General features: G+C 42.0%; 2 protein-coding genes across 5 annotated transcripts; both read left to right on the top strand.

Moving 5' to 3' along the window:
• The first annotated feature begins 64,239 nt into the window (after positions 1–64,239).
• DAB2 (DAB adaptor protein 2) lies at positions 64,240–104,827 on the top strand. 4 transcript variants are annotated; one of them, XM_024198969.3, is made up of 15 exons: positions 64,240–64,377; positions 83,414–83,612; positions 86,874–87,013; positions 88,107–88,205; positions 88,727–88,858; positions 91,677–91,760; positions 92,303–92,329; positions 92,638–92,682; positions 92,920–92,982; positions 94,357–94,992; positions 96,237–96,393; positions 99,461–100,090; positions 100,630–100,739; positions 101,581–101,651; positions 103,162–104,827. In XM_024198969.3, exons 2-14 carry the CDS (start codon positions 83,519–83,521, stop codon positions 101,644–101,646), a joined length of 2,283 nt encoding a protein of 760 aa, XP_024054737.2. In that variant the 5' UTR covers positions 64,240–64,377; positions 83,414–83,518; the 3' UTR covers positions 101,647–101,651; positions 103,162–104,827. The 4 variants fall into 4 exon arrangements, with proteins under 4 accessions (XP_024054737.2, XP_024054738.2, XP_024054740.1 ...); XM_024198970.3 differs by lacking the exon at positions 92,303–92,329; XM_024198972.3 differs by lacking the exon at positions 94,357–94,992.
• A 3,794-nt stretch (positions 104,828–108,621) lies between these two features.
• On the top strand, positions 108,622–140,785 carry C9 (complement C9). The gene is made up of 12 exons (XM_024198973.3): positions 108,622–108,756; positions 117,512–117,629; positions 120,570–120,717; positions 122,161–122,308; positions 125,649–125,787; positions 129,258–129,476; positions 133,149–133,389; positions 134,944–135,072; positions 135,664–135,842; positions 136,526–136,754; positions 138,395–138,580; positions 140,610–140,785. The coding sequence occupies exons 1-11, from the start codon at positions 108,683–108,685 to the stop codon at positions 138,559–138,561; spliced, it is 1,791 nt and encodes a 596-aa protein (XP_024054741.2). The 5' UTR covers positions 108,622–108,682; the 3' UTR covers positions 138,562–138,580; positions 140,610–140,785.
• The last annotated feature ends 3,394 nt before the right edge of the window (positions 140,786–144,179 follow it).

The following is a 144,179-nucleotide window of genomic DNA, read 5'->3' as shown; positions in this document are numbered from 1 at the left end:
ACAGTGACTTTGCTGGTTTTTGATTGGCTTTAACCTGAACACACTTTGGTCTTTGGGGGCATCTGAAGCAACCCCCCGTAAAAGTAAAGTTTCAGGTTCCTTTTTCTCACCCTGAATTCTTCAGGACAGAACTGATTTGTATTATATCTGGATATGTCTACACTGCAGTCGTGTATAGGCATCATGTGTAGGCTTGATCGAGCTAGCTCACTAAAAAGCCAGCATGGCATGGGCAGTGGACATCTGAGTACAATCGCACTCAGGACCCTGGGTCTGTACTTAGGCAGCTAGTCCATGGCACAGTCTTGGCCACTGCGGCTACACTGCTATTTTCGGGAACTAACTTGATCATAATTAGCTTGGGTTTGCCTACACATCATGCAATCATACCTCCCAGTTGAAGTGTAGCCGTATCCGTAGATCTAAGATCTATTGGGACCTCTTGCACTGGACTGTGACCATGAAATCAACTGACTAGCTAACTCAAATTAAAGAACGTAATCAGATATGCACCAAGTAGAAAGGATGGAGGCTTGGGGTCATTGACTGGAATTTATTGGAATGAAGACCTTTAAAAGGATTTTTATTTCTTATTCATAATGTCATGCCTAGGTTGCACAGATCTATTAAGCTAGACCACAAACATTTTTCACTTGGGAGGCAAAAAAATCTGATTTATGTTTGGTTCAACATTAATTTTTAGGCATTTGACCAAACCTGAATCCAAACTTTAGAGCATTCCCCTAAGTCTAAAAATATGTTCATTATCGGGTATTGTTGACTCTTCATAATGAAGTTATTCTGGAGACTGAGTGATTTAAGGGGTTGGTCACCATTTTAAAATATGAGAATTAGCACTTGTAAATAAAATTTTACTGCAGTATTCCTACAGTTAGAATGTTCAATACCACAAATACGGCAGTAAATATTATGTTTTTCATGTTAGCTTCAGCAAATGGACATAGAAGCTTTCACTTCTAGGCCACTGCTCTGTATTTTGTTCAGGTCAGTAATGGCTATCATTATTGTCTGATGTCAATTCAATGGCTTATTAACTGGCCTCAGTCTGACCTCAGTTCAGGAATGCACATAAGCACTCAACTTTAGCCGCATGCTTAAGTTGCATGGAAGTCAAAAGGACTTACATGTGCTAAAGTTAACCATGTGCTTAAGTGCTTTCTTAAATGGTGGCCTTGTTTCCTAGTGAAGTGGTGTCCACACTATGCAAACCAGAACTAAAAGTGACATTTAGTTGGCAGTCTCCATAAAGATGCCAAGCATTGAACAGGCATTGCCAGGGTCTAGAGATTACAGGCACAGGAAAGGATGTAAATGAAGCACCTACCACACCTTTGTTGTTTCCCCACTGTTACTCTCTCCGTTTTCCCTATTAGTATTTGAAAAGAACCTTACTGTGCTGGAAAGTTATCCTAGTAGTAGCAGCGGTGCAGAATTCCAAATGAGTGCCAGAAGAGCTTGTTTTTTTCTTTGGTATCAACATCTTGTTTTTGAACCACTTTAAATTGCAGGAGATTGCTCCTGGCGTTTCAGAATTTTCTAGGGAGGATCCCTGGGCTCCTCAGGAATACAAAGTAGTGAGTACTGGAGAAAAATAGATGGGTTACATAAGTTACTAAAGGTCACCATTACTGAGCTTCTCTTTCTCCACTTACCCAAATCATCTTGATGGCATCACTTGAGTTGATATGTAAAACATTTTGTCCATACAGGGAAATTACAGCCACAACATTTTTAATTAATAAAACTATGCATCCATAATGCCAGATGAAAGTTAGAGTGTAAATCCCACTCACAGTGGCACAAAACCATGGAGGTCTTACAGTAGCTAAATAATCAACACTCATGAGAGAGAGTGACTCAAGAAAACAAATGTTAGAATCTACAACATCTCTATCCATAGTCCCTATTAGAATCATCATGTATAAAGGTTCAAGTGCTTTGAGACATCTCAAAGATGTGTGGAGTGGTTTATAACAGAGCTGCTTCAGCACTATGGCAAAAACCCCAATAAAACTGCTGGTCTTTGGGGGTATATTTTATCATTTTTGCATTATCCTTTAAAAAATTAAGGCTATTAAGAACACAGACACACAAATGACATGGCTATTTCTGGTTTTAAATTTACAAAATCAAATCAGTTCTGAATGGATGCACTAGAAGTCCTTAATTCACTAAGTAATTTAATTATTTCCTGTGAGGAAGCAGGCAAAAATGCCAAAACAAAGGCATGACCATGGTCTGCACATAAGATAAAAGTCCAAAACCTACTGGCCAGATGTAGGCCAATGTAAATCATCATTGAAGCCAATGGAGCTAAGCTGATTTCCCCCAATTGGGAACATTTATAGTGAGGCTAGCACTAAAAGCAAGTAACTCAGCACATACCTAGGCAATGTGAAAGTGATTCACTGCCATTATGTGAAGCCTAGTAACATAAATGTTCTTTTTGTTTAAACCCTAATATGGGTGTGATCTAAAGTGATTAGGTGAAATGCAGCTCTAGTTTAACTCATGTTAATGGAGTTATATGAGGGTTAGACATTCCATGTTATTTCAGACATGTTGTTCTTTCCTTGCCATAAAAATATACAAATTCTTTACCCTGTGAATTTATGACACAGGTGTACTTCTGTAACATGTATTGAGTTCCCTAAGTAGGCACTTGCAGCGACACCCTGTCAGGAATACAGTGGCTTTGTCTTAGATCAGTTCTTTCTGTAAGGCACAGATTATCTCACTTGTTTTCATGTCAGCAAACGTTTGTTAGGCATAAAGGTTCAGATTCCGCTCTCACTTACTGCATGTGTAAAGTCCAAGTGAAATGAATGGTGTTTCCTTGGTTTTAAACCAGTGTGAAAGCAGACTCAGATCAATATGGAGAGGTAACCTCCTTTAAAAGGAAAATGACATTTAAAAATAAAGTTTCTATTTATTGTCCATTTTATTTCTTTAGGTTTGGCATTGCTAATATTCTTCAGGAAACTCAGTGATGTCATTTCCTTTCAACGGCCTCGTTACATAAATGCTGGAAAACAGCCATTTCAAACAGCCTTCAAACAGATGGCTATGTGTATAAATGCCAGAAAGTGAGAGCAGCCACTTGCAGTAAAAAAATGTTACTCCACACATGGTACAGGGTTTATTTTATAACATCTCTCATGGACTTACGTGGCTCATTCTTCCAGGCACGAATCCCTTTAGAATACCAAAATACAACAATTACAATTATGTAAATAAGAGAACTTGAGCATAACAAAGTTTAGTGACTCAATGGCTATAAATCACAACAGAGAATTGAACAGTGTTTCATTTGTTTTGTTACTCCAGGACTGAATTTTAAATACTGAATCAGTGACACTTAAGAAGACCTGATTCAAATTGCTTCATGAAATTAATAAAGGAACTTTAGTGAGACTTTAAATAGCGGTGTGTTAGTTGAATCTCTCAAACACAAACCTTGTAGCAAAGGGGCGTGGCCTCCCTCAGAGATTGACAGAGAGGGAGGGCCAGAAGCCCCCTGGTAGGCAGAATCCGGAAGGTCTAGGCTGCCACACCAGAGCGGAAGGGTGGGACAGGAACAGGAAGTATAAGAGGTGGGCCCTGAAACTTAGCTGAGGAAGGCAGATGCTTCCAGCCCACTGCTGGAGCCGGAACCTGCAAAAGACTTCGGCTGTCCTGAGGAGACTGCCAAGGTACAAGGACTGCCTGACACGCCAGACACTGAGGAGTTGCTGGAACTGCTGCTTGCAGTGTACCCTGGGGAGATGGAGAATGACCCTTGGATGCAGGTACACCCGAGGGGGAGTAGAGGAAGCAGCCCAGGGGAACTAGAGCCCTGTCTCGCTGTGGTGCTGCCAGAGGCATGGTCAGCATGTTCTGGGTGAATTCCCTGCTGACACAGTGACAGACCACTCTGCTGCTGTTAGGGCCCTGGGCTGGGACATGGTGCAGTTGGGTAGCCCTGCGTCCATCCCCTCTGCCACTCCACCCCTGGGGTGGCAGTACTCTCCCTCCTTAGGCCAGGAGGCCTGCGCTCCTTGGACACCCCCTGCTGGTGCCATCCCTAGACTGCTGGGAGTCACAGGGCAGACACCTTGAGCTCAATGTTCCACTGTGCATGGAGAGGAGGAGAAAAAGAGAAGCACAAGGAGGAACATGGTCCTTAAGCCACAGAAAAGGGGAGCAGAGACAACACTACATGATTCACCCTTCCCTGGGTTCATTCATGTCACCACTGCAGAGTTTGGGGCTATATAGGTTTGGAGGTGCATGTTAGATCACAGAGGGATGGTGCCCCTAGCTCTGTTTGCCAGAAGCTGGGAATGGGCAATAGGGGATGGATCACTTGATGATGATCTGTTCTGTTCATTCCTTCTGGGCACCTGGCATTGGCCACTGTTGGAAGACAGGATACTGGGCTAGATCAGTGGTTCCCAAACTGGGGTTTGCGAACCCCTGGGGGTTTGCAGAATGTTACAGGGGGTTTGCCAGAAAAATTTCACTAATGGCGGCCAGAGGACCCCGGGCATTGGACGCAGCAGGTGGGACCTGGTTGCAGGGCAGACAGCCCGAGCCCCAGGGAGAGCAGGGCCGGGTAGTTTGGGCTGGCAGCCCGAGCCCTGCCCCCATCAGCGGGGGAGCCAGCAGCCCGAACCCCATCGCTCCATGTGGGGCTGGCAGCCCAAGCCCCAGGGAGAGCGGGGCCGGGCAGTTTGGGCTGGCAGCCTGTGCCCTGCCCCCGTCAGCAAGGGAGCCGGCAGCCCGAACCCCAGCGCTCCAATCAACTTTTGGCTGAGTTTAAGAAACGAGTACCCCCTTCTGACAGAAAAAGCTGCTGCAGTTTTGTTACCATTTTCAACAACATACTTATGCGAGAAAGCGTTTTCCTCGTATGCACATCTGAAAACCAAATACAGAAACAGACTTGATGCCGAACCAGAACTGAGACTTTATCTTTCTCCAGTGGTTCCGGACTTCCAAGAGCTATGCAGAGCAAAGCAAGCGCATCCATCACACTGAGGAAATTTAAACTTAAATCCCTGGAAATACTCATTTTTAGGAGGGGGTTCACGAGATTTCACAATTTAGTGAAAGGGGTTCGCAGGCTGTTAAAGTTTGGGAACCACTGGGCTAGATGGACCTTTGGTCTGAGCGAGTATGGCCGTTCTTATGTTCTTATATGACATGCTGCCCTCCAAACCCAGTGAAAATACAGCCAGCAAAGCTGTTGGGTCTTAATGCTGCTTATCTTCCACATGTTACCCCACACACTCTCAAGGTAGAAGAAGCAGGCACATGTAGGGAGCCAATGGCATCACAACCCTTTAGTGTGCTGTGCTACCAGGGAACCATCGAAGAGAAAAGGGGCACAAGGAGCAGCATGAAGAGAAAGGTCCAACTTGCGGAATCAATGGGGTCAAACCTAGAGTTCATGGATCACAGCACTTACCAGTGCCAAAGCCCTTCAGCTTAATAAACACAAATATGGGATTGAGCTGCATGTGGGACTTTCAAAAGGGTTCAATTGGCCTAACTCTGTTATTGAAGTCAATGATAAAAGCCTCATTGACTTCAAAGGGAACAGTAATAGGCCAAAGCTGAGCACTTTTGTAAGTCCCACATTCGGAATTTTGTGACTAATTTTTCAGTTAATTGAGTTATACGAAAATACTATTGCCCCTCATTGAACACCAGACTCCTTGGGCCATGCAGATCAGCTTCATGGTGAGAAATCAATGATATGGAGTCTGGGTATATCTTAAGTATTACTTAGTTTATTTACACATCTATACTAATCCTGAAACTGAGGCAGTCACAAACAACACAGGAATTTCCTCTTCCAGAAACCCTGGTACACACACAAATGCCCAGTTCCTAGGAAGTTATTCTGTCTGAGAATTGTCTCCAAATACAAAGAACAGGGCTCAAACTTTCTGCAATCTGTTACAGCTTCTGTCAAAGGACCACCACCTAACAAAACTAGCACCAATGCAGCATTTCTTCAAAGACTAAAAACTTGCTCACACATTAGCAAAAAGAAGTTGTAGGATTACAAGTAACAGTACCACTTGTTATCCTGCCATAACAATATTTACTCCATGAACTCACCGGAACAATCAGCAATGTATGTTAATTATGCATAAAAAATTAAATTTTTAAGTCTTTTCATCATCAGGACCTTAAGTCTGCAATCACACTGCAATGGAGTTACTCCTGACTTACACCCATGGACATGAGAACAGAATAAAGCCTGTAATCTTAGTTGTAGATATTTTTAAGTAACTGATATTTGACCAGTTTTATCTGTAAAATTTTTTTTAAAAAGTTAATACTCTTTCCAGAAATAATATGCTCTTCTGTCTTGTTGATGTAAACATTAATCTCCCCCTCCCCCCCTTTTATTAAAAACATCTGGTGAATGTGCCCAAACAAGGGGCAAAAAGCAGCCATTTTACCCTCTTGTGCTGGCTAGCCATATCGCAGGTAGCAACATGAAATGGAGAACAGTCTCCATGGGCTCACTACTGTGTAGTCAGTGGGAAGGCAGGAGTTGAGAGTAGGTCGAGCCAGGTACAGGGCTGGCAGCGGTTACTTCCCTGCAACCCTTACTCCAAAGCATGACTCAAAGTCACATTCTGGCTCCTTGTCTTCTCCTGGGGCACCATAACTTTGCTGTCCTTCCTCAGGACTTCTGACAAAGCCACAGTTTAGCCGAAACTAAATAATTTTTGCAGTTTCCCATTCAAATTTCACACTTCACTTGTTATTTAGGTGTGCAAAAGAAGGATACATTTGTTGTGCTATATGAAGTAGGACTCAATTGGAAGAAGGTACAAGCAGGTGCTGGATAACTGCAGCTCAGTTGTTTCTCTTTTCTGTGGCAACTGTCTTTTTCATCTCCAAGGAGACTAATTGATCCTCACTGTCAATGCACCAGAAATACAGAAACACACTGCACTGAAACTGTGAGTTGTAGCTCCTAGATACAACTTGAACGTATGCCACTAAAGAGTGCAGGATCAATATACTTAACCAGGGGAATGCTGCAGCGAAGGGCCAAATGTTCCAGCCATTGTTAGGGTTGAAATGCTACTTTTTTAATCCTACTGTGTGTTCCATATGTCAGTTTTTCTGACTGCGTTTTCAAAGACAAGCATCCACTCATGTGATGTTTCTCGCAAGTATTTTGTATGTGTTTGATCGCAAAAGGACAGTTTTAGAGACTCTGTTACCTTAAGGCAGGATTGTGTCCTTGAATGTTTTTATGCTTATTTTGGGCTCTGCTGCCTGAACTCCACCAAATAGACTAATAAGTTCCATATGCCCAATTTTTTTTTTTTTTTTTTTTTTTTTTTTTAAAGAACACATTTTCAAAGCAGCAAATGTTTTGACGGATTGGCTCACAGAGAGCCTGAATACTGTTATACACATCGTTTAGCATTTCACAAGGCCCCCACTGTTAAATTCTGGGAATGTGGCCAGACTGACCTACCTAATACTGCACTAACTAGCTTTAAAAAAAAAAAAGGAGAAAATTCTTAACCATTGTGCTGCACTAAAGCATATTTGGAATTTGAACATTGGTGTCTGAGGTTTGTGGGAATTGGACTGGCACCTAACTGGACTGAAGGAAAGAAAGCTTTGTGTAAAAACCAGAAACATCTTTTTAAAGCAGCTCAAACACTTCATCTACAGCTTTAATTTAGGCCCCCGTCTGACAGGATGCTAAACACCACCTGAGAATTAAGCCCCTTACCCAACTGAGTTCAAAAGGAGTTAAGTGTGCCCAGCACTAGCCAAAGAGGGAATCAGCAACTTAGGCAGTTAATTCTGAGCACAATGCAATATTTAAGAAGTATACAATAAAAACAATGTACCTGTAATGTAGCTATATATGTTCTGTGCATCAGAGATTGAAAAGAAAATGCCCTGTGTATTTTTGGTTAAAAAAATTGTCAGATATTTTTAAAAGACATTATCACCCGCCTTGCTTTTCTATCCAATTTCTTTTGTACGGATTTGTTCAGTTACACGCATGTTGTAGTCCCAGGTCAGGTATTCTGGAGAGCAGGTATAATTCTATTATTTCCTTTACAAGTCAAAGACAAGCAGAGATTGAACCAGCCAAGAGACCTGAATGAACTGAGAAAGGTGTGTCAGTGAAACAATGTGGAGGTAAATTCTGCCCTCATACTGTTCATCTCTATTTAAGTCAAATGTTGCCCACAGCATTTTTAACTAGGAAAAGAAAGAAGAGTATTATACTGTACTGGTGTATTAGCAATGGGAACCATTGCTAATAAAAAGCTAACCTATTCATACCATATGCTACTTAAAAGTGCATCCCAGATACACATGGACCACACTAAGGAATTGCTTTTCAAAACAAAGGGAAGTACATTCATGCCAAGAGTGGCAGGTAAAGTAAATGTACGGCTTTCACCCATGCAGTTATTCTAATACAATGGCAATATTAATTTTACTGCTACAGTAACTGAAGGACAGGAGTATCCTCCTTACCTGCCTATTCTTTTAACCCCACTTTGTACTCAGACGTGCAACGATAAGAGCCGTTCAGAACATCCTTTGACATACAGACAACTGCTTTGGGCAGAAGACCAAACTAATGTAACCCGCATCTAAAGTATGGAGAAGACTCAGGGAACTTTCCTTTCTCTGGGTTTATGAACATAGACAGGGCACGCACAACCCTCACTTTTCAACCCACCACCCACGGTTTTAGCTGAGCTTTCATTTTAAAGCTGGTTGGGTGGTTAAAACCCTGTACACCACTTTTCAAAAATGATAGGCGGGATGTTTTACTGTGATCTGGCCAGTGCGAAGGAGCCAGAAAGGAGCAGAGCTCCCTAGCTGGAAATTCCCTCACCAAGGGAATATTCGTAGGAAGCAGAGAATTGGCATAGCCATCTTCTACACTACCCCATTCAAATCCCATCGAGGGGGCTAGACCACACCATGGCTAAAAGTCACCCGGTTTCTGTAATTCCTGGCTGGTGGATGGCCTCTCCAGGTCCATAGCCAGCCCAGTCAGCAGAGATTAGAGCAGCTTTCCAAGCTGTTCTGATCTAAGATGACTCTGGATTTGAAACAGCTCCAGAATCAGAAAGCTGCAAGTGGGTCTCCTCAGTGTCCTCCACGGAGCGATATTCAGCAGAAGCTGAGAATCTGGGCCTGTCTTGAAATGCTTGAAGAGGAGGAAAGGAGGATGGTTTGATTTTATTTTTTAACTGAGTACATACAAGATTGAAAAAATACATAATGAAGGAAACATTTTAAATCTAGCACAGGATATTTATGGAGCAATGATGGGGGGTGGAGGGAGAGATGGGGAAAGTGTTTGCTTTACTATAGTAGCAAAATTTCAGTAAGATGCAATTCTGTCACTATGTTGTCTGCTATTCCTCGACCAAATGCCTTTGCCATTCTGGGAATTAAGTTTCACCAGATGCTTTGCCAGTAGTTTCTGTTATCACTGGTAGCAAGTGTATGAGCCATTCATAAAAGCACCTAGTTCTGGGCGGAGATAAGCACCCTCATCTCACGGTACTAACAGACAGACAATGCCTTGCAGAATAAGGCCTTTCAATACAAAAAGTTATTTGTACTTGTTTGGTTTGTACAGTTGGTTTTTCTGCAGAAAAACCAGCTTTAATAATACATTTGTCAATGTCCTTTACAACAATGCATGGAGCATGTCAGAGAAACCAAACAGGATCTGTGTCCTCCGTGGCCTGTTTTATCAGGGCGTTCACTTGGTCAAAATTTAATGTAAATAATGGTGGCTTCCTCTTGCTGGCAGCTCTGAGTGTGTTTCTGCTTAATTGGCAGTAATAGGGGAAAGAGAGAGACCAAGTGATCAGGTCACCGAGAGAAATTATACATACATTACTGACCAGGAACCTCAGTCCATCAAAGTAGATAATAGAAGTGTTTGTTTCTTGAGCATTTTGGGCCTAGAGATTATCTCAGTAATAGAAGATGCACATGCAGTTACCTATCGCACATGCACACGTGAGTATATTGATTTACAGTGTGGGGATGTTAGAAGCAGGACTTCATTTTCACCAGTGTGGAAGGCCAGTACAAGGCATATTGGACCTCTTAAACCTTGCAAGCTGGGCTCAGCAGGGGGAGCCATGACTGGAGCAGTCATGCAGGGAATAGAAATAGGCTGGTCCAGAAGAGGATTTTGGTGGCAGGATGGAAGTAACTGATCTAGCGACCCAAGACCTTTATATTTGGAGCACGCAAAAGTAGTGGTGGTTCTTCCAGCCAATTTGGCTGGAATTACAGCTGTGGAGGGGCCATGTCAGAGCATTGATTAGAAGGGTGACTAGGCCCCTGCTAAGATTCCCACACACAGAGCAATCCCTTGAGCTTTGATCTGACATGGATAAACTTCACCCTGATTGCCTACGTGCTCTGTGATATGAGCTTTCAATTTGCCTGTGGGATTCAACTCTGTTGTCCCTAGTCTTAGCATGGGTGTGCGGGAGGGCTGGGTGCAAGGAGCCTTACCTCCTCACCCTGCACAAGGGACAGTCAGTCACAGATTCCGGGGGATGCAGGGGTTGCTTTCCTCTGATGTTTGACAGAGATAGCTAGTCATGCTGCAGGGAATAGGCCATACATCCCTGAAGCACAATCCTTCCTGGAGCGCTCCAGTGAAATATGAATCCATATCTCCCCTACTCAGGGATGCAGCTAAGTACCACAAAGTAGCCCTCCATTTGTATTCTAAGCATTTAGCATCACTGCTGTCTGCATCACTCTAAAGTCTTTTGAAATGATACAGTATGCTAAGGTAATACAATTAGAAGAGAATCGAGACGAGAAAAATGGTTTCCCAGCAGTAAAGCAGAGCTGGGTGATGGCATGGGAAAAGTTCTGATCCTATCCTGAAAAGCTTTGCTCATATCCACCCAACTTAACCTGAATATATCAGGCTTGGGTTGACAAATACATATCTATCAAGACATAAACTCACATTGCAAGAAGTGTGTCAAGACACTACCATCAAGATATGACCACATTGTGACACAAGCCAAGAAAAGCCCAGCCACCAAGAAAGCATTCCAAGAGCACGGGTGGCCTGAAAGAGGTCTAACCAAACAAAGATGCAGCCTGCCAAGAAAAGCTGTGTGCCCAGAATTCCAGAGCACAGGAAAAAGGGGCAAGCTGCTGCTTGCCTATGCACGGGCCCATTGGGATGGCATTATGACATCATTGCAGTACTGTGTTGTCACGCAGCTGGGGTTCCATTTCACCTCAACTCAAATATGGACCCAAACTTTGTAGGGTGTGCTCCTCCCTTTGTTGGTGCTTTTCTCTCTCTCTCTCTCTCTTTAATTAATACCCTCAACCTATTCTAATTCCAGCAACTAACATGTAATATGTTTTCGCAGACGATCCATCAGTGACAAAAATGCAGTTGTTGGTATATCTTACAGGTGTCAAAATTTCTATTTGCCCTGTAGCAATCCAGGAGTCATATTTCTTGGGTGATAATAAGTAAACCCCCTAGTTTACTACTATCCCTCAGCAAAAGCAATAGAGTTTTATTATTATATGGAATAAATACTCAGCTGATTCTCCTGCCTCTCCTTTCCTCCCCTCTCCTTCCCACTCACTCTCCCACTCCTCCCTGCCTTGCCTCTTCCTTTGTTTGTTTTGGAGACTCTCATTAACATGTGCTAACATGCCACAGAAATTGGCATTGACATGCTGCAGGATTCTAAGAGCCCTGGAAATAACTCATAAATGTTGCAAAGGAGGGGAATGCTATCCAATTCCAACCCACTGGCACTAATTACAACACAATAAAAATTCATCTCCATAATAGATCTGATGCGTGAGCCAGAGTCATTACTCTCATTCTCTACCACTACCACCATCCATCCCATCCCGATTCTGAACTCTAATATCCTTCAGCCTTCTCCACTAATGGCTGACAAATAGTATAGAGTAGGAGACAGAGAGAGAGAGTAATTATCAGTGGTTCACAGTCAAGCTGGAAGGCCATATTGAGTAGGGCTAGGTCTACACTGGGGGAAGGGGGTCGATTTAAGATACGCAAATTCAGCTACGTGAATAGCATAGCTGAATTCGACGTATCCTATTTGACTTACCCCGCTGTGAGGACGGCGGCAAATCGACCACTGCGGCTCCCCCGTCGATGGCGCTTACTCCTCCTGACGAGGTGGGAGTACGCGCGTCAATTCGGGGATTTATCCATCTATGAATTCAGCCATCAGCAAGGCAGCAGCCCAGATGCAAGGTCCTGAGTTCTGCTGACAATACAACAGCCCAGGGTCTTGGGACTGTAACAATTCGCTAAGTGAAGGATGAAGAGAAAGTAACAGGCTTCCAAGTTCCAACATTGGTGCTATTCAATGTATGACTGGGTCCTTAAGATGGCAGCAGGTACTGACTCTGTCCCATTTTGAGGAGGACTTCTCATGATGATACTCTGGCGGCATGGGATATGAATCAGCAGCAGCACAAGTCGTGGGAGCATGCTTGTCTGAACATAGGTTCAGGTAATGAACCAGAAGAACAAGAAACTATAGGCCCAAATCTCCTGCCTCTGAAATCAATGGGAATTCTTCCATTGGCTGTAGTCAGGCCGCACAAGAGTAGGATCCTTATGAGGGTCTGTGGTCAGCTTTCCTCTTTTTTCATTATATAGGTGTGAAATTTCAGAGGGTGAGGGTCATTACACACTATTAGCTTGTGGCAGCATGTTGGCAAGATGCAGGACTGGACACACAATATGATATTTGAAATTACAACCTTCTTGAGGACAGAAAATAGATTGAGGGTCAGGTTCTCCATAGCCCTTGTTAGGAGGGCACACGAGTCTTCTACCCAAGGGCCAGGAACAATTGCAGTCATTGCAATCAGTGAGCTCAGGGACTCTGCATCTTTTGCATGCTACTAAGATTCAACAGAAAAATCCCAAATGATTTAATTCACAGAGACTATTTTGTTTGATATAATCTTGTTGACCCTTCTCTCAGGTGCTCTCTCATTTTTCAGCACTGTTCATTATAATGGAGCTTTGGATCATTTTAAGCAGGTCCTCAAGGAATCAATTTTGAAGCACATAGAGGAGAGGAAAGTGATCAGAAACAGTCAGCATGGATTCACCAAGGGCAAGTCATGCCTGACTAAACTAATGGCCTTCTATAATGAGATAACTGGCTCTGTGGATGAGGGGAAAACAGTGGACATGTTATTCCTTGACTTTAGCAAAGCTTTTGATATGGTCTCCCATAGCATTCTTGACAGCAAGTTAAAGAAGCATGGGCTGGAGGATTGGACTATAAGGTGGATAGAAAGCTGGCTAGATCATCGGGCTGAATGGGTAGTGATCAATGGCTCCATGTCCAGCTGGCGGCTGGTATCAAGCGGAGTGGCCCAAGGGTCAGTCCTGGGGCCGGTTTTGTTCAATATCTTCATTAATGATCTGGAGGATGGCGTGGATTGCACCCTCAGCAAGTTTGCAGATGACACTAAACTGGAAGGAGTGGTAGATACGCTGGAGGGTAGGAATAGGATACAGAGGGACCTAGACAAATTGGAGGATTGGGCCAAAAGAAATCTGATGAGGTTCAACAAGGACAAGTGCAGAGTCCTGCACTTAGGACAGAAGAATCCCATGCACTGCTACAGACTAGAGACCAAATGGCTAGGCAGCAGTTCTGCAGAAAAAGACCTAGGGGTTACAGTGGACGAGAAGCTGGATATGAGTCAACAGTGTGCTCTTGTTGCCGAGAAGACTAACAGCATTTTGGGCTGTATAAGTAGGAGCATTGCCAGCAGATCGAGGGACGTGATCATTCCCCTCTATTCGACATTGGTAAGGCTTCATCTGGAGTACTGTGTCCAGTTTTGGAGAGTCCCCACACTCCAATTTTTCCACATCTTTCTTGTAAAGAGTCCAGCGGAGGACAACAAAAATTATAGGGGGCTGGAGCACATGACTTATGAGGAGAAGCTGAGGGAACTGGGATTATTTAGTCTGCAGAAGAGAAGAATGAGGGGGGATTCGATAGCTGCTTTCAACTACCTGAAAGGGGGTTCCAAAGAGGATGGATCTAGACTGTTCTCAGTGGTAGCAGATGACAGAACAAGGAGTAATGGTCTTAAGTTGCAGTGGGGGAGGTTTAGGTTGGATATTAGGAAAAACTTTTTCACCAGGAGGGTGGTGAAGCACTGGAATGGGTTATCTAGGGAGGTGGTGGAATCTCCTTCCTTCAAGGTTTTTAAGGTCAGGCTTGACAAAACCCTGGCTGGAATGATTTATTTGGGGATTGGTCCTGCTTTGAGCAGGGGGTTGGACTAGATGACCTCCTGAGATCTCTTCCAACCCTGATATTCTATGATTCTATGAACATAACAAAAATTGTAACTGGATGTGTTTTGGTGCTATGTCATATCAAAGGATCCACAAAATCTGGTGCATTTAACAAACAATAACCCCTGGTAATGTAATGCTTAATCATAATGGCAGTGTGGCGTTCAAATTAGGGAGAGAATTTATCCACAGTCCACAGGAGACAGAGGAGAGGGAGTTTTCTGCTTTTTGTAATGTTCAAAAAAAGACTCCAAGGTAGCCTGTGGAATATGGACAGCAGAAAAGACAATGAGTAACTTTCATTTCCTGTCCACAGTGTGAAGAGTGAAAGCAGCTCAATAATTGGACAAGCTTCCTATAATAACAGATAGCAGTTGTGCTAGTCAGCCCCGATCAGATAGATACACAGTGCTTTCTCATAGGGAAGAATAAGTGTTCTATTGTTCTTTACTCCTGATAAAGATGTGATGAAAACATTCCCCAAGAACGATTGCTCTCACCCTATATAAGGCCCCAATTCAGCAAAGTGTTAAGCACTGAAGTCAATGGGACTGGTTAAGGGTTTAAGTTTAAGTACTTGCTCAATCAGTGCTTAAATTAGGATTAATTGCATATAAATCAATGGAGGTAGAGTCCGCATAAAACTGGTATGTTGGTGAAAGAGGAATCTGGACTCAAAAGTGTAAAAAAAAATCATAGGTTTTGATTTTGCTCACATACACTGGAGTAACTCCACTGAAATTAGTGGAGTCATACTGGAATAAAACCAGTGCTAGATCAAAATCAGGCCCATGGATTTTCAAGAAAGAAAGCTATCATAGCATCTAAAATTAAAACGCCTTTGCATGCACGCTTCTTTAGTCATTCCTTGAAAATAGGAGTTTAGGCATTGTCGTTTTCATAACATTTTTCAACTTGATACCAGAAATTAGCTCTCTTTCCAGCTTCTCAAATTGAGCACTTAAAAAATAATAAGCTGGCACAATTAGAGTCAATTAATAGTAATAATCACCTGCTTCCAGATTGTTTTGAAATGCTAAAAACAATTTTAAAGTGCTTTTCATGTCTTGGGAAGTATTCTCTGACTCAGCCAAGAGCCCTCCAGGTTAGCAATATTTATCTAATTTCATTTAACATTATTCAAGCACATCATCATGCAGACTGCTGAAAAATCATAAGGAATGTCCTAGCAGGGCTGGCAGGATGGGCTCTCCCGTCTACTAGAAAGAATCCCTCTTTGAATACTTAGAAAAACAAATCTTGTATTATTTTTAACAGCTGCACCTATATTGGCCTGCTGCAAGAAAACCCTGGCTGCTTTTCAGATTCTTCAAAGGCAGCAAATCTGCTTTTCATTTTAAAATATTTTTCACCAACTTGATGGTAAAACAGACAGTCTAGGAGCCATTGTGACACAAATCCCCCCAGATCTGGACATTAACAATTATAAATTATTAGACAATCTAGTCAAAGAGCTTAGAAACTAGTCTGAACCCTCAATTAACAATGACTACAGTGAGGAGGCATGGATAGGTACTGGTAGCCTGGGGGTCTGTTTCTGGTAGTTGAAAGACTCTGCCATCGACTTGCTGTGAAACTTTGGGCAAGCCACTTCACTGCTCTGCACTTCAGTTTCCCAATCTGTAAAATGAGGATTATAAGGTTCACCCTCTTTTATAAAGCACATTGAGGTCTATAGATTAAAAGTGCTATTGTGATGAAATGCACCCCTGTATTCACACCCTACACACTATTGTAATAGTCTTTGTGCAAAATATGCCTTATGAGGTATCATTTGAAAACTAGTCACTGGTCAATAATACCATGGTGAAATGTGCATAGCAACATTATATGTAACGTTATGACCATAAGCTGAAATTATAACTGAAATGTTTTTACCAGACAAGTCGGGGGAGGAAAGGGAGGGAACCAGTTTCTCAAAGACAAAGGACAAGCTGATGCCTCTAGCCAAGTGTCATCGAAGTTAATTGACAATCACCTGTCAAATGGCCATTCTTTGACAATGAAGGGGCAGGAACAGATTGTGCATTTTAGCAAACAACAACATGGAACCTCTTTCACCACAAGGCTCCATGTCTCCATCCTCACAGCAGGAAGGAACTTTATCTAGGGGTAACCCTCAGGAAGATGCATTTCAAAGGGTGCCTGGACTATAAAAGTGAGGGTCAAAACCACCCCAGGTTCTGGTTCCCTCTCTTTCACATAAGAAGACAAAGGAGCTAGCCCTTTGACTTTGGGGGTGCATCCTGACTTGAGAATTTGGTCAGCAATGTTGCTGGGAGCATGTGGTAAGGATTTTACCTTGAACCAAGTCTAGTTTGTTACATTTTAGCCACAGGCGAGTCGCATCATACACGCATTTAACTTACGCGAATTCAACTATACGCGCTTGGCAAAAAACAAGAAAAACAAGATACCTGTAAATAGTGCGGGCGATTCCACCCAATGAGCGTATGCCCCAGAGTGAGCGTGAGATGGGACACATGAATCTGTTGTTCCCTCAGTCGGTCTCAGTTCCCGCGTGCCTCTCATAGTGTGAACATCTCGCCGCGCTGAGTGTGATTCTAGTGTTTAAAGATACATATTTTTCATACAAGATGGCCCCTAAACGCAAGCCAACTACTTCATATGGTGCTCAACCGAAGAAACAGCGATCTGTTCCAACACTGGAGGAAAAACTGGCTGTGTTGGACTTATTGAGAGACGGTATATCGGTCTCCAACGTAGAGTGTAAATATGGCTGCAACAAATCTAGCATCCCTGCCATCAAGATTCGAGAGAGAGAAATTCGTCAAGCCGTGGCATCAAGTGTTCCAATAACTGCTAAGGTGACAAGCCAGGTGCGTGATAAGACTTTAGTGAAGACTGAAAAGGCATTAAACTTATGGCTGGAAGACATGAATCGTAAACGTGTGCCTATCGATGGCAACATGTTGCGAGAAAAGGCTCTTAGCCTCTACGCGCTGTTCAAACCTCCTGCCAAAAAGGGACAGCCTTCTGATGAGAAGGAATTCAAAGCCAGCCAAGGTTGGCTTAACAGTTTTAGGAACCGCTTCAACCTCAAAAACGTGCAGACTACTGGTGAAGCTGCATCTGCCAATGAAGAGGCAGCAAAAGCCTACCCCGAACAATTAAAAAAATCATAGAAGAAAAGGGCTATCTTCCGGAATAAGTTTTTAATGCTGACGAGACTGGGCTCTTCTGGAAAAAAATGCCCAACCGCACTTACATTTCAAAATCAAAAAGACAAGCCTCTGGCTTCAAAGCAGCTAAAGACCGTGTGACTGTGTTGTTTTGTGGCAAGTGGCTGGGCATTTAATAAAGCCGGGCTTGCTCTACAGGGCTGCAAATCCCCGTGCCCTAAAAGGCAAGAACAAAAATCTCCTGCCTGTGTTCTGGCAATCAAATAAAAAGGCTTGGTTGATGGCAGCATTATTTCTGGATTGCTTCCACAAGTGTTTCATTCCGGAGGTCAGCGTTACCTCAAAGAGAAAGGACTTGACTTTAAAGTGTTGCTGATTGTAGACAATGCTCCTGGCCACTCTGCGGCACTCCGGTTTGCACATAATGACATTGAGGTCGTCTTTCTCCCCCCCAGTACCACCTCCATCCTCCAACCTCTTGACCAAGGTATGATTCGCTGTTTCAAGGCCACGTACACGAGGCTTACATTCTCACGGATACGTAGCACTATGGATGCTGATCCCAATCTTAATGTGATGGAGTGTTGGAAGTCCTTCAACATTGCTGATTGCATCACTTATATTAAACAGGCAATGGATGCAATCAAGCCTAAACAGGCAATGCATGTTGGTGAAACCTATGGAAAGAATGTGTGAATGATTTTAAGGGTTTCCCAACCGTTGACAAAGAAGTGAAGCACATTGTTCAGGTAGCCAGACAAGTGGCTGGTGATGGCTTCGTCGACATCCTTGAGGAAGAAATTGAAGAATTAATTGAGAGCTATAGAGAAACATAACTAACGAAGAGTTAGAGGAACTGATAAAATCGTCTACAGAAGACGAAGATGATGACGATGAACAGGAAGAGCCAGCAAGTTGGAATCTTCATAAATTTGCTGAAGTGTTCCAAGCAGCGAAACACTTGAATGATTTAATTTCTGAATACAATCCCTCTATGGAACGAAGCCTCAAAATCACATGTAGTATTATGGACGATTTGAGACCGTATCAAGAAATGTTTGAGCAGCTCAAGAGACAACAGCGACAGTTGCCGATCACCATGCTTTTCAAGGAAAAACAGCCAGCAGCAGATGAGTCTACGCAATCAACTTCTCGAGCTGAACCAGAGCCAACCACTTTGTCCATGACTCGCTCTCCGTCACCCAAGCTCTCCGTCACCTCCGTTTCCTGGATCTACATCAAGCCCTGACAACCCCCTGTAATTACCCCCTGTAATTAAAAATACAGTACTGTAAAATTATATTTTGCATATATACTCTTTATTATATACTGTACATTACTGTATACATTATACATTTATACATATTACTGTACAGGGTTGTATACACAAAACCATGTACAGTATATTGTACTTTATGGGCCATTTAAGGGATTTTCAAGGGTAATTTTGACTATATGCGATTTTCGCCTTATGCGCTGACTTTAGAACCTAACCCCCGCGTAAGATGCGACTCCACTGTACTAGAAAGTGTTTTAACTTCATTTCTCTCGTAACCATTTCTGACTTTTAATACCTTATACTTGTACTCACTTAAAATCTCTCTCTTTGTATTTAAATAAACTTATTTTATAAATCTAAACTACCCCAGTGTTGTGGTTCAACTGAACTGTTTGGGTAACTCCAGTTAAAGTAGCAAACTGTTGGATATTGACTCCTTACGGGGGCAATGTTCCTATTATATATGGACTGTCCAGGAGAGGGCTGGACAGTGCAGAACACGTTTTAGAGGAAAATTCAGAACTGGGAGTGTGTTGGGGTCACCCTGCAAGTAGTAACTAAAGCTGCTGGAAGCCAGAGTGTGGCTGGTGTGTTGCTGGTAAGCTGCTGGGGTCAGAGTTGCTGGACCAGGACTGCAGCTGTACAGACACTCAGCATGTGACCTGCATGCTGTTTGCCTATTTGTGAGTAGTTTGGAAGCTACAGCAGAAAAGCACTGTGAGGCACCCCAAGTTGCAGAGCAGGTGGTGACACAACTTCTCACTGGTTTGATTTGCACCCCAGGATGGTGATAGCTATGCATGTCCTAAGTATTATTGTAATTCGCCTTTAAAGTACTTGGAAGCAGTGACAGAGTTCCAATGACAATTACTGAATTACCCTATTAGAATTAAACCCTGTTTTCTTCACTTACTCAGCTAGTCCCACTAAGCCCAATGGGGCTCCTCATGTGAGGAGGGAAAACAGGATTTGGCCATGAAAAGAGAGTGGCACTTCATAAACCTCTAATAATGCTTTTAGCTCCATTACTCAAAAGTTTGTTTCCATTTAAATAAATAAAATGCCATTTTTCAGTAGAAATCTTTGAGTTTCAAGATAGAGGAATAATAATTGGAAGTGGTAGGAGGGCCTCACTCTCCTATATAGGAAAAATCCATATATGGACATGGAAGCTCCTGGAGGTTTAGCTTGGGGAGTTTTATTTGAATCCTTCCGACAGAGACCAACTAGCCCCTCAACTAGGATTTGCTCTTCCATCTTTTCTCAATCTTAGCACCACACTGTGGGTTTCCCTAGTACTTGAATTCAAGAATTTACCCTGTCATTCCACCACTATATATAAAAAACATACAATGGTATCTACAGCCCACATTTCTACGTTCTCTTTAAAATTTGATAGCCCAAAACACATCAGAATCACTGCTGTAGTCTGTAGTGTTCTGTAACACTCATGCTTTTTACCATAGTGATTCTCCACATCAGATGGCGAATTGCAGGGTGCAGGTATAAGTGAAGATTCAGAGTAACACTGGTGCTCAGTGGTGACAACACTAAAATAGCTCTGGGGATCCTGACTCAAATAGTGCCTCTGCAATGCAAAACTGGGAAGCCCAGAGATTAAGAGCTCCTTTCCTACTTTCATATATTTGGTCATTTTGCTTTCAATTGTTCTTTATTGTCTTTATACAAACATTAAAAAGGGGTGCTGTAGGGGGAGAACCAGTGCCATGTAATTGGCAAACCTATGACTGATACAAGGATATATTTATAAAATTACAGAGGTGATAATCTAATCCACAGATTGCTCATCCCAGTAACCCAGAGAAAATAATTATAATAAACAAAACTACCAATTCCCCAATTAAAACAATTATTAAAAGGTTAAAAAAAAAAAGCCCTGAAGTTGTTAGCTTATTTGCACTTTCACTGGATTCTGCATAATTGTTAAAAATAGCTCATGTTTTATTGTAATGCATTTATTTTCAGATGTCTACATTTTTCTGCATTTGTTGGGGGTGCATTGCCAAGCCCATGATCTGGGGGATGTAATACGGAACCTGTGTCAATTTGTTTCCAGATCAACAACTTTGGCATAGCTTTGTGGAGCACATTGCATATGTAGTGTAGAACATTCAAATGGTTTGTACATAATAGAGAGACAAGGTAGGTAAGGTCATATCTTTTATTGGACTAACTTGTGTTGGTGGAAGGTACACAACTTCTTCAGGTCTGGTGAAAGATATGTATGTACATAATAGATATTTTCAAAGTAGCTTTCCAAATCTTCCCATCATATATATATTAGATCTCTCTGTCAATATTAAGAAATCAATTTCCCCCTTTGTTAACATACTCCTTATTCTGTCAGTTTATGGCACTTACTGTAGTGGTATTTTTTAGTATTTGATGTCAAGATTTTAAATACTAGATGCAGTTAGGTTCCTTTGGTAAAATCTAGCCCCACTGAAGTTAATGAGAGTTTTGCCTCTGACTTCAATGGGGATGGGATTTCACCCCTCCTGCCTAAATAAGATGCCTGATTTTCAAAAGTGCTGCCCATCCAGCAACCTGATTAAAATCCGTGGGCCAGATTCTAAACTGATGAATGGAGCTAAGCTGATTTGGCCTCGTGAATTTTCCTTCGTACTGTCAAAAATAAAGTAAATCCATTTCCAGTCCTGTAAGTGCTTAAACAAATAGTCATGGTGTATACAGTATGTTGTCCTACTGAAAGTGTTAAAATAAATGGACTGCTTTTTCTTTTCTATCTGTGCAACACTGATCAGAAGCCCTTTTTTATAAAATGCAAAATTGACAGAATCTAGCTGTTTTCTTTTCCCCATTGTTTATATAATGGTAAATATGTCCCAAGGGAGAGAGTAAGTTAAAGCAGAATGAACTTTAAGGGTTAGTTTATATTTACATTTCCATGCAACTCCAAGCCCAATTTTATGTTACATTTACATTATATCCACATCCCCAATTTGTCTGTTTCATCCACCTGTTGTATCTTATCATAAACCTAGACTGTGAGTGCTCTGGGACAGAGACTTTTTACCTGTTTGTATTGCATATAGCACAAGGGGGCCTTGAAACATGGTTGAATGGGACTGATCACATAAGTGCAGTTATACATGTGTCTAAGTGCTTGCAGGCCTGGGGTCTTACATGCTAAGTAATTGGAGACATGAACTGTACCACTGTATGGTGCCTAGCACATTGTGGGTTTTGCCAGAAATTAAGAATACAATACACTATAGCATTCTGGCATCCGCTACAATTGCTAAATAGTACCATCCTCCAACCCAAACAAAAAATCCTATCGTGTCTATCAGTACATCATTTTCCACCAACTCCCGTAAAAGAGAGAAGAAGAGAAAAGCCTAACTCTAAAGCAACAGTGACATTGGCGCGTGTATTTGGACTGCAAGAGTGAATAAGCTCTTCAAATATTTGTTAACATCATTGAAAGCCCTCATACCACAGTGTTACCATAAGGAGGAGATTTTAAATTTCCTCTTAGCAATAATGACATATCATATGACATATTAAGCAGATATTGACTTCAACTGAGGTGATTAAACAGCAAAGTGTATTGACTTGAGAGGTAAATATTGACAGACGATGAAGCCAAGGTCAATATTTTCCTCAAGGGACAATGAATTTTGATGGTCAACAAAACCTGAAGTCAATCAGGGGACCTTGATTATCATTTCACTTACATTGTGTACATTTTTAACTCCATTGAAATCAGTAGAGCTACCTACGTTTTAAACAGGTAGATGTGAGAGTGGAATTAGGCACAATATATGTAATTTTACACATTTTGTCTTTGTTCTCAGAAGAAATATATTGAAGTCTCTCTATTATGGCCATGAATTTAAGGGTAGCTTTAAAAAAAATGTACAATTTAGAGGTCCTTAGATGCTACTGGTGAGCACTAATAAAGAAGCAGAGCTATGAGTATGTGTTGTGACTGCCCTGAAAAAATAATTCTGGGGAAATTATTGTTGATTTGTTGCACCCTTCCTGTTATCTCACAAGTTCATATATGATTGGAACGATCAACATAACAGTGCTTCCAGCCCTCAAGATCAATGGCCTCTATGGAGATATAGAGTAGAAACTCGGGGCCAAATTTGAAACCCTTACTGTCACTGGTGAGCAGCACTCCCATGGGTCGTCCCATTGAAGTCAATAAGAATACTTGTGAAAATAACTGCTCACCCAATGGGAGTAAGGGGTTCACAATCTGTCCTTTACTATCTCATCAATCAATGGACAGATTTTTTTCTTGCATATAATACAGGAAAACTCTGATTTTTCTGAATGGCCAGTCTGATTCATTACTGCATTATTCTAATTTTACACTGGTGACTTCAGTGGTTACACTGGCATAAACCTGGAGTAATACAGTGGTCAATAAGGCCCTCCATTTCTATGAATCTCACTTTTATGCCACTTTTATGTTTTCACAGCCTAATAATAAATTATTTATTCAACAAACCCCCAGTTCCTAGAAGCATTGGATGTCCCCAAGAGACTTTCTCAGAATTAAGGCTTTCCTGTAATCAATAATACATCAGGATTAAGTGCAAAGGGCAGCCGCGGAGGATTATTTCAACATGAAAAAAAAAATCCATCCTTGACTTTTTTAAGAGTATTTCAAAATATGTTCTATACACAGCAAACAGCTCACATGTGGAAGAAGCAATTTATTGTCAGATATCAGCAAACACCATGTCTAAATTATTTCTAACTCTGATCACACCACCACTTGGAGTGTCATGGGGTTATCCCTAACTACTGAAAAGACAAAAAAAAGGAAGGGGGAGAGGTTATCATGTCCCCTTCCTTATATGTAAGGCAGATAGCTAAATAGATAAAGATTTTGCAATTGCTTTTCCAAGCACTAATGAGGAAGAACAACTATTCAGATTCCCAACATCAACGTGTATGTAGGACTTTGATACGAAACTGACTTGCCTGATGTAACCTCGAAATCCACAGTGTAAAAATAAGCAAGTATATGATGTTAGTGTTGGCAATGAGTACTGCTGAATTGCAGAGAAATACAGGATGCTTCTGCTGTTTCCTTTTTGCCAAATACATTCCTAGGCCTCTTGGAACAGTTCTTGTTAGGCATTTTCTGCAAATATAAGCTATCCAATGTGAATGAGTTGTTTACTGATCTGACCATTTGTTAGATAGCATTTCTTTTTGCTGAATCAGGAGCAATTGCTTCTGACAAGCACACATTGAGAATAGTGATACTGCAATAAAGTGGTTTTAAGTCTTGAAAGTTGGAACAGCATGTATTACTAATAAAGGGTCATGCAGTTTGGCACATCCCTTCATGTAACCTTAAATTAATACTTAGTCTTCCTAAGAGAACAATGGAACTGAAATATGCCAAGCTGACTTTTTATTTTCGGTGGGAATTTGCCTCCATGAAGGACCACAGAATTTGTCCCAAAGTAAATGAACAGTGTTCTTTGTAAAGACAATCCTACCTAAAAGAATGAACTACATCACAGCACATTCTAATTCTGGCCCTTCGAGTAGTAAAAGAAATCTAGTAACCAATCCCTAATATCTCTGTACTAGGTCTGTCTGTGGGATAATTAGAAGGGGAAATGGCATGGAATTTAGCACTGAACTCACAACTGTTTTACCAATGAAAAATTGTCAGTTCATGAAGTAGTACAATTCCCATACCAGTTGAACAGGGTTTTTTTGATTACCTGAAGAGAAAGATAGCTGGCATCCCCTTAAATAATCCTCAAAATACAAACAGAAACATTTGTACCGATAGACCACCTTTCATCCATAATGAGCTTTATCTATCTTAATTAATCCTTGCAACCTGTGCAGTCATTAATAAAAGACTGGTAAACTGCAGTGCAGAGCTCAAGGGCCTGATTTTACAGAGATGCTGAGTACTAAAAAATCAAAGGGAGCTGAAGCAGGCACCCACCCCCTGTGAAAGTCATGCCCTAAGGGTATGTCTACACTGCAGCTGAGAGTGAGCCTCCCAGCCTGGATAGACAGATTCACACTAGCAGGGCTCAAGCCAGCATGCTAAAAATAACAGTGTGGACATTGCAGGTCAGGCTGGAGCCTGGGCTCTCAGATTGAGACCCCAGGTCCAGCCCAAGCCACAGTGTCCACACTGTTAGTTTTAGCACACTAGCTTGAGCCCCGCTGGCATGAGTCTGTCTACCTGGACTGGGAGGCCCACTCCTAGCTGGAATGTAGACGTGCTCTAAGTGACTTACTCTAGGTCACTATAACCCAGAGGTCCTAACTCCCAGTTTTGTACTTTAGCCACTGGACCACCCCAATGAAATATTACATCCATTTAGTTTGGTTTTGTACTCCTAGGGCCTAATTCTCAGCTACAGTGAGTGTTTGTGTATACACAGAAATTGCACCTATTGAACTAAATCCATATCTAAATCAACTTTTGTTAAGTTGATGCCATCTCCTTAAATGGACACATATGGATAAATTGCTTTTAGAGTGGCTAATATCAGTTTATCTTAGTGAGTCTGAAACCTTTTTAAGAATTCACATGGGGGATTCCTATGTGTAGACTGGGGGCAAGACCCCTGTATATCGCTATGGCTGTGTTAGTGAGTGTAAATGTAATCAAGTAGCATAAGGGGGTCCTGGTGGAAATGAAAATCTATTTTTTCTTGCTGTATATTCAAAGAAAAGTGAATACATATTTTGAAAAGTGTTTATAATGCAAATTAGTTCTTATACTGGAGGAAATAAAAAGGGCTTTTGGATTTCTTTTCTTCTTTGCTTTTAAGTTTTTGTCACAAATAGTTACAAATAACAACACATTCTGTGAATATTGTAAAGATAAATTAAGAGAATACCCATGGGATATAATATTATTTATTACAGGATAACAGACTTCTGCTGCTATGCATATGCTGATCAGGCAAAGCTGAGGTGTTTATGGAAAATATATGTTGAAGCAAAGATGACAAGTTTATTTTTAAAGCAAGAGACAGTGTTCCTGCAACAACATTTTGCTATAAGCATTTTGTTTCTGTTATACCATAAGGGATGCTGATTTTAAATATTTGATCATATGGAATGTTGCCGCTACAGAATGAGAACTACTTACTATTGGCCACATTGTGCAAGTACTTTGAGCCAGTTGGTTCATGTCAGTAGTCCAATTAACAGCAATAGGTTATGAGTCAAGTTTACTCACAGGAGTAAGGGTTTACCAAATCAGGCTCTAGGGGCAGGTTGTGCCTTGAAGAGTTCTGGAAGGAATTGTGAACCAAGAGCCCACATATGTATCCAGAAAGATAGATCATATGCAGTATATTCTGACTTAACATGCTTCAACTAATCAGAGATGATGATCTCCATAAAAGAACAATTTTCTTAAATGCGTTTTTTACGTTTACAGTTAAGTAGTTTTTTCTGCTGCGAGCAGCTTCTTGCATTCTGATTGGATGTTGGAACAAAGAGCAGTGGGCCTGAGATTGGTGATGTAATACAACAGCGGACACCACACCTGAAGAAAATAAAAGGGCAAGTGAAAAGGTTGAGTCTGATGTTCAAAATTAAAAATGCTTTTGTTTCTAAGAATTCATTCCAAAACTATGGGAATACTAAGCGAAGGAACATTTCCAAATAAATTAAAAGTTATGCAGTATCTTATTAAATACTTCTAATCAGTTTTGGGGTTTGCATTTTGTAGTTCAAGAACTGACCACGGTTCTCTGAAGCTTACTATGTGATTGGGAGGGCCCCTTTTATTTTTTCTTAATAAAGGGATGCTTTTAGAAAGAGTGTATCTGAATTCCTGTTAGCAAAGAAAAGGCAATGACATGTACAAGTGTTTTCTTCAACACAGAATCCATCACTTCGAAAATTATGGTGTAGGTTACTTCTTCCCAAATCCCAGTCAACTCTGTTTCAAAATGTAATCTGCACAGATCAAAGTTTCAGTTTCCAATCAGCACTCCTCTTTTTTCAGACCCTTGATACACTGAGGAAACTTAATTAGATGTAGGTGATTGCTAAGGGGATCCAGAGTCTTTCACTTGTAGGTTCCTGTTTAATATCTAGCCCAAATCAGTAGTGACTGAAAATTATTAGCATCTGATGACTGCGTGATGGCCTATGTGATAATGAGTTTGGTGGTCTCATTCTCTTTCCTAGGTGTTCAGGCAACATGCTGGCTATTAATGGTTTGTGCTGCAGGGCTGGCTGAAAACCAAGACTTCCATAAGACTATTTGAGGTTTCATCATTTCTTTTTGTTTTGCGTTGGATTGAAAATTAGAGCATCTGAACTTTTTCATGGAAAACCTAGTGTGAGAGACTGCAGAATAGCTAATAGCCCAGTGGTTGGGGCACCCATGTGGAATGTTGGAGATCCAAGATTAAGCCTCTACTGTTTGATTCAAAATACGAGCTTGAACCTTAGTCTCTCACATCCTGTGCAAGTGCCCTAACTACTGGGCTATACAGCTGGTCTCAATCTCTTCTTTTGGAGCTGTTCCACTTTGCATAAATGATTAAATATGCTGTCACTAAAAGACTGACTGACTATAGCCCAGGAGGTAGAGTACTCACTTGGGATGTGGGAATCAGGCACTGCAGGGACTTGAACATGGGTTTTCTACATCCCCATAGTACCCTAACCACCAGGCCATTCTGGGGTGAGAGTGCTCATTTTCCCATTTTGATCAGAAATTCAACCCAGGACCTGAGAAACTTTCCTGATAAACAACAAAATGAAACTCAACAAAGACAAATGTACAGTGCTACACTTAGGGAAGAAAAACCAAATGAACAAATACAGAATGGGGGATAACTGGCTTGGTGGCAGCAGTGTTGAGAAGGATCTGGGAGATGTGGTGGATCACAACCTCAGTATGAGTCAACAATGCAATGCTGTTGCAAAAAAAAGCAAATGCAATTTTAGGTTGCATTAACAGAGGCCAAGCACGCAAATCATGGGAAGTGATAGTACCACTCCACTCAGCACTGTTTTGGCCTCTGCTAGAATACTGTGTCGAATTTTTGTCACCAATGTATACATAGAATGTAGAGAAACTGGAAAGGATCCAGAGGCGAGTGACAAAGATGATCAAAGGGATGGAATGCAATCCATATGAGCAAAGGCTGATGGAACTGAGTATGTTTAGTTTGGAAGGTAGAAGATTAAGGGGGGGGATATGATAGCAGTCTTCAAACATTTGAAAGGCTGCCTTAAAAAAGATGGAGAAACTACAGCATAACACATTTAGATTAAAAACAAAAATTTCCTAACTGTGAGAACAGGACGACAATGGAACAGGTTGTGAAAACTTCTTCACTGGAGGTTGTGAAAACTCCTTCACTGGAGGTTTTCAAAATGAGGCTGTATAGCCATCTGTCTTGGCTGGTTTAGACACAACAAATCTTGCATCTTGGCAGGCAGTTAGACTAGATGATCCTTGCAGTCCCTTCTAACCCAACTGTTCTATGATTCTATGAAAAACTCCTTTTTATTGTCCTTCACTTTGCTGGTTATAGAGGTCTCCTTGTGTCCTTTGGCTTCCCTTATCAGTGTTCCACAATTCCTAACTTCTGATTTATATTCATTACTATCAACTTCTCCTTTATTCCATTTGTTATATATTATTTTTTATTTTTTACAGCTGCCTTCACTTCCCCTCTAAACAAGGTTGTTTTTTTTAACCAGCACAGCCTTCTTCCTTAATTGTGGCTTTTAGAGCATCTAGTAAGGTGTTCTTAAATGATAACTAATTATCATTCACATTTTTCTGATTACATTCTTCCTCCCAGCAAATTTGGGTCATAATTGTTTTCAACTTTGTGAAATTGGCCCTATGAAAGCACCAAGTATATGTATTACTGCTCTCAACTTTACTAAAAGCTAGCAGCACAATTAAAACTAATTGGAGCCTTTCTTGGCTGTCCCAACAGAGAGACAAAGGACTGAAACCTCATGATCTACCCTCTCTCCTGTTCAGTGTTGAGATATACAGTGGGGAAAGCTTGAGCTACTACAGTCCTTACCTGATCAAGAAGACGACAGTCTCCAAGGCTGTCAAGGGGGCTCTTTACACAACCACTGCATCAACATAAATGTTTGAAAAGTCCTGAAATTTGTCTTTTCATTTACCCCTAATTCATCATCTTGGTTTCTCAGTTAGGAGCAGTGTGCAAGTGAGATCAGCTTCAACGGGACATAGCGTAGTGTGAAGTCTGCCAAATGACCAGATTCTTGGTTTCTTTCCCACCTCATGTTGTTTATGACCTATGCGGGGGAAAAAATCCTATTCATGTTGCCTGTCAGCTTCATTCTATTATCCTTTTTGCATGCCAGTCACCAGGTTTGCACCCTGCCTTCCTTCTGATAAAAAGAGGGTTTTTTTTTAGGATTCCTGAAGATGGGTATACTTTCAATTCGGCTGTTTGAGCTTGAGAGGAGGGGAAGACAAAGCAGTTGTTAAACTACTGCCATATTTTCCCTTCCTCCACTCTTTAACCCTCCTGCATTTTGCAATCCACTATCCCTGTTGATGTGGTCATTTCTGGTCTATCTGACCCTTGCATAGTGTGTTTAATCAATAGTCTTAAGTTACCATTTCACCCTAGCCACGAAAGCAAATGGTTAACAAGTGCCTAAGAAGCTCTATAATTGCTGACCTTCAATAGTCTATATAATGTGACTTTAGGCCACTGAGTAATAAATAGACTGGTGTAATATTTACAGACATGTCTGGAATGCAGTGAGTTACTGTCTTCTCTTACTCAAAGTCATTAATGGCCCTGTTAGGAGTCAGACTGCAACTGCTCAGGCTCGTCCACCAGCAGTTTTATCTCCTTTGCAGCTAGTGTATGCTGACTCCTTCTATTTTATTTTGATTTGTTGTCACCTGGTATGTTTCCCAAACTTTAGGATTCACATCTTGTTGGAAGGAGTTAAGTGGTTTCAGCTAACTCAGTCCCAATCATGGATTCCCCAGGCCAGTAATAAGGACAGCTCATAGAGACAGTTTCCCAATCAGTTACTTCCTTTGGAAGGGACCACGTTGCTGGTCTAAAAAGAAATTTTCCTAGTGAAAGTACACAACTAAACTGTGCCTCTCTTTAGCAGCCAGTTTCCACTGCTATGAAATGATGAACACTGAAGCAGAGAGACAAATTAGGAAATGTGTTCTGTAGAGTAGAAGCTAAAACATATGAGAAGATCATTTTCTTGCTTCTAAGACAAAAATCTAAATGCAAAATTGGGTTTTGAAAACTTTGCAGCATTACATGAAAGAAACAGCTATTGCCTTCAGTGTGAGTCAGGCCCTTGAGCTTTGCCAAGGACACAGGATTTACATATAAGAAGAGTCGAGGGACCATTTCACAAAGAATAAAAATCTGCTCTTTCGAAGCAACGGATCGAATTCATAACATATCAGAGTTCCATTAAAATGTATGGTAATTGTTTGCAGCTGCTATTAAACTATTTCCTTTCAATTCCATGGCATAAAAGGCAGAAAGAAAGAGTCTTTATGCCAATTTTTATGGCTCATAGTGTTGGCTGTAAACCTCTCTACTGTGGTCTCCAAACCAATTTTTTGTTTTATTTGTTTTATTCCAAATACAAAACAATGCATAAAGTTGTTTTATGTTTAAAAAGCAAACTAAATAATAAAAAAGCATAAGAATTTAGTGAAATAGTTGCAAAAGGGGAATATAAGGGCTGACATTCTGAAACAAACCAATGGTCCATTAAGTCTAGTACCCTCTGTCTGGCTATGGCTACTTCTTCATAGGAAAGAACAAGCCCCCATAAAACTCCTTATCATGCAAGACTCTACAATGGGTCAAATCTCTACCTGAGGATTGGTATCCACTGTAGTTTTTATCCTAGCTTGTATAAATGGTTTAACTGTGGTAAGGAGTACGTAATTCAGCCGAGAACTTTGCCCTTTGCGTATATTTACCTAATGTGACCCTGAATTAAGACTCGTTTGCTTTTTAATGTTAACATCATGAAGCTAAACTTGACTTTCAATAGAATGCTTCTATATTTCACATAATTACTTCATGCTATAAATGCCCACATGGCATACTGTTTCAGAAAATAACAACATTTCATTAAATAACAGGCTACGGCTACTGGAACGCAATGCAAAGATGTCTGCTCCAAACAATCTGTCTGCCATCCACACACTACGTGGAACAAAGAGTGAATGGAAGTCTCCTTTTTTTAAGGGTTTTCATTTGGGGTCAGTGCAAAACGGGCTATCGCACTTGGTTATTTTTGCACAATGGTAAATAAGGAAATGTGAGAAATCTGTCTTATGTTATCATCTTCCTCTGATATTGGGCAAGCTATTCTTGGATGAATTCAATGCATTCTTCCCTTTCCATCTCTGCATGTGTGCAAGAAATGTGTGTTAAGATAATGACTTGGCACTTTGTATCCATTTCCTATTTGGGGAATGCTGCTTTAAAAAGGAGGCAACAAGTGGCAGAATACTAGTATTGATTTTTATTTATTATATAAAATAAATGTATGTTTGGAGGTAGGGCCAGCCTTAGGGAAAATAGCTAGAGCCCTGTGCGGATAAAAAATTTGTGTCCGCATATGATCTGCAATCCGCAAACATGGTCTGCGGCTATCCACAGATTTGCAGGGCTCTAAAAATAGTACCCGGGGTGGACTTGTATTTTGATGCCCCTGGCCCTTGCTGCCTCCCTGAGCTCCCCAACCACCCCCTCAACCATGCCCCGGCCCCCACTGCCTCTCTGGGCTCCCCACAAAGGGTCAGCAGCCCAAGGGGAGGTGCAGCTATAGGAGGGCACCAGAGGGCTGTGGTGGCAGAGGGGCATGATGACCTGAGAGCCCCAGAAAGTGGGGAGGGAACCAGAAGAGTACAGCTAGAGTCTCACTGGAGTGGGCATGCAGAGGAGGAGTGCAGAGACATGGGTGCTCCAGAAGGACAGATCTCTCCCCACACCCCAGTACTGAGCATCCCCAATATTCAAGTGCCCCTCCCCAATCCCAGGGAAGGTGGGTTATTGGGGGAGGTTAAAATACAAACGCTCCAGCGCACTGGAGGTAGCTAGGGTAGGTGGTGATGGTGGAAGTTTCACTCCCGAAATATCCCCAACCCCCTGCACTGACACCTCCCTTTGGGATGAGAAAGAAAAAGGGGGAGCTGCTGAGAGCTGGGGAGTATGGGGAACTAAGGGGTCAGAGTGTGGCATGCATGAGGGGGACCTTAAAGACCTGGGGGACTCCCTGAGAATTGGGGAGAATGGGGAGAGTCCTGAAAACTGGGAGGCAGGGACCTGGGGGGGAAGAGGGAAGGGTCTCCCGGGAGCTGGATGGGCATGGGGGGAGGGGGGACTGGGACCTGGGGGCAAAGGGAAGGATCCCTGGGAACTGTGGTGTAGGGTCAGGACTCCCCCAGACTTACTCATCTCTTTCTCTGCAGTTTCAGTTCCCTTCCCCTCCCAACCCAGAAGAGGCTGGCAACTTCCAGCTCCCATTGGCCGGCCTAGATGCCACGCTCGCCTTCCATTGGGCGGCCTTGCTTTCATTCAGGCCGCCCATGAAAGGAGGAATGGTCTGAGCTGGGACAATCCCAGGGGTTGGGGAGAAGAACCCTCTGGCTCTCAGAGTGCAGAGGTGGGATTAGGAGCTGGGCTGGGAAACCAGGTAGAGCAGAGAACAGGGGGCCTCTGCTCAGGAGCGGGGAGGCGGGCACTCCTGCCATGCCGGGCCGCATCCCACAGGCAGTGAGGGGAAGCCGAGCCCCTTGCATCGTCACCACGACACACACACAACACACACACGCAGGTCGCCCACCCTTAAGGTCAGCCCTGTTTGGAGACCTATAACATCACAGATGGATGAGAATGTGAGACAAACCATTCTCAGTCAAAGAGGGTCATTGGTGGAATGATCTTCTAGAAGTCAGGCAAACTCATAGTCTGGCTAACTTCAGGGCATCTTGCAAAATCCTTGTCTATGACATGCTTCCCCATCATAGCCAGATCATATAAAGTGGAGAAGGAAAGAAAACAAACAAACAAACATGTATTTCTCAAGCAGAGCATCCTCTATCAGGGAAAGGGAAAGAGCAAAAGACATCTGAAGCCCACTTTGCCATGTAGACCTGATATGCTTGGGTGGGTACTTCACAAAACCTAAGAGAGATTAGCTGACATGCATTGTCTGCACGAAAGAGTTCACAATCTTTACAAGAATCTTCCAACAATGGAACCCAGAATATTTGTACAGTACATTTTGCTAGCAAAGGAAAGCCCTTTCTCTTCAAATGGATGTGGTCCATTTGAGGGGGCCATGGGTTTAAAAAAAAGCCTCAAAAAGCATACCCTAGGCTATGAATGATGGTCCAAACCCACAAACCCTGGTACACATGCTTAATTGAAGTCACTGGGATTAGTTGTGTGTATAAAGTTACGCATGTGCTTAGGTAGTTGCAGAATCAGAGCCTATGATAATCCTCTTTATTTTAAGCAAAATGTATTTTCTCCAAATATTTAAATGATGAGCAACTGCAGGACAGAGCCAGTTCTCGCTTACACTTGTTATTTACACTCGTTGTGCTGGGCACTGAAGAAACGTTTAACGAAGAGTCAATCGCTGCCCTGAAGTGTTTACAATCTAAGTGTAAGCCTGGAGACAGGTGGATACAACACAAGGTGTGTCTCCAGTGCAAGCAGAGATGTGGCGGCAGTACAGGTAAACATACCCAAACTAGCTTTAATTCAGCTCGCTTAAATAACAATAACAGCGAAGCTGTGGCAGCACAGGCTGTACAACTCTATTCTATGATTCTAACTCCACCCAGGAGCCTCGGTTTGTTCTCAAGCAGCTAGCCTAAGCTGCTGCCTGTGCTGCCCTGGGTTCACAAGCTAACTCAGGTAATTCTGGTCTACACTGGGGAGGGGGAATCGATCTAAGATATGCAACTTCAGCTACGAGAATAGCGTTGTTGAAGTCAACGTATCTTAGATCGACTTAGAATCACTTACTTCGCGTCCTCATGGCGCGGGATCAACGGCCACCGCTCCCCCGTCGACTCCGCTTCCGCCTCTCACCGTGGTGGAGTTCTGGAGTCAACAGCAGAGCGATCGGGGATCGATTTATCGTGTCTACACTAGACGCGATAAATCGATCCCCGATAGATTGATCACTACCCGCCGATCCAGCGGGTAGTGTAGACGTACCCGCATGTGCTGCTGTCACACCTCTGATTGCAGCATAGACAATCACAGAGACAGACAGGGGAAGCAAAAGGAAACAGCATGATGACACTGGTCAGCATAGGTACTGGAACTAGGGGTGCTGGGAGTGCTGCTGCACTTCCTGGCTTGAAGTAGTAATAATAACCCCAAAACATGGTTTCTGCCTTCAGCACCCCCACTATAAAAATTGTTCCAGCACCACTACCGGTCAGCATGATAAGCTGTGGTTACAGCACAGTGTTACAGCTGTGAATCTGGAGTATAGTAATACCATTAAAATTAGAGGCCCCCTGTCCCTCACATAACACAGTTCCTGTACTTTATTCCTGTGAATAGCCTCACTGAAATCAGGAGGAAGTCTTTTCAGGTTTGGGGCATTAGGCGTTACACTAGATTTACACACTCTAAAAACAATTTTGGCCCAATTTTTCCCAGTGAGACTGTTGGATTTGATGTACAGCTGTGTGAAATTCAGTGTATGTTTCGCAAAACCTGACATGGAAAATATTTCTGTTTCCATTTGTCCTATTTTATACAACCCCAAATTTCACTTGTTTTGTAGAATTATCACAAAAAGGGTGTTTCACGTAGAAACCATGGAAACCATACATTTTTGCAGGTCTTAGCTGTGAATCCAAATTTGCTATAAAATAGGCTCATTTTACTGGCAAAATCTGTTTCATGCAAGCAGAATGGTTTCTCAAACTGATTCCATATCTGAACTGATAAAAAGTATAAAAAGCCCTTAAATTTCAAGTTGTTTTTCATGTCTTACAAATATTTTGCAAAGCTCTAATTTTCCCCTCATTTTAAATTAAGATGGAAACATATCAGTGGCTTCCTACAGTGCATACATGATTAAATGTCCCTCCACACTGCTGTCTAGACAAGGCAAAGTGACAGAGAAGTGGTCTCTGCTTCTGCTGTGCAGCTATGTGCTTGTCACTGAAATACTACTGTTAAAAATAACAAGATGGAAAAATGAGAGAAGACTGATGGAAAATGGTGACAAATGGAGAAAAATAAAATGAAAAGACAAGTCCATATTTATCTGTTCTGTAATCTGTAGACCCAGAGTTTTTCACAGTAATGAAAAAGGCATTTTAAAATACTTACAACACTTTCTAATGCCTCTATACTTTATGGAATGTACGTGCCTCTCCCTTTTTCTTCTCCATTGTATTCTCTAAGCCTTCTGTTGGCAATTTCCCTGTTCCTTAGCATGAAAGGTAAACAATTCTCCTGGAGTCAATCTCTTTGCTGTTTGGCAGTGATTCTCAAACTTTTGTACTGGTGACCCCTTTCGCATAGCAAGCCTATGAGTGCAACCCCCCTTATGAATTAAAAACACTTTTTAAATATATTTAACACCATTATAAATGCTGGAGGCAAAGCGGGGTTTGGGTTGGAGTCTGACAGCTTGTGACCCCCCCACATAATAACCTCACAACACCCTGAGGGGTCCCAACTCCCAGTTTGAGAACCCCTGCGTTTGGTGTCTTATCTACCCATGAGATGTTCATGGAGTGAAAGTGTCTTTTCCATTGGTGCAATTTGTCAAGGCTGTACCCTTATATTACTTGTGATGACATCACAACAGCCAAGCATGCCCTTGTGACCCCAAGGGTTGATTTTTGTATTTCCCTCCTAGCAGGGCTTTTCCGTCATGAGCAGTTTGTTCAGCAAGCAGCAGCATGTTTGAGCCGCTGTGATCTCATTCTGACCACCCTGGGTTCTTTACATTGGCTGACTACTACCAAAGGATGGATTAACTTTGAATTGGTGCTGATGGTATTGAAAGCCCTTAATGGGCTAGACCCTGGCTATCTTTGAGACCTCCTCTTTGAGCCTCATCTTGATGGATATATCCATTTTACCATCACCCAGCATTTAAGGTTTTCTGCGGCTGTATCTGAGACTGACAGATGATTGTGTGGGTGTTGTGCTTCCGAGCTCTCACTTTGTCTCTCCCTACTTTTAAAATGACAATTTAAAGGTGACATACAAAGGATTTCAGAAATTTTGCTTGCACCTATTTGTGCACCACAAATAGCAATAGACTCAGGACCAAATTCATCCTCTGTGTAAGTGGATGCAGCTCCTGTTGAATGAGTGGTGCAATATTCAAATAGCCTCCTATCATACCGATTTCACCCACTTGCATCCAGCAGGATCCTTCTCAGATCGCCAGGATTTACTCTCATCTATTTTTGCCCACCCCTCTGATTGTGCCCACATGACACCTGCAGGTAATTCTTTGATATTATTTCAGACCCACTATGCAGACTGTCACATACCTGTCTGTGTTATCTGCTTCCTTATCAAAGGACAGAGATAATGTCCTCTTCAAAAGCATTAATGAGTATTTTCCTCATTAAATCTGAGCCTGCAAATTCTTACACATGGGAGTAGACTTTCCTAGTGATTGACATTACTAGGGACATTGAGGACTGCTTGTATTTGTAGCATTGCCCTTTATGTCTCCTTTAAACTAGAAATTTTCTTACCTATTACCACCCAGGGGTCGTTCTGCACTATTGCCACCACTGTTTTAAGTGCACTGTGTAAGTTCACTGCTAGATGGTGAAGCTAAATCTCTGCAGGCAAGCATGGCCCATTAGGCAGCAGTACTAGTAAGGTTCTAGTAAGGTTCTTCCTGCATATTGTCGGAGAAGACAATATGCAGGAAGCCTGCACAGAAGGGTCTTCACAGTTGAAGTCCACAGGGCTCCATCTACGGCAGCATGGATGGGTGCTGCAGTAGTGGGGAGAGGCAACTACTCAGATTTACTGACCAATCCCCCCACAACGCAGGAAGCGAGCAGCTGTTCTACATGCTATTTCAACTTCCAGAGTGCAGCCGCTGCAACCATTACAAAGCTGCATGGCTTGGGAAGAAAATTCCTCCACCTCCCACAACCTCCACAGAGGAATCTTGCACAGATCCCATTTATTCCTGTTGCACCCAGATACTAGGACTAGCCTTAGGTAAGTAGGTAAGGCAATAATATTACCATATTGCTCTCATGATGAATACATTGCTCCGCTCTTACTGTGGGGGACAGGGCTAGTGTAGCCAAGCACTAGGTAAGTCAGGCTCATCCTGTTGGTTAGTTCAAATTCTCCCCCAAGTGTAGGCCAATCCTCCTTGATCTTCAGGTGTTACGTGCTATGGGTATAGGGCCAAATTCTCCTCCCATTGACAACCCCATTCATTTTTAATTGGTCCATCATTTACTTTTTCTTGAAGTGCTTGCTTCATATGCACATGCAGCCTCTTTACAGAATGATAGAGATGTGGGGCTGGAAGGGACCTTAAGAAGTCATCTAGTCCAGCCCCCTGCGCTCAGGCAGGCGTGTGTCTAACCCGTTTTTAAGAACTTCCAATGATGGAGATTTCACAGTTCCCTTGGAAGCCTAGTCCAGAGCTTAACTCTTACAGTTAGAATGTTTTTCCTAATGTTTAACCTAAATCCCCCTTGCTAAAGATTAAGTTGATTATTTCTTGCCCTACCTTCAGTAGGCATGGAGAACAATTGATCACCATCATTTAATTTACACAACTATTGTTTATTAAACCGTGTCAGATTTAAACAGGATCTCCTTGCAGAATTTTCAATTGTTTCTTCTTCTGCATTGCTAAATAAATTCAGATTACACCTTTACTGCCATACAAATGAAAAGGTCACTCTAGTAGGCCTTATGTGGGATAAACAATACCATTCTTAGTTTACAGATTAGTATAAAATACCAAATTCAAAATCATAAGTACAACTACCAATGAGTTTAAAATGAGACAGACTAATTAAAACAGGTCTTAGTTTCCCATGAAAGTGATTCATCTACTTCATTTCACTAGGCATTTTGTTTCAATCAATAATTCCACTTATGAATAATTGTTTTCCTATTATGTTTTCCATTTTTAAATAATTATTCTTCATTTTAATGCTCTTAGTTATTTGGGGGCGGGGTAGGAATCTCTCTATTCCTGTATTAATTCTTCTTGATTATTTGTATTATCCCTCCCTGCATGCACGCACTTATCACCTCACTCTGAGCTATATACATTAAGCTCCACTACTATCCCTTCATCCTGCTAGAAATCCATCACGTGCAATACAGAGAAACTATGCATAGTCACTCGTGTACTTTGAGTAGAAGTTTATTGCACGAGTGGTAATTTTGACGTCAACTTGTGAAGTAAAGTGCTACTCAATATGAGTAAAAGTATGAAATTCTGACTCTAAAGCTTGGTCTAAACTACAGACTTATGTTGGTATAATGACATCGCTCAGGGGTTTGGAAAATCCACATCCTTGAGCGACATAGTTATGCCAACCTAACCGCCGGTTCAGACAGCGCTATGTCAATTGAGAGGGCTTCTACTGCCTCTCGGGGTACCTACGCCGACAGGAGAACTCTCCTGTTGACATAGGTAGCGTCTTCACTAAGCACTACAGCCGCTGCAGCACAGTAAGTGTAAACAAGCCCTAAGTAATCAAGGATAGATTGTCACAGCACTTGCCCTCCCCACTTTACTCACTTATTTGACTGATTAAGGGTCAGACATATGACAACTGCAACCATGGAGGAAGAGCCAGGCTGCTTCCCTCAGGCTCCTCCTACAAGCAAGTAGACAGGAAGAGAGTGGGAAATGGGAGGATCCCTGACACTGTTCCCACTCTTTCCCTACCCCGCACTGGATAGAGTAGCTGGAGAGCATGAGCTGCTTCATGAGGTGAAGTACTTTGCTTCTCCCACCCTATCACTGAGGCAAAAGGGAAGCTGGGAGTCACAATTCATTCTTTGGCCTGTCCCTGGGGCGGTGCAGCTATGCACCACCCCTGGCTCAAGGCAGATGGTAACTTTAGCCTTTGAATCTATCCCTCAGTAACTAACACACTCTCGCTGTATATGTGTATGTCTGGAGGTTGTGGTGTATAATTTTTTTTTTATGTATATATAGAAAACTCAGAAGCCTTAAAGTAACAAATTTTTCCTTGCAACACCTATCAAGAATACAATATAGACATGCAGGACCCATTGTTATAGTTACTTTCAATTTCTGTTGCCATTTCAGTTAAAATCTCCTGTTTTCAGAGGCTGAATTTTACTGCACTGAACTTGGACATTTCTTTCGGAAAGTTTGAATGGAATTGATGCAGTTCCCTGAGTTATGTGAGAAGGCAACAAATAAAACTGGAGTTTTCCAAAACATTTTAAAAAACATTTCTTTAACATTTGGATTTAGTGCTGCCAGGAGGTGCCAAGTTGATAGCAGCAGACCAAGATTTCTTTATCTACAGAGCAGATGCTTCAAGTTTCCTCACCACACTCTGCGAATGTGCTCTGCCCCCGGCTGAAGGGACTGTCTGTACAGGAGAGTTCTGTCTGTGTGGCCATTCAACCCGTGGGGGTCTCTTCTGAGATGAACAGTTAGAGGGCCCTGTTTTTGCTAATTGGCATGGTGATTTTTGTGGTGGGGATCCTAGGAACTGGACTAACCCACCCATCTTATTTCACATGAAACTGAACAGCTGTCAGATATGAATGACTTTTAGTCACTACTAGAACTCAGTGAATGGCAGAAATGTCACTCTCAAGTATAGTATACAAAAGGAGTCAAGATTTGGGGCCCAGTCGTTGCCCAGCTGACAAAATCTTCCACTGTCTCCAATGGAAGCAGGATCTGGTCCTTTATCTGAGTGTTCTGCCTGCAGCCTTTGCTATTCACTGGCATTTGTGCTAGGCATTAGCTTTGCAAATAATTAACCTCCACTGTGCATCTCCTCTGCATTATCCTTTTGAAAGCCACTTTGGGAACCTCCTTTGAGGTCCACCCAAAAAGGAAAGTACAGAGACCTGTACCCACCACAATGACAATACACATGAGTCAAACAGGTTTTGGTTGGTTGGTTTTTTGCTACTGTTTTGGTTTATTCCATGAATAAAAATAATACTTTTCAGTTCAACCAATTAATTATTACACCATCCCTATGAGTATTATTATCCCCATTTTACACAGGGGCAAAAGAATAACGCAACTTGCCTAAGACCAAAGAGGGAATCAGTATTAGAACCCAGTAGTGACTGGCTCTGCTAGTGCTTCTAGGCCATGCTATCAGGAAGAGTGTAAATCTGGAACAGAAACAAGTTTTTCACAAAGAAACCAAGGGTGAAGTCCTGGCTCCATCAAAGTCAAAATTCCCATTAATTTCAGTAGGGCCAGGATTTCAAACCCAAGTGTTTCATTGTGTGAAATTCCTGAACACTGTCGATGTTTTAGGGTAAAGCTGCATTGTCCCAGGAGCAGATCAGGGACCGCATGGTGACTCAGAGGCATACACAGCCTTACGCAACCTCCCTGTGTAGCCTCCGGCAGAGGGATGTGTTGGGATTGGAGACACATATGGGAGACTGCATGGGAGAGCTTTCTACACTCCAGCAATTCCGGACTACAGAGCAGCTCCTGAGACTGTGGTGCATAGACAGCTGGAAGTTAGAGCACCCCTGAGACTGCTCTAACTTATGCTTGGGGCACCACCAGCTCCTGGAGAAGAAAAAATTAGGGCGGGACAAAGATAGCAGAAAGCTTCCTTTGCCCCCTACAATCCCTCTTCAGTGCTGCTATTATATGGGGAATGGGCAGGCTGGCGGTGGGTTCAAAGGGACACACACATTGTTCATCCATTAATCTCCATTGAAGCTAGGGTTGCTAATTTTGGTTGGACATATTCCTGGAAGTTTCATCACATGGCATAATCTTTCATTAAAGATTAATCTTTAATCCCTGGCGACTCCAGGACAATCCTGGAGGGTTGGCAACCCTGATTGAAGCCACACTGCCAGGTAGTTTAAGGTGACATGTAACTGTTGACCAGAGGGCACAATTTAAAGGTTCAGGGTGGGCACATGACTGCCCTACAGAGGTTTTCAAACTGTGGGGTATGTCCCTCTAGTGGGGCACAGAGGAACATTCAGAGGGGCGAGCAGTGACACCAGGCAGCTCAGGCCAGCCCTGTGTGGCAAGGCTCAGTCAGGCCATCCCCGCACAGCGGTGCTTGGGGACCGAGTGCCACTTCCACCCTCTGACTTACCTCAGCAGGCCACCTAATCTCTCCAGGTTGCAGGGGTGCAACCAAAAAAATCGGGGGGGAGGGGGAACGTGGCCCTTCGTCCCCCCCCCCCCCCCCCCATGCATTGCCTCTGCAGGTAGTGGATGGCTCCAGAGCCTCCTGGCAGATATATCTGGCCTCCCACTGATCCCCAACAGCCATGAAGAATCCAGAGGATCCATGGGAAAGAAGGCAAATGGAAAAATAAGGAAGAAAACTCTACAAGGAGATCAGTGAAGAAATAGAGATTGCCCTTCCTTTAACCCCTTTTGTGGCTACTTCTGTACAACGGTGCAATCTGGTGCAATATTATTATCCCAAATTGCCTATTGTTTAAATTGGATGTTAAAAGTGTCAGAATAAGACTCTTCTATCAAGTATACCATCAAGTATTTTAGCTCAGTTTGCGATATTTGTTTTTCATGTAATTTGTTAATTAATTTCCCCCCATACATAACAACTAAAACACTTCAGGAAAAATTAAAGAGGAATACATATGTTATATATATTAATAATTTTTAAAAATAAACATATTCTGGCCAGTGCAAGAAAATTTCCATTCTTATTTTACAACACAGGCTACTGAAAGTGAAAACAATAGTTGCAAGCTCTATCTCATAAAACTCCAGGGATACAATTAGAACCTTGTTAATAAAAGATGGTTCCCATTGTAATCCATTTATTTTTAATGGCATATAACTCACTCCTGAGCCACCAGTATGCCAAGCACAGAATTGAACAGGCTGCCCTAAATGCTTCCTGCTGTAGATCATCTGTTACTATCCAAGATATTAGTGATACAAGTTCATGTTCCACAAGTAGGCCCTGATTCAGCAAGGTACTAATAATATGTGCACCAAACTTCAAACACATGAGTAGCTCCACTGAAATCAATGGGACTTAAAATGGAACTTACATCTTAAAATCAGGTATGTGCTTAAATTGCCTTAGGTCCTTTTCAGTAGTTCCCCAGAGTCCTGGAGTAATGTCCAACAACAACAGAAAGGTCAAGATTTTCAAGAGCGAAAATGGATTTGTTGTGTTTTTATTTTTGGGTGCCCAACTTGAAATACTTGAAAAGAATTTATTTCTCAGAGGGTGGATGTAGATGGGGCGCCATTGCCTCCTGAGCACCCCTAGCAGCTGGGTGTGCCTTTAGTAGGGCCTACTCAGACCTAGGTCTCCTGGGTTTAGGAGTTTCTTTTCTAAAAGTCTGTGGTTGGGTAGGTAGGGGGACCCAGGCCCACCAACTCCACTGGTTTCCAGCTCAGGGCCCTTGTTTGGGACAGCCAGAACCAGTCCTTTGCTGTTCCCTGGGCAATTTCCTCCCTTCCTGTAGCCTTCCCCAGCCTCGGGCCCTGTTTCTCCCTTTTTGAAGTGTTGGTTTTGTCTGGCACCTTCACACCAGCCTGCTGGAGGGACCCTCTTCCTGCAAATGTGCTGTCTCTCTGGCAGCACCCTTTCTTCTTCTTCTTCTTCTTCTTCTTCTTCTTGGGATTTGTGCCGTAGCAATCTATGATTGCCATGCACTGTACTTCGTATCTTGTTCATGATGTAGAATCTTGCACCTTTCCCAGTATTCTTAAAGAATTGCAGAAGGGTTTTTTTATTGGGCCCCATGTTCCTTGTATTCTTGATAGGTGTTGCAAGGAAAAAATTGTTACTTTAAGGCTTCTGAGTTTTCTATATAAACACCTTCTTTCACAGGTACAGTTTTTACAATCCTAAAGGATATTATCTGTCATTTCCTTACAGGCCACGCATAGCACATCTTTATGCTTGCTAATTAGATACAAATTACTATTTAATCCACAATGCTGTTAGAATTTTAAATAGAGCCACTTCACTCTATCTCTCAGGGCCTTGGATTATATCAACATTTTCAACTGTTGGGCATACTTCTAGGATTTTTTTCCCCTTCATTCATTTGCCACAGTTCTTGCCATTCTTTCCTTAGTTCATTTTTGATAAGGTGTTTAAATTCCAGTTTGCTTAAGGGGATCCCTAAGTCAACTTGTTCATGATTAATAGCACTTTTCCCCTGTTTGTCTGCCAGTTCATTGGCTGCTATCCCTACATGCGCTGGGACCCATGCCATTACTATTGTTATATCCAATTGCGCCACTTTGGTTGTTAGCAGTGATATTTCATTAAGAATATAATTTCTGTTGTCAGACTTACCACTGAAATTTTCCTGCAGCCCTGATAAGGAATTAAACAGGATGGCCACGGCAGCTAGCCGCACATCTAAAGCCCAATTTAGTGCTAGCATAATCCCGGTTAGCTCAGCTGTAAAGACTGATATAAAGTTAGTTGAGTTTATGGCTTTCTTGAGTCCGAGTGACGGCACGCAGAAAGCTGTTGCCACTCTTCCTGTTCCTTCCTCTTTAGAGCCATTTATATATATTTGGCAATCATGTCCCCACTTATCACCAATTTACTGATTTGCTATATCTTGTATATTTAGCATTCTTCTCCTTTTATTTATTTCATTATTTAATTCTATACCTATCCTAGAAAAATGGTTTTCCAGTGACAGAGTATTTTCTGATAGCTATAGATGTGGGTCTCATCTAATCCTTTCTTTTCATTAAGATACTTTATCCATCTTTGCTATTACCTGGTATTTGCCCCAAAAGGTTACATCTAGGAGCTTCATTCTAAGTGGTAGAAATTTCACCAGCTGCCATATGCAGTACAGGCAGAGGAGTAGTAATGAAGGCATCCCATGCGATATGCAGTACTTGTGCTTAGATACAGTCTAGTTTTCTCAGATTTGTGTTCCCTGTTGACCGAAAAGCCTGGCATCCATATTCAGTAATTGGTCTAATTAGCACTCTGTATAGCATAACCACTATTTTCTTATCCACTCCCCAGCATGCTGCAGAGATACTTTTAAGTAAGTTCATTCTACCTTTGCATCTATCTTTAATATTTTCCATATAGTCCCTCCACGTGAGCTTGTTATCACATGTCACATCTAAGAAGTTGTCATTTTTCACTATATTTATCTGTTGGTTGTATAGATAGAAGTTTACATCTTTTTCAATTTTCCTTGTTTTGCAGATCATCCGCTTATTTTTGTTGATGGAGCATGGGGAGAGGCTCAGGGGTGCAGGGTCCGAGTGGCGCTTACTTCAAGCGGCTCCGGAAGCAGCGGCATGTCCCTTCTCCATTGGAGCACCGGAGGGGGCCATTGGAGTGAGTAGGAGCTGGAGGGGGGCCATGCCGCAGCTTCCAGGAGCCGCGTGGAGCGGCCCCTGACCCTGCTCCCTGGCTGGAGCACCGGAGCGCTGGAGGGGAGCAAGTCCTAGGCCCTGCTCCCAAGTGGGAGCTCGAGGGCCGGCTTAAAACGACTGGCGGGCCAGATCTCGCCCGTTTGCCTGAGTTTGCCCACCCCTGATCTAGTCCCTCTACTCTACTCCAAAATATTCCTTTGCCCACATTTAAAATCTACACTAAAATGATTAGGCAAATTGTTTCTAACTGTGTAAAATTGTGGGTTTTTAGCTTTTTGATAGCAACCAGTACACTTTTCCTGAAGTATAGAAGATGCACAGATTCCCCAGATTGTAGTAGTTGTTGTAGTAATAAACTGTTCTTTGCTCTAGCCGCTTTTTGGTATGAAAGTCATATTGAATTATTCCCATCCCATAGCCTATCCCACACCCACCAGACACCAGCTGTCAATGGAAAAAACAAAATTAAAACAATAATAATGCCAATACTTAGCACATACACAACACACTTCAGCCACATCTCCTATGGCACTTTATGAAGAAGAGCAAATACAATTACTGTTTTACAGATGGAGATATTGAGACACTCAGAAGTTAAGACCAATATTTTAAAAGCTTAGGAAGGTGCTAGTAGCCATTTTAGTGCCTATCTAGAGACTCAAGTGAAAGTTGGGTGCCCAGGAGCCTTTTCAAATCTGGTGTTTAGCAGAATGCAAGTTGTCTGACAACTGAGCACTCTAAACGGTCAGGAGAGAGGAAGTGAAAAATATTGGGTGTGCATGCACTGACGTTTGTGGGGAGGAGGGAGAATTTTGGGGGAGTTGGGGAGACAGGAGGATGGCATCAGACGGAAGCTGCAGTACAGCACCTGACCATGCTGGGGATGTACAGAACAAGACAAGTCTGTAAGCCACAGAGCACCTCCCTTAACTTCACAGGCTCACTTCTGAGGCCCCCATGAACATATGTGAGCAGCTGATGGGGATTTGAGACATATCTTCTCCATCTCAGTCAGTCAACAGAGCCCTGAAGATCTTTGGCTTGGAGACCTTTCAAAGGACCATCGTGGACACTAATGACATCAGCCAGTCCTGTGTTCCTAGAGGACTTCTTAAATTTCTGTGATCCACACATGTACATTCCACATTAGATTCCTATGGATCCACAGACACAATACCAAATTATGGAGGAATTCTATACCATTGTAAACTTCCCCTGGATAATTATACATTGTAAATGCCAAACACCGGTCTTGAGAAGCAATGTGGCCCAGGGGATGGCGCAGGAACATGTGCGGGTGTTAAAGAGACATGGATTCTACCTCAGGTCTACCTAGTGTGACCTTTGGTACATCCCTGTTTCCCTTCTTGGTCTATAAGATTATAAACTCTTTGGAGCTGGAACTCTCTCTTACGATGTATTGTACAGTACCATATTATGGTGACACTGAGCGACATCCCAGTGAGATCAGATAGGATACCTCTAGGTGCGACCATAATATAAATAAGTTGAGCTTTCAATGGAAAAATGCCCTTTAAAAAGGTTATTTCTTTCCAAATGTTTCAGATTTTATACTTTTGGTATTTAAATGTTTTGGTTTTGCATTTTGTCTCTGGAAAAAGCTAGAAAAGGGACAAAAGGGAGAGAAATGGGTGTGGGGGAAATGACGCCTCCAGTCCTCCCCTCCAAAATTTTCAGAATTTCAATCCAACTTTTCACAGGAAATGTTGATGTATGCCACCAGCTTTGCCTTCTCCAGATTCTGGGATGCACTGAGGGCTGAAATGGTCCCCGTCACACGTTACAACAACCCCTGGACACATGCTAAAGGCCTGCCCCTTCCCACCCTCAGCAAGGCCCTACACTTATGGCAGCCCTACACTCAGGGCCGGCTCTGGCTTTTTCGCCGCCCCAGGCCGGAGCCCCAGGGGGAGGGCAGCGAGCTCTGCTCTCCCCCCGGCGGCCGGGGGCAGGGCGCCGAGGGGGAGGGCGGCCGGAGCCCTGGGAGGAGAGCGGCGAGCCCCGGCGGGGGCTCGGCTCTCCCACGCGGCGGCCAGAGCACCGGGGGCAGGGCAGTGAGCCCCGGCTGGGGCTCGGCTCCCGCCCCACCCCCGGGGACCAGAGCGCAGGGCGGCAAGCCCCGGCGGGGGCTCGCCGCTCTCCCCCCGGCTGCCGGGGGGAGGGCGGAGAGCCCTGCTGTGGCCCCGCTCTCCCCGGCGGCCGGAGCGCCGCGCCGCCGCCCCCCTCCAGGTGCCGCCCCAAGCACCAGCTTGGGTGCCTGGTGCCTGGAGCCGGCCCTGCCTACACTGCATCTGCACCAGGGTACTTCTCCCTTAGCCTGGTGCAGAACATTAATGGCCCTTATGTGCTGCCAGAGTGGCCTACTGGAGCTTCAGTGGGGAAATAGAATCTGCCCATGCGATTACTACAGTTCAGAATGGAAACAAGGTTTCCTGAGTCCCAGACTTGTGCCCTACCCACTGGATTACATTGCCTTTTAAATCCATCTTGGCTTGCAATCGATAAACTTCAAGTGCAAAAATTATCCCCACTCTTGCATATTACCAGAAAGAAAGAAAAAATTAAATAGTCCTATGGCTCTGGGACTATTTTCCTTTCACTTCAGCTTTGCTATTTAGTATATAGACTATTTAAAAAAAAAAAAAAAAAAAACTCTGACGCCTGCTGTTCTCAGTAGGAGTTGCATATTTTGTGACTGATGAAGGCTATCAATGTTATTGCAAAAGAGTTAACCCATTAAACAATCCGTCACATTTATGAAGCCTTCCTCATAAATTGCCACTGAAGGCAGAGCACTTAAATGAATACTGCATGCTTTATTTGTAGAAACAAATCATAAAAAATGTCTGGCTGAGACATTAGCCTGTGATTTTCCTTTTCTATTTTAAAACTCCCAGTTTTGGAATTAAGATGGTTTTGCCCTTCCAAAGTATCATGTGAACAGTTGGTTGGGTTGGCAGTTGGTTTGTTTGTGTGCTTCCTACGCCATAAATGATATCCATGGTCACACACAACCGAGAGTGTATTGTTACTGGATTTGCAAAAGAAAAGGGAAAAAAGGAAAAAAGAAAGAAAGAAAGTTTGGTTCCAGGGAGATGTAGAGTTATTTTGGACTTGGCAGGCACCTACTCCTTTAAAAGTGGCCTGACAGACCTTGCAGAATATAAGAAAGTGGCAGCAGAATATGCTGAAATAAGAACTTTGGTTTGTTGCAAAATTAGACTATATGATTTTCCTTTCACTTTAGTTTTGCTATGTAGTATGCTATTTTCTAAAAAAAACTCCGAATCCTGCTGTTCTCAGTATGAGTTGCATATTATAGCAGTGTTGTTGGAAGCCGTATGCAGAATGACTGAAATGTTTTTGCAGGGTGTCAGCTTCTTAGACATCATTAATGTTTACAGTCTCAATAGCAGCTTGCATTGCTATAGTAACTCTTAAAGGAACATTCTTTCACAAACCAGATTGTAAGGAAAACAAATTGTGGTATTTTTATAGAAAAATCCTCACATGGTGATTGTCCCTTTTTTTTTAAAGGTGCCCTAAAGAAAAAAAAAATCTCCAATTCTAGCAAATCAGTTTTATATAGTGTTGGATGATGGGAGGTAACAGAACTCAGGAAGAAGCAACCTTTTTAGAAACATAAACTCTGTCAACTCAGATTCAGAATATGGGAAAGGAGGGAAAGGGAGGTTTCTTGCCAGCATTTTGTGAGGAATTCACTGGCTATTAACGCCGTAATTAAGTCTACCCAAAACTTTGTAATTACCTTTAGACCAAGTTAGCAAAAAGAAAGCTATCCTTAGATTATTTACTGGAGTACACTCTAGAGTGTGTTAATTGCTGGAAAATTCTACAGGCTAGGAATCCCAGATATGAGCTTAGGTGTATAAGGCATTCCCTTTACCCCATTCATAAACAGTCATGTAAGCCTAATACAACTTTTATATTCAGATGTGTATAGCTGAATTTGCTCCATATTTGCCTAATGCTTTCAGCTTCCATTATAAGATCGGGATATATCTTATAAAGGGATAATCTTGTAACTTTGGTTTACTAGGAAAACCAAGACCCATTTCATAAACAGTCCAGCCTGTAAAAGCAACATCAATGTATTCTTATACAATGCCGTCTTATCTTTCAGACTGCTAGCTGGAGAGAATTGACAAAATCTGCCTATTCTCAGATTTGTGAAATTGTAGTCATTTTATGATGCTGCAATTTTGGGGGATAACTTTTTATATCAAACATTTTTCACTGTCTAAAGGTTTGAAAAAAGTATAAAAGCCACTTCTGCTTTAAAAAAACAAAAATCTGCAGGAGGAAGATTTTTAAAGGGGAAAAAAAGTTAGAAAACAGTAATTCTAGAGGAATAAGCACAGACTGAGAAGCAGGAATCACATCCTGCCACTGACTGTTCATAATAATACTTTACAAACTTTATTTAGTTATATCTCACTATGTGCCTCTTTTCCATTTTTCCTACTGGTGAAAGTTAAATGACATGTCCAAAGTCACAGAGCAAGTCAGTGTCAGAACCTAATAGGAACACAGAGCTCCTAAATTAAATTTGAGGTTTGTGTCTATGCCACTAAAGCACAATGCCACCATGAAATCACCATCTCTATGTCTCAGGTTAGTCAACTATAAAATGAGATTAAATGATGTGATCTACTAACATGCAGCTGTGGAGATTTTATTCCTGCATATTTTGTGGATCTCATCCATACAGCATAAACTGGGACTGTCTCTCACTATATAGATGTACAATGCCCAGCACAATAGGATCTCGATCTTGACTGGGGCCTCTGGGTGTTACTGTAATATAAATGTTAAATTAACGTAAGAATAATCATCCTCCTCATTACCCTACACTTTATAGGTGAGGAAATTTAGACATAAAGAGATCCAGTGTCTTGCTTGAGGGCCTGGTGGGCTTGTGGATATAGTTCAGGAAGTAAAAGTTCTATAGTCATGGTTCTAATTATGCCTATTGGTGTCCTCTTCTATAAAATGGGGGCAAAGACATTTGCTATGGATGAAATATGAAAATATACAGTTGTCAGTAAGGACAGGTAATTTGGTAAATACCATATTATCAACCTGATGTTACAAATTTCAGAATTTAGAGTAAGGAAAGTGAAATCACACACCTAGAGGGATATAGTGGTCCACTGCAGCAGTTCTCCAAGTGTAGTATGCTCACCATTGTTGGCCTATGAGGAGCTGTCAGGACACAGGGCGCTGATTCTTCTTCCACTTGTTCTCAGCAGCCTATACAGGTGGCCAGGATAGGCCAGAGACTGCACACTGTAGAAGCAAAAAGAAGGAGGAGCCAACTTAGCTGCCTGCAGTAGTGTGTGCTGCTAGAGAGAAGGAAGAAGGGTAGACACAGGAACTGCCCTCAGGGGTCAAATCTACCAGCAGGGTTATTGCTGCCAGCTCGATGAGGAGCCTCTAGCAGGACAAGAAATTCCAGAGAAGTAGGGTGGAAAAGAATCAGGCAAGTGGGCAGCATGTGAAGGTTTAAGGGAAAAGAGGGTAAGTCGCAGGGAAACGTGTTCCGGGGAGCAGCAGGGATGAGAGGAACAGAACAGGTGGGAGGGAGAGATTAAATAAAGAGCAACAAGAGACTGATTTTTTTTTCAAAACAAAACATTTATCATTTAAAGAGAGTTACAATACATTGAATACTTTTCTAATATTAATTTTCCATGTAAACCATTGCCTAGCTACCACAGGGGTTTTAATGGGATTGTGAGTGGGTAGGAAGGTTGCTCACAAATATATGGTCTATATGAAACAAAAGCATGAAAGCCCCTGATCTGGTGGACTGGGCATAGAATTTGTAGTCAAGAACGCTAGATCTTGTGTGGATTTGCTCTGTGACAGCGGGCACATTTCTGAACCTTAGTTTCCCCTTCTCTAAAACAGCAGTAAAAGCCACATACTTCTGAGAGGTTTTGTGGGCCAACTCAATATAAGGTCCAAGTGCTGTGTAAAGTACTATTAAGAGAGAGGGGCACTAGAACCACAAAGAGATCATCCATGTGTGTTGCACTAAACCATAATGCTTTGGGCTTGGTTAGAAATGAAGGAACAAGACCTCCAACAGTTTAATCAAAATTCCCATGAAAGTAAAAAGTGCAAATTTTCACACCAAAGTGGCTTTTTGGGCTTTATGCGTGCTTCACTCTGAACAATTTTCACACACCTGAAATTTTGGGTTTGTCCCTTAACAGGATGGGTGAATCCTTGCTGGGTAAGGATGAGTTTACATAAGCTGCATGCAGCACACAGGGTGCCATCTCAGGAAGTGTCTGTACACATGCATCAAAGTGCATGCATACAGAATGGATCTAACCAAAGCATGCTTGTTTATAGAACATAGGAAGGTGTAGCACAGACCCATGCATATTTCTTCTTCAGGATGATTGACCACAAAGGTATTGTTTTCTGCCTTTGAAGACTTTGAGCTAATTACACCTTCTTCTGGGCCACACACTAATTTAAACTCATTTCGATTCCCTTTACCAGGACAAATTCAGAGGGGGTTTTTAATGTACTGTCATTCATTATTATTTATTAATTTTTCTTACCCTCACCCCTTGTCTGAGAGGGTCTCAAACTGTACATCAGACATGACCTTTCTAAGGAACAGCAGCAACGGGTAGTGCGGGACTATATTTTGGATCAAAGACTCATTTCTTAGCAAATAGACAACTCAGATCTGCATCCCCTATTGTCTCCAGATCAGCTCATACATGCCCCTCAGAACAACCACACAAATGAAAGATCCTTCTTCGTTACAACAGGATACATTGTGGTCATGGACGCTTTAATTCACACTAAAAAACACTAACCCAGGAACCTATCCTTGCAACAAACCCTGCTGCCAACTCTGTCCACATATCTATTCAAGTGACACCATCATAGGACCTCATCACATCAGCCACATCATCAGGGGCTCGTTCACCTGCACATCTACCAATGTGATATATGCCATCATGTGCCAGCAATGCCCCTCTGCCATGTACATTGGCCAAACCGGACAGTCTCTACGCAAAAGAATAAACGGACACAAATCTGACATCAGGAATCATAACATTCAAAAACCAGTAGGAGAACACTTCAACCTCTCCAATCACTCAGTGACAGACGTTAAGGTGGCAATTTTGCAACAGAAAAGCTTCAAAAACAGACTCCAACAAGAAGCTGCTGAACTTGAATTAATATGCAAACTAGATACCATTAACTTAGGTTTGGACAGAGACTCGGAATGGCTCGGTCATTACACTAATTGAATCTATTTCCCCATGTTAAAGTATCCTCACACCTTTGTGTCAACTGTCCAAAATGGGCCATCTTGATTATCACTTCAAAAGTTTTTCTCCCCTGCTGATAATAGCTTCTCTTAATTAATTAGCCTCTTACAGTTGGTATGGGTACTTCCACCTTTTCATGTTCTCTGTATGTATAAATATCTTCTTACTGTATGTTCCATTCTATGCATCCGATGAAGTGGGCAGTAGCCCACGAAAGCTTATGCTCAAATAAATTTGTTAGTCTCTAAAGTGCCACAAGTACTCCTGTTCTTTTAATTCACCATGTTTACCATTGGGGCTTCTTGAGCTCCTCATCCTACCCCTGTGGAGCTCAAGAACAAACAGCATGCCCTTGGGTTATGGATTGCCCTCTTGATCATTCTGATGGTGGATGGAGGTGCTTCATGTCTCCAGATGATGTTGCCATGATACAGTGGCTACTTCACTTACCCAACATCTAATTCATTGTTTGTGCCATCAGAAGCCTTATGCCAGAAGAAGACCCTAGCACCTAGGAGTCCTAGTCATGAACCAGGACCCCATTTTGCTAGGTGTTGTGCAAACAAGGAACAAAAAGACGGTCCCTACCCACCCTCCTACAGACAGGGGAGTACAAGGAGATATTGCAATAGGCAGTGGTCTCAGCACACCAGCAGCCTAACTGCTGTCAAGTTCTGTGTTGGCATCACAGCAAAGGAGAGTTTTAATGAGGAATCAGAAGGTGGAAAATGAGGCACCTTTGGGGATGGTTCTGGGAAGTGCCACCCAGGCATGAGAGGCAGCATGGGAAAAATTCAGTTTCAGTAGAATCCTTTAGAACTAGCTATGTGAACTACCTTAGAACACTCTTTCAATGTGTAATAGAGTCCAATTTAGTGTAAGGATGCCCAACTTACACCATCTTACATAAAACCTCTGAATTTGCCCCACTGAGTCAAGCTGTGTGTGATTCTGAGCATATTACACCACATAAGATTCCCTCTGGATTTTTGAGTCCCTCTAGTCGCCCTTAGAATTGCTTAGAATCAAGTCCTCTCTACCAGTTTATGCACACTCCCCTTTACACATCATCTCTGAAGTCAGCTAACTGAATCTAAGGGCATGTCTACACTGCCACGCAGTTCAGACAATGGCGCTGTGAATAGAAGTGTGAACCAGAGTGCTGTATGGACGCTGTGGCAGCAAACAAGAAGGTTCCTATTTCACATTAATGCACGCCTGTTTAAAGAGGTCTGCATTAATGCGAACTAGGAACCTTTTAGCTTGTGCCCACAGCATCCACATGGGAAGTTACAGCACAGCACTTTGGTGCGCCCTGTTATTCACACTCCCATAATATGAACTTTGGGGCAGTGGAGACTTGTCCTAAGAGAGTTCTGTCAGTGTAACTCACAGTTCCAGATACTACAAGAAAAGGTGTAGGGTTAGCTTTATAAAGATACTTAGGGTATGTCTACACTACGAGGGTAATTCGATTTTACTTAAATCGAATATGTGGAATCGATATTGCAAAGTCGAACGTGTGTGTCCACACTAAGGACACACTAAGGACAGTAATTCGACTTTGTGAGTCCACACTAACGGGCGAGCGTCGATATTGGAAGCGGTGCACTGTGGGCAGCTATCCCACAGTTCCCGCAGTCCCCGCTGCCCATCGGAATTCTGGGTCGAGCCGCCAATGCCTTCTGGGTAAAAAAAATTTGTCGTCATCCGTCCGTCACTAACGCCCTCCCTCCCTCCATGAAAGCGCCGGCGGGAAATCAGTTCGCGCACTTTTCTGGTCAGTGACAGCGCGGACGCCACAGCACTGCGATCATGGATCACGCTGAGACCATCGCTGCACTTGTGGCCGTTCTCAACACCTCGCAGCTTATCATACACCTTTCCCTGAGGCAGATGAAGAGTAATCAGGCGAGGAGGCTACGACACCGCCGTGATGGCCTGAAGTCGGAGAGTAGCACAGAGCTGTCAGAAACCACGAGCCCCAGCGCCCAGGACATCACGGTGGCAATGGGTCATGTGGATATCGTGGAACGGCGATTCTGGGCCCGGGAAACAAGCACGGACTGGTGGGACCGTATAGTGCTTCAGGTCTGGGATGAATCCCAGTGGCTGCGAAACTTTCGCATGCGGAAGGGGACTTTCCTCGAACTTTGTGAATTGCTGTCCCCTGCCCTGAAGCGCCAGAATACCAGGATGAGAGCAGCCCTCACAGTTGAGAAGCGAGTGGCCATAGCCCTCTGGAAGCTTGCAACGCCGGACAGCTACCGGTCAGTCGCGAACCACTTTGGTGTGGGCAAATCTACCGTGGGGGTTGTTGTCATGCAAGTAGCCAAGGCGATCGTGAAGGTACTGCTCCCAAAGGTAGTGACCCTGGGAAACGCGCAGGTCATCATAGATGGCTTTGCCGCGATGGGATTCCCAAACTGCGGTGGGGCTATCGATGGGACTCACATCCCTATCCTGGGACCGGACCACCAGGCCAGCCAGTACATCAACCGAAAGGGCTACTTTTCAATGGTGCTGCAAGCACTGGTGGACCATCGGGGACGGTTTACAAACATCTACGTCGGATGGCCGGGCAAGGTTCATGACGCTCGCGTGTTCAGGAACTCTGGTCTGTTTAGACGGCTGCAGGAAGGTATTTACTTCCCAGACCACAAAATAACTCTTGGGGATGTGGAGATGCCTACAGTCATCCTCGGGGACCCAGCCTACCCGCTAATGCCCTGGCTCATGAAGCCCTATACTGGCGCCCTGGACACAGAAAAAGAACTGTTCAACTACCGTCTCAGCAAGTGCAGAATGGTGGTGGAGTGTGCTTTTGGCCGTCTCAAAGGGAGATGGAGAAGCTTACTCACTCGCTGTGATCTCAGTGAAACCAATATCCCCATCGTTATTGCAGCTTGCTGTGTGCTCCACAATCTGTGTGAGAGCAAGGGGGAGACCTTTATGGCGGGGTGGGAGCTAGAGGCAAATAGCCTGGCTGCTGATTACGTCCAGCCAGACAGCCGGGCCATTAGAAGATCCCAGCGGGACGCCCTGTGCATCCGGGAGGCTTTGAAAGCTAGGTTCCTGAGTGAGCAGGGCAACCAGTGACTTTTCAGTTTGTGGACAGAAAAGCTGAATCTGCCCCCGTTTCTTTACCCAGTTCATTTTGACTATCCTCTCCAGTTACATACCCCCTTCACCCCCTTCCCCTTCCCAAAAAATAAAATCATTTCGATTTTGTTAATGAACACCGTTGTCTGTATTGCTGTTTTCGCGGGAATATTTTAAACCGGGGACGCAGACTGTGGCGGGGGGCGGGTTCAGTGTTCGGATGCAAATGATGCCTCTAAACTCCCGGAATGACAGGCTCCGCACTGGTGGACTGGTTATTTCAATGGAGCCTGCCAGCACTCCTGGGGGGGACTGTGTGTATGTGTCGGCTATGTGACTTTCTGGCAGGGGGGGTAGGGTTACATATCCCCTGCTGCGTGGATCTGTGAGCCAGGATAAGGACCGCTGCATAAGATCTGTAACTGCCCTCCCCCGCCACAAAGTCACAGAGCAACCCCCCCCCCCAGAACATGAAAAACACCTCCCAGACTGACCAGGGTAACCAGTGACTGCACTGTGTATGTGTCCTGATGCTGGACCTGACACCGCCTCTGTACCCTGCTAAAGGTCACTGTCCTGTCCAATTACCAAGCCCCTTCCCCCCCTCCAGACAGACTCTCCCTCAAAAGAACCTGACTGAAACAGTAATGGAGAGAAACAAACATTTTATTGCGAACCAGACATGAAACGTGGGGTGTGAAACTTGGACGGGGGCTTGTGTGAGGTGGGTAGGAAAGGGCTTATGAAATTTTGGGGAATGTCAGCCTTCTAGTGCTAGAGCAGTCTGCAGGGGTTGACTGAAAGTTTTAACGGCCCTTGCCGCCCCTCCTTCTTTGGACTTTGGGTGAGGGGGGTGTGGGACTTGGTGGCGGGTGAGGGCGGTTACAGATAGACTGCAGCGGGGCTCTGTCCTCCTGCCTCCGGTCTTGCAGAACATCCACAAGGCGCCGGAGCGTGTCCGTTTGCTCCCTCATTAGTCCAAGCAGCTTTTCAGTAGCCTGTTGGTCCTCCTGACGCCACCTCTCCTCCCGTTCCATGACTGCTCGGTGCATTTGTGACAAGTTCTCCCTCCACTGTGTCTGCTGGGCTGCCTGGGCTCGGGAGCAGTCCATTAGTTCTGAGAACATGTCTTCACGCGTCTTCTTCTTCCTCCGCCTAATCTGCGCTAGCCTCTGGGAGTGTGCTGACAGGCTGGGTTGGGAGACAGTCGCAGATGTGTCTGTGTGAATTGTAAAAAGGGAGTGAATTCCTGAGACAGATAAATGAAATTGTATACAAAGAACCTAGTCTTTCTCTGTGAACAAGACCATGCACTGAACCTCTCACATGCGCACTCAGGACAAGGTCGAATTTTCGGCCGTCGCCTTCAGTGCCTGTGGACTTGCGGAGGTCTTGGAGTGTTCAGAGAACTGTGGCTGGAGACCTGAACTTCTGGAGCGGGCAATAATGGTAAGCCGCAGACTTGTGGCTGCTTAAAACTCCAGCAGTAGCACTGGCCTCCTTTCACATTGAAAGCAATGCCAGTCTCTGCTGCCAGCAATCAGGACAGCATGAACTCTGCCCCTGTCCCACCCCCTCGCGGCTGTCCCAGGGAAAGATCCCTGTATGCTGCCCCTCTCCCTCCACCGCGTGGCTGTCAAGCAGTCCCAATACTAACATTCCCCTCCCTAATTCAAAGCAGGGCGTCATGAGCGACATCACCCTCCTGAGGATCCCGGACACCCAGAGAGAACGCATGCTGCGGGAAAGCATGCAGAAACCGGGGCCGTATGCCGCCATGCTATGTCGTGCGATGATCCCGGAGTACTTGATTGTGGCGTGGAGGGGACATGTCTGCTACCACGGAGGGCCCACTAAGATCGCCCTACCCCGGAACCTGATCAACAGGCTTGAGCTCTACCTCCACGAGACCTACGAGGAGTTCTCCTACGAGGATTTCTCGTCGATCCCCGGCCACATTGACCGGATTTTCGCGTAGGTGCACTGGGACTTTGGAGTGGAGCGTCTTGGGCCTGGGAATCATGTAGTAACGGACATTGTGAACATTTTTTAAAACACTTGGGACTAAATTGAGAAGAGCCTAAGACAGAGAAATCATGAAAACCCATTTGTTACCTTTGTAAATATTCCTGTTTTGTACCTGATTATTTTTTTACTAGTTTACAGAACTTTTATAAATGTACATTGTTAATAGTATAAATATTACCGTTCTGTTTTAAATAAATGTTTACATGTTTACAGCACTTACTGCTTGATCCTTCCCCTGATTCTGTGTCCGGGGTAAGGGATGGGGACGGTTGGTACGGGATCTCGGTAAGGGTGATGAAGAGCTCCTGGCTGTCGGGGAAATCTGCGGTGCCAGCGCTGTCGACTGCCTCGTCCTCCTCATCTCCTTCTTCATCTTCCCCGTCCGCTGTCATGTCCGACGAGGAACCGGCCGCGGACATGATCCCATCCTCGGAGTCCACGGTCAGGGGTGCGGTAGTGGTGGCGGCCGCTCCCAGGATGGAATGCAGTGCCTCGTAGAAACGGGATGTGTGGGGCTGGGATCCGGATCGTCCGTTAGCCTCTTTGGTTTTTTGGTAGCCTTGTCTCAGCTCCTTGATTTTCACGCAGCACTGCGTTGCATCCCGGCTGTAGCCTCTCTCTGCCATGGCTTTGGAGATCTTCTCGTAGATCTTAGCATTCCTTCTTTTGGAGCGCAGCTCTGAAAGCACGGACTCATCGCCCCACACTGCGATGAGATCCAAGACTTCCCGATCAGTCCATGCTGGGGCCCTCTTTCTATTAGATTGCACGGCCATCTCTGCTGGAGAGCTCTGCATAGTTGCCACTGCTGCTGAGCTCCCCTCGATGTCCAAAGAGGAACTGAGATTCAAACTGCCCAGACAGGAAAATGAAAATGAATTCAAATTTTCCCGGGGGTGTGGCTGGTCAGAGCATCCGAGCTCTGACTGCTGTCCAGAGCGTCAACAGAGTGGTGCACTGTGGGATAGCTCCCGGAGCTATTACCGTCGATTTCCATCCACACCTAGCCTAATTCGATATGGCCATGTCGAATTTAGCGCTACTCCTCTCGTTGGGGAGGATTACAGAAATCGATTTAAAGAGAGCTTTATGTCGAACTAAATGGCTTCCTGGTGTGGACGGGTGCAGGGTTAATTCGATATAACGGCGCTAAAGTCGACATAAAAGCCTAGTGTAGACCAGGCCTTAGGTGCCTAAAGGAACAGATAGGTGCCTAGTGGGATCTTCAAGAGCACCTAAGCAGATTAGATGTCTAACTTCCATTGAAAGCCAATTGGACTTAGGTTCCTAACTCACTTAGACATCTAATGGGATTTACAGAAATGCTTATCTTCATATTTAGGCCCCTAAATATCTTTGTAAATCTGGCCCATGGTAAGCAAAGCAACTATAAAAGGATGTAAGAAAGTATTAGTTAAAGTAGTCACCCTTCCTAGAATTTACACTCCTTCCAGCTCATCAGTGTATAAGTTACACCATCATATGCTGCCATGTCTTATATTCACTTTGATTTCAGCAGTAATAATAAGTAGGTCTAAGGGACTCTAATGGAGTCTAAGCTAGTTACACCTCTATGAAGAGAGTTCTGGAAGCAAACTATATATAAAACAAGCACATTAAAATTTGGGACAAACTGCAGGTGGCAGAAGGGAAGGCTCTGATAATGGGTTTCACCACAAGCCTTTCATCTCTGAGAGCCAAATTCTACTCTTACTCATATGAGTGCACTCCGATTTGCATCAATAGGGTTTAAACCCATCCATGTTAGTGAGAGCAGAATTTGGCCCGAATTTGGGAACCACAAATCCAGCCCTGTCCACTAGTGGGTGGTTTAAGGTGGAAGTGGGTCCAGTCCAGTTTTAAATGAACTGGCATAAACTACCACCACCTTTATCACTAACTGGATAACAGGCCCAGGATTTAATGGTTCTAGATGTAATATTTACAGGTCCGGTGTGAGATTCACTGATGGGCGAGGGTTGGTATAAGTTAAGATGCTGCTCTGTCTGTTCTGAAGACAGAAGACTTCATTCCCCAGGGGTTTCTAGACAGAACTTTTCACCAGCACTGAATTGGCCTGAGAGAAAAACAAAGTGATTTTAATTTAAGAGGGATGCTGATTGTTTCAGAAAAAGGATTGATATTTTATCTTTAACTAACTGAATTTATATATTTTTTAAAAATAGCAGGCCAAAGCCACATGAGGAACAATGCTGAGCAGTCCAAAGGTTGAAGTACAAATTCTTCCTCTCTATTTCCTTTGACATACTCTGCCTTCTCTCAGTTCACATCAGTGAAGTTTCCACTGAAAGGCATCTCTTAAGCCAGATTTCTGCTGATTCTTATTCAATTGTTCACCAAAGTGAAAATGCTATGGTGATAACCACAGCATCTGATTAATAATTTAATTCCCTTCAATGGTCATGACATTAAGGGAGATATAAGGAATTTGCTGGTTCTGTAGAACTCAGCCTTTTTACTACATGGCCGTAACATCTGTAGTGGAGAAGTGAGGAATCCAGGAGCAGACAGTTTACCTTATGGCAAATTCCAAGGCACTATTTAAAGTTCAATTGAAATTCCAGCACTCAAAGTGGGAGGTTTTCTAAAAAAAAGTTCCAGATCTGTGAGTGAAAAGTTTAATTATGGACAAGATGACACACATAGTAAAGCCCACAAAGGCAGCACCGCTGTGGAAGCACATTCCAATAAAATCTTAAAAGATTACTTTTATAATAAACTATGCATTCTTGAGCAAGCCATTGCGGGATTAGCTACCACTTTGCCTCGCTGCAAGCAGATTTTTTGCAAACTGTTACTGATACCATTTTCAAGGCATTCGTGTTTCCAAAGCTAACATTGGTGTCTTGCAAAGGAATCTATTTTTCAATGTTTTTATTTAATCTTGCTTTCCTCTCTCCCATCAAGAAGAACAGGTTGTGGCTTAGACAGAGTTAACATCCAGAAAAGCAATGGAAAAACTAGCAGTGGTGAGGCTTTCCAGCTGTAACTGCAAGATAATTTTAGACCTGCTGAAAAATGACTTGCATCTGTGAGGCACCTAGACTGATATTGTTCTGTACAACAACGGGTTAATTTAAAAACCCAACATCTTGGGTAGGGCACTGAACCTATGCCAACAGTGGTAATATCAGACACAACAAATATTTTAAAAATCACCATCCTGCAAAACCCAGCACTCGCTCGCCTGTAAACACTTTAATAGTCAGGTTTAAAGTTGCAACAGGCATTGTCTAATTCATATGTTTGTACAAATCCACCTTGAAATAAGAATGTTTCTCCTTTTTATAAAATATGAAGCCTGCTATCAAAATCCTATATTGCATACAGATGAAATAATTGTATTCCAGTTGGGGTTGCTGCCAGATTCCTCCTTTACTTTAAAACAATCCCATTAGGTATGTTTAATGTAACATTTCTGAATTCTAGCTTTTAACTCAAAAGTATGAAACATTAGGGGTTTTGGTTTTGAGCTGAATGAAAAAAAATGATAGTACACTAGGTTAAGACTTGTAAAGACATTTTATTCTCTGAAGTCAGCTGCAGTTTTTCCAGTTAGCCATAAAGCATTTAGCTGTAGAACAGTTTTACCATTAGATTATTAGTGACGCTTTGAGTGCCGGTGTAAAACTAAATGCCTTGTTGCATTTCTACACTAAACGCTAGTGTGCAGTTCCTTTGGTAAAACATCATATATGTAGTGGGGTCTCTTTCAGTACTATAATAAATAGTGCATATGAAATTTACAAATAAACTGTGTTAGAGAGAGGGCTGTGTTGTGGGTGGGACTCAGTAAGGGCATGAGTTCTAATCCTGTGTATGTGGTGGGCTATTTTATGCGAGTGACTTCTTAGCATCTCCCTATTGACTAGGGACAAAACCTCACTCACAATTGCCTATATTAAGAGGACCAGTTATCTAATTCTTCCAGAGTACTTTGAGGAAGTTATTATTATTTAAAACACATATTGCAGTAGCATCCAGAAGCCCCGATCCTGATTCTGATTAGAGCCCCTTAGTGCTAGGTGCTGAACAAATAAAATATCATTAATCTCAGATGTAACAGTGTAAAACATAACCAAGGTCCCAATCCTGCAAACATTTTCACATACATGTGTAACAAGAAGCTTGTTATTTGTAGCATGTAACTTTACACACATAAGTAGCATGCACTTGCTTAAGTGTCTGCAAGGCTGGGGTATAAAATGTTTTTTCTCTTATGGGAGAATTTTGTGCTTCTGAAGTGAGGGACTGAGAGCACCACTTAGAATCAAGTATAGTGCAGGCACCGCCTTGTTAATGCACCTGTCATCACCAGACATTCAGAACCCTTGTTATTCCAGGCTTGGGCCACTTCTCAGCAGTCTGTCACTTTACACTTAAGTGTAAAAATGTAATAAGAAAAGCCAAAAAGGAGTTTAAAGAACAGCTAGCCAAAAGCTCAAAAAGTAATAACAAAATGTTTTTGAAGTACATCAGAAGCAGGAAGCTTGCTAAACAACCAGTGGAGCCCCTGGACGATCGAGATACAAAAGGAGCACTTAAAGATGATAAAGTCATTGCGGAGAAACTAAATGAATTCTTTGCTTCAGTCTTCACGGCTGAGGATGTTAGGGAGATTCCCAAACCCAAACTGTCCTGTGTAGGTGACAAATCTGAGGAATTGTCACAGATTGAAGTGTCACTAGAGGAGGTTTTGGAATTAATTGATAAACTTAACAGTAACAAGTCACTGGGACCAGATGGCATTCATCCAAGAGTTCTGAAAGAACTCAAATGTGAAATTGCGGAACTATTAACTATGGTTTGTAACCTGTGCTTTAAATCAGCTTCTGTACCCAATGACTGGAAGATAGCTAATGTAATGCCAATATTTAAAAAGGTCTCTAGAGGTGATCCCAGCAATTACAGACCGGTAAGTCTAACGTCAGTACCGGGCAAATTAGGTGAAACAATAGTAAAGAATAAAATTGTCAGACACATAGAAGAACATAAATTGTTGGGCAAAAGTCAACATGGTTTCTGTAAAGGGAAATCATGTCTTACTAATCTATTAGAGTTCTTTGAAGGGGTCAACAAACATGTGGACAAGGGGGATCCAGTGGACATAGTGTACTTAGATTTCCAGAAAGCCTTTGACAAGGTGCCTCCCAAAGGCTCTTACATAAATTAAGTTGTCATGGGATAAGAGGGAAGATCCTTTCATGGATTGAGAACTGGTTAAAAGAGAACAAAGGGTAGGAATAAATGGAAAATTTTCAGAATGGAGAGGGATAACTAGTGGTGTTCCCCAAGGGTCAGTCCTAGGACCAATCCTATTCAACTTATTCATAAATGATCTGGAGGTAAACAGTGAGGTGGCAAAGTTTGCGGATGATACTAAACTGCTCAAGATAGTTAAGATAGATCTTCAAAAAGATCTCACAAAACTAAGTGATTGGGCAACAAAATGGCAAATGAAATTTAATGTGGATAAATTTAAAGTAATGCACATTGGAAAAAATAACCCCAACAATTCATACAATATGATGGGGACTAATTTAGCTACAACTAATCAGGAAAGAGATCTTGGAGTCATCGTGGATAGTTCTCTGAAAACGTCCACACAGTGTGCAGCGGCAGTCAAAAAAGCAAACAAGATGTTAGAAATCATTCAAAAAGGGATAGAGAATAAGATGGAGAATATCTTATTGCCCTTATATAAATCCATGGTACGCCCACATCTTGAATACTTCGTACAGATGTGATCTTCTCATCTCAAAAAAGATACACTGGCATTAGAAAAGGTTCAGAGAAGGGCAACTAAAATGATTAGGGGTTTGGAACGGGTTCCATATGAGGAGAGATTAAAGAGGCTAGGACTTTTCAGCTTGGAAAAGAGAAGACTAAGTGGGGATATGATAGAGGTATATAAAATCATGAGTGGTGTGGAGAAAGTGAAAAAGGAAAAGTTATTTACTTGTTCCCATAATATAAGAACCAGGGGCCACCAAATGAAATTAATGGGCAGCAGGTTTAAAACAAATAAAAGGAAATTCTTCACACAGCACACAGTCAACCTGTGGAACTCCTTGCCTGAGGAGGTTGTGAAGGCTAGGTCTATAACAGGGTTTAAAAGAGAACTAGATAAATTCATGGAGGTTAAGTCCATTAATGGCTATTAGCCACGATGGGTAAGGAATGGTGTCCCTAGCCTCTGTTTGTCAGAGGGTGAAGATGGATGGCAGGAGAGAGACCACTTGATCATTATCTGTTAGGTTCACTCCCTCTGGGGCACCTGGCATTGGCCACTGTCGGTAGACAGGATACTGGGCTGGATGGACCTTTGGTCTGACCCAGTATGGCCATTCTTATTTTCTTATGTTATGCTGGTGGTTTTGTATGCAGGGTTAGATGGAGACCATAAAATATACAGCACATGATTTTAATCAGTTTTAACCCCACCCCTACCCCCCAAGTGTCCAGCGATGAAATAAAGGACATGGCATGACTTCCTCATAAAACACACCTTCCCCCACCCTAAATTTCCTAATATATATTGTAACTGGGTGGGGGAAATGGAGAGATGACAGGATCCAATACTGGGGAACAAAAACAATATAGGTGCCAAAGTCAGATCTGGATATTTAATCATAGAATATCAGGGTTGGAAGGGACCTCAAGAGGTCATCTAGTTCAACCCCCTGCTCAAAGCAGGACCGATCCCCAGACAGATTTTTGCCCCAGATCCCTAAATGACCCCCTCAAGGATTGAACTCATGACTTGATCCAGGATTTTGGTTCAGCCAGTTATAAAGTACCCAATTCATATCTGCATCTGGGTACAGATTTTTAAACACCATCTCCACAAATAAATATAAACATATACACATTGAGACCAGGCTTTAGATCACCTCTACACAGAGAGAGTTTGGAAGTGCTTTCTAAAAATGCATTTCGGGTTTCTCTTTATGAATTATAATACCTGCAGAATTTACAAGCTACAGACCTTCCACCCATTACTTGTGAATTCCCTCTGATTCTTTATAACACACACCCCTAATTTAAAAACCTCTGAATTTCCTGCTGTGGGTTTAAATCAACCCCCTTAATGTCATTTTGTACCTCTCTGCTGTAGTACTCATTTCATAAGAGCCCAGCAACTCTGGTTCCCTCCAGTCCTGGTTTGCAAAGGGTTAAGTTTGGAAGCACCGACACGTTGAGGGGGAGTAGCCAAGCCCAAGCAGCAAAATCATCACAGCACATTCCTGGGTAGTCCTCAGCTGCCAGCATCTGATTAAAACCATATCTCTCGCTGTGAGTGGCTAACTACACTGAAGGCTGGAATACAACTGAATATTTAACCGGGCCCACGGTGTCAGCTAGTCTGCCGGCTGTAGCCCGAGGAGTATGCGCGGAATAGCACGGAGCTAGTCTGTAAGTAGCTCTTCGGCAGGGTGGGTTTTCTTCCTCCTGTTGCCTTTTTTGGAGGGGGGCTCGTTGTAAAGGTTCCTGGGGTCTCTAAGACACACTGCCCCTAGTACAGGGGGCGGAGGGGGCGTTAAGACTCATTTCTTAAGGAAGCAACCACCAGCCTGGTCTCGATTGTGAAATTTACTCGTTCGCTGGCGTTGCTGATTCCTGCCTCTGAGCCGGACGCTGCAGGCTTGGCTGGAGCAAGCCGCCCTCGGAGGGGTCTGAGCCTCCCCATGCTGGGCTCTTGCTGTCTGCCGGGGGACTCCGACACCAACCCGCAGCGAGCCCGGGGCTAGCCTTTAAAACGGGCTCAAGGGAGCCGGGAGAAGGCGACCTCTCTGAACGTGAGCCGATGAATCGCCTACCAGCGGGTATTGGTTTCTGCCTCACCCAGGCTCTGATTTCGATTGCTAAAAAACTCCTTCCCGGGGGCTAATTGATCACGAACTCGGGGTGTTGCCAGACTAAACCCCAAGTAAAAGCTCTGCCGAAGACGGCGCCCCCACTGGCGCTAGCTCCTTTAAAACGCTGAAACGGGCAATATTAGCAGTGCTGGGGGAGGGGACGCGAGACACTGAATGGGTTAAATCTCGGGAGCCAGCTGTGACTGTAATGGCTTTCATTGCCTAGGACTAGTGTGTTTTTTATTTATAGATAGATGGGGAGGGTGTATTAATGCTAGTCAGTAGCATGGCCTTACTCCCAAAATAAGGCTCTAGCTAAAATTGGGTGGAAACGTCTGCATCCTGCTTCCAGGAGTCTAAAAGGGCCCGTTGGCTAAAAAAGCCCAAGAATGCCAAGCAAAATAAACAAGCACTTTCTGCAGCGAGGGGGAGGTGGGGGATTAAGACAAGAAATATATCTATATTGTGATAGTAAAATCCTGTGGTTGGTCTAGGACTAGTTTGGATGAAAGAATCTGGTCACTCTCTGTTGGGGGGGAGAAAAGGGTGAGACCATAACTAAGCATTTTGCCGTGAGCATCTTGTTTGGCTTTCTAATGTTTGCACTTGGGGCAAGTAGGTGACATCTCAGTAGTGATGGGTAAACTCTACAGGTGACTGACAGATCTTGTAGCAAAAAACTCCGCCTAGTGAAAGGGAGCTCCCCTTTTTAAGGATGAAATAAACAGAAATGGGTTACAGGACAAATGTATGTCCTCACTGATCAGATTATCAAGATGACCCTCAGTGGGGGGGGGCTCGCAGACTGTCGGAGGCAATGTCCTTGTTCTGAGCAATAGTAGGTTGGTTACACCGAGCCTCTAAATAAATTCTACTGTAGGCAAACAATACATTTAGGACACCATTCTCTCCACATTTTTAAAAACAAACAGCAGCACATTTAATTAGCTAAACAAGCTAGGAAATGATGATATTGTTCTCCAATGAGACAGGATGATTGTATAGCTGGGTGGCCTAGCAAGAGCAAAACCTGTCCCTTGCAGAGACTGGCCTCCTCCCCCTTTAAAAAGCCACAAATACTTCCCCTTATCCCCTTCCTCAATGTTGCTGTGACTTCCACAGTTGTCTAGGTAAGGAAAAGTGGTCTTAATACAGGATAAAATGCCTGAAATTAGGACACTGTAGAAGCCTGAGTACCTAGAACAAGAAAACTGTATAAATCCCAGAGTTCTAAGCTGCATATAGCATGATATCTATCTCTGCTGAAGAGATGTGCACATGGCTGAAATCCCCCTTCAAGGGGTGGGCAGGGACACTATAGAAGAACATGTCCCTTCATTGGGTATGAGAACTCTTAAGAACAGGCACTGGTGCCTTTTAATATCATTCTGGTGGCAAGTAGCACTTGTACTTACTAACCTTAACAAATGCATGTTCTGAGATGTTCACCCCCCGTTCAGTTTAACTCAAATATTACAGGTTACAAAGTAACAGAAATTGGGATGGTGAAAAATAGTTAATTCATTCACAGAAGCTAAAGATTTGATTCCAGACTCAGTTCTGGAGCAAATCTTTAACCATATGAAAAAGGAATCTGCTATAAGATTCCTCAAAATTGGGCTTCAAAATAGGGTCTCTAGGGCAATAGATGATTCTCCCCTATCCTTCCCATCTGCAAAATCAGAGTACTATCTTGGAAAACATGGTGTATATAGGCTCTTGTCCTTTGCAAACTTCTGAAATTGCCAAATGTCTTGGGTTTGGGTTTGAAGTATGAATGATATTCCTAACTTTGAAATGGAACCAACCACTACTATAAACAGAATCCCCAAAAGGTATACGAGATGCAAATTGAGACAGGTGAGCCACAGGAATAAAGCATTAATTGGAGAAGGTGAGTAAGACTGAGGAAAAGGTTGGTGTAAATAGGAGAGCATTCCCAAGTCACTAGGACCTTTACTCTAGGCCCCATTTACTCCTTGACCTTTAGTCCTAAAGAATAGACCAAATTTAAGACTTGTTGGAATTCAGATTCACTCAACTCCTCAACATTTCAGGTGACTCTTAATACCTTTTACCATCTTCACTCCTCCTGTTTGGTAACTGCTATTAGAGTTTGCTAGAGCATGACTTACTATCAGTCTCCTCATTGCAAAAGATAAGAGGCAATGCCAGTTAAAACAAACTATTAATTAAGCACCAGTTGTCTGTTTGGCATGCTATGAACAGGAAGATGTGGTGGTCCTAACCCCAGAGAATTTAATCAGTTGTGACTGCTATACATTTTTTTTTTTAGTGGTAATGTCTCCCTAACACTTCATAGGAAGTTCCCTTGAGGGAAGAAAGGCATGTCCAATAGCCATTATTGGATGGCATGGAGACCTAGCAGGAGCATAGCAAGTATTTCTTATAAATGTACTTGCAGCTGTCTTCCGTGTTTAGAACTCTAAGGTGGGGGAGGGAGGAGCCAGAGCTTTGTCAGTAAAGATCTACTTCAGGCAGTGGGGAGAGCTGTCTAACCATATACCTCTAGTCATCTTCTAAGTCAATAATACTTGGTTTCAAGGAGGGGGATTGTGGTCTCCCAGCTGGGCAGGCTGCTGAGAGATGGAACTAGAAGCTGTGGATGTCCAAGACGAAATGGGGTAGTCTGTAATCTTTGAGTACTGTTGCCAGGCCCACAGGTTTCCTATCTTTTTGATGAGCTGCATGCTTCTAGGACACTTGGGTGGTCTTTTGGGCTGACCCAGCACTCTGGGATGCATGTGGACTGCATTCAGCAGTGCCAGCAATTTGGATGACATTACTGTCGGTTATGAGAGCACTCAAAGCAACAGACTCCTTTATTGGCCACTTTAGAGATGTTCTCACAGTCAGTGAAAGTAAGCTCCCTCAGGCTTGGAGGGATGAGGGCAATATGTTATCCTTATTAGTGCCTATCTATCAGTAAGAGATCCAGATCTACTGCCCAATTTAACTAACCACAGCCTTCAGTGCATAGCTAGGTTAATGTCCTAAGTATCCTTCAGATAAAGGATCCTGAGAACTTCAATGGAAGAAACTAGCTTTCTAATAGGAACAATCTTAAGATCAGAGGTTGGACAATGTTTAGCTTACTCCCACTGGGAATAACACATGAACAGAGCTGGCAATCCTAGACTGTCTTTTGGAACAGGTGTAATAGAAAGTAATCATGGCTAACTGACATACCAATCAACTTGATGCCCTTGAACTCAAGTCTCTTGCAGGACTGTATGCTGAGGCTAGCCAGGTTACTGTAGAGGCCATCTTGTCATACCACTTTTTTTTTTTGACAGTGTACAAATGCTGAGATAAACAGCTAAAATTCCCTTAGCAGACTTGGGGAGGAAGGTGCCTCTCCAGAGTATCAGAGGGAACACTAGCTGGAGGTGAGGTGGGAGGGTGGTGGCTAAGGAATGCCTGCTATAAATGAGTTGACTGTCAGAACATCATGGTCTTGGGACTCAAAACACTGGATACAGATGTTCTGAAACATCTAATACACTGCATTAGCAATATCTACAACAGGCCTTGCACTGATGCAGCTTGTGTATAGGCAACTAAACTGGCTCTACTTTCTTGTGTAGGCAAGCTTTGTTCAACACTTACCTTGGCCTCTTCCTTCCAATACTTAACTTTCTACACACGAATTCCACTGACCCAGGTTTGCTGTGGAAGTAGAGAACCCCTCAGAATGAAGCATTGCTGACAAGGTGTGTATGACCTGATATAAGTGAAGGGAACCCACCCCCCCCAACACTGCAAAATGCTCTAGGGTTAAACACTTGATAAAACTCCCTACAGGCCTTCACTCCCTCTAATTGTCCCCTAAAGTAACAAACAGAAGGATAATACATGTCCTCTTAATATAACACTTTTAGTCCAGCAGGACCCATTAAGGACAGCACATTGGCCTTGACTGAATTTCCTCCCTTTCTACCAGTTCATATTAGATCCTTATAGGATGAGACAGTGATTCACAGGATGGGGAGTATTTTATTAAAAAATGAGGTTTACTGACTGTACACAATTCAGGAGGCTTTAAAAAAGACACTGACTGGACACTTGTTCCCTGCCCTGCAAGAGAGCAGTACAAGATACTAGCTAGCAATTTTTACCTTGATACATGATGACTAAAGTGCCATGTAACTGCAAACATTCTGCTTCATAGAATCATAACATCTCCAACTACTGTAGAATTTTGTCACATGATATAAAGTATAAGAATAAGACTTGTCCTATGATAGGCAGACAAGATGACTAAGAGTACTGAAGGGATTACAATGAGACCAGTAATTCACAATCTCAGATCTGGTAGTACAGTAACCCTTCCATGTGATCAACTCTTACAACTCCAATAGAGACAGGGATCATACACAAGGCCAAATAACCTCCTATCTCGAAATGCAAAAAACTGGAGGAGGCAGTCTGTTTTCTGCAGCAGCAGATTATAAAGTAGTCAAACTGCGAACACTTGTTAGACTGAAGTTGATTTGCAAGATGGAGCTTCTGAGCAGGGTTCAAAGCTGGTACCTATCATCCTCCCATGTAGGAGATGAGCCCCATCTCCAGGCACTTGTGAGGTAGCTAAAATTCTCATTTTCAAAGGGTGATGGGGGGGACAAGGTGGTCCTAGAGGTGACTGATTTGTGAAAGTACAAAGGAAGCCTGTCAGTCAGAATTAGAACTTGGAGTTCTTGACTGCTAAACCCAGGCAGTCTTACTCTAAGTCTTCCTTAGAGGGAATACATGTTCTAGAAAGTTACACTGTCTTGTGTCAAGGAAGATCTTGCAGTCTGCCAGTAATGTCTACTGGGAGAATCCATATGCAGTTGTAAAATGTTGAATAACTACCTAAGGAAGCCCACTGAAAGACATAAATGTTGAGGCAGAGAATATTTCAGATGAGAACCTCCCCTGTAGATGCCTTTTCGACAGATCAGACACTAGTCTTGACTATAGTAGTTGCAGAAGGAGGTATAAACAAGTGCTTCCAGTTATTCAGTTTTGGCAAAGGCAACAGTGGCACCACAAATTCCCACTTAGACTATCAGTAATATACAACTCTGCAGGCCCCTAGAGACTTATCCTTGTATCTGATCAAGCAGTTCATCTTCTCAAACTAGCAGTTAGCAAATCTCCCTAGGACACTAGTCTATATAGACTAGACTCTAGCACTGGAAGATGTCCAGATATTAGTGAGGAGCACAGTACATTAAAAGCATGTGACAAACATCTCACTGCTTCATGTGTGATTCACGTTTATCTGTACTGACCAAGGGTACATCTACAGAAGGATAAAAGCCCATGGCATGGCTGTGGCTGGCCTAGATCAGCTGACTTGGGCTCTGGAGCTGGAAGCAGGGGAGGGGAAATTGCTATGTAGACACTCAGGCTGCAGCCCAAGCTCTTGGACCCTGAAAGGGTGGTGGGTCCCAGAGCTTGGGCTGTAGCCCTGAGCCTGAATGTACACTGCTACACACACACACACCCATCCCAGAGCTGAAGCCTGAGTCAGCTGACTTGGGTCAGCTGTATGTATTATTCCTGTGTAGACATGATCATATTGAAGTAGACTTGATATTCAATTTGCTTTTCCAGATTGACCATTCTTCGCTATTATGACTTTTCATGAAGTACTGTTTTTCTTCTCTATAGAAACTCTTCTGTAGGCCAAATTCTAAGCACTTGCTGAATAATCCATTCTGTGCTCAGATCCTGAGCATAATGCAAATTCTCAATCAAATCCTAGCCCAACAGTTTGTAACTAACTTAGATCACACTACTCTTAAACACCACAAGGGTGATGGCAGAAAATAGGATTTACTGCAACTTTGTCATGGACAGTTGGAGCATCTGCCTAGTACACCATGGCAGGCTGTGCAGAAGATATGCAATAATCAGATCTCATTTCTAATGAAATAGTCACATGCCTGAACTGCGAAGAGGAATATCTCAATGGTGGCAGATTTCAGTTGCATGTTGTGAGGTAACACTAACTGCTTCAATGTAGGGGGAAGTCTCAACTTTATTGGGACAGTGGGGGAACCCTGGGATGGCAGAGTTCTTACAGGAAACCTCTTCTCACCACTTAGAATTTACTCTATCTATAGGGTATGCTTCTTGAGCTACAATTCCAGGTGGAGGTGAAATGGCTCTGAGCTATTCCCATGCTAAAATTCTTTGTTTACATGAGTTATAATGCACTTAATCTGAGTTAAGTTGACTTAATAACTAAGCAACACTAAAGTAGTGAAGATCCATAACAAATAGTGAAATAGAACTATAAGGACTGACAGTCAAGGCTTAAAGCAACAAACAGATCTCTACACTTCAGAAACTACAAAGTCTTATGAGACTATTTAGGACTATTGAAGCTACGTATTAAAAGCTGCTTATAGGATTGAAGAGATCCATACCGAGGAGAAACTCTAGCTTCCAACTTCTGGATCTTGACAAACTCTTGTCTAAAGCTTCTTAGTACAAACTGAAAATATCTGCCTTTGTCACCTATATTTAGCCACAAAGCCATTTTGCCCTTTATTCAGTTAGCTTCAGATGGGATAAGGGCATTGTGCAGATAAGCCTGGGGCAGAATCTGGCAAATTGCTTCCAATTATTCATATCTGAATAAGTCATTGGTATGACTTGCAGTAAAATCCTGGGTGCTGCTAAGAACGAAGTAAACCGCCAGTAAGCAGAATGCTGTTCTGACTTATAGATGCTGTATTTTTTCTGGAGCTTGGTGACCAGTTAGTTAGGAACTAGTACAAAGATTTGGGTGTGCTTATATTCATGGAGTTATAAACCAATATTAGAAAGCTGGCTATTGAATCTCTTCCAACCAGTTCTCCTAAACATGTACAAATTCCTTAGAATGTCACATGTTTGAGAACAGATTTGTAATATGTCAAAATCCTTTAAACTGCTGAACAGCAAGTTCATTTGGAGAACTGTTAGATGAGTAGGCAACAGATGCCTGGCTTTAGTTTAAAAACAACCTGAAAAATTATGTAAATGCTGACTAAGCCATGTTCTTGTACTTCCTGGATTCTTAAAATCAAATGCTAAGTAAAGACCAGAAAACTGGTGGGATGATACCATGAGAACAGACTGTCCTGATCAGTTGATGGAGCAACAGCTAGTAAACTAGGCTGATATGGGAAAGGCATTTGGATAGTGGGTCACTGGAATGACTTCTTGTTGCCTGTACTAAGACCTTGGAGTACATCAATCTCTCACAAATTAACCCCTGTGGGCACCATGGTTTGGCCACCATGGTTTGGTCACTGGCTTCACAGCCCTTTTTTGAAGTTGAGCAACCAAAAACTAAACCAGGGAACAGGCTCCCCATCACTACCTCTTCATAGCAATTAAATATTGCTTCCAGTGTCAGCAGTACTAGAGTCAGCACAGTGGCACAGGAGGGAACTACACAGTATCTTCTAAAACACATCCCACAATAAATGTTGACAAAGAATAGCCTACAGAGGCAGGCCTGTGACCCTTGTCATAAGGATACACCTTTTGTGAGAGGCCTAAACCCTGAACATTCCTAGATGTAGGCAAGAGACAAACATATATTGCCAAAAATGCAGTGTGGTGTAAAGTATTCCCCTTAATAAAAGGGAAATGCTACATAAGCAGGCTTCTTCTGAAGCCTGCTGTATTTGCACTCTGATACCCCCATAATGTCATTGGGACACTAAGAAATGTGAATTCATTTAAATTTCTCAGAAATGAGAGCCAGAAAGGTGAAGTTGGGGGGGGATTACCAATTTACTTCAGGGGAATGAACTGTGATCTGTAGTGAGGCCCCCGAGGACGCTAACCCCACTAGGATCTCAGATTAGGCTCTACCCCCATGTCTGTTAGACTGCTTGCTGGCTGACTGGTACGACTTTGATCATAAGAGGGGAAAGTTCAGTTCTTACTCAGCAGGTCATGTCACAATCTAAGCTGTTGCACTACAGTAGGTTCATTCAATTTAAAGTGTAAACTTGATGCCCTTGTCCACTCAAAGCATACAGTGCTCTAGCATTTTGGGTGCTTTAATAATGAAGCAAAACACTTCCAATATAGCACTTCAACTTTCCAGATGTGCACAAAAGATGCTGTTCAAAAGACAGATGTATCTGAATAGTGCATTCATTTTTTTTTAATTCACTAATGCTTGCACAATGCCTTTCAAGGTTATTCAGTGCATTACCAATGAAACAGTGTTTAAACAGAAAAATGTGCAACATTAGCATCCAGTCTAGAGATTTATGTGCATAATTGTCATTGTTGGTCAAGCCACACAGGGACATACATGAATGTGCTATTGTATAGCAGAAGCTGCCCCAAGTATAATGTCCTGATAGTATCAATGATTATTTCAGAATCTCATGAGAGCAGCATGTTTCTCTCTACCCTGTTTCCACTTATTCCACTAACTTTATTTAGTAAATTAACCCACTTGTCGGGAGAGTGCTCCTATTAAAATAATAATAATTAAAAATATCTGAAGAGCTGCCAGGCAAACTGCAGCATCTCTTAAAAATAGATTTTCTTCACATGTGGCACTGGAAACTGACCATAGCATCCCATAGCTGTGTAATAGACTAAAGATGTCCTTTTGGCAAAAATGTAATGGTATCTTTATGCAGCTGCTGTTAATAGTGTTCCTGACTATTAGGTTGTAGTGCCTGTCTTCTCCAGACTCATTTAGTAAGAGCTGAAGCGGAGTACAAAAATACAAGCTTTCTAAACTACTAGGAATTCAAATGACTAACAGTTTGGGAGAAAACACTGCCTTACAAAACTATGTTCCTAGTACTTAAATTATTGCAGCAGTTCTGGCAACTTCCCTTATTCCCAACAGGATATGTTGGAGTCGGCAATAAAGCCTTGCTTTCCTGTCCTCTCTTAGCCTCCTGGGTTCTAATTCAAGGTTAATATTTACATGCAATAACTCTTTCAGCTCTAGCAAGCACTTGCAGTACCAGGGGACAATGAAGAAGCACATGCTGTGAGGAGGACAAAGTACTAGGCAGTCTAGCAGAGATGTTTACTTTACTGTCAGTTTTTCCTCTGGCCTCTCCATATTTCCCCAATTTTTTTCCTCTCTCCACACAATTTAACTCTCATGGTCCTTGATGCAGGGCCAGAAATGCAATTATTTCAGTTTCTATAAATGGCAGGTGAATTCTCTGCTTAACATAGTTGTCTCTTGTTAGCTCAGTTTCCAAATAGCAGCACAAGCTATGAAGAGGGATGCTATGTCCATAATAGAGGTTTTCAAAATCTAATTGCACAACTATTTGAAACAAAATGCCATCCTAGAGTAATGGTGGTACTGTAGCTTATTGGCCACAATCCTAAAATAAACTGTTGAAGCTGCTATCCACAAAGCCTAGAAACTTCTGAGGAAACAAAGCCTTTGAAATGGTTCTTAACCATCTGTGTATTTCTTATTCAATGATTCTTGGAATATCTTAGCCTTTCAAGAAGTCAGCCTGCCTTGCTACAGGTCTAACTTCTATGAAGTGCATGGTAAATCTAATCTTAACTATCAGGTGGATGAGCTCCACTAAAATGCTTGAGTTAAGACAGCCTCCCACAGGCATATAAGATGCATACTAGTTTGGGCGTGGGGTTGTACTTAATAGTCTGAAATACCAGGATTTCCTGCCTTGAGGTAGATGGCTGCATGGGACATGTCTTACTATGAGTTTTCTTATCAACAAACATGCCTGCTATGTGAGGTGCTGTGCTACCCCTCTCTCCCCTTCCCCACCCCCCATGCCATATATGCATGCTGAATGCTCTCACTCTTTATGCATGGTCCAGCACTAAATACATTTCACCCCACAGGATCCTGACAGGAGTGCTAGGCAAGTATTACACCAGAAGTAGAAGCATCAAGATAGGAACCTCAAATTAAGGAGAATCCTAAGACTAATAGTGGGTGTGGTTTTTAATGCAATAGTCTGTCCTCTATAGACCATACCTTATGAGTCTGGATGTTCCACTTAGTGGAACAACTTCTGACCATAGCTGCTGAGGGCCAAACTCTACCTCACTTACACTAGTGTAAAACTCAGGAGTATGAGGGCCAAATTTCTGAAGTGTCTGAGGGCTAGCATATTCCAACTTTTTTTCTAACTCTCCAATAACTCAGCTGAATTACTTGCTGCTTCCTCTTTCAATTAGTATTTTTAAGCTTTTAACTGAAAGAAGCATGAGAAACTGGCACAATGAATAATACAAACATTTCCCTGAAATAATCCTTCTTTAAATTCAAGAAGTGTAAAATTAAAGGACTAGAAGTCACATTTGAAGGACTTTAGATTCCAATAACTAAAGGAATGGGGGCAGAAGAGGAAATGTATACAAATGGGCCCTCTTTCCAGTGCTATTGTAGACTAGGCTTCATAAAGGACTGGCAACTAATAGTCAGTGCAATGTATTCTGTATACATATGCTGAAGGTGCAGATTTTGAGTTTCTTCCCAGATCAATCATACTCCTAGATTAGATGATGTGCACTGTACAGTATATGAAGTTGCCATGTCTGGTTGTGTGCACCTGCCCTGTTTTGTTTGAGTGGTGATAAAGCAAGAGCAGATCTCAAAAGGTGATCTGGTCTCGGCTTTCAAAGTGTTAGCTGCTGTGCGGTCTAAGGCCAAAATGCAGAGTGGCCTTGTTTCCACTACTATCAGTAAAAACCATGTTTCCAGGTGTTCTACTTGCTTTATGGAAGACTCTAGCGTCAACAGTGGAATACAATACTGCATGTACCGAACACACAAAGCCACCTGTCTTTTTTTTTTTTTATTGTGCAGCTTTCAAAGCAAGGTGGACTTCATGTTGTATGTATAGTAGGGTGGTCTTGGCAGGCAATCAACAGCCAGTTAAATGGGATTAATTGTGCATCACTTTATCCCCTGAGTCTTAAGCACTTGCTTCTTCCAAAGACTGACTTTATCTGAAAGCTTCAGACCCATCTGACAAGTTATTTGCCCCATATGTAACCAATTGGTGGTTAAGTTATGGCTCTTGTGGGAATACTTTCTCCTTCTTGGGTTAAATGGCTTGTAGCGCCCTAGTTGCTGACTTATTCAGAGCAGTCATTAGTGGATGCCTTTACTTCATCATTGAACTAATGGCATCTCATCTATCCTGTTGCAAAGAGCTTTTGGATAAGTACTCACCTGTGAATACTGCTCTTGTGGCACTGCATAACAGTGCAGCAACCAAAGACTTGCTCAGTTGTATACGAAGTGGTTGCCAAAACAAACTAAAATAGCAGTTGCTATTTGACTTTCTAACTTGGCAATATGTTGACTTCAACTTAGCCTTGGTCTGTCTAGGTTCTCACTGGTCTCTGCCTTGGCTCCAAACTGGAGTAGGACTTTCAAGAGAATTAGATTGAGAATAAGTGTCCTGTACAACAGTAATAAAACAGTGCAGCTCACCTGCTGATCTTAATAATCAACATTGTTCTCCCTGGGCTAGAGAATACCTTGAACACTAGAAGCACTAGCTGGCCCAACTGATCACACCTGGCTGGATTACCCAATAAGTCTTCAGCTTCTGTTAAGAGTGCAGGGACTACTTGGGAACATCAGACCCTCCCCTCAAGAGGAATGTGGAGAGGGGAAAGGTAGTGTGGTGCACAACTTCAAGACAAAGTTCCTCTATCTTACATCTCCTCCCTATTTCTGGCTAGGCATGTATAGCTTCTGAACTAGCTGCTTCTGAAAATGGCAAGCCCCCTTGGCTCAGTTAGGGCACATTTTACTTGGGTAGTTATAGCTTAACCTGAAGCACCTCCTAGATCCTAGAAACCTTAAGTTAAAATTAGAGTGACCACCTGTCCCAAATTAGGCAGGGGAGTCCCAAAATGAAGAGTTCAAGTCTTGGGCTGAAGAACTCAGGACAGCATTTGTCCTGGATTCTCCACAGCTCTGCTTGGCACCTTCCTGAGGCTCAGGTGGGGCCAGCCTCTTCCTGGGTGGTGGGGCTGCTCTCTGGCACCCTGCCCTGGGCAGGTGGAGGGTCCATGGCTTCCCCACAGCAGCCTGGGCTCCCTGAGCAACTCTTACCATGGCCCAGCTCTGGCTTCTGGCCTCAGCAGGGCCATTGGGGGGGTGGGGGGGAAAGAAGGGGATCCAGCATGTATCCCACATCTGAAAAGGTGGTCACCCTACTTAAAATACCCCTTCTTCATTGCATTATCTCTAAAGTGGTTACGCAAAGCAATAGTCTGGGAGTACTCATACAGCACAAGGTCTTCTCAGACCACTAAACAGTTATAGTTAATGAAATGCTTTAAACTAAATATAGTGCTTTTTTGAGCTACTCTTGAGGCTCATCTTAAAGAGTAAAGAAGCCCAACTCACTAAAACATTAACTTTGCAATAGTCTAACCTTTGCACATTCCTGAACATCTGGCTCAACAGGAAAAATGACTGAGTCTCCCAGCTAGCTGAGTGAGAGTGCGTCCCATGGCATGGTAAATGACTTCCAAACTGTTTAACTGTGCATCAAATTTATTGCTTTTTTCAATAAAATCTGAAGGACCATGTTCTGGAGTAAAATACCGGCACACCATAGTTTTCAAACATCTGTTCCAGGCCAGGGATACGACAGCCCTCTGTGTTGGCTTATTTCAAACCTGGCTCAAAGTGCAACCTGCAAACCTGGCTCATTCCCAGATTCATAAGTCTTCAGTGGAAGCTTTATACAGTGTGCATTTGCTATTGGCTTTGGACAATCTAGTTAAAAACTGGACACCCCCTCTGTAGGCAAAAACACAGTCAGACTTCCACAGTGAAAATGGGTCCAATCTTTCCCATCTAAGCCTTAAGAATACTCTAAAGAGACTCCTTGGAACCTAAACTGGTGCATAAGCTTCCAAAAGGGGTGGGGAAATAGGGTAATTAGTGCAGAAATGTACACTTCTATCAGTGGGGGAGCACATACCTGCAATGGCAAGAAAAGTCTGAGTAAGAGAAGGCAGCTTCAATCCTTGGGCATATAAGCTGTGTAGGAACAGATCTCCAGAAAGTAATCACTTGTCTTTGGTGGACCATTTTTCAGTGGGGCCTCACTCTGACATATCTTGGCTTTCTAAGGAGGGCAGTTGTCCCTTTGCTCATCAAAATACTACTTCATCCCCTTTGGTTGCTGCCTCCCTGACTCAACCTACTTATTGAGAACTGTTCATTTAAGTTGAGCTTATATTAACTGTTCTCAATAAGAACTGGCTAACTGACCTCTCAAAGCAGTTGTCAGTAGGGAATCCTAATCAGATGGGGGTGATCTAGTGGGGATTCACAGGGATCACTACTGGGTTTAATGATCAATCTTTAGATCAATGATCTAGAAGTAAATTTGCAGAAAACAAAGGTGGTCAGAATGCCAGGGTATTCTGAACCAATCTGGATCACCTAGTAACATGGCTTTACCATGAAAGCAATGCATTTGTTTGTATTAAAATGCAAAGTCATACATCAAGGAATGGTCCTCGTACCTACTGGATGGGGACTTTCAGAAGAACTCCTTTCCCTAAGGATGGGGAAGGGGGTAATAGAAGGACAAACAACTCAACATGAGCTCCTAGTGTAGCAATTTGGGGTGGGGGGACAGGGGTAACATGATCTTGGATAAAAAGAACAGGAGTACTTGTGGCACCTTAGAGACTAACAAATTTTAGAGCATAAGCTTTCGTGGGCTACAGCCCACTTCTTTGGAAAGCTTATGCTCTAATAAATTTGTTAGTCTCTAAGGTGCCACAAGTACTCCTGTTCTTTTTGTGGATACAGACTAACACGCTGCTACTCTGAAACCTGTCCTGTTCTTGGATGTATGAACAGGTGAGCATTAACTAGGACTGTGGAGGTGATTCAGTACTGCAATACCTTACTACTTTTTTTTTTCTAAGGACTAGAGAGAAAATAGGTGCAAAAAAGCTCCAAATGACTGAGCACTCGTTAGAGTTTGACACTAGCTCTAGAATTAAGATAACCTAGTGCAATGGGTATGCACACTTGAATTCATGATGATACTCCTTGCTACCTTAAGAAAACCAGCATGGTCAACTGGGACTTGTAACCACTTTGTCATCTTGGCATTTATCTTGAGGAAAGGGACAATAGTGTTCAAATGCAGCAGTGAAGTCCTAAAACAAGTAGAATTTTGTTTCTAGACTGCTTCATCTGATGGTTCCACCAAGAAGGAGGTTAAAGGGAGATGTGACTTAGCTGCAAGTGCTTCATGACATTGACAAAAGATACATTACAAAACTTATCAATGCAATGTACCAACAGTATTAGACAGAGGTCTGCAAGTAGTTACATTAGAAGGCTAAATGAAATGAGTTCTTTGAAAGATGACAGAGACAAAGTAGAATAATTAAAGACCAATGAATTTAGAATAAGGCGTTAAATCAGGGTCTAGGATTGTAATTTTTCCAGTTGTAGCCATTGGTGGGACTCTGTAGAAAACAAATGGATAAGATGCCAAAGAAAATAATGCAAGAACAACCAAAGTCAGGTTGATCTAGAGGCAGACCTGTGATTAGATGATGGGACACCATATTCAGGAAAATTATGCTGTGCTAATGGAGGAATGGTGACATTGTACTTCTCCCTGAGCCTGCAAAGATGCTCTGGGCTGAAAGACCATTTAAACTCCACTGCTTGTAGTGGTGACACCAATAGTCATAATCTTCTTTTAAGGAATCTACAAAGAGCTGAAACCTTAGCATTAGAAAAAGGAAATTAAACTTGAAGTTTCACATAGCTGTACATGTGAATCAAGACTTCCAGAAATCTTTGCGACAGACCAGGCCTTTATCATAGGCCTGGTTGATCTACTGTCTATGACTAAAATATAGCTGCTAGTGCTCAAAGTTTAGGGAGGTTATAAACTAGCTTTTTGCTCTAGTCTATAAACTATAGGAGCAATTTAATGCAACTTGTGAATCTGGGTTAGTCAAAATTAGTGATGGAAGAGATTGTGTAGCTAAAACAGAATACCTGTTTGTAGGTTTCTCAGATCATAATATGCTTATTACATATCCATGCATACAATGTTACACTAGAGGCATCTGCTTTAAATTTTACAGAAGAGTAAATCTCTCTCAGTAGGATGAGATTAAATCTTGGTGACCAATATACATTAAGTTTGTTGTAATTGACCCTAGACTTCATCTGGAATCAACTTTTTGGTATAGACTCTACTTGGGGTTCCCCCTGGATCAGATTGGCAGAGACTTGGTTTTTCACTTTCCTCTGCAGCATGAGGCACAGTTGACTTGTGGGTTTAAACTAATGAGTGGTAGATTTTTCTGAAACTTTAAATCTTTAAATCCTGATTTGAGGACTTCAGTAACACAGCCAGAGGTTGTCTAGTACAGGAGTGGGTGGGTGAGGTTCTGTGGCCTGCAGTGTGGAGGTCAGGCTAGATGATCATGATGGGTCCCTTTTGGCCTTAAAGGCTTAATCTAACTGTTACAAAGAGCTCACCTATATGGCCACAAGTCTAAAGTTTTATATAGTGGTGGGAACTGTAACAAACTAAATTTTCTAGACTCAAAACTGGATACTCCTGGAATTTTTGCCAACAGTTGCCCTTTTCCCACAAGAAGTGATCTTGGAAGCAGGGGGAGCAGACTACACAAGACTTATGCCTGCCTTGGTCAGCTTTCAGAATCTGACACTTTTAGCAGCTATCACTGACTGTCTCACTTCAGTGAAGGCAGATGAGCTTTTAGAGTTTCCAGCTTAACTTCCTGATCTCCAGTGACTGGTTTGATCACTCCTATGCTAGAGATTTATTGGCTGCTCCTCTTAGGGGACTGACTTAATCAGGTGGAGGATGGTGGCCTGAACATTGACTAGACTTTTGACTAGAGCAAGGAAGGAAACAGCAGCTTTCATGGAAATTCTCTTCCAATCTGGTCTATGTATAACTTTGCTCCAATCTTTCAATAGCCTTAGTTTTAGGTGCAATACTACAACCAACACTGCAGCTTCCACTTGACTACATAACTAGGAAAGATGGACATCTTTCCTAGAAGATGTTGCAATATTACCCAGCAGAATAGCTGTATCTGAGGGCAGTAATATAAAATCTGGAACATGTATATTTCCTAAGACTCCCAGTATTTAGAGGAGACACCCTTATTGACTCCAGGCAGCCTACACCAAAGAGCCACTTAATGGGTTCACTTTAGGAATTTCACAATTAAGAATGAATTTGCTGTCATTTGGAATTCAAGAAATAGAAACCAAAGAGCTACATATTCATCCTGCCCCATCTGCACTGAAAGTCCAATATCAACAGCTATCAAATTACTCATAGGACTTAGTTACTAGTTTTAATTTTTATTAAACTTGTAACTAACTGATTTGCCTTGTGATAGGGAAGGCATTGGAGTTGGTGTAGCTCCTCCTCAGTGCTATAGGGAAAACCAAACTAAAAATTAGTGACTCAGACAGACCCTTTAAACTTTTTCATAAGAAAACCTTCTGCTAAGTGGTAATGGCTTGTAATTGTAACATTTGTCGTCTGATGAAATCAGTGTGACAATGTAGTTTTCTAATTGGCTCTAGACACTTACATTTAAGTCTGTGCTTTATTGTCCCCGGAAGCCTATTTCTATTTCCTGACTGCTTCAGATGGCTGAGTGTATATATATTTTTTTAAATTCTTTAAATACTGTCTCATTGTGGATGTCTTGCATATTTTGAAATCCAGTTTTGCCAGGTAAAGTTGCATTTATCTGATGCTTTGCCTGTGCTAGAGCTGGAAATACTAGATCAGGGTAGTCAATTTTTTTGTCCAAATTTCTTGAGCAAGGTATAGTCAAGGTCCAGACTCCAGAGTAAATTAAAATAACAATGATTAAGATTTCTTTTGTCTGTTCAAAAGCATCTGGTGATCCAGATTTGGCCTGCAGTTCACCTATTGACTATCCCTGAACTTAGATGCTAAAATACATTGTTACTAAACAGTTACTTTCTATGTCTTTCAAACTAAATTAGGAAACCACTTAGAGCTTGATCAGGACTGCAGAGTTTGAAGATCCTCTAATTACTTCATGGCTTCTTAGTCAATCAAATGAGACAGTCAGGTGATAGAACTGGGGGTGCTGCTTGAAGTGGTTTCCATCATATACAGGGTTTAGTTTGGTTCAATGACTCTCAGCACTTCCACTATCAAAATTGTTCTGGCACCCTTGGAGACCATTTGAAGGGGCTGCTACTGTAAAACATACTGGCTTTACTCAAAACTCAACCCAATTACCAGGGATTTTTAGGCTGTAAGACAACAAAATGTAGGGAACATAATTATTTCTGAATACTCTTCCCCTTCTAATGGTGCACAAATGATTGCCTAGGTAACTTGGATAACTTTGTCTGTAAACACATGAGGTTTAGTAGACTGTATTGTAGTAGTTCCTTTCAGCTTGCTCATATTTATAAAGCAGAACTACCCTTAAGGATAATTAAACTGGACAAAATAACTTGTAGAACTACCTGCTGCACAGGACTCTCCTACTGAACTTTTGCTGGATGGGTGGGCAAAAAGCCATCCAAGGACAAGGGATCTTCTGAGATCTACATGAAAGGCACATACCTTTACACTCTGGCAAAATGATGCCTCTGCCCACTACATAACATTCTTGTTGGCCCAACCAGCACAGGACCACAAATTATGGGCCTGCTTGTATAATCCACTTGAGAACTATACTTATCTGGATTAGTGAACAGCCATCACATGGCATGAGAGGCTCTGAAATGGAGAGCATATCTGCACAAAATCAGTCCCTACATGTGTTCTACCTAAAGTCTTGACAGATCTGACTGTCTGGAGTCTATTGCATTATTGGTTGTCAGACAGGAGTTCTTATCATCCAGAAGGACACATCTGTGCAGAAAAATGGGTATTTAGAGCATCAATCTTGGGGGGCAGAGGAGGAGAGAAGCAGTGGGTAAGCTTAAATCTCAGCAAGGGGAGAATACAATCTACTTCAGGCCACATAACTTTTTCCCAAAACTGCAAGTGCTGTACTTATTCACCTATGTGGAATCTGAAGCACTTGCCAGTAGCTTTCCTCTTCCCCTCCCTATTGTGCAATTGCAAAATGCTCACTTATTTAGCAATAGTTAGTCCTTTGTTTATAGGAGGCGAAGTGAAATTGATCAAAATGGCAGTTTAGCTAGACTAGAAACCAACTTCTATATGGCAAATAAAGCAGAAACATCTCAGGGGAGCAATTGTATGAAATTGACACCTTGACCTCCTTGGCACACCAAGCAAATAGTGGCTAGATCTTGATCATGTCCTGTAACTAAGCACTTCAGCTATTAACATATATGAATATCAGTGTCCCTTGATGAGATGTCTTTCATGAAAGGAGTTGCAGTTACAGCTGTAGACATGTGAAAACTAACTTCACTGGTCTGTACCTAGTGGGCCTATGGCATGTACTTTTTTTAATCTTAATATGGTGACATTTTTAAATAACCAAATAGAATATTGGCAGTTTAACTAAAGTACTTAACTTCCTTCCTGAAGGTGAAGTATTATGCCTGCCTGTTGATCACTGTTTGGACATCCAACAACACAGCGAGTATTGCATTCTTTAATGCTTCTGGAGTTGAGGCTGGCCTCCATCTCAAAATGTCTAATGAAGTAGAAACGACTAATATCAACAACCAGCCTGAGCAGCAGGCAGTACCAAAAGCACCTGCCTCAAAGAAGGAAAAAAAGAAGGGTAAGCAATTCATCGCTCTTCAATACTAAGTTACCTCATATGCAGGCTGTGATTTTCTTATCCCTGGCTTAGACTGGGGGCAGGGAGTAGGTAATGAATACTAGCCAAGATGTTCAAAAAAGGATGTCTGAATCCTTAATGCTGTTACATGGTTCACTTCCATAGTGCTGAGCATCTAACAGTTGCCACTAATAGCTTTAATCTCCAGGAAGCTGCTGACACTTGCCCATGAACCTTTCCTTCTGAAAAGACTACTGCATTTAATACCAGACTTAAAACTCATTGCCTAAACTTCTGCCAAATCCCAGAAGCTTAAGTCATCAACTAGATGGCCTCAGGTCTAGGAAGCAAGGACTCCAGCAACAGATTTAAATCCTCTGCACTTTCACCTGTAAGGTTTTTAAATAGTGTGCTCCCAACTACAAGAACTCTGAATGACCAAAGTGGTATTCTTTTTTGATAGGAGTTGCAAGACTAACACATCTGAAAACTGATCCCTAGAATTGACTGGCTCAGAAGTTTATTACTAACTCTTGCTAGTTCTGAATAGAATCTCTGGTCATGTGCATCACCTCCTCTGGGTAACAGTGGAGAGCATCTGTATTATGGGGACAGGGAAAGGTCTTGCATTAAACAAGAGTACACCCAAGCCACAGCACCAATTTTGCCTTACTTAAGTCTACTGGCAGTTACTTTAGGGGTCTGTCAGTAATTTGGTTTACAGCACTGACTCAATCTGCATGAGTCCATGGTCTAGGGCCCTGTAGATGGATGCTTACACTTCCTCAAATTATGACATGGTAATAAGCCAATGCTCTAACCACTCCCTTACATTAGCCTAGCCTAGATCTAAGGCCCTCCTTCACTATTCTGTCACACCCAGGTGCTAGTGAACCTCTTGACTGCTCATACCACTTTTCCTCCAAAAGATTGGCTTAAACAGCTTCCGCTTTCTCATGGGTAACTATCTTAATCAGGTAAGTATGGAAGCTAGAAAACTGGAAGCTGTTTGGTCTTGTCCCTTATCCTCTAACCAACTATCTGTATGAGTCATGTGACCTTCCTCTAGGTGAAGGAATAAACACAAGGTAGCACAATGGAATAAAACAGCATTTCTGGAGATGGCTAACTTGCAGAAGTAACTTCAAGTCCAGAATATAGCTGCAGATATGACTCAAACATCAAATGCTGCTGATAGAGCAGTATAGTTTCATTATGCTTGACAAATGCCAAATCTATATTCTAGCATGCATGGGTAGGGTAGACTAGGAGATTGGTCAAGCTATTGCTATGTGTATATAACCCAAATGATCTCTACTGGAGCCTATAAAAGGACCCATCAGAGTTGAACTCGTTCATACTCTACTCAACTTTCATGGCAGTGCAAGAGATTCTAGCAAACCTTCAATACTGAACTGACACTCTCTCCCCTAACTTTCTAGAGTCCATAAAACCTAAAATTCTAAGGTGGTAGGGAGGAAGCAACTGGACCAACTGCAAGATCTTAGATGTGTATCAGTTACACTCATAAACCTGCAGCTATCTTCAAAGGAATAGCTCACTGTTCTGGAACAGTGTTTAAAAATCAAAGTACTAACTTACAACTGGAAACCTCCTCCAGTTCAGATTCTGGTAATCTGGATGGTGGAGTCAAATGCATGTTGTCTGTAGAATCATGTGCAGACACCATTCCACATACAGAGTGGTCAAACCTGTTTTGGGGTTTTTGTGCATAACTCACCTCTGAATTTCAGAGGTTCTAATACCTGCTGGTAGATTACCTTTAAGCAGCCAGAATCAAACATTAGCCTTTGTTTGTAGTAGTGTCCAAATACTTAACTTTCATAGTCTGTAGCACAACAAAGTTGTGGTGTATGAACTCTAACAGGACTGAAGTCTGCTTCTGTAGACCTTATTAATCACTTGACGTATGACCCATAAACCTTGTATACAACATTTCTTGTCACCAAAAGTTAATGTATGAACATGCTCACTGCAGAATGGAAGAGTAATCTAATTGGTTATAGACCAAGAGATTTTTATGCAGTGTCATAGCTTGGTATCAAACAGGTTACAATAACATCACAAACTATCTTTTTGTTACTAAAACTCATGCCTTAGATTGTCACTTTGCCAAGACCTAAGGCAGGGGTGAAAGTAATAAATTCTTAACCAGTACAGGGGCCAGGCCTCAGGGCAGGGCTGGAGGTCAGCCTCCCCCTGCCAGCCCATCCACACTACTTGGCCCTTGCCACCCTGGGCTCCATCAGTGATTTAAAAGGGCCTGGGGCTCCCAGCCTCTGCCACAGTAGCAGCAGCTGGGAGCCCTGGGCCCTTTTAAACTGCAAGCACCAGGGCAGCTGCCCTTTTGCCCCCACCCTCCCTGTCAGCAGCCCAGGGGGGCAAAAAGGGGCAACTATGTTAAAGCGCTGCGGCAGCACTTTGACAACATTGCCCTGTTTGCCTCCCCCCATAGGCAGCCCTGCCAGAAGGAGCTGTACCAGCAGGGCCACTGACATTAAAGTGCTGCTGTGAAAGCACTTTAAGGAGGGTCCTTTGCCACAACAGCACTCTAACATTGCTGCCCTCCTTCCCCACCCCCATCAGTGGCCCTGCTGGTAGGGTCTGTAGGTGTTTGTGTTTAGACAGTTAGCAACTCTAGATTAGGGGCTTTTTGGATAAACAACCTGACTTTTTAAACTGGCTCAGGGCCTTCTTCCTGTCCCAGCAAACAGACCAGTCCCCTGCTCCATTGAGGGCCCCAATCCTTCGCATAGGGCTGGAAGGACTGATAGGGTCTGTACCAGCAGGGCCACCGCCAGGGGAGGCAAAAGGGGCAGGGATGTTAAAGTATGGGCTCATACAGCTCACTTTCACCCCTGACCTAAGGTAATATGCCTAATTCAAGATCTAGAAAGTCTGTAGTATAACCTTGTTAACCTTCAGAAGACTAAAACCCCAATTGATGGGAAGAAGCAACTTGTTATATTGATTCTCTCTAAACTAAGCTTTAAACTGATGCCTCGTATTGCTTCCCCACAATTCTAAATCCCCATCTAATAAACAATGGGGACCCAATGGTACAAGAGTACTGGATACTCCCATTTAGCTGATACCTTAAAAGCAATATGAAATCACATGGCTCATGTAACTGTTAGCAGCAGACTAGAATGGATTGCAAAATGAATGACAAAGCACTGTCTTCAGAGAGACTAGACACTTAAGCTCCAAACACCATTTAAAAGCTTATCTATCTTTCAGGTTCAGAAAAAACAGATGAATTTCTTTTGGCCAGATTCAAAGGGGATGGTGTAAGATACAAAGCCAAGCTGATTGGCATTGATGATGTTCCAGAAGCAAGAGGAGACAAAATGAGCCAAGATTCAATGATGAAGCTGAAGGTAAAGGTCTGAACTTGGCCTTTTAACCAGACATGCATACTATTCAGTAGGCAGAATATAGTGGTCAAAGGCAAACCATGCCACAACTCCCACTGTGTGTACTAAAGTAATATCAAGCAATTACTACACTTCAGTGTGATACAGGTGCACAGATCCTAACTGGAGGAAAGGTGCCACTCCAATCAAAACATTAGCAGAACTAATGAAGGGAAGGAAGCAGCCCAAAACTACAATGAGCAACTGTTTAATCTGAAAATTGCTCTGCAAATGTTTCATAATCCATATAGTTCTTAGTATCTGAACTGGAAGATGCAGGTTGATGAGCCAAAATCAAATCCCAAACTTGGGGAATTTAAACTCCCTGGAAGGGAGTGAAGGTGGCAGGGAGAATTTCCATAGCAGTTGTGAAGACTCCAAATTGGATTAGTCAAAGAACATGCATCCACTACTACTGTAACTAAAATAAATGCATGCTCTTCTAGCAATTCAAGAATGCTCAATAAAACCTCAAGTCTTCTTCTCTAGACTGCTTTGCTATAGGTCATAATGCAGGCAAAGCAGAGTGAACTACAAAGCTACAGTCAGCAACATTAAGCATGTTCAGAATTACATGCCTCAGTGGTCATATCAGCCTCTTCAGTACTAATAACTTAATCATTTTTGTTGGGCAGTATGGATAGGCAACTGATCTCCATCATCTGTTTGGTTTAAACCAGGACAGAGACTTGACCTAGTAAAGATATTGCCCCATAGCTCCTTTTGACAGAGGTGCTTATGAAAATGAGGTCTGCTTTAAAGCTCTTACAAGCTTAAACTAGTGCAGGTGGGGGAACAATCTTGAGAACCTAAAACTCCAGTATTGTCTATACTAACATGGGTGCATAATAAAACTTCATCTCTGATGTAGACAGATGGTCAAATTCTGCTGATTTGCAGCTTCATTGAGGTCTATGGGTTGCACAGATCTAACCTGAGGCACAACTTACTCAAAGCATAGGTATCTAGGCACAAACAAACTTGACTCCAGCTGAACACATTGGTGCTCAGCAAGTTTGAATTGCATAAATCTTACTAATAATGCCTGTTCATTTAGGGAATGGCAGTAGCTGCCCGCTCCCAGGGACAGCACAAACAGAAGATCTGGGTGAACATCTCCCTTTCTGGTATCAAGATAATTGATGAAAAAACTGGGGTAAGAATTCAGAACTGGCTATGTGCATGACCATTAAGACAGTGCAGCTGTGGTCACTGGAGAAGAAACTAACTTAGCAGCCTCTTCACCTAAAATTTAAAGACCTAGGAAAGCTTTCTAGCATGTACAACACCTCTAAGGACTCTCCTCTGTGGGAGTGTCAGGGGGGAGAAGTAGGAGCTAATCTGTATCTACTCAGACTTTTTTGGTACTTTGGAGGGAAGGGGAAGGAGTTGGATCCTGCCTGACCTCTGTAGGCACTAATAGCCTGGCACTATTCTGTCCTGTTTCTAGGATACAGAGCATGTCAAACCTTAATGCTGACTGGCAAACCACTTGGATATTGCCCTGTCCATTTTTACAGATTTGATAAGCTGAGCTCACTTAAGTTTTTATTGTACATAGGCACTCAAAGAAGGCCACTGCCATCCCATAGTTTTCTGTGTACTCATGTTTGGTGCAGCAGAACAGAACTAACTTTAGTAACTTTCAAAAGACTGACTAATTGCTTTCAATTCTAGGTCATAGAACATGAGCATCCAGTAAACAAAATCTCCTTTATTGCTCGGGATGTGACTGACAACCGTGCATTTGGATATGTTTGCGGAGGAGAAGGACAACATCAGTTTTTTGCCATAAAAACAGCACAACAGGTATGAATTAAGGGATCTGTTGGGCATTAAGGTCATCCTGTGGGACTTGCAGGACAACTTTTGGGCATATTGTTTATGCTTTTCTACCTCTCTCAATAAATCAATCCTAGCCAAAACGGACTCTTATGGAGCCCATAGACAACTCAGAGCTGAGTCAGCTTTTGAAGACCAACTTGAAGAAATACAAGAAGCCTATTCAGCAGGCTGTCTTCCAAAATAGAAATTGAGTAACTCTCCATTGCAAGGAGCATCAGTTGAGGAATAACCTATACCGTATATCTTGCTGATTAAGAATTTCTTACTGCAGCATGACCTGGTGTTCAACACAGCACTGAGATGCAAGTTACTGAAGTGGCCTGAGCTTGCTTTAGGCACTAGGAAGATTGGATGGTTTCTTGCATTTTAGCATGCAGAGTTCTACTGCTGGCCAAAGGAGCCCTTCTCTTAATGGAGAGCAACTTAATAAACATGTGCACACCAATAAATTTTGTACTCATGGCCAGGAGCTCTAGTCTGCACTCTTAAAAGTGGGAATAAAAAATTATTAAAAGGCCAGCACAAATGGCAGTGTCTGAGTTCAAGTGCTGACTTGTGGATGTGTTAATCCTGCAAGTTTGACTAGTTCTGGCTTTGCTGTTCCTGTCTAACACATCTGCTACTAATGACAAGCCACATCTCTAGCTTTTCAAAGTTTCGTGTCTGGTTCATGGGGGCACTGATTAGAACTGTGCTCCTCCCCTTCTCCCCTCCCTCCCCCCCCAAAAAAAGCTGGAACAAACAGGTGATGGGACCTGGTGTGACCTTTCCCAGAAACAGATTTCCTCTTGGAAGGATTATGCAATTGTCAAGAATGATGGCTTGTCTGGGCTCTCCACCTACTGTCTTGGGGCAAGCTGGTTTGCTAATGCCTGCTTTAAATGTTGGCTTAATCACTGTTCTATAGGTGCAGCTGGTAACAGTCTAATGTTTCCTAGCACTACCCATTATCAGGAATTGAAAATGGCCTTAACTTTGCAAATTTAACCACTTGAACTGAATTTGTACATACTGGGTGTCTAAGGTTGAGTTTTAGAAAACAGCAGCCCATGCTGTTCCTCAGTTGCCAAGAACAGGGCAGGGGAGGGAGAGGAATGAATGGGAAGAAATATATTTTTGTCCTTGTTAAATGCTGGTGACCTTTAGAGCAAGGACTTGAAATTTTGGCAGGGAGTAGCCTTTTTGCTGTCTCTGAAAATCTGAACAAAATTGGCCACATTGAACTCTGATAAGCTCTTCAAAAATCAGCATGTGCAAGTATTCATCAAAGATTCTGTGCACGCTGGCCATTCTCTAGGACTTTCTGCAACTGTAGTTCTGGGCTACTATAAGCTGAGTCCAGGCTCCCTGTTCTCAGTTCAGATGCCTGTATCTCTGTGCTCTTCATCCCCTACCCACCCTTATACCCCAGGCAATGTGCAGGAAGCTTCCTAACCTACATGTAGAAGGAACAAGAGCCAGACCTTCCCAGGGTCAGGTGTGGCATTTCCTAACTTTGAGGGTTTGACTTGGTACCTGAAGCTATGTCCACACTATAGTGGCACAACTATGGTTCTGCAGCTGTGCTGGTATAGCACAGACATGTCCTAAACCAATGGAAAACCCCCTTTCAGAGGTAGATTACCTCTGTAGGAGGCAGTACATTGGCTTACTGAAGAACTTTCTTCCATCTAGCTGCATCTGCAGTGGGGGTTAGGCTGACCAAACTACATGTTTATAGCACAAATTTTCACAACTGAGATTTAGCTAGGTCAATTTAACTTGTAGGTGGAGATTGGGCCTTAAAGGGCTTTCTACAGGGTTTTTGATAATTATCTGAACAATATAGTTTAGCTTTAAATGCAACACTTCATCTCCTGAACACTCTCTGAAGTCTTGATTTTAGTGGGGCAGGGGGGAGTTGGAGGGGGAACAAAACTTTAGAATAGCCTTTCCTGCAGCACCTTTAAGAGGTGTGTTGTTTTTTTTTTTCATTTTTGCTAAAATGAACAAAGCAAAACATAGCAGCCTGCTCCTTTAGTCTTACCCATGAATTGAGGGCAAATGGGCATCATCTGTTCAAGATAGACTTATGCAGCCAGCAAATAAAATTGGAAAGTCCTCAAGAAGGGAGGAGGATGTAGAGGGGAAAACCACTCAAATCCTAAAACTTAGCATGGACCAGCCAGCTGTAATTTCTCCTCTGGTAGAAAATGGAGGACCACAAAATGGATCAGCTGACACTGCTCCACCCAGCTTTTAAGTGTCTGAGAATGGGGTACCTTTTCCCACCTGCAGGCTTCACCCATGATTATCAGCAGCTTTAAAAAAAAAGCCTACATTATCCTTTTGCTGAAAATAAGGTGTGCCTATTCCCAGAACATGTCTAGCAATGTACCAAGGAAGGCACAGTTCTTACCCTGGACTGTTTGCAAGGGATACAGGTCATGCACCATTGCCTTTGGACTAAGCACAGAAATGCTGCTTCCTGCTCTACACTAATGTAAAGTCCTCTTCAGTACATAGTTTCTTACTGTTCTCCATCTCTTGGCTTCCCTTACTATTAAAGTAATTGCATTTAATAAAAGGCTTTGACCAAAGGGGAGGTGACAGCAAGTGGGACTTGGTTTCATTGTATTCAAACACCTTTCAGTAAGCTTCATGATAAAGCAGTTAGCCTGGAAATTGATACCATTCCTATAGTAGAATACTAACTCAGCAAGTACAGGTCGTATTTAACAGTAAGCCACCAATTAGAAAACCTTCTCTGCAGAAACCTAAAGTATAAAACTTTCCCTTTCAGGCTGAACCTCTAGTAGTTGATCTCAAGGACCTCTTCCAAGTAATTTATAACATCAAGAAAAAGGAGGAAGAGGATAAGAAAAAGGCAAGTAACTTTTTTTGTTAGTAGGAGATCCTTTGGGTAGGAGGACTCTGTTGGTGAATAGCTGCTTATCAAAATAACTACCTTTGTTCAGCATTACCATATTTCAACTCTATATTGCCCAGTAGCTAAACTGACTGCTATATAACTTGTAGTAGGACTGAATCTTTGCTCTACCAGCTTTGTGCATATGACTATTGCATACATGGAAAAAGATTAAATGTAAATAAACCTACAAGTAGTTAGGACGCATAGTGATCTAAGATTCTCTTCTATTTGACTAGATCAGGAAGTGTCCAAACTAGGTTAGAGAGGCTAGCACTTCAGTGTTATCTGAAATAAAGCTGGTTCATATCAACATTTTATAATTGTCCTTGGCTTTTGGCAACATTTGCTTTACTACCAGAGCAGTCTAGCTGAGAATGTTCAAATTCCTCCTCTAACAGTTTCAAAAGCTGTAGAGTTCTTTACAGGAAGGAATCTGATCTTCTGCCAATCAAGTAATGGCCAGATGCTAATGTATACTATCTATTTTTCCATCTTAGAATGAAGAAGCCAATAAGACAGTTGAGGTAAAACTTTACTCTTTCAATCTGAGTAATACATGCACTCTGAACAAGTGAGATTCTAACTCTCTTGCCTTCCCCTTTATATACTTTCTACCTAGCAAGTAAAGTTGGAAGCAACAACCTCAGAACATGCAACTAGTACTATAGAGCAATACAAAGGGTCTTACTGCTTCACAGCACTAACAGCCTAGACATAGTCCTCATCTCCCTCTGTGGCAATTCATAAATCAGTCAACCTGAATGATCACTGGAATAAGCTGCTTGTTTCAGACTTGTCTTAGCACTAACATTGCCTTTATTTTCACTTCCAGAATGGTAGCGATGCATTGACTGATCAAGTTGACAAAATAAAACTGGTATGTTGACATAATGCTTAAACTACATAGCAGATCTCTTAGCAGTTTCTAAAGGTGCACATGTATGAAACAAGTTGTCTTACTATAGTAAACTACTTCCTTGGTTAAAAGTGGAATATCTTAGACTTTGACTTAATATGTTTGTACTCTGCTGGTCTTAAACACTTACATCAGTGTGGTGAAATCATTGCCTTACACAGAATCTGAACCTCTTCCAAATATGTAACTTTCTTTAAGGGTGTTGACCAGATGGATTTGTTTGGCGATATGTCCACGCCTCCTGACCTGAACAGTCCTACAGTAAGTAAAGACCTCTTGCGGTATAATAACTTGCTATTCCATTTTGTCACACAAATTACTCAAGCAAGGTGAGACTTCAGCTTGACCTGATGTTGTAGTTAACCTAACCACTAGAAATAAAGACAACTGGTGCAAAAGCAGCTTTGCCACTAACTGGAAGGAGTAAAAAGTCAAAATTCATCCTCTTATGCTAGATCTCTCATAGGAAGCTTGTTCCTATTATGGAGATTTTATAGTGGCTCAAGTTTGTTCCCATATCACTGCATAACCATCTTCATCCATGTCTGTTTGCCTCTAGTGCTATCAAATACTTAAGTTCAGTAGCTAGAAGTGGCAGGCAGACTTGCAGTACCACACAATTTCAACACTTTTTTTTATGGTATTCACACTAAACTTGGCATTTTATAACTTTTTATCCATGCAATGACTTTAAAGTGCTACACTTAAGATGCTGGCAAAAGAGTTGAACCAATCTCAGGTCCCTTGCCCAGAATAGGCTGGCTCTGGCCTCTTGACTGTCAGATGCAGCTCCTCTACAGGAGAGACGAGGCTCTTCAAAGTTGCTGTACTGCCCCCCTCACCCACAATGACTTCATAATCCACAGGCCTCACTTATTACTGATATGTGAAACTAAAGAACGCTGTGCCAAAATAAACTCTGCTAAGCTTACTCAAGCACCACCTACAGTGTTAATGGCATATTGCAGCAATAATACTGCAATGTAACTTACATTGATAGTATCCTATTCATTCAGAGTGGCTGGTGCTTCCCTTAAGGTGCCCTCCTACATCACTCATGCAAGCATAGTCTGTAACCGAAAAATGGCACTGTGTGTAAACAGACTGTTACAGAGCTGTATACATATGACACTTGAGTGTCATGATCTTCCAGAGGCAATACACTGCCTTAACATAAACTTAAAATATTAAGTCACTGCTATGAGTCACAATATAGAGTAAACTGTAAATGGCTATAACTTACTGACCTGTGGAGAGGACTTTTTTCAGGGTTTGAACTTGGTTATTAAGTGTTTGAGCCAAGCCTAGCTTATGTCTTCATGACAGACTAAGCACTGCCCTGTAGGTGCTATGAAAGCAGCTATCCGGATGGGAGCCCTCTTATTCTAATAGCATCCGAGTGCTATTGTAATGACACTGTAGTGAAAGTGTGAAGTCAGGTGAAGCCTTGCTCCTAACCCTGTCAAGCTTTTTGCTAATTGTAAAACAAAGTTGAGATTGCCAGACTTCCTGGTAATGAACATGAAGTGTTAGATGCTGGTTGTTTGTTTTCTGCACAGTAAAGATTGAACACATTACATGGCTTGCATCTTTCAGTCTTCAACTAACTTTACTTTTTTCTTTCCAAACTAATAGGAGAGTAAAGATATCCTGTTAGTGGATCTAAACTCTGAAATCGAGAACAATCAGACTTGTGTAAAAGAGAGTCCCTTCTTGAATGGCATCACTTCCTCTCTTCCACGACCAAAGTCACAGACACCTTTCTTGCCTGAAAGTTCTCTCACTACCAATCTCAGCTTCTTTCCCATTCCCAATCCAGATCCTTTCAGTGACGATCCTTTCACACAACCAGACCAATCTGCACAACCTTCATTTGATTCTTTAAAATCTCCACTTCAGAAGAAGGAAAGCCTGAGCTTCTTGGGTAACGGTGCTGTAAATGGTGATATTGACTACTTTGGTAAAGAGTTTGACCAGATTTCTAATAGAACTGGCAAACAGGAAATACAGACAAGCCAGTGGCCTCTTGAGAGTAAGCCAATGCAGCTAGCAGCAAGGACCCAAAATGGGGTACCAGAAAGAGAACAGAATGGTTTTCTGAGCAAATCCTCATCAAACCTATTTGCGGAAAGCCCTTCCAAAGGATTATCTCTGCAAAATGGAGTAAAGCTGGACTCTGAAAGCAATGTCCAGCTCATGTCACATGACTCCATAACAATTAGCCCACCTCCACAAAGTACCAAGCCAGGAAGAGGAAGGAGGACTGTTCAGGTGAACCATCTTCAAATATTTAATGGTGACGTGCATGCTTTGTTAGATGGGCTGGGTGAAGGAAGCTTTCCTTTTTCTTACCAAAATATGGTGATACTGGCTAAACTCTTCCTGCTACTCTACAACAACTTTTTTTTAATTCTGTTCCACCCACCATGTTCCCTCTGCAATCCATGTTTTCTGATTTCATGTGTACATTCATAATGGTTATCACTAAATATACACCTTTTCTTTTCAATGCTGCCATACTTCACTAACTCCGGTAAGTATTTTGATCTGAAATGTATGTAGTACTTATAAATGTATTTATTAGTTAAATAAAGCAACTGGCATAAAGGTGCCTGTTAGATTAAAATGCTAATGTAGAATTCTGAAACTCAGCAGTAAATAGCTCACCCTCCAGCAGACAGTCAAAAGAATATCTCTTTAAGTTGCTCAAGAAAACTTCAGTAATTCTTAAGTCCATACAGTACATATTTATTCTAGCAGACTTCAGAAAAGACTGCACTCTGTAGCAAGCTCAAGGCAATCTTTCCTAGTGCCTTCTGATTGGGCTATATAAGAAGCTCTTTCTCTATTTGTAGAGGACTAAAACTGCCATAAGGTTACTTCAGTTGTGAAGTCATTTCACATAACTCTTAGCTATATGATGTGAAAGCCTTTAGAACCCTGAAATCTCAAATATTGCAATATTTGAAGTAGTTAAATTGTAGCTTAGATACAACACACACACCCTTAATTCTGTTGCAGCATATTTGACCAATGGAGTTGGACTAAGTCCAGTATCACTTAATTTATCTTGCCAGTGCTTAGCTTCAAGAACAATGTACCTGAAGCACACAACCAATGGACAATGTTAAATAGTGTTAAAGCCAGGATACTCTTATATTCTTAACCTAAGTAAATGACAAACTTCATTATATGCATACCCATTTAAATACCTCCACAGCTGGCTTTAGACAGACTAGATGCTGCCTCTAAGATTAGGCTGCAAAATTTGAGTTCTAACTGTTTTTAGTGTAAAACCTGGATCCCATGTCTCCTGGTTCCAGAACCAAAATAGTTTTTTATCTGAGAGCTCAATCTTGCTTAGTAGCAAATACAAGACTCTGCCTGTCTTGGTAGTATCAGAACTTTCCTGAAAACAAGGCCCAGAAACTGGAATTGGTGTCATTCTGTTACTGTATCCCAGTAAAGCTGTCTTCTCTCCTCTTTCCCCACCCACTCCCCCCCCTTGTTTGCAGACTGCAGCAAACGATTTGTTTGGCTCAGACCTTTTTGCATCTACTGCTACGGAGGCCCCAGGCCTGACTTCTCCTGCAGCACAACCTGCACTGGTGCAAACCAACCCGCTGGACCTCTTCCGAACCAGTCCTACCATAGCACCCATGGCTGGTCTAGGTTAGTTCATTACTTTAAGGTGACAATCAACCTTATTGGCCACTTCAACTGATGGTTTATTATTTTTAATAAGTCAGACTTTGATTTAAATGTCCTCTTAGCAAGTATGTGCTGGAGTTCACCTTTTTCCTTCTGTCCTCTCTTCCTCAACCTGACAGCATCTCATTAGAACACATTTCACTGACACTTTCATAGACTCCATCCTCTGGGAGACTTAACTGAGTGCTTGCTCTTTAAGCTTGCAGTGTGAACCAACTATTGCATGATAGGCAACCAGATTTTGTTTTTTACTAAATAGACTCTTCACATATACCACAAGATACCAGTAATGTAAACATGGTACCAAATGTTAAAATAGTACAGGAAGAGAAGTCTGGAGATTCAGTGTCCGTCTCCAGTCCAGAGTATTGGCAAAAGTTGCTTTTCTAATCACAGCTAGAGAAATTACCACTGACTAATCTACACAGCAGTTGGGAGCATGCCTCCATGGATTAGCTCAAGCTTATGTCTACCATCACTGGGAAGCACATTCCCACCTGTAGTGTGGACATACCCCAAGAAAATACATGTTACTGCAATACAAATCGTAATGACCCAACAGGGACTGGGGACTTTGTGCAAGGCATTCAAAATTAAATGCCTATGGAGAGGGTGAGCAAGGCAGAGTTGAAGTGACTTGCCCAAGGTCTCAATAGGTCATTGTCAAATCAAGGATAGACCCAGGTCTGGTGCCCTAACCAGTTGACTACACCACTTCTAAACATGGAGTGTTTCTTGTGTTAAACTGTACATATGTTGGATTGGGGAGCTAGATAAGTCAATAGTTATCTGACCGCCAAAGCACCTGCTGGCAGACTTTGTCCACAGCTGACTATCTTTATTCCACTACCAGTGCATATGTTCCTTTAGCTTTCTAATGCACGAACTCAGAATTGTGCTGTCAGCACTACTTTAAGTTTTTCAATAACTCTACCAAAATCCAGAAGTGCTGAGAACTAGCCCAAATTTTCCTAGTTGTCCTTGCTGTATAGATAATTGGGACAGCTATAACTCAATACCCTAAATATAGTCAAGTAGACTGAATACAGTTGGTCCCTCTGACTTTTATCATATGTCAGGTATCTTGGCTCAATGCCCTGTGACAGCCTCCATGTGAACAATTGAATACAGAATATTTGCAGGGGGATGGCTACAAACTGAATTTTACAGTTTTGGCTTCTGTCCATGACCAGTGATGCACAATCAAACTAAGAGGCTATGGATCTGAGTTATGCACCCAGGCAAGCTATTGTCTCCTGCAGAGAGTATTTGTAGGAGTGGAAAGCAGAGTTCTTTGATTCTGAACACTGGATTCTAATCCAGATTCAGGGGAGCAAAATGTCAATCTTTAATATCCTACTTGCATTGGGGAATCAAATCTAACACTGCACATTTTCCACAGTTAGAAGTGTGTGGCTCCCACCTGTCCATACAAGATGGAGTTAAAGGAAGTAACAAGGCTAATATGCAACTAGCTAAATTCAATTAGTGTCACTCTGGCACCTTAGAATCCATTGCTACTAAATCTTAGTTTGAATTACTAATACATGAATAGTCCACTTGTAGTCCATCACTGACCAGCTCAGATGGATCACAAGGGATGTAAGGCTTGGGTGCAGGGGGGACCTGTTTTTTTTTAAAAAAGACTTGCTTTTTTTCAACCTCTAGAGACTCTCATGCCAATTTTGCCTAGCTAATATTTTCAAGCAACAGTATCACAAGGCCCTAGGACTATAATGTTGTAGCTAGCTGAACAGAATCCATACAGTGCCATTAACTCTTGATAATATGCAGTATCTTAAAGTATTGTATACAAAAGCAACATGTAACCTCATTACAGCTTAGTCAGCAGAACAAGGTCCTCAACTTTGAGGGCTGGCCTCCAAAATGACTTAAGGGAGGAAGACCATAAAATCCAGACTGGGTTGGGGTCAGAGAACTATGGGAAACATGCAGCTTAAGGTAAGAGCAGGAGCAGAATACTCTGATGCATAGAGTATCTGGAAGAGATCCATTAGGCTTACTACCCAATAATGCTTAAACTGTGTGTCTTGGGGCAGAGGGAGCCAGAGGAGTTAAATATCATGGTGGTGAGGCAAGCTGCTTCTGTACATTAGTGGGATGCAGAGGAAGGACTGCAGTGGTCATTTTAAGAGTGAGTAGTAATGGAATGCATGGGTAAATGAGACACTGCTGAGAATTTAGAGTTCTAGGCTCTTTCCCTGCAAGAGGCAATGGCCTCAATCTTGCACTGAAATCTGCCTTCTAACAATGTGCTAGAGTAAGACATTGGGTCACTAACACAACCTGTTCAAACTTGTCTCACTAAACCACTTAAGCTATTCTTAAAGCTGAGTTTAGGAATCCCACTTTTTGAAAATGGGACTAGTAGCACATTAGTCACCTTAGGAATAGTTTGCCTACCTCAAGGGAGACCCAATCACACTGTAGCCTAAACACTCTGCACTCAGCCAGGTTCAGGTCAGCATGACACAATCAAGGAAACTTGTTTAGTTTTTTGTCTTGTCTCTGAACTCTCTGACATTGTGCTGTATAGGCACATAATACTGAATACATCTGTATGATAGATTCCTACTTGCTGTCAAGACTTATTCTTGGCAGCCTAGACATGGAGCTAGTCAAGGTTAACAGACATCAAAAGGCATTTTTGAATTACCTTGGTTTAACATGCAGTATATCAATGGTGTCTGGAGCAGACACCCAACACTTGCTGACTGAATTAAAATCAAATATATCTAAACAAGGTTTTTAGAGCCCCATATTAAAGTGGCTTGTCTAAGTACTTTATCCACTTTAATAGGGTGAGGTAATCTCTTATTGGACCAGCTTCCAGTGGTGAAAGACCAGTTTTTGAGCTCTTGTGAGGGAAGCTTACTCTTCAATGCCTGTGTAACATCTTGGTGATACTTGAGTTTTTTCACAGTACAAATCTATGCAAGGAGCACAAGTATTCATACAGATATGCCTCACTACCATATTTACAAGTCTTGCATATAATCTTTCTTAGGTGGCTTGCCAGCAACAGCTCCAACACCATGGAGTCAACAGTCCTCAGTTTTCAATCCTGCCACATCTGTATTTCCTGGATCCATTATGGGTGCCCAACCTACAAGCTTTACTCAACCACTTGCCTTCAGTGCCCCTCAAGCAGTCTCAGGGTGGAGTCAGCCTGCATCATTTGGAGCCCCATCTCAATCTCCTGGTCTCTGGGGTCAGCCAGCACATGTCTCTCCTACTGCTTGGGCACAACCATCCACCATTGGAAATCCTTTCCAGACCAGCATGTTTCCATCTACTACACAGCCCCCTGCTATGTTGTCTTCTGTCTCTGCAACAAGCCCTCCTCAGCCACCACCCAGAACTGCACCTCAGAAGGAGCCATCTAAGAAGGAAAGCGATGCCTTCACTGCATTAGACCCACTTGGAGATAAAGAGAAAAAGGATGTAAAAGAAATGTTTAAAGACTTCCAGCTGACCAAGCCACCTGCAGTACCAGCAAGGAAGGGAGAACAGCAGCAAAGTCTGCTTGGTGCTTCTGGAGCTTTCACTAGTTACTTTAATAGCAAAGTGGGCATTCTTCAAGACAACACTGATCATGATGACTTGGCAGCTAACCTATTGTCTACTAAAATCAGTGGTAAATTCCCTTTTTCTTAATGCTTCATCAAGCCATTGGGGAAGAATAACCCCAAGACCTTCCCTTTCAAGGAAGCTAATTTTAAATATTAAGTGGCCTTTAATGGCTAGGCTAGCACCTTCTCTTGACTAGCAACAGGAAGTCTCTCTACTATATTCAAGTATAGTCATGAGGGTTATCCTTAGTTTATTGCTGCCCAATACTGCCCTCTAGTATTCATATACAGTCTCTAAACCACTCACTTAACTATGTCCCTAGCACTTTCAAAACTGGAAACTTAAACTGCTGAGTTGCTTTCCAGTATGAATTATTTAAGCTAATTGGCATCTTTTTAGAAATAGCTAAGGTGACTCTTCATAAGTAGAAGCTCTGAACAAAGTTTGATTTTTTTTTTTAGCTTCAAATCCACATTCTTGAAAATCACTCAACTAATTTTCAGGTTCTAGAGAATCTTACTGTGTATTCATTCAGAAATCAAGGCCTGTCTAAATCTGAGCACTTTCCACAAGAAAAGTAACTTGTTTATACTTTTTGCATAGAACCACCAAAGCCTGCTCCCAGACAAAGCACTCTGCCAGCTTCCAAGCCTGATGCCCTGTTTGAAAACCCCTTTCAAACCGATCCTTTCAGCACCTCCTCACAACCCTCTGTAAGTACTAGGAAGCTGTTTACTTACCCTGTAGTTCTCTGAAGTCTCCTGTCAATGCTGTGAAAATCTGTGGGGTTTGGCCACTGGTGGGGCACTTACCATTTGACACAACTTCCTAGCAGGGTCAGCAAATTCCATTTGTGTTCCCATGTTTGACTTCTAACACTCACCTGCAGGGGGACTGGCAAACCTTTGTAACAGGTAAGGGGAAAATACCACTTGTGAACCTAAGCCAAACTCTGGCTAAAGTTACTAACTCCCAGGGTGAAGGTGCCTTTAGTTTTGTGGCATGAGGCAGTTGTGCTTTTGCAGCCATATTGGTCTGACAGAACAACTTTTTCCAACTATCTTAGGCCCTGTCACCTCTTTGCAGGGTATGGGGTAAGGAGCATGAAATGTGTAGCTTCTGTTTTAGCCTCCATCCTTGGTATCCTAAGGGGAAGGAAGTAGCCTAACCACATTATGCGTTTGGAACATGAGACTTGAAGCCCTTTATGGAAACTCTGGAACTTCTCCAATGCTGGATTTTTTTTTCAAATTAGTCTAAAATTAAATTTATTGGAGGAATCCCATGTGAATATTAAATATACATGGGTTTCCTATAGAGAAGTATGAATCAAAGTTAAGACTTGAATTCTAAACCAGCCCTAAAAATTTAAGCCTATTGTTCATTTAAACAGTTGGCTAATACGTCTATTGTAAATATTTTTCCAGAATGCCTGGAATGTGGGTTGTTTAAAACCACTTGCCCAACATCTGACTCTCTCTCCACCTTTCAAGGTGTGCTGAGTTCACCAGTTTAGTAGTCCATTGCTTATAACCAAACAATCTTCTGTTTTAGACTGTGTCTCAGCCATCGCCATCTTCTGACCTCTTTGGTGATCCTTTTGGAAATCCATTTGCATAACTTTGGTAAGTGACTCAGTAATTCACATGTTTCTCAGTGAGTTTATGGGGAGACCACTGAAGGATTGGAATGCTAGTCTACTGACCACTTTTCCCCATGTGACTGGCATGGGAAGGTGATCTGATGTGCAGAAGAGTCTGGCCTTGTGGCTAATACAACTGACTAGCAAAGTTATTAGCTTTCTCGGTGGTTGGGGAAGGGAGAACAAGACTGTTAATGTCTCTTTAAAAGAGTATATTTGAACTTGGAGCAATGCAAATCACTGACCCTAACTTCTAAACTAAGAAGAAATAGGTGGCCTCAGTCTGAATTTACTAATGGGATGCAGTGGAAGAGCTACCTCTTTTCCTAAAAGCTTATAGAATCTTATGGAGTTCAAGATTACCCACCCACATTAATTAATGTCTATGGCCCATAATTGCTGCAGGGTAGCTTTCAGTACCAAATTATAGAACAGGGATTCACTGCATGTGGTCTGCTTTTAATTTTGTTTCCAAGGATCAGAAGTTAGGTGACTTAGAACCAGTTACTACTTTTTTTTAAACTGAGAATACCCTTCTCCTGAGATCAGTTTAGCTATGCTCTCTAGTATAATCCCTCTGTTTACAGTTGTTTCTTTGTAGCAGAATGATAGTTGGCATGTATACATCTGGGTCAAATATGGAAGCAGGATTTAATGCAGATAAGGGCAGCCTGAACCATGGTGCAACATAACTGACTGACTCATTAAATGTATGGACTCTCCTGGTGTCACTGCAGACTGAGAAATGCTAATACTTCAGCAGCATTTATACTTTGCTAACTAAAACAACTGTTTTGTTCTATTAACTTGATTTGATTTCACTGTTTCCTATAGTAAAGCTTAAAATACAACTTCATACATTGGAAAAGGAATGCTTTCATTACAACCAATAAACTTTCCACTTGTCATAAATTTAATTTAGTCCCTTCTGCAAGGTGCACCAAGTTGAAAATTGACTTCTACTTTAGGAAAGACTTTGCACTTAAACTACAATAAGCAGGATTATTTAGAAACTGGCCAGCTCTTCCAGACTTTGAGTAGATAACCGTTTCTAATGTAAAAATACAACAAATGCACTCTGCAGAACTCTGCATAAAAGGCTACACTTATGTAGGAGATCCTACAAGTTAAACAAATCTTAGTTCCCCTCTTCCCCCTGCTCAATTGTCTCAACCTTACAATGAGCTAACAGTATTACCATAACTAATATTTCCACATTTTACTGGAGGTCCTAATAGTTACCAGCTTCTTGCTGACGATTTAACATTAAATGTAGACTAGAACCTCTACAATACTTTTATCTGGTAAGCCTTTAGAATAATAGAGGGTGTTGAGAATTCACTCTCTCTAGGCCTTTTTGCATGTGTGTGTGGTTTGTTTGTTTGTTTGTTTGTTTGTTTTTTCGGTTTTTTGGCAACATCTCTACTAGCAGTTTTATGTGGTGAGTGGGTGAAGTATTATCACTATTCCTAATCACTTTCTCTCTTTGCCAGAAACCAGGTATAACCAGCAAAGGACAAATGGAATAACAAGACACCCCCTCCTTGTCACCATTTTCTACTCATCTTATTTTGCATTGTCTGCCTTCATCCTTGATGCCTATTCTGATTGTTATTGTCTGTCTGCTGTGATCTAAAACCTGTCTGTGTGGACTGAAACATGAGCCCTCAAAGAGAACCTGCTGTTAACATAATTCAAGATGAAGCCAAGGAAAATAGCCATACTGGAGGCCCAGATTCAAGTTGGTGGATGTGAATTTTTTTCTGTAGCCTCTTCATTTTTTTTTTTCTTTTCTGATTAAGAACTGCATATGTAAGTCTTGTGGAAACACTGACTTCCAGTCTTACTTTTTTTTAAACATGGTCACCTACACTTAAAATCCTTGCAGCACTTACTGTAATGGTTGTAGTAAGGAGTTGAGCACCCATTTTGAGGAAGAAACAATGTATTCTCCTCCACATAGGGAAAGGGAATTGTGGATTTAGCATCTCGCAAATTCTGCAGCAGAGTCACTTCAAGCAGGCTTTTTTCACACACATCTGGATTCCACTGATGGCTGTCTCACTACAAAATGGCAGCCGTTTAAAGGTTTTTCTTAAACCTCCACTCTTCAATGTACAATTGTTTTTCTTGTATTTATGGTGACACTGCAACTGGTGATAACTTATGGCTTTCCTTCTGATTTCTAAATAGTGGAAAACCAAAGTAGACAAGAAAAATCCAGTGCTTGCTAATTCATATTGAAAATGGCAAAATACCCTCCATGTGATTGTAATTAGTCCCTTAACTACAACATAATTGCAGAATCTGGAAAAGCAGTGGCTGTAGAGAACAAACTCAAACACTGTTTCTAACTGACATTGTCTAAGCTAAAGTTCTGGAATCTGACCTTGGACCTAAAGCTGAAACACCTCATCCAAACTTCAACTTGTCTAATGTCCTGTGTTTTTAAAATCCTCTAAGGGTTTTTCAGAATCAAATAGGGTGCTTGATTTTTCTTGCTTCAAGCAAGAAAGCTTGGCAGATGGCTGAAGAAAATGGAATAAGCAGATGGGTTTATTGAATCAGCTAAACTTCAGTCACAGACATGGTGTAGGTTGGTTCCAGTATGTGTTGGAAGGGCAAATGGCAATCTTGTATTGATCTTGACTTCACCTGATGCCTTAGTATTTTGTGAATTTTGATGCACCTCGTTCAATGTTTGAGGTAGTTCTCCGCCTCTCAAACAAGATAGTGCCTTCTTTTGAGCCTCTGTACTAACTGACTTGTATCTAAATCAGTCACTTATAAACTAAACTGTTAGGTTACTTTGCTTTTTGGACAAAGGTCTAATCAGCTCTTACCATTCTGTTGGTGGTTAGTTTCTTACTCAACCATTTATAAGTGTAAACTTGAAATACTATCATGTCTTTAATGTTGAATTGGATACCTAAACAGAGAATTACTTCTGGAAATTCAATTTGAAGGCAACTTGTTCTGTATATAACCTTTTTTCTCTTGTGCACTTTCCTACAATGCAATTAAAAGTTATGAATTTATAAGTACTTGTCTCAAACTGGAAATGTAGAAACTTATGGATGTTACTATTATATAAACTGTAGTCGCACAACTAGTAAAGTTTTCTAATGACATTAAAAAGATGCAGCTCTTTATATCAAATGAGTAAGGGTTGTCTCTTTCCTGAAGGAGCAGTACAACAATGCATACAAACATGTCACACAGCATATTTGTTTCTTCTGGAGCAAGAAATGAACATCCTATGGGTTGATCCCTATTTAGAACTTCCAATTTTATGGCCGTTTCTGGCCAAATGGATAGACTTCCTCAAGGGAATCTTAGCATTCGCTATGCTTTCTAGTTAGAATACTTTGCTTAGTGGCTTTTCAGAGAAGTTTAATTTGAGAGCCATTTTCTTTTTTTATATACTTCAGAATTTCAAGTAGCCTTTTTTTAGGACCACTTTCTCCTCCATAGCTAGAGCACTTCAGTAAGAGCTAAATGGTATTGGAGAGAATAAGCATTGACAGATCAGCCCTGTAACACAGCAATTGCTTGAATATTTTTTTAGAATGATTCCTGCCACTACCTTTAACCTAAAGATGCTTCAGGCATAGCAATGATACTTCCCTGGCACTTCAGCTTTTTGTAGGAAAAGTTAGGATAGCCTTCCTAATGGGATGATTCAACTACATAGAAGATGGAACGGTATTTCAAGCAACCTTTTATTTTCATCCATGGTGGAATGAGCTGATGAAGGGTAGGTAATAGAGGGACATTGGTTATGTCTTTTCTATCTGCTCTTAAACTGGGGCCAAACTCTAACTTCTCTGACACGTGACAAACACAGTAAAATACTTGGATGTGAAACCACTCTAAATAGTGAACACTCCACTCCTGTGTCTAACAGGAAAAATGCTGGTTTATGGCAATAGCTTGAATACAAGCCATTGGACTGCTAGTATTTAAAGTAACAAATATACAGCTGGTCAACAGTCAAAGTTCTGTTTGAAAATGTTGGTAAATATTTAAACTGACTATGGGACTTGGATTGCTAAAGAGTCAATGTCCATGTTTTCTGCTGGGAATAACTTGCCTCCTGAAACGGTACATCCTGCACTACAGTATACCGATTAGAAACAAAGATGAAATCCAGTTAAACACTCCTAGTTTTGTTTAAACAGTGCACCAGGAACAGTTGTTACTCAAGCCTTCCCTGTTTAGTCCCAGTACATAGCACTATCCTTGTTCTGTGGGTAATGGCTTGTGAGTTGAGGGACAGTCAGTGTGCTTTGAGCAGCATTTCAAAACAAATCTGGCAACTCCTCCTTTAAACCTATTGTGGTAACAAATAGCCCTCCACCCATTACTGCACAGCATTAAAGGTTAGAGTGAGACTCTCTAGCCTAAAGGAATGGTCTGAGGCCAGGTCTGTATTACAAACCTGTAGTGGTATAACACCTCTGAGCAACATAGTTCTAACAACCTAACCCCTCATGTAGAGCAGTGGTCACCAGAAAAAAGTTTGAAAACCCAGTTGAAGTAATTGTTAATGTTCATTACACAACAGGGGATGAGGGGCTTAGGTTGTGGGAGGGGGCTCTGGGCGGGCACTCAAGGTGCAGGAGGGGGTCAGGGCTCTGGGCTGGGGGTGAAGGCTCTGGGGTGGGGCTGGGATGAGGGGTTTAGGGTAAAGGAAAGGGCTCAGTTTGGGGGGAGGGGGCAGGGGAGTGGGGTGTGGGATGGGGCCTGGGCTTATCTCAGGCAGCTCCTGGTCAGCAGCACAGCAGGGCTGCTAAGATAGGCTTCCTGCCTGTCCTGGCACCACAGGCTGTGCTGTACTCCAGAAGTGGCAAGCAGCAGATTCAGCTCCTAGGCAGAGGCACATAAGCAGCTCTTGCCCACAGGCACCAACCCCCAGCTCCCATGGGCATGGGCTCCCATGGGCATGGTCCCCCATGGCCCCCCACCTAGGAGCTGGACCTACTGCTGGCTGCTTTCAGGGCACAGTGCAGTGTCAGAACAGGGTAGGAACTAACCTGCTTTCAACTGCACAGCACTGCCAATGGGACTCTTAACAGCCCAGTCCATGGTGCAGACCAGAGCCACCACGACCAGTGCCTTGCATTCCGTGACCCAATACTGGGTCGCAACCCACAGTTTGAAAACCACTGACATTGAGAACACTATGTTGATGGGAGAGCTGCTCACATCAACACAGCTACCACCTCTGAAAGGTGGATTAACTACATGGATGGGAGATGCTCTCCCCTTGGTCTAGGAGCATCTTAGCTTAAGTACTACAGTGTCACAGCTGCATTGGTACACCAATGTAGCACTTTCTGTGTAGACATGCCCTGTGTTTTTTTGTAGAGACTTTGCCAAGACTACAGTGAGATGGGTTGAATGAGTTTTCCCTTTCAAACCATCTACTAGTCTCCAATGCCATTAAGAGTGGAAACTTGTCTACTTAATCTTAGTAAAGTGGAATTAAGTTGATTTGGCTTTGACAGTCAAAGATGATAGACCCTGATAGAAGTGTAAAGGCAGAGGAAAAGCCTTTAGCCTATAAACAAAATAACCATACACACACATGTCCAATGGAGCAAACTAACATTGGACAATTGCAAGTTTGCTACATCAAGTGCAAACTTATAGCTACTCTGCTGTATAAGGTTTTATCTTCCTGGTATGTAGTTATTGCTTCACACTTCTGAAATGGTAAATGCTGTTATAGTAGCTGGAGTCATTTGGTTATCAAAAGAACTGATCTGGATGAGCAAATGGGCACGGCCCACTTAACAGTACAGGTATCTCAACTATTCAGCACTAAAATGTTCCTGGTATAGAATGTCCATACCCTGAAATCTTTCCTACTAGGGAAACTTAACCCTGATTTTTGGGCACTTAAATGAGCAAGTGGGCCCCTCTCCTAGGTAGTGGGCCAATCCCAAAATGAAGAGATTCCTAACTACAGGGAAATCCATAAAGGAAACAGCAAAAGGTTACATGCTCCATTCATCCCTGGAAAATAGGGCAGTAGATTCAATGTAATATATTGTTCCTGGGCTCAAAGCACTCAGCGTGTATAATAGCCCATAATACCTGCAATACTATAGGCAGGTGACTTCTCCAGAATGAGTTTTGACAATGAAACTTTGACAGAGATAGTGGTCTTGGAAATTGCTACTTATGGTGCATCAGTGGCTTAGAGTAACATGACACTTACAGAATCCAGCACCTGGTGCCATCTCTATGAAATTGTGGGGTCTGATGGCAGTGTCCTAGGGACTCATCTGTTTTGAGTCCCTATGCCCTTTAGACAAACAACTGGTTCTTCATGACTGAAGGCCAGAACAGCTGACTAGTAATTCAGTAGCACAATAAGGTTTAAACTAGTGTAAATGGTGAATTTTCTGTAACTTCAAGTCTTTAAACCATGATTTGAAGACTTCAGTAACTCAGCCAGAGTTTAGGGGTCTATTACAGGAGTGGGTGGGTAAGGTTCTCTGCCCTGTGATGTGCAGGAGTTCAGGGTAGATGATCACAGTCTTAAAGTCTGAGTAAGTGCAAGTCCTTTGGGCTTGAAAAAAATCTTCCCCTGTCCCAAGCTTCCACATTAGGATTCCTTGGAATATAGACAATTTCTGAACTGTTTATATTCCTTTTGCAGTATTCTCCAATGGAAAGTTATATGTATTCAAGTGTCTTCTAGCTCAGTAGAAAAGCTCTACTCCCTACCTGGTTGGAGAATACTGAAAAAAGAATACAGCACTCTTTGCTGGGGAAATACTGCAACAAAAGACAACCTGGATATTCATACAGACTTACTTTCCTACCATGCTTTCAGTGAACTCTAGAGCATGTACCATAAGTCAACATTAGCTATGGCCTATCATTGGCATGCTCTGTGGGTGTTGCCTTTGTGCTTCTGGTAATAAATGACGCAGGGAACAAATAAAGACTCCAAATTCAGTCCCAGCAGTTTCTTCCATCTAGCTAAAAAAGGCTAGAAGCATGCATGCTATCTTGCAATTTACATGTGCGCTATGCATTTTAGAAGCCACCACCTTGGTTTCAGGAGAGAGAAGGTAATTCCTTTCATTTTTTCTTTGTATCAACAGCTTTGTACTGGATTTTGTTTTACCCAGAACAGACAGTAAAATGTGTGCATTAATCTACAGGGCTGTCGTCTTATTGTGACCAAGAAAGATTCTTGTTACCTTTTTTTAAAATGCTACCTGGTAGTATCAGTTTCAGACTCCTTAGATTTTATAGGTTTCAGAGTAGCAGCCGTGTTAGTTTGTATCCACAAAAAGAACAGGAGTACTTGTGGCACCTTAGAGACTAACAAATGTATTTGAGTATAAGCTTTCGTGGGCTTATGTTGCATCCGAAGAAGTGGGCTGTAGCCCACAAAAGCTCATGCTCAAATACATTTGTTAGTCTCTAAGGTGCCACAAGTACTCCTGTTCTTTAGATTTTATATCGCATCTGTATGGCATAATAAGCATATATGGTTAAAGGCAGCGGTAGTTATATACTTGTATGGAGACCGTTATTTTAGCTCTGTTGTTTATAATAAACACGGTACTAAAGTAAAAAGAACAGGAGTACTTGTGGCACCTTAGAGACTAACAAATTTATTAGAGCATAAGCTTTCGTGGGCTACAACCCACTTCTTCGGATGCATATTGAGTGAAACATATATTGAGGAGATATATATACACACATACAGAGAGCATGAACAGGTGAGAGTTGTCTTACCAACTCTGAGAGGCCAATTAAGTAAGAGGAAAAAAAACTTTTGAAGTGATAATCAAGATAGCCAAGTACAGACAGTTTGATAAGAAGCAAGTGTGAGAATACTTACAAGGGGAGATAGATTCAATGTTTGTAATGGCTCAGCCATTCCCAATCCCTATTTAACCCTGAGTTGAGTGTGTCTAGTTTGCATATCAATTCCAGCTCAGCAGTCTCTTGTTGGAGTCTGTTTTTGAAGTTTTTCTGTTTTAAGATAGCCACCCGCAGGTCTGTCATAGAATGGCCAGACAGGTTAAAGTGTTCTCCCACTGGTTTTTGAGTATTATGATTCCTGATGTCAGATTTGTGTCCATTAATTCTTTTGCGTAGAGACTGTCCGGTTTGGCCAATGTACATGGCAGAGGGGCATTGCTGGCACATGATGGCATATATCACATTGGTAGATGTGCAGGTGAACGAGCCCCTGATGGTATGGCTGATGTGATTAGGCCCTATGATGGTGTCACTTGAATAGATATGTGGACGGAGTTGGCATCGGGCTTTGTTACAAGGATAGGTTCCTGGGTCAGTGTTTTTGTTCAGTGATGTGTGGTTGCTGGTGAGTATTTGCTTTAGGTTGGGGGGTTGTCTGTAAGCGAGGACAGGTCTGTCTCCCAAGATCTGTGAGAGTAAAGGATCATCTTTCAGGATAGGTTGTAGATCTCTAATGATGCGCTGGAGAGGTTTTAGTTGGGGGCTGAAGGTGACAGCTAGTGGTGTTCTGTTATTTTCTTTGTTGGCCCTGTCTTGTAGGAGGTGACTTCTGGATACTCGTCTGGCTCTATCAATCTGTTTTTTCACTTCAGCAGGTGGGTATTGTAGTTTTAAGAATGCTTGATAGAGAACTTGTAGGTGCTTGTCTCTATCTGAGGGATTGGAGCAAATGCGGTTATATCTTAGAGCTTGGCTGTAGACAATGGATCGTGTGGTGTGTCCTGGATGGAAGCTGGAGGCATGTAGGTAAGTGTAGCGGTCAGTAGGTTTCCAGTACAGGGTGGTATTTATGTGACCATCGCTTATTAGCACTGTAGTGTCCAGTCAGAAACAGAGGCGACCTGAATAGTTTCAGTTGAAGGGAAAAAAATTGTTTTGACTTGAAAAGTCTAAACAAAACATTGACTCAATGTTTTGATTTCAAATTTGGCCAATTAAAAAATAAAACACACACCCAGGGTGTAACTCCTGAAATGGCTGAACTGAAATGGAAAAACTCTAATTTAGAGTAGACAAACATTTTGGTGAACTTGAAGCAAACTATTTTTAGGGTTTGGGGGGTGTTTTTAGTCATCAGAAAAAATGTTTGAAAATTGTCTTGGTTCAAATGTAACTGGATATTTTTTTTTTTTTTTTGTTGTTGGCCCCAAAGTGAAGAAGTTGTCATTTGCTCAGCCCTAGGGATAATTTGTCCCACAGCTTTCATCCTGACTTCCTAAGGGCTTGTCTACACTTACCGGAGGGTCCGGCGGCAGGCAATCGGTTTTCTGGGATCAACTTATCGCGTCTAGTGAAGACGCGATAAAATCGATCCCTGATCGCTCTGCCGTCGACTCCAGAAATCCACCGCAGCAAGAGGCGGCAGCGGAGTCGACGGCAGCGCGGCAGCGGTCGACTTTCCCCCGTCCTCACAGCCAGGTAAGTCGACCTAAAATACGCAACTTCAGCTATGGTATTCACGTAGCTGAAGTTGCGTATCTTAGGTCGGACCCCCGCTGTAGTGTAGACCTAGCCTGAAAGAGGCTTAAATCCTGAAGTATGAGAGTTAACATCCCTTCTAAAAAGTTTATTAACAATAACTGGATATTCTTAAGATTCAAAGGGATGAAAGACACAGATCAGGTGGGAGGGGGGTTGGACTCATGAGTTCTATGATTTAGTTATGTGTTGTATGAAAATGTATTTCCTCTTATTGGCTTTGAATTTCCCATCTTTTCAATTCCAGTCCCCTTCTGATCTACCTTGTCTAAACTTTTATCATGTCCCATTTTATTTGTCTTCTTCATATCATGAAGAATCCTAATCTTCTCTCTTTTCCTATAAGTTTTTGAGGCCCTTCACCATTTTTGTTGCTCTTCTCTGGAAGTTCTGACATTATCTATTCAGAGGTGAGATTACTAGTATTGTACACAGATGAGAAGCCTTCTTGGGCCTTGAACTCAGATCCTCTTGGTGCCTGCAGCTTGCTCTTAACTCAACCATCAAGCCAATTCCCTTGCTTGAATTCATCATTCATAACTATTTATTAAGATGGCCCCAAGCACCATCATCTTATGATTTAACAAATTACAGTGTTGGCCAATAACAAATCCCTAACACAACCGGGTGTGTTTCTGGCACATCAATGTGAGTTCGGCCAGTGTTATGCAACCTAAGACCACAGGAAAAGTGCAATCAAGTTTCTGTGTAGATTGGGAAATTCTCCCAGCCCTCCCAAGAGCACTCTCCTCTCCCCCCTTCCCCCCCCTCCCCCCCGACTGCTGAAATGTCAATATTTTACTGTCAGCTAGCCAAGGCTCTCTGGTTTTTTTATTTCTTCATTCAGGGACAGCTCAGATCCTTGATGAACAGATACACTGATCTTGGGTATATCAGTTCATGGGCCTCAGAGGCAATGCTTTGATGTGGAGCCCAACTCCTCCAGGGTTCAGGGATGTTCTCGGTTTCAGGGGGTTAGGTACATCCATGTGAGCCACTTTTTCAAAGTACAAAACTCACTTTGGAGAATGAAGCAGACAGCTGGGTGCTCCCTTCTGAGCAGAAATTATAGGGCATATTGAATTCAGCATTTGTCTTTGAAGTCCTTGCTCCCTGCTGTCATACTCAGCAGCATTCTTGATGGCTGAGCTGCTTTCAGCTCCTTCCTGTTCAAACTAGGTGCATTAAATCTCATACTCAGCTCTGTTTGTGTCAGTGAGTAGAACTATTTCCCCGAGTTTAATAGTGAGATGACAAGCATGTCATTTTTCCCAATCTCCTCCATTTTAAATGACTTAATTTAAAACACTTTTCACACAGCTGTCACTCAGGCCTATCAGAGGGACATGGAATGTGGGTCAGTCTTCTTCTGAAGCCATCATTCTTTAGGATGTAGCAAAGCAAAAGCTAATAACTCTCCTGTATATAGAGACAATGGCTGCAGACCAAGCACTGGCGCTTTACAGGTCATGAGATTATTTGCAACGAATTCTTTATATTTAAGTTGACACATACTTGAAATTCAAGGCACAGGTGTCTGGTCTATGTCCCGGCCTATAACTAGTCCCTTTGGAGTGACTCCTTTAGTGTACTGGATCCTGAGAAACCACATAGTTCCTCAGAGGGAAGGACGTGGCCTGCCTATTTCTGAAACTGGGCCTTTGGGCACCAACAATCCCTGTCGCTCTCTGTGACTTCCTGCACTGACTCCAGCTAAGCCAGACTCCTGTCAGAGGCTTGTATGATATCTCTTCAGCATGCAATATTCTCTGTAAGTATTTGCAGTGACACCAGGCAGCCTTTTCAAAACAAGGCAGCAATTTATTAGTCACCTGGCATGCAGCATCTGGAAGTCCTTAGGTTGGCATAGAGAAGCAACTGCTATAGAATCTCTTTGCTTCCTTTCTCTGTCTCTCTCCCTTTTGTCTCTCAGTGACAGCCCCATGTCTTTATGAGCTCAGTTCTTAACACAGCCACCTGACACCTTTTTCCTTTGTTCTCCAGTTTTGGGCCTTTGCTCTGTTTCCCTGCAGACAGGTGGGGGAATCTCTTGGCTGTTAGTTACTAGGTATGAATGTCCTGGCCATTGGGGTTTCCACTGTCTAATCTGGATCTTCCACTCACATGTGTAGACTCTAGTCAGCTTGTTAATGACTCTGGTTTCTAACCAGGCTGTTATATGAATCAAATACCTCATCCCTACTGTTTACACTCTCAGTATGTAGGAACGCAAAGCACAGAGGAAAACTGATGTATGCACATGAATTATAAAATTATTACTGGGGGGAGGGATAGCTCAATGGTTTGAGCATTGGCCTGATAAACCCAGGGTTGTGAGCTCAATCCTTGAGGGAGTCACTTAGGGATCTGGGGCAAAATCAGTACTTGGTCCTGCTAGTGAAGGCAGGGGGCTGGACTTGATGACCTTTCAAGGTCCCTTCCAGTTCTAGGAGATAGGATATCTCCATTAATTTTAAATTTACCAAAATTCCTACATTTGTCAGAACAGGTTTCTAGCAAACCAAGGGAACTCTATGCTACATGATGATGGGGTAGGGTACCTAACTCAGAAAGACAATAAAAGAGAGACAAGGTGGGTGAAGTAGTACATTTTATTGGGCCAACTTCTGTTGGTGAATGAGAGAAGACTTGGAGCTCTTCTTCAGGTCTGGGAAAGGTAAGTACAGTTAAATACAAGGTGGAATAGACGGTTATGCACAAGAAGTTCCAAGAAACCATTCAAAATGAAGTGGGCAATTAACACCTCTGCACTCATAGGAGAAAGTAGATTTGGGTTACAGATTGAGAAATAAAACCAGTGTTTCTAGACTAGTCTATTTTTGGTGTCTAGCAGGTTTATAAATTTAAGCTCCCAGGTTTGTCTTTTGAAGTGTTTTGCAGATTTCCTTTGAGTATGAGGACTAAGAGGTCAGCTATGGAGTAATCACTTTGTGAAAAGAGTTTGTCCATGGGTAATAGGGTGTCTTTGTCTTATCATTTTTCTGTGTGAGTTCATTCAAGGGCATAGTAATGTCTAGTTTTACCCATGTTGTTGTTGGGGCATTTGATGCACTGGATGAGGTACATCACATGTTGTGCTAGGCATGTGTAGAGCCCATGGATCTTGAAAGGTATTGTGGACGGGGGGTGTTGATCTTTGTAGCAATGGGTACCTTTTTCAGTATCTTTGGGGCCAGATTCCCAAAGGTATTTATAAGACTAAAGAAGCAGCCAGTCACTTAGTAGAATTTGAAATCAATAGGAGTTAGGCATCTAGATGCCCTTGAAAAATCTTATTAGGCACCTATGTGCATCTGTAGGTGCCTAAACCACTTTTGGAAATCTAGCCCTTAGTGCCCGCTACTAGTATGTCCGAGGACAACTGTCCCACTCCCCTCTCTTTAGGGAATCTCCTTCCCCAAATCATGCCCAGTGCCAAATAAGTACAATGATCCCTACATTCTAGGAAATAGAGATCTCCATAAGTGTGTCAGGCAGGAGAAGCAGGCCAAGCAGTTACCTCTGGAGGTCCAGGAAGGAGTAAGCAGGCCAACCAGTCACCTGCAAAAATGATGAATGTGAAGGAAGAGAAAAAAATCCATTGCTTACTCTGTTTATTGCTTATTACGATGCTCTAGTGGACTGGGCTTTCCTATAGTGTTTACAATAGGCAGGGCCGTCCTTAGGCATACACAGCATAAATTTGGGGCACCCCTGGATCTTAGTGTCCACCCTTCCACCTCTTCCTATCCCTGTTCTAATCTGACCCTTCCAGCAGGCTCCCACCACACCTGGCTGCTGCAGCCTGGTAAGTCTTCCTCTGGAGGGGATCTAATACTTAAAAGTGAAAAAGCCTCCAGCCTGCCAGACCTATCAGCACAACATTGAAACTGTTAAAGAGCCATTCAAGTGGTAATGAAGACATTTAACAGGCATTTGCCATCCCCCAGGTATATACTGTCAGTTTCTGAATTTACTGACAAAAACAGTTGTGCATTACTGTAATATTTACTCAGAACATGTTAGTCTAGAGGACCTTAGTTTAAAAATTGATTTAAAAATATTTCGTTAGTGTGCTGCTGAAGATTATAATATCACATCTCTAAAAAATCCTTGCATAGATTTTTAGATGCACAATCCGAGTATTCATCTTAGCCTTAAATGCTTGGATCTTCAGACATATAGTTTTTTAAATAAATCCTTCAAAAGACCACCCTTATCTAAAATACACATGTGAGCCCGGGCTGCCATCAGGCATAGGGGCACCAGTTTAATAATACTGAATAGGGCCCCATAAATCCTAAGGACGGCCCTGACAATAGGTAACTGGGCATCAGGAACATTGGGAAGGATGGTAGCTGTAACACAACATATGCAGGAACACCTCTTGAGATTGTTCAGTAACTTTAAAAATAAATATCATATCCTTAGCCTGAAGCCATATCCACTATCCAGTCCCATCCGTCAGTGAGAGATATACACATACTTTGTATGTCAGTTTGTAGAGTACTTTAGGATGAAAAGAACTGTAGAAATACAAATCGCAACAGGGACAGATTCTGGCTGTAACTCACCAGTAGAGAACTTTCCTGGAAGAGGTGAACTCCTCACTGACTCAAAGTCATCTGCTGTTAGCTGTCCCCAACACCCAGCATAGAGGATGTGGTGGTGCTCTATGTCTCTACACCAATACTACACAGGAATGTGCCCCTTTAAGGACTCTATGTCTGCAGCACATGATAGTGCATGCTGGAACTGGGGTGCAGAATCAAGGTGGTGTAACTATCTCCCTGTCACCAACTCCACAGCCCCAAGCAGAGCTTGATGTAGAGAAAACTTTAGTGTAATATATCTGTGTGCACATAGCTGCTTTCAGCTTTCAAATTATTCTAGAGTCTCACCTATTTAAAGTATTCTCCTCCTCAGCCAAGGACCTATTTACCAGTAGACCCAAGTTTGGGGCCCAGAGGTTTTGGGGTGAGAACCATTTTGAAGAGGGAGGCAGGGGAGCAGCTGCCTGGCTGGCATACATTTAGAAGTTGAAGTTGTGCTGGCTGACCCAGTGTCAGGATCCCAACAAGGGCAGTCAGGGCCAAAGGTCAGAGCAGGGGCAAACCTGAGGTTGGGAGTAGCAGAGGAACTCATAGTCAAGTTCCAGGCCAGGATCAATACCAAGGGTCAAGAGGCAAAGTCCAAATCAAGCTGAGGTCAAAGTCAGAAACAAGAAAGCAGAAATGGTTGTGGCAACTACAGAAGATCCACACTGTTGCCTGGATGCTTCCTAGAATACCCTGTGAGTTTATATAGGGCAGGGAGCCAGTCAGGAGCCTTCAGGCTGCTGTCTGTCAAACCCTTGAGATGGAACTTCCTATGGTCTCTGTCCACAGCAGGTCACACTAAGTGACACACTAGCTGGTTACAGCTGCTACTGGATGGTAGCCTGGAGATGTCAGCTGGTTGGTAGTTCTGCAGGCCTGGGGTCTAGACCTGTGGGGTCTCACACCCAGGAGAAGAGCAGTACACTGGTTTGATGGCAGGGAACTGGAAGCAGCTTCAGAGCCAGCCAAGGTGAGTTGGCCCTCTAAACTCTAAAGGGTTACACTGCATCCCTGAGCTGTTTAGGATTGAAGAATTGCTGTCCGGTCAATTTAAGCCCCAAAGTATTTGTAAAATAATGGTCACTTTCTGTGTCTGTAGACTGATCATATAATGGATGAGAACTAGAAAGATGAACTAAGAGTTGATAGGAAGCCAGGTAAGGTAATCTTAAAAATATTGGTCCAAATTTTGGAAAGTGACTAGTGATTCTGGGTGCATCCATTTTTGGTGTCCAACTTGAGACACCTTGAAGGAGCCTGATTTTTCAGAAATTGTTGAGCACCCACTCCCTGAACACTAGGTCCTTTTATGGTATTTCAAGCTGGGCACCAAAATCACCAGTCACGTTTGAACATGTAGGCCTTTAATTCTGATTTTACCAAATCTTGGAGTTTATGCGCGATCCTTGGGCTGGTCGTGAGCTGTTATTTCACTACCTTCCCTGACATGCAGCTTAATATGACCTACACAAAGACTAGATCCTGATCCATCCAGGAAAGAAGAAAAAATGTTGGTTCATTAACTGTTCTTTGACTTCAAATACTTGTAAAAAGTAAAATGTCCTCTACTTTCCCCTTTTAGCCCGGTGAAGTTTGAGAATGAGGTTGTTTGTATATCCAAATGCCAACGACTGCTGTGCTAGTGAACCAGGATGTAGCAAAAGGACATTTGTTTTTAAACCATTAACCAATGTTTTAAAACTTGTGCTTGATTTTAGCCAACTGAGATTGTTTGAAATGTTTTGTTTGATAGCTCTTCAAGGAACGTTTTGCATAGGAGGACAAGAGAACCTAATGCTCAATCTCCAATAGACTGTAAACTGAGCCGTTGGAGTGAATGGGGACCATGTGACCCATGCTCAAATCTAAGGGTAAGCACTAGGTGTATTGTTTTATTTTAAAATGACACAGGAGTTACTGACTGACATTCACCCTTAGAAGTCCTCCATTATAGTGGAGTGCTAAACTCCTCCTCAACATTCTGATGTTATGATTCAAGGGTACCCTCAACTGTTTTATACCTAAGAGCAGACTGCTATGTAAAAGGGCTTTGTTGGCAAAACAGAAATTTTTGCAGGAAACATCAAAGTTTGATTGACTTTTTTTTAGGTTTTCATCAAAAACTCAAAAAACAAAAAACAATTACTGACAGCCAGGCTTTTCTGTTTTCCATTTTTGAAGAACATTTTTAAAAAATGAAGATTTTGTTTATGAAAACTTTTTATTTTTTTGTCATTTTTCATGGTAACAAAAAACACCACATAAGCCTTTTGTGACTAGTGCCACAGCTATATATCTGTTTATATGTGCATGTGAAGAATTAGTTACGAGTGCCACCTACTGGCACATAGGAATATGTGATATTGTGCATAAGCAGTAGGTTCCATAAAGGTATTTTTCTTATGCATGGCGAGTGACTTCCTGCATCCAGATCTTAACAAAGACCTTCAGACATAGCATCTTTGCTAATTTATTTGCAGTCATAATATGTGAGGGCTGTAAGTCTGGAATTAATGAACAAAAAGTAAGTTCTCCTAAACCTCGATTTGTGTTTGTGTATAATTTGGGGACTTCTTTTGTAGAAAAAAACTTGGTTCCAAGTAAATAAAATACTAAGGATGAGGCCAGTTCAGTATGAAGACTAAAATGTAAATAAAATATGAAATTTGTACTTGTTCCATAAGAATTTGAGAGAGACAAAATAGGGGAGGTAATATCTTTTATTGGACGAATTTCTGTTGGTGGAAGCTACAAGATTTCAAGCTACACAAAGATGTTCCTCAGAATTTGGTTATTAATGAAAGATTCCCACAAAAATATCTGCAGTCTTCCCAATCCTCAGTAATGTAAATCAATGTAGCTTCACTGAAGTTAATGAAGTTATGCTGATGGACATTAGCTGCGAATCTGACCAGAATTTGAAATATTATTTTTAATAAAATGTACTACTTAGATTTTTCTCAGTGTAACCTACTAATATAAATGAGAGAAAGCATTATTTAGTGGAGAAACAGAAGAATGAGACTCAAGAGTAGATCTATATGAATAATATATTTTTCAGTTTTCTGGCTAAAACAAAAAATTACAGTTCGGGTCGAGCCAAAATGATTTATTTATTTTTTTTGGACAAACTAGTTTGGTTTGTCAAAAGAAAATTCCATTTTTGTTTCTCTTTTTAAAATTAACACAAATTAGCAAAATGTTTCAGTCAACCCTGTGACGGTGCTGCCCGTGGGAGCCAGCTGAGGTCACTCAATTAAGGTGAACTGCAAACAGAACGGGGCAGACAAGCCCCAAAAGCTGGTGGATATTCCAATACTTAGATTTACCAAGCCAGCACAAAACAACTTCTATATTACCATACAGGTTACTCAGAAGTCCAAGCAATGCAGTTCCCTTAAAGTGCCCAGCCTCAGGCCTCCATCCAGACACACATGTCAAACATATGATGATAATTACTGAAAATCTTATCTCATCATATAAAGAAAAGGTTCTTCTAATCCCAAAGGATCAGCCACATACCCAGGTCCAATTATAACTTAGGTCTTGCCCAAAATACAAGCTTAGAGTCAATTCTTATTAATTAAGCTAAAATTTATTTAAAAAGAAAAGAGAGTGAGTGTTGGTTAAAAGATCAATATACATACAGACTTGAATTCAATTCTTGAGGTTTAGATACATAGCAGAGATGAGCTTGTAGTTGCCAAAAGTCCTTTTAGAAATAGTCCATAGGTTATAGTCCAATGTCCATGTTCAGGGTGACTCCAGTCAATGCCTGGGGATCTCAATCCTTATGGCTTAAGGTTTCCCCCTCTTGAAACCCAAAGCAGATCTGAGATGAAGCAGGATCGTGTCCCAGGATTCTTAAACATTTCCAGCAGCCTTTTGGCCTGAGAAAACAATAGGCTTAACTCTCCTTCTTCCAAACATCCTGGCAATTAGCACAGGGTAATTTATCCATTAAACAGTTCAGATACACGTTACCACAACCTTCAAAGAGACATATAGACAATAATACTATTTCACTCAAGTATCTTCCTAAATGTTAATATTCCTTTCTTAATCTTTGAATCAAAGCTATAGCAATAGACAAGACTTGTTTGCTTACATCACAAGACCTGAGCAAACACCTACCCTTCTACCTATAACAATGCAGACTTGCATTTCAAAGCTCTATTTATTTACATATCTTCCTAAACAGTTTCTAAAGTTTGGCCATGGGTCAGGTCAGTCTGAGTTAATTAACTCTTTCTGGACCTGTCATTTTTAATGAGATATTATATTACACTTATAACGTCACAAACCCAAATCTGCATTTTTTGTTTTAAAAAAAAGTTTAGTCTGAAAAATTTCATCCATCTCTAATGAGATCTGAGTTCTGTTGTGCCTCTGTGAACAACTTGCTGTGTGACATTAGGAAAGTCATTTAACCTACCTGTTCCTCAATGTCCACTTCTGTGCTTTAAGAAAAAAAGGAGAGTACTTCAAAGATGTGATTTGTAACCTGTTTTGAGATGCTGTAAAAATGCTGCATAAGTGCAAAATATTTTTTATTTTATTATTATTAGAGCGAGTCAAAATGTTTTCAATTTCTAAATGTTGACAAAATTTCCAACTTTGAGATTAAGGGACAAAAAGGGAAACGTATTGATGACATTTCCACAAAATATTTTTCCTGGTTTTCAACCAATCAGCTCATGAAGAAATTTCTAACTTGGATGAAATTTTGAGGGGGAAAATTTCTAGTTATATTTGAATTTTTGTCTTGCTTTTCTTTAAGCAGATCTAATTATTATTATATATCTTTGTAGTTTCGTTCTAGAAGTGTTCAGAAATTTGGACAGTTTCGTGGGAAACGGTGCCTGGAATCATTGGGAGACACACAAAGCTGTAAAACCAGCATAGCCTGTCCAGAAGAGCAAGAAATCGATTGTGGAGCTGACTTTAGATGTGATTCAGGTAGGTGTTGCTTTCACACCAGGCAAAGCATGGAAGCATCTACTTAATTTTAAGCACATGCAGGGCCGGCTCTGGCTTTTTTGCCGGGGGGGGGCGGCCGGAGCCCCTGGGGGAGGGCGGCGAGCCCCGGCGGCGGCTCCGGTCTCCCCCCCGGCGGCCAGAGCGCCGGGGGCAGGGCCGCGAGCCCCGGCGGGTGCTCGGCTCTCCCGCCCCTCCCCCCGCGGCCAGAGCGCCGGGGGCAGGGCGGCGAGAGGGCAGCGAGCCCCGGCTGGGGCTCGGCTCGGCTCTCCCCCCCGGCGGCCAGAGCGCCGCGCCGCCCCCCTCCAGGTGCCGCCCCAAGCACCAGCTTGGGTGCTTGGTGCCTGGAGCCGGCCCTGAGCACATGTTCAAATCACATTTAAAGTCAATAGATTTAAATACGTGCTTAAAGTTAAACACATGCTTAAATACTTTGCTGAATATGGATAGTTTGCTGAATCAGGGCCTATATATTTAGGTTTAAATTCCTTAACTATTCTTTCTATTCTATCTGAAAAGTTGCCAGTTCCACAAGTTTCCTTTCTTATGTTGTATCCATTCCAAATGGAGCTGAGTGAATCTTTTTTGTTTACGCTTTATGAAAAATTAGTGGGGAAAAGAGACATTTAAGTGGGGAAGTCCAGGTGACTTCAGCAGTTCAGTCTATCTCTGGAGATCTAGGTTCAAACCCTCTTAGAATACAGGTAAAATTACAAAACTCTATGACTTTATTTTGCATAGGGGGGATTTGACAAATCAACCCGCCCAAGGCATATTTTAGTAATACTACATAGACACTAGTTAGCACTTTACAGGCCAGCTAATTGACATCAGTAGACTGCATCTTCTTATGTCAGGGCTGATTTAAAATCTTTAAATCATGTAGAGACAATTAATCTGCACAAACCCACTGAGGTGAAATCCTCCCTTCGTTGAAGTTAATGGCAAAACTCCCAATGACTTTAATGGGGTCAGAATTTCTCCCCTTGTTTGTACGTCACAATAAAAACATAAATTATTTTGAGTATATGCTACATCCTCCCAAGCAACTCAAAAATATGACTTTGCTGACACTAACCTATAAGAACTAATGTTTTCCCACACTCTTATACTTCAAAGAAAAATACCCCAAATCTTGACATTAAACAATAATCTAAAAATAAATCAAATCACGATAATTCTCTATGAATGTCAGAAATTCTTCTGCCATTTAATTTTCTGTACCATCCCATTAAAAATAATTGGTAAATTTAAAGGTTTTTTTTCTCACTTAGAGGAACAAGGGATTAGGATTTTACCTCTTTCTGGCTGAAATGAAAATACACCTTCTAAGAGGAAGATTCCAGTAAGGAATATTTGTTTTTCTGATGTAAACCCCATGTTAAAAAAGGATTCAAAATGTTCAGTTCTTCATTCTTTGCTTAGGTCGATGTATAAAGAAGAGACTTGTGTGTAATGTGGACAATGACTGTGGAGACTTTTCTGATGAAAGTGACTGTGAGAGAGATCCAAAATCACCATGTCGTGACCCGGACATTGAAGTGTCAGAGATTGGAAGGACTGCTGGACAAGGGTATTCAATGAAAAGCCATAGCTAAAGGGAGAAACCCTGGTTGTCACCAGACAAAGTTAGGAGACATGGGCCAGATGATCAGGCCCCAAGATTCTATTCATGATCTACTAGCCTCTTCTGTGACCTTGGGCAAAATTCTTAACCTCTGTTTCCTTTTACTCATCTGGGGTTAATAATGCTTAATAATGCCCTGAGATCAGGCAAAAAGCACTGTAAGTGCCACGCGTTGCTGCTGTTATATTAACCCACCTTTGCTTCAGGGAAGGCAGCTGAAGGTATTTTAAATAAGTTTTACAAACGGAGGCACCAACATCATCAGATTTGAGCAGTTCTTCCTGGAGAATGACCAGAGAATCTCCTCCTTCCCATCCCCACTCCAGCAGGTGGCCATCACCTTCCGGCAACCTCTTGACTAAGCCCCACTGCTGTGGCTATATTCATATTCCTCCAAGCACAAACTCTATACCGGAATAGTCGATAGGCAGATATGGGATAGTTGATAGGCAGACCGCGGGCCAAATCCGGACCACTAGATGCTTTTGAATGGACCCCAAAATCTTTTTATTTATTTATTCATTCCTGGGCAGTGGGTAATGGAGGCTGGGGGAGGCTAAGCCTCCTCAGACCTCTGCTAATGGTTCCCGCAGCACCCACTGGGCAGTGTTCAGAGCACCTCTGGGTGGCCCACAGTCCTGGCTCAGCTCCAGTGGGCCGGCCAGGGCTCCGCTGGGCTCCTCCAGGAACCAGTGGGCCGGCCAGGGCTCCTCCAGACACTGGTAGGCCAGGGTTCAGGCCTGCATCTGTGCGCCAGCCAGCAAGAGCAGTGGAAGTGGAAAGGGTGGGGCGGGGCCTTGGGTGGAAGAGGCGCGGCAGGGGGCTAGCCTCCCCACCCAGGGGATGCACACACCACCAATGTATTTATTATCATTTTTTTTATTGTTTTCTCTGGAGTCTGAGCCTTGACTATACCTTGACCAAGAAATTTGGATCTTGACAAAAAAGTAATTGACTACCCCTGCTCTATATCGTGCAGTGTGTTCCAGAGCACATAAGGTTTGCTCATTGTGGGCCTTACAAAATGGCCATGCCACTGGTGCTGGGTTCTGTAACTAGATCTGTAGAAGTAGTGCCCAGGAGGTTGCATGAGGGGGATGGATACCATGTTGAGATTCTGCCTCTCCAGCCCTCCCCTCTTGCCCAATCTAGAAATGGCTGGGGTTTAGCAAGGCATCCATCATCAAATTTCTCAAACCTTTATATATTAGGTAGCTGGGTTTGAGGGAGGATGGGTTAGTTCACTACTGTTCTTAGAGCAGCTTCTCAAACAATCTTTCCCCACCATCATCATACTAAAGTAATATCTGAAAAATGAGAAAATATATCCAGATATTTTTTCATCAAAAGTCTGCATCTATAGCAATTATACCCTCCATTACTACCGTTACTACCTCGCAGACAGGGAATATAAGAAAAATGTTTGTTTGTTTGTTTTAACATCCTATGGACTACCGAATCCCCAGAGCTTCATTGGTTACAGCAGCATTTTTCATCTTCTTTTCTTTGCATATATTTACCTTTCCTTTCCCATCCTCTAGGTAGTCGGAGGTTTGTTGGTTTGTTAGGTTTGGTTATTGGTTTGGGGAGTTGCTCTCTTTTGTTTTGGGGTTTGGGACAGGTGGGGAAGGGCCTGTAATTTATCTACAAATTGAATTGGAAATCAGCAGCATAAACTGGAACAGACAAAAATATCAGCATGTTGCAGCTCCACCTAGTGTTCAACTGAAAATTATAGCCTTTCCATATCACCTCTATCTCAGAAATAGTCTAAAATTGATAAATGAAGACCTTTATAACCGAAAAACAAGCAAACATTATTTTTTAAGTTCCCAGAAATGTGCTAGGCACTTAAAGTCTTTTAGTGTTATTACAATTAGTTAGCTCTTCTATAAGGAAAATATTGTTTAGATGTATAATAGCAGTGTTCATTGTTCTGTTGAATGATAGCTATTTGATAAGGTCAACAGTGTGCATGGTGCTGTACAGAACACAAATATTGTGACAGCCCCTGCCCCAGAGAGCTTACAATCTAGGAGACAGACAAGGAAAGGCAAATCCCAGTATGAGATCCCACAGGAAGGAGTGATTTTAGGTATATCTTCTTTGTACACTTGTTGTTATCTCACATTCTCACCAGATCTATGAAACTGGAAGATGAAGCTGTTAACTTTCCTGTGTTTGCTATTATTTTAATTGCCTTTCCTCCGATCTAGGCCACTGTAGTGCCCTAGCTCTATTTCTTCCTGAGCAGTGTCTAGGATAACATTAGCTGTATATTCCTCCTGAAGGCTGGGTGGCTTCTGTACACACTTGATATTGCAAAATATAGTAATATACAATATAATATTGAGAATTAGAAACAATCTGATAAAAGTGTATTTGGAAAAATATATACTTATTTTGATCCCATAAAGATTGCTAGCTATGAATAGCTATTTGAGAAGAAATAGGTCTTTATTATAGGGTTCCTTTCATTCCAAAAAAAGAACAGGAGTACTTGTGGCACCTTAGAGACTAACAAATTTATTAGAGCATAAGCCTACGAAAGCTTATGCTCTAATAAATTTGTTAGTCTCTAAGGTGCCACAAGTACTCCTGTTCTTTTTGCGGATACAGACTAACACGGCTGCTACTCTGAAACCTTTCATTCCAAAGGATCCCATCATGTTTCATTTTTATTAATAATTTTTATTAATAATACTTTTTCATTCTTGCACTTTTCATCCACAGACTTCAAAGTGCTTTACAAAGAACATATCATTATCCCTATTTTACAGATGGGAAAACTAAGGCCCCAAGACGTGACTTGCCTAGTGTCACTGAGCATCCCAGTGGCAGAACTGAGACTAGAACGCTGCTCTCCCGAGTCCTAATGTGGTGCCCTATCCATTAGGACATTCTGCTGCCTATTTAGTCTTTTGATTTCTATTATCAGAGTTTCCATCCCAAGCTCCTGAGTACCCTTAACAATCTTTATAAACAAATGTAACATACAAAACCCATGGTACACTTGTAGCACCACTGAATCCAGTAACTTCTGAGATGAACTATGGCAGTACATTGGCTCAGGGCAATATTGCAAACCCTCACTCTTGTGAAAAGTCTTATGGGATCTTTAATATCAGTGCTGAACAACAGGAACTCCAGACTCAGTTTTTTGTCAGTTGTCATATGTAATTTTTATGTAGTTTGGCTTTTCTAGGTCATAATACCGCTGTCTACAGGCTAAAGGTGCTAACACCATCTTTTTGAAGTTTAACATGTGTCTTTATTTTCCTTGTAGAATCAACATTCTAGGAATGCAGCCAATGGCAAGCCCATTTGAAAATGAGTATTTTAATGGTCTTTGTGAACGAGTGCGTGATGGGAATACCAGGACCTATTACCGCAAGCCCTGGAATGTTGCTGTTCTCAACTATGATGTAAGCCTCTGTGTAAAAATTATGAGGTGGTTGACTGAGATTCAGTTTTCCAACAGGATGTCAAAACTATCTCTTAATTCAGGCGTTAATAATTCTTCCATAGTATGATTTTGGCAGAATCCAGAAGAGAAGATCTTATTTGTAATAATGGTAGTTCCTAGAGGCCTGACTAAGGTGGGTTCTGCACTTGGAGCTGTGATTCCCAGCTCCCGAGCACACACTCGCTCTAGCGCTCATTGAGGTAGTGCACTAAAAAAGTAGTGTAGCTGGAGCAGCATGGGCGGTAGCGAGCAGCAGAATGGGCTAGCCTCCTGACTACGTACCACGGGCCTGAGTGGGTTTGTACTTGGGGCGGCTACCCCGTGCTTCTACTCACCACTACCCATGCTACCACAGTTACTCTTCTATTTTAGTGCACTACCTCAATGAGAGCTAGAGTGAGTGTGTGTACACGAGCTGGGAATCACACCTCCAGCTCCAAGTGTAGATGTAGCCTATATACCCATTGAGTTTAGTGTGCTCTATTCACTCAGTCCATAGTAAGAGACAGCCCTTTCCCCAAAGAGTTTACACTTTAAATAGTCAAGACAGAGATGACAGGTGGGAAGAAGGGAGCATTATTATCTCTATTTTACAGATGGGGAGTTGAGGCACACAGAGATTAAGTAACTTTCTCAAAGAGCCTAGCTCTCCTGAGCCCCAGTTGAGTCCCATAACCACCAGATCACCTTTCCTTTGCAGATTCAGACGAAGATTTTCAAAGCCTTCTAGGAGATTTGGATGCTAATCCACATTAATATTAAAATCCTTTTGGTGGCTCAGCCTCAGTTCAGTTTATAGCTAAAAATAATTACTATTCTATAGCTACCTAGTTTTCTGCATCTACATAAGCAAGAAATCACATGGTGGCAATCTAAGGGTGCTTCAAGAGGAAATTCCTGAAAAATATTAAAAGCTACTTAATAGTTAAACTTTTCCTAGAGAAAAATTTCTGTACCTAAGCAATTATAACTTATGTATCCAATTGACTTCACAGCCGCTAAGGTTCTGTGTCAATACAAGTAAGGCTAGCTAAATCTGACCCATAAAGCATTGCCATGCAGCATGTATATTTATTTTTGGTGGTGGTAGCATTTCTTTGTTACCAAACCTGTATATTCTACTAATACAAAAAAATATGATACTGTTAGTATTTTTATTTAACATTAAAAGCAAGTATTTGGAATTAGCCATAGACTAAGGGTACCGAAGATGGAAGAGGGTGAAATGGCAATGCTGCTTCATTTCTGAGGTTGAGACTCCATAAAGATTCCTATCTGCATTCTAATAGGAAATTGAAGATTATAATCCCTTAAATGTAACGGCACTTTCCCAGTTTTACATAGCAAAGACTTTACACCCACTGAAGCAGAAAGAAAAAAGGTGGCGGGGGGAAGTCACTGCAACTTTGCTTACTTGTGAACAGCTGAGCTGATCCAGATTTTGGGGGAGGAGAGGGGGTTCCATATGTTTTGATTTTTTAGAGTTTTATGATACGTTCATGCCACATGTGAAACTGGATAATTTTGCCTTTTACACATACCCTGCAAAGGCAAAAATCATTAAAAGAGCCAAATGAAATGAAATTATGCATATCATAGTTGAATCTAACAAATGGTCACAGTTTGACAAGCATTTGTCACATATAAAATCATTTTCAGTGACTGCGAGCAGAGATAAAAAAAATAAATATCATAAATGCAGTGCCAACCATGTAACACAATGGTAAATTCTGAAGCAACTCTGTGAAATTTGTCATGACATTTCTGCAAATGATTTCTCCATGAAAGCTCTGTGAGATTCTTGTGTTGTCAAAGTAAAATCTAAATGATAACTTGCCCAAAGACTGCTGTATGGAGGGTTTCAAGTGACTTCTGATTTGGGTGCCAACTTGACACCTCTTAAAGGAGTCTGATTTTCATAGGTGAGGTATATAGCATTTTCTAAAAGACAGGCTGCTTTAAAGTGTTTCAAATTGTATTGAGCTTTAATTGAGCACCTGATATTGACACCCAAAATCACTAGTCACTTTTGAAAATATTCACCTTTATATTTTGAAAGCATTTAATTTCCAGTTTTCTTGTTCTATAGAGAAATCAAGACCAAAGTGCAGCAATAGTTGTTTCACATACTGATTAAAGCTGATCAGAAAATGGGCTTTTATGAGACAGAAAATTTTGTTTTGACATATTTTTCAGCTGAAAACCAAAATGTTTCCATTTGGATATGTTGGCATGGTGCCCCATGTGAGCTGGTTCACATGCCTCATGCTCCCATTTTCCTATATAGGCAGACTACCTGATTAGACTACAACTCCCATGATGCACCACAGTCTCCCCTCATGATGAGGGGAGGCTGTTTCATCGTGGGGGTCTCTGGCCATGGTGCATCATAGGTAGACTTGGAAGGATTTGATTTTTTATCAATAAAAGTTGGTAAATGTCCATTTCACTGTACATACAAAACCGACTAAAAATTATTTCCATTTATGATCATCCAAATTTACCAATAGGCAAAATAAGACAAATGCTGCTTGAAATCTTAGAGTTTGATTTAAAGCTATTTACTTTGGGTATTTTGACGTGATGTTGACAATTTGTCATTTGTTATAAAGCATTAGCTTTTTGAAATCCATGTCTGTTATCATCAACTAATGATATGACCCTCCCCATAATTTCCCACAAATCTGAAAATTTAAATGGATAAAAATTGATGAAAACCCATAATTTTGTGTAACTGTGAAATTTAAGTGGATAAAAATAACAAAAATGCTTAAAAATAAACATTGATATTATCCATCAAAATTATTTAAAAAAAAAATCAAATTCTACCAACCCTAATAATAGGAGATGTGGCCAGGCTAGGGAGCCTAGCCAATAGAGGAGAACCAAACTACAGCTTCCATGAGGCACCATAGCACGTCAACCAAACCCAAATATTTTGGGTTTCAGACATTTATTTTTTCAACAAAAAACTGAAAGTTTCCATGGAAAAGAGACTTTTTGCAAACCAAACAAACAAATAAACCAAACTTCATTTTGTCAAAAACCCAATTTCCCATCTCAAAACAGTTTCAATGGATATCTTTTTTTGACCAGCCCTCATTAATATTTTACTTTTTTGAAATGACAATGCAACCATATAAACCAACTTTTCTGTTTCCCATTGATTTAATGTTGTTCTATTTCTTGAAGGTTGGGTCCAAATCCTATACAAACTGACTCAGTATTATACCTCTCAGTCTCTAGACCCTCATCTACTATGTGCCCCTCAGCACCTGTTTTATATAGATTGTTTTATCATACCATTAGTGATGACATGAGAATAAAACATGCAGTTTTAGTATCTGCTCATTACATAAGTTTCAAGCTATTGTGTTTTTGTTAAATAGATTATACATGTTTTTATCTGTTATGCTCTTTTTTCCTAAGACAAAAGCAGACAAAAGATTCACAACTGAGTTCTTCTATGATCGTGTGACCATGATAAAAGAGATTTTCCACGAAAAACAAGAATATTTCTCGGTTTCCATGTCAATAAAACACACACCTACTGAAAACAGTCAGGGCACATCTGTAAATGCCTCTCTTGGCTACCAGTATTCAAGGAATGAAAGTCTAAATTATATCTTGCGGTACTCCAAAGAAAGGGTAAGCTTAATGGCATAAAACATTTGATGTAGTAATTTCATAGGACCTGAAATTAGCATACTGTTGGGCTATACAAGTATTAATCTTCCAAACTGTTCAGGATGCCTGTTGCTTTCCTCACAGAGGGGACTGGCAAAATGTTGACAATGTAAAGATTAAAGTTTACTTCAGGAGTAGCCGAAATATGGGTCAAATGCAGCCTATTTCACCACCTTGGCCTTCAATATGGATTGATGTTGCCAGAAACCAAAGATATCAGCATGCAATGATCCATCTTTATCAGCGAACAGTTGTGATCTAGTCCATTGTGTGCAAATTAGAAACAGCCTTTAAGTAACAAATTGCAATGAAGACCCAGGCAGGCAAAGCTTGGGTGCTCTTAATGGAGCATGTTGATTAATATCCCAAGGGTCAGATCTTCAGGACCAGCCATTTGTTGCACAGCACATCTCAGATGGAAACAGGTTGCAAAGGACTGCTCTAAGTTGTACCAGTTGCCACAGCTCCTAAGAGTCCATTCCAGCAGTTGAGGATTAGCAGAGTCCAAGAGCAATCCAGCAAGCCACCCTTTTCCTTGGCTATACATCAGGGGTCGGCAAGCTTTCAGAAGTGGTGTGCCGAGTCTTCATTTTTTCACTCTAATTTAAAGGTTTCGTATGCCAGTAATACATTTTAACATTTTTAGAAGGTCTCTTTCTATAAGTCTATATTATATAACTAAACTATTGTTGTATGTAAAGTAAATAAGGTTTTTAAAATGTTTAAGAAGCTTCATTTAAAATTAAATTAAATGCAGAGCCCCCCAGACCAGTGGCCAGGACCCAGGCAGTCTGAGTGCCGCTGAAAATCAGCTCACGTGCCGCCTTCGGCACGTGTGCCATAGGTTGCCTACCCCTGCTATACACTATGCCAAGGCCTGTGATGGGGATTGGTGGCAGGTACATCAGCTTTATGCCACCAGAGGATTACACAAGCCACCAAAGGCTTGATTGTCTTTATGCATTTTATTGCTCTGTCTATAGCACATGGCCTCTTACACTTGCTTTAAGTCAGCTTTGCACTGGCAAATTGCTACAAAGTGGAGTTAATGGGGCTGAGGATCTGGTCTCAAGATTTGGCCCTGTCTGAGGGTTTGTTTCTGCTTGAATTTCATATCAAGAAATAAATGTAAGACCCATTCTAATCTGGATGAAGTTTCAGCCTAAAATACCCTTTCTAACCAGTTAGTTACAAGAAGGTAATGGAAAACGCAGGGCTAGTACACATTTTGCAAAAGGTTAGACCCACCATGAAAATAATACTAAAAGGCAAGGTGTTCCATTAAGAGAAGCCATTGTGTAATGATGCCTCAGTCAGGTTGTCGGTAGGGATTGAACCCAGGAGCTCAAGATCTAAGGGTACGTCTACACTTACCGGAGGGTCCGGCGGCAGGCAATCGATGTTCTGGGATCGATCCCGGAAGTGCTCGCCATCGACGCCAGTACTCCAGCTCGGCGAGAGGAGTACGCGGCATCGACGGGGGAGCCTGCCTGCAGCGTCTGGACCCGCGGTAAGTTCGGACCAAGGTACTTCGAATTCAGCTACATTATTAACGTAGCTGAATTTGCGTACCTTAGTCCGAAGTGGGGGCTTAGTGGGACCAGGCCTAAAAGCATGAACACCACCCCTAACTGACAGACAGTAGCAGACTTATCAACCTCTTTAGGTGATCTAGGAATGAGAGGGGGCATAACAAGCCTCACTGTGTTATGATGGGGGACAAGTGGATGAGACTGTCCTATCACTTAGTGTAAATTCTTTTTATAAATTAACCTTTATTTGCTTTCTTCACTTACCCAGGAATAAGTGAATAATGTAAAAATAATGATATACCACTGAGAAAAAGCAGTAATAGGTCAATGGGGAAAGAGAGCCTGACTCTTTAAAAGGGGTTGGCAATGGGATACAGATAGGAAAACTGGGTGGTGACTGGAATAAGAACAGCTGATTAAAGATCTCTGAAGCTGCAAGGTATTTGGCTATTTAAGCATGGTTTTTGACAGTAATTGCAGCTATTAGTGGGCTGAGTTTCTTAGTACTTCACTGTAATCTATTGGTTGATGTGTTTGTGTACCACTGCCCTCCCTTGGATGAGGTCTGCAAATGTCCATGATTTACATTTCTCACTAATGGTTGGTTCACGGAGTATATTTAAGCCTTAACACTACTGAATGCTAATGAAAAGAATCTTCTTATTTCAAGTGCTTCACGAGCAGAAACTTCTGAGTTCTACTACCAATATCACATGTTGGCAGTCAGATCTACATTCTAGTGCAATGGTGGAAGTAGCACCATAGTCAGTCATACAGTTTGGTAAAGTGGAGCTTGGCCAAGATTTCTAAAAATTGGAGCCTAAAATTCAGCACCCAACTTCATATTTGGGTTCGTAAATAAGTAGCTGGCTTTTCAAAAGTGCTAAGCAACCAGCAAATTCCCATTGACAACAATAGGACAATTGACAACTTCCTGGCAGCTAAATGTTTGAAAATGAAGCTGCTATTTAGTGGCATAGAAGTTAGTTTATATATAAGAGAATAGATTGTCTAGTAGATAGAGAACTATCCAGAGACCTGGGTTCCATTCCCTTCTCTGCTACAGACTTCCTGAATCATTTAGCCTCTCTGTTTCCTGTGGTCTTCTGTAAAATGAGGGTAATGGTATTGGCTTATTTCACAGGGGCACTGAGAGGATAAAAACATTGAAGATTCTGAGATATTTAGGGTCTACTTTAATGAGGGCCATATAAGTACCATAGTTAGATAGACATGGGTCTTCGGCGCCTGATGCCTGCATTTGAAAATATTCCCCATAAGTGGGAAGCCTAACTTTAGGCTCCTATTTTAGAAAGTCTTGGCCTTTGTGTGGATTTGTTTCACTTAATGTTGACATGAGGCTTTGGATTTATACTTTTGTTTTCACCATTAAGTGAGACTGTTTCATGTTTTATGCTCCTATCTTTAGGCATATGAATTTAATCAGGGCTGTGATATGAACTTTCCTGTTCGCACTAACATCAGCCATGTATGAGTCATGATGATGATTTGTATGTAGCATTACATCTAGTTAGAGTGGAGTGTGGCACTCATATGACTTACACTGTTTTGCATAGTAGGAAATCTGCTGGATTTGATTTCATTATGTGTGTTTTTGAAAATGGAGCTACCCCCTTCATTCTGACAGTTTAAGAGTAGCAGGGCACTTCCAAAAAAGGAAGATCCTAATCCTTTTCCCATTGTAGGCAATGGCAAATCTCCCATTGACTTCTATGGGTGGAGGAACAGGGCCCATTATCTGGCAAACTGGCTTGAATTATTTTAGTATGTTACAAAATTGTCAGGGAAGTATTTTATAGAGAGTCTGTTTAAAAAAAAAAAAAAAACACCAGTAGAACACAAAGAGTCTGATTTACTGAAATTGGGAAGTGGAGAGTTGTGCAAAAATGGGGGGGGGGGGGAAATTATCCAAACTTCTTGCTACTTCTTCAGAATAAGTTTTAGGTGACGTTTTAGGGAACTTCTTATTCTGTCTAAACAAGTTTGTCCATGTCCCAAAATGCTAGAGTATTCCGTACTGAAATTGAAAGTTCTGCATTGTCTTTTGAGTAAAACATGCCTGATTGTGCCTTTTGTACAGAAACAAACCTTTATGCATGTCAAAGGAAAAATACAACTGGGAAGATTCCAAATGCGAAGTCGTGATGTCCGGCTAACAGTTGCTTTCCTTGAAGATTTGAAGTTTCTGCCCACTGAATATGACAAGGGGGAATATTTTAGATTTCTAGAAATGTATGGAACACATTATGCTGTTTCTGGGACTGTGGGAGGAAAATACGAACTTCTGTATGTGTTGGATAATTATGCCATGAGTTTAAAAGGTATGCATATTATTGCTCTGCCTATAGCTCATAGATCAACAAATAGGCCCCAATCCTGCAATGAGATATGTGGAGACAGAACCTTGTGCAGAGGCTGATTGAAGTCAGTGAGACTCCATGCAGATGCAAGGGAATGACCATGTTGTGTCACTCATTGTAGGATAGGAGCCTTGATCATTAGTTTTCAGAATTAAAATCTTGAGCCAAACATGAACCTCAGTTACACCAAAGTCACTTCATTGGCATCAATGGAGTCACTCCAGAATTCTACAAGTATAAGTAAGATCAGAATCTGGCTCATTCACTTTAAGGTATCTTTTTATAACAATCTTAATAGAAGTCTGTCATCTGTGAAAACCTTTTATTTAAAAACTACAGTATTCAAATACTAGTAGTGGTTGGTGACCATGTGGTCTGGTTCATAGAGGATCCCAAATCCTAATGCTAGCTGAGCCACAAAATTCACTTTGTGATGATAGGTAACTTGTCATTTGATCTCTTTGTACATCTAAATTGGTAGTAAAATGGAGAACCTGACTGAATGCAGATGCTGCATTTGGCTGTGTTGGAACTGTTTTTACAGCCTTTAATGTTGATATTGGAATTTTTCCTCACACTGGTTGAGATAGGAAAGCAGAAACTTAATCCTTCCTCACATGCAGTATTGGGAGGTATGGCTTTTGTGGTAGATTGAAGTGATCATTCTAAAATAAACTGAAAAAAGTAATAATTCTCATGTGAATTCTGAAGCCAAACAAATAAATACATGCCACTTATGGCATTAAAATTCCCTGTCAGTAGAAGCAATAAGCAAGGAGTTGGGACAGAGAAGTCCTTTATACACACTTATATTCTTATGTTCACCAGTTCGATACTATGGTGATAGGTGCTCTCTAAGGCACTGATCTTGAGGGAAAACTCCCATTGACTGCAGTGGTAGAACAAGATTAGACTTCAATTATTTAAGATCAATAAATAGAAAAGAGTAGCGTAGGAGAGAAAGGGTAGAATAAGAGTGACCATGATGGGGTAGGAGTGCATGGAACAGATTAATAAAGTTACATTAACTTTATGGTAAAAAGGGGAATATCCCGGAAACAGTTTGGGTAAGACTGGGTGATGGGGGGAGGAAAAGATTGAGAGGATTCAATGATACAACAGACATAAAAAAAGAAATGAGAAGTAACAGAGAAAGACAATCCCCAGAGGAAAGAGGGGAAGAATCATCCCTCAAAGAAAGGCAGCTCTGGAGAAGAGGAGAATGTTACTTTTTAAGGAGTTGCAAGTAGAGGGAGTGTACCTAGAGTTTTCCTAGTCACTGGGCAGCCCACCAATAGGTCAAAACTCCAGAGGCAAAGTGCATTGAATTCATAACCTGGTAGAGAGAGTGGGGGCGAAAGATAGCGGAAGGATGAAGGCAATACATTTTTTTCAACAGTCCTGAAACTTGGCTCCCAAGAAATATAAAATCATATTCATTTGTTCTTATTTTCCTGTTTTTAAAACCAAATATGCATTTTCCCCTAATGATCTCCAAATTAATTGCATTTGCAGAAGTCACGGTAGAAGATGTAAAGGAATGTCTCGGTTATCATTTAGATGTCAGTCTAGTAAATAAAGAGTTGGATTTCAAAGGTCATGTAAAAGGTGGTAAATGTGAAAGCATCAACGTGAAATCAAATTGTAAGTATATCTTTAGTTTATGTGTGATCAAAACTGCAAACTCTTTTGCTTAAAGAGAGAGGATGTTGATTTCTTCCCCTTCTTTTAAACCAATTAAATGTCTACGCTAATATAGTATTCACAAAAGGCTGAGGGAGAAGGATTCAATGCCAAGCACAGGACAGGCAGGTGTTGCAAGCTTCTCTGCACTGCTCTGTTCATACAACTCAATTCTTAGCTGTGCTACCCAGGCCAGTCTAACCTTTGTCCTTTCCTTGTACAGGTCAGGTGATACTATGGCACTCATTAAATAATGTGTACTACACTCAGTTCTGTGACATCTGGTGTACCCACCTGTCCATCCATGCCATGCTAACCCTTTAGAAGTCACCATTTTTTTTCTTGTTTTTTGACATTTTGGTGTGATTGCAAAATTCATAAAATGAGATTTCTCTCAAATGATGGAGAATAAGCAAAGTTTGATGAGATTTCACCACAATCTCATAGGATGGAATCTTCCTTCTAGTCACTTTGGGGAGACGTGAGCTGATTTGTGCTAGAATCTGTGCAATTGAACTTCCAATCATTCTCTCTCTCTCTCTCTTTCTGCAGACACTCATGATGATGATGCAGTTATTGATGACATCATTTCTTTGGTTGAGGGAGGGAAGATTGATTTTTCTGTTAAAATAAAAGAAATGCTACTGAGGAATGCCAAAGTGGTTGATGTAGAGGATTATATACAGTGGGCTACCTCACTGATTGATGCTCCAGTGGTGATACAGCAGAAGGTAAGGAGAGTTTCTTCTAGGCCAAGTATGTTACAAATTCATATATCATAATTACCTGTAAAAGTTCCCTTTCCTATGGTGGGAAAAATATCAAGAATGACTTTGCTTACCATTAACTGGTAGATAGTTTCTTCATCTTAGTGCATCTTGGCAGCTTTGGTCCTTTTTAATGGATTGATAGATTCCAAGGCCAGAAGAGACCACTGTGATCATCTAGTCAGACCAGGCCATAGAACTGCCCTGAAGTAATTCTTGTTTGAACTAGAATGTATCTTTTAGAAAAATAAGTTTGAGATACGTTGAGCAGAAATGAACAGAGCATTCCAGGTGATGGGTGCACTGTTGATTTATTTATATAAGAATGTTATAGTCAATATCATTTTCCAACCCATTCTTTGGATGAAGACTAAGTCAGTGGGCTCTGTAATGTATTTTGCGTGCAACTATGGGGATCTGAATCTTGAGCTATCTGGTCCGCATGCCATTGCTGCAGGATTAAAATAACCCATGTCCAACAGTTATACCAGACACATGGTGCAAACTATAAGTAAGGAGACTTCATGTTATCAGAAGAAAGGATTTGTTTAAAATAACTTTTTTCTAAAGATTTGTGTAAGGAAAGTCTTTAGACATGATTATAGGGAAAATAATGTGTATTATGTATGGGGTTTTTTCCTTTACAGCCATCTCCAATACATACTCTTGTTCCAGTAAAAATGAAAGATGCACATATAAAGAAACAGAATTTGGAAAGAGCCATTGAGGACTACATTACAGAGTACAGTGTGTGCAAATGCGAACCCTGCAAAAATGGTGGTACCTTGTTGCTGGTGGATGGAGAGTGCATGTGCCTATGCTCCAGCTATTTTAAGGGAGATGCCTGCCAAATCCCCAAATCAAGAGCAGATGAAGGTTAGTAGATATTCATGCAGACATAAATTAACATGTTGTCAGCATGTATGTTGGAGCATACTTTGAAAATACGGTCTTTATCCAGACAGAATTAAACACTATCTGTAAGTTCTTATATCATAGAACAGATTTACACACTCTGCTGACCTATTCAGCTGGGCATGAGGGATGGAAGTTAGTTTTAGCCTGTACAGTATGTCTGTGAAGTGTTAAGTGGAGAAGAGATTCACTTAGAGATCTCTCTATCCCCTGTCCACTGTGCCACCATTACTGTGCCTTGTAAAGACATCCAAAACCTCTCACGAACAAGAAAATTAACTGAGCAAGAATGTGGATTGGTAATGCCATAGAACCAAAGCAGAGAATCAAGTTCAGGAAAGAAAACCATTTCCATTTTCCTAGCTGGGTTTCCTCAGGTTCTCTGCAAAAGCCCAGTGCTCACAAATGTATGCCTCATGTTGCATGATCACATAATGCAGGCTTACAACTAGATTGGTCCAGTATATAGTAGGTGCCAATAAGCAGGCAGCCTAATATTTCAAGTGCCATCTCTACGTAGGGTGACCAGACAGCAAGTGTGAAAAATCGGGACGGGGGTGGGGAGTAATAGGAGCCTATATAAGAAAAAGACCCAAAAATCGGGACTGTCCCTATAAAATCGGGATATCTGGTCACCCTATCTCTACATCACAAAGTCTCTCTTCTGCTCCAGCCCTGCTACCAACTGTTCCCTGATACCTATTAACACACAGGACAATGGAGGAAAGCAATCTTCTTTTGACATTCTTCCTGGCCTGTAACACTCTTCTGCCCTGTAGTGCTCATCCTTCACAATTTGCCCCATGCTTTCGATAACTAAAACACATTACTCAGTATTTGCTGTAATGTAGTAAGTGTAAGGAACAATACAAACACTGAGGTAATCGTAGCTATTTATATAAGGCATTGTCTACATCACCTACACTGGGTTTTTAGCCACTGGTGGAGCTGAACCAGTGCAACCCCCTAGTGTAGACACAATTTGCACTGATGTGGTACAATTTGCGCCAGGGTATCTTATCCAGTTATCTGTGATGGTTGGTTAGCTGCACCAGTGTGTACAATAGTGACTAAAAATTGTCAGCTGGTGTAATCCTCATAACTCCATTACTTCAATGGTGCTGTGCCAGTTTACACCTGCTGAGGATCTGGCCCCCACTGTAGACAAGGCCTGAGGCAAAAATGGCTATTTTTAATGCAGTTCTGTCATGAAAAGTGACTGTGTAGAAATGGCCCCTTCTTATGCAATAGATTTATTCCTTGTGGTCAAGGTTTAATAAAACAGGTGCCCAAAGTGAAGCTCTGCATTTGATTTTTAGACACTTACACATATGGCTGGATTTCCAAAACTGCTGAGCACCCAGAAGTGCCAGTGGCCCTGTGTGTTTTCGGCATCCAATCTGTTGGGTTCTTTGTGATGAAAATGAGTTTTTACTGCTTTGGGTTTCTAGAGCCACCATAGTTGAGAGAGTGTGGGCTGAATTCTGTTCCATCTTGTGCTCCTTCAAAATAGTTACTTCCTGAATTTCAAATAGTTGCACCTGTGCCACTACACCCAAGGCAGCAGGTTGCTGGACTAATGCTGGTTTGGCCCAATACAGATAAAAAGGTCACTGATGGGGGCTGGAGCTGTTGGACTGCTTGGTCCCACTGCGTGCAAGGAGAACACACTCGAACTCGTCAGTGTAATAATCCTGCTCCAGGACCAGGGGGCAGGCCATGCCAAGGTGACAGCATCGAAAAAAGCTACTGTTCTCAGGCAAAATAATTGTACAAGTCTAAAAAAGGTGAGTAGCACCTCATTGTGGTGGTAATGTATTGTTGCCCCTTAGCCCAAACAGTATTTGGTGCCTTACAGGTTTTTTTTCCAGTAGAAGGAGAAATTGATGACCCGTGTCAGGTATTCTTTGGTGCAATCCTGTTTGTTTACATCTGCTTTCTCCCTTTCAGCTGGCTTTCTCTGCTTTCTGCCTCTCTCACACAAATGGCTTGCTAAACCATCCGTTAGCTGCTGTGTTTGCAATCAGTCGCAGGGAAATCTCTCAACCCACACAGTTTAACCTCTGGTTGGCCTTGCCATGTGGTACATTGACTTGGGTAGTGAATTTCTATTGTTTCTAGCTATTACTGCATAAAGAGGCATTTAGTTGCTCCTTCCATTTTGCCTGAAGGAAGGGTGGTTAGCACCCCTATGGCTTTAACAAGGCTAGTGTGTGTCTAGATCAGATCTGCTTGGTGGCAGCCATTAACGCCTTCCAACATATAAAGTGTATTTAAAGGAAAAGGTTGTGCTGCATCATGACCTGTACCCCTCCCAAAGCAATCCCAATGGAAATATTTATGTGTGCATCATACATATGAAATTAATAAACCCTGTTAAATATCTGAATTAGATCCATGTTCTGCAACAGTGTTTAAAAACTCACCTTCCATCTTGTGTCTGCAGTTTTTGGATGCAAATGATTGTGTGCTCAGTTATGGTGCACCTGCAAATTGGGTAGTTGGGCATCTTTATGACCCATGTTGTGCTCACAAAATTGCAGGCACAAGAATGGAGATCTGGCTAAGTCCAGGCTGAAAACTGAGCCCTTAAATTCCAGTTAGACTCTACATCACATAGAGAGAGAGACATACAGAAAATGGGAGGCAAACAATGGAGTTAATCTCAGTTCAAGTTGAAAGTTCTTAACCCTGAATTTTCTTATTTGGTGAGTTTAATAAGACCTCCTAGCATTACTTTAACAGCAGTTTTGAGTCTTCCACCTTGAAAATGATGAAAACAGTTTTTTATTGAAAGGGGGGGGGGGAACCCTGCAAAAAACAGCAAAAATGTAGGAAAGGCCTGTAAGGTTTTTCCGGTGCAAAGTGGCTTTAAGCCAATAGGGACCAGCCACTGGAGAAGTCCCCCAGGACATGGGGAACTCTCTGTTGGTAGAGGTAGCTGCACTGCTCCCTGTGCCAGCTCGCTCTCACCCACAGTGTCAGGGGAAGGAGGGACATGTTGCTTTCAGGACGTAGGCAAGACTGGGAACAGAACTGGCCTGCTGGAATGCAGCTCAGCCATGTCGTCTTCTAAAAGTGTAACACCTCTGAGGTCATTCATGCCCGTGGTCTAAGTTAGAGCTTGTGTGGGGGCCACGCATCCCTCAACAAGGGAGCCACAGCTCCAGCACCTTCTCTCCATTCCAACTAACTGTGAAGTCCCTAAAATCACAGGAGCCACTTTATTTTACTCCTGCAATTCACAATTGGCCTGTTTATAACACAGTCAGGAAGGCAAATGTCATAATAATGTACACCGAGCCTACATAGCCAAGTATGTTTCCTACTGTATTGCACAATCAAATCACCTTACCAAATTAAAATACATTGAGGGTGGGAAGGGATAGCTCAGTGGTTTGAGCATTGGCCTGCTAAATCTTGGGTTGTGAGTTCAATCCTTGAGGGGTCCCCTTAGGGATCTGGGGCAAAAATTTGTCTGGGGATTGGTCCTGCTTTGAGCAGGGGGTTAGACTAGATGACATCCTTAGGTCCCTTCCAACCCTGATAGTCTATGATTCTATGAGGCCCTGGTTTTCAGAAAAGCTAAGCATCCATAACTCCAGTTGAAGTCAATCAGAATTATAAGGGCTCAGCACTTCTGAAAAATCAGGCCTTCTTTGACTTGTTCAGTCTACATTAGAACCATATTAGAGAGACACTAAGATCACGTTCCCAGTAAGCTGTTACATTCACCTACTTAAAATAAGGCAAACTATCTGATTGACATGATAGCTACTCTCTATGTGAATTCTCTAATATTCTTTCTTTTGACAGGTGTTTGTTATGAAAACAATACAGCTTTCAAAGGCATGCATGAACTCTGCAATTATTCTACCGCATAAGCTTCCTGTTGGCAGAAGGATTGGAATTGTATGCTTCATGAGTGGCTATACCTTAAAAAATCGCTAATCAAAATCAAAATAAGATAAAAATAAACATGTTTAAGGAGATTAGCTGGTGTGATTGGTGTTCAATGTGCATTTTTATTTGCTTCCTTTTAGCACTGGGATACATGCTACCCAATGCCTCCAAGAAAAAATAATTTGTCATTATTGGCAAAAAAAGGAGAAGTATTGATGTAAATCATTTACATATTTTGTGGCTCTTGACTTATTGTTTCCTAGATCCGTGTTGCTCAGCTAGCAGGGGCATTATCTGCAAGTGGGTAGCCTGGGGCTGCAGGACTGGCAGTGTCCTGCCTGGAATTAGTGATGGTCAAATCTCAGACGATGTGGGTAGGCAATGACACGTTCCCACTCCCTCTCTCTGACATGACAGATACCCAGCTTTAGCCACGCCCCACAACCTCTTCCTCAGGCCTCCTTGCAACTTTCCAGACAACCTGACAGGCTCCCAACTTGGACCCTCCCCAACTCCCCAGCTTTACTGGCTTCTTAATGTTCTTCTCTGTCTGTTCTAGCTTTCTTCCTTGCTCTCTTCAAACACAGGTTCTGTCTTCAGCTAGCAGAGTGAGGCATAACATTGAAAAAAAACTTACGTATGACAATCAAATCATTTTCTCATTGACCAAAATCTAACCTGCCTTTCATCTGTTTGTTTACGGTTGGTTATAGCTGTAACATAAAAATTAGTGGGCTTGATTCATATTTATACTAAGGTTTCCTTTACACTGCAAGAGCAAATAAGAATGTAGCTCGGAATATTTTTGCATACATCAGACATGAGGAAGTACCCTTGATGATAACTCTCAGTACTTAGTGTAGGAAAGAGGGTGGCCTAGTGGGTGGAACACTGCACTGGGACTGGGTTCTATTCCCAACTCTGCCACTGGGTGATCTTGGGCATGTCACTTCACCAATCTTGCCTCAGTTTTCCCCTCTGTAAAATGGGGATAATTGTACTTGCCTCCTTGGTAAAGCACTTTGAGATCTGCTGATGAAAAGCACTGTATAAAAACTAAGCAGTAGTAGTCGTAGATCGGAAGAGTAACATTTAAATGGCTTTGGGTTTGGGTGATGTTTTTGGGATCCTCACAATGACATGGCAGACTTTTTATATGATGAGCTGGGTGAAGAGTTACTGGTCTCGGTGGAATCCCATTATTGTGACATCACATTTTTTTTAAAAAACCCTTTATCTAATTTAATTACTATCTCATCTCCTGCTCTTCACCACACATCCTGTTTCATCTGCCTGTTGAGAGTTAGATTCACATGCTTAGTCAATAAAATGTTTAAGAAACTATTTGGGGGGGTTTCCTAGTTTTTAAAGCTCTGAATATTCATGGAACTAACGTTTTGGTTTATTATGAATTATTTGTGGGAGCCAGGAGAGGCAACATTTGAGAACTGCTATGATATGTGAGTGTGGGAGAGCAAGTGAACATAGCACCAAAAGACAGACTCTTGCCAGAGCTATTGTTTCTGCTGCTCATGACAGAGGTTTCTAAATCTATACTTAAAGCTTTCACACCCATTGTTAAACTCAGGGGCGGAAAATAGCACATATAGTAAAATAGGTTACTCTACGTGCATGATGCTTAAAAAGCATGCCAGAGTGATTATTCTGCATGAAAACGCCCTTGCTGATTTCACAAGAAATGTGAGCCAACCCAGCCGGCCATACATCTGCCTCAGGCTCTGAATCGCTGAAGGTTTTTACAGAAACGCCTTGAGGGAGGCATCGCTGACAAAAGATAAGAAACCAGAAATAGCACCATCACTCCCCCTACTTCTGATTTTTGCTAGCTAAGCAAATAGTTTAGAGGGGTTTTTCTTTTTTAATTAAAGAGAGATTAGTCTTTTGTAGCGTGGACCTATCTTAAGTACTGATAGGCTCCCATGGAAGAAGTACCTACACACATCACAGTATTGTAATGTAGTGATCCTCACAACACACTGTGAGATAGGGAAGTACTATTATTCCCGTTTTTTTACAGAGGGGAACTGAGGCGTAGAGAAACTAACTTGACCACATTCCCCCTGTGATAGAGCAGGAACATGTATTGAACCATCATTCCTTTCTGTTTCAATCTAGAGTTGAATTTTGAACAGCCAAACATTCAGAGGTGTTTGAATAAGGGTTATTGCTCCAGCCGTTATAGGCAGGGTTCCGGATTCAAATTCCAAACACCCCTCAATATTAGAGCAGGAAGGTGATGGATTCAGGAGGATGTTAGCAAAGCCTGAACATTTGAATGTTGCTGGAAAGCAAGCATGAAAGGCTTTTAAAAAGAAAGGAGTCAAAATACGATTTTGAACTCAACCAAACACTAGTGGGAAAATGTTTATACTATTTTCTCATCTAGTCATTAACCTGTTTATCATCCTTTTGAAGATTATATAATGAACATATGTTAATTCACTTTCACTTGTCCTTCTTAGCACTACATTGTATCCCAAGAAAATACATACAGCTATAAGCATTGTTAGGCCTCTGATAATATGCAAAACAAGGATTTTGCTGTTATAGCTTCCTGTGAAAGCTGGACAGACCACATAGACTTTCAAAAAAAGGAAGTGCACTCTGAAGGACAGAAACATTTTTTGCCTCACAATATTGCAGTACATACTCTTTACCAGACTTGCAGACACTGAGTTGCTGAAGCTATGGTAAGTACAGAACTTTCTATTCATTTACTTTTCATACACACATGCATATGACTTAGGACTAAAACTACAGTGGACATGACTGTAAAAATTTCTGTCTGCTCCCAGCAATTTTCATTTCAGTTCCCTGCAGTTGAACTTCCTGCTGTTTAGTGAATGATGAAACTTTTGAATTTCTTTACTGTCTCTTCCCAAGGCCTGGTGTACACTTAAAAATTAGAGCAACCTGATGGTCACTCAGAACTGTGAAAAAATTTGTGCCCTAAGTGCTGTAGTTAGGTGTAGATGCAGCTAGGTCAGTGGAAGAACACTTCCATCAACCTAGCTGCAGCCTCTCAGAGAAGTGGATTAACTACATCGATGGAAAATCCCCTTCCGTTGAGGTAGGAAGCATCTACATTATAGCGTAATAGTGGTACACCTGCAGCACCATAGCAGTGCCGCTGTAATGTAGATATGGCCCAAGTGATCTGTACAGCAAAGGGTGTATTTTACTGATTCTAGCATTTGGAATTAAGAAAGAGAAAGCAATTGTTTCCTTCAAGAGTAAGCAGGAAAAAAAATGTGGTGTATCTTAGGGAGTCCGATGCCAATGTGAGTGTGTAGCAACAGCCACACATTGCAAATGGGAATGAGTCAAGCACTTTAATTAGACCTCCAGAAAGCCTTTCCAGTGTCCTAATCTGAAATGTAAGAACACTGTAGCTAAAAAACTTTAAAGCATTTTATGTGACTATACAATAGAGCTGCACATTTTAGTAATCTTAGATGTGTT

Source organism: Terrapene carolina, unplaced genomic scaffold (genome assembly GCF_002925995.2).
Source record: "Terrapene carolina triunguis isolate 2854851 unplaced genomic scaffold, T_m_triunguis-2.0 Scaffold69, whole genome shotgun sequence".
Taxonomy (NCBI): domain Eukaryota; kingdom Metazoa; phylum Chordata; order Testudines; family Emydidae; genus Terrapene; species Terrapene triunguis.
Note: the sequence above shows the minus strand (reverse complement) of the source record. Positions and strands in the feature narration are given on the sequence as shown.

Excerpts from the sequence above, each read along its gene's own strand:
- C9 (XM_024198973.3), top strand. The coding sequence starts at position 108,683 with ATGCATGCTATCTTGCAATTTACATGTGCGCTATGCATTTTAGAAGCC. Across the intron at positions 120,718-122,160 it reads TGACTTTAGATGTGATTCAG|GTCGATGTATAAAGAAGAGA; the intron begins GTAGGTGTTGCT and ends TTCTTTGCTTAG. Across the intron at positions 135,073-135,663 it reads CATCAACGTGAAATCAAATT|ACACTCATGATGATGATGCA; the intron begins GTAAGTATATCT and ends CTCTTTCTGCAG.
- DAB2 (XM_024198969.3), top strand. The coding sequence starts at position 83,519 with ATGTCTAATGAAGTAGAAACGACTAATATCAACAACCAGCCTGAGCAG. Across the intron at positions 87,014-88,106 it reads ATTCAATGATGAAGCTGAAG|GGAATGGCAGTAGCTGCCCG; the intron begins GTAAAGGTCTGA and ends CTGTTCATTTAG. Across the intron at positions 91,761-92,302 it reads AGGAAGAGGATAAGAAAAAG|AATGAAGAAGCCAATAAGAC; the intron begins GCAAGTAACTTT and ends TTTCCATCTTAG.